Source organism: Thunnus maccoyii, chromosome 2 (genome assembly GCF_910596095.1).
Source record: "Thunnus maccoyii chromosome 2, fThuMac1.1, whole genome shotgun sequence".
Taxonomy (NCBI): Eukaryota; Metazoa; Chordata; class Actinopteri; order Scombriformes; family Scombridae; genus Thunnus; species Thunnus maccoyii.
Window position 1 is genome coordinate 29,746,511 of NC_056534.1, and position 123,817 is coordinate 29,870,327.

At 40.4% G+C, this 123,817-nt stretch overlaps 5 protein-coding genes across 6 annotated transcripts; 2 read left to right on the forward strand and 3 right to left on the reverse strand.

The window, feature by feature from the left end:
• Window positions 1-17,239: 17,239 nt before the first annotated feature.
• nomo (nodal modulator) lies at window positions 17,240-38,461 on the reverse strand. The gene is given in 48 exon segments (XM_042428734.1): window positions 17,240-17,510; window positions 17,831-17,923; window positions 18,119-18,238; window positions 18,433-18,534; window positions 18,641-18,751; window positions 19,355-19,438; window positions 19,583-19,724; window positions 19,840-19,967; window positions 20,131-20,244; window positions 21,300-21,426; window positions 23,149-23,308; window positions 23,527-23,609; window positions 24,453-24,674; window positions 24,784-24,879; window positions 25,144-25,207; window positions 25,404-25,491; window positions 25,581-25,717; window positions 26,388-26,519; window positions 26,727-26,868; window positions 27,149-27,326; window positions 27,580-27,730; window positions 27,879-27,984; window positions 28,119-28,208; window positions 28,295-28,432; window positions 28,633-28,785; window positions 29,688-29,760; window positions 29,883-29,989; window positions 30,204-30,304; window positions 30,431-30,476; window positions 30,564-30,653; window positions 31,267-31,431; window positions 31,433-31,495; window positions 32,272-32,460; window positions 32,629-32,707; window positions 32,835-32,990; window positions 33,196-33,326; window positions 33,589-33,772; window positions 33,928-34,025; window positions 34,111-34,225; window positions 34,476-34,621; window positions 34,978-35,160; window positions 35,477-35,624; window positions 35,703-35,848; window positions 35,938-36,023; window positions 36,125-36,280; window positions 36,448-36,596; window positions 36,761-37,025; window positions 38,300-38,461. Coding segments are annotated over 48 exon segments (5,985 nt in total). The 5' UTR covers window positions 38,316-38,461; the 3' UTR covers window positions 17,240-17,378.
• On the forward strand, window positions 37,926-51,358 carry tmc5 (transmembrane channel like 5). Of its 2 annotated transcripts, XM_042428695.1 has the most exons (22): window positions 39,075-39,546; window positions 40,142-40,242; window positions 40,826-40,975; window positions 41,532-41,761; window positions 41,994-42,071; window positions 43,613-43,729; window positions 43,871-43,973; window positions 44,379-44,460; window positions 44,566-44,826; window positions 45,242-45,384; window positions 45,525-45,669; window positions 45,952-46,104; window positions 46,531-46,697; window positions 47,322-47,397; window positions 47,500-47,597; window positions 47,705-47,800; window positions 47,911-47,986; window positions 48,521-48,654; window positions 48,892-49,065; window positions 49,706-49,784; window positions 49,930-50,022; window positions 50,106-51,358. In XM_042428695.1, the coding sequence occupies exons 3-22, from the start codon at window positions 40,902-40,904 to the stop codon at window positions 50,709-50,711; spliced, it is 2,985 nt and encodes a 994-aa protein (XP_042284629.1). In that variant the 5' UTR covers window positions 39,075-39,546; window positions 40,142-40,242; window positions 40,826-40,901; the 3' UTR covers window positions 50,712-51,358. The 2 variants fall into 2 exon arrangements, with proteins under 2 accessions (XP_042284638.1, XP_042284629.1); XM_042428704.1 differs by lacking the exons at window positions 39,075-39,546; window positions 40,142-40,242 and adding an exon at window positions 37,926-38,228.
• A 91-nt stretch (window positions 51,359-51,449) lies between these two features.
• Window positions 51,450-59,433, reverse strand: LOC121908579 (germ cell-specific gene 1-like protein). The gene is made up of 5 exons (XM_042428719.1): window positions 58,069-59,433; window positions 55,690-55,737; window positions 53,931-54,083; window positions 53,090-53,201; window positions 51,450-52,454 (listed from the first exon to the last, which is right to left on the reverse strand). The coding sequence occupies exons 1-5, from the start codon at window positions 58,355-58,357 to the stop codon at window positions 52,160-52,162; spliced, it is 897 nt and encodes a 298-aa protein (XP_042284653.1). The 5' UTR covers window positions 58,358-59,433; the 3' UTR covers window positions 51,450-52,159.
• A 3,724-nt stretch (window positions 59,434-63,157) lies between these two features.
• sec23b (SEC23 homolog B, coat complex II component) lies at window positions 63,158-74,648 on the reverse strand. Its single transcript, XM_042393700.1, has 19 exons — window positions 74,472-74,648; window positions 72,386-72,613; window positions 71,864-71,921; window positions 71,630-71,716; window positions 70,947-71,183; window positions 70,533-70,615; window positions 70,259-70,403; window positions 67,877-68,035; window positions 67,608-67,723; window positions 67,360-67,483; window positions 67,146-67,226; window positions 66,943-67,032; window positions 66,592-66,698; window positions 66,136-66,289; window positions 65,837-65,914; window positions 65,567-65,728; window positions 65,317-65,403; window positions 64,932-65,153; window positions 63,158-64,246 (listed from the first exon to the last, which is right to left on the reverse strand). The coding sequence occupies exons 2-19, from the start codon at window positions 72,604-72,606 to the stop codon at window positions 64,157-64,159; spliced, it is 2,301 nt and encodes a 766-aa protein (XP_042249634.1). The 5' UTR covers window positions 72,607-72,613; window positions 74,472-74,648; the 3' UTR covers window positions 63,158-64,156.
• A 1,044-nt stretch (window positions 74,649-75,692) lies between these two features.
• On the forward strand, window positions 75,693-97,619 carry ccdc85al (coiled-coil domain containing 85A, like). Its single transcript, XM_042423142.1, has 4 exons — window positions 75,693-76,919; window positions 78,296-79,385; window positions 93,725-93,782; window positions 96,510-97,619. The coding sequence occupies exons 1-4, from the start codon at window positions 76,674-76,676 to the stop codon at window positions 96,526-96,528; spliced, it is 1,413 nt and encodes a 470-aa protein (XP_042279076.1). The 5' UTR covers window positions 75,693-76,673; the 3' UTR covers window positions 96,529-97,619.
• Window positions 97,620-123,817: the final 26,198 nt, after the last annotated feature.

Genomic DNA, 123,817 nt, shown 5'->3' on the forward strand with positions numbered 1-123,817 from the left:
AGCTGTTTCTCTCTGTTAGAGAAACAATTAAGAGATTAAGGATTAGGAATAGGTCATTATCTTCCAACCAAATTGTGAAATGAATACAGCTGCACAAGTCAATTTACAGAAATAATAACTCTTAGATCAGCATATTTCTTTCATCTTTGCGTTCACTGCTCTTCAGAAGTGCTATCATAGCTTCTGTTTTGACTGAAAATGACAGTAGTCAAGTCTCAAGTTTCCATCCAATGTACATTATAAAGTTGATATGGCAAACAGTTGCATATTTACACATCCAGCAGGTACAGAGCAACATTAGCATTCATTTGGGATCATGTTTCAGGCCACCGGGTGAATGCGAGTCCAATATTCACCATTCTTTTATCTCTGTTTTGGTCTCCACCACCTACTGAGGACTATAGCTGTCTTTTTAGCTGTTAAATGCTCCAGTATGTTCACTAGCTAGTTGATAACTTTTTCTGTCTGCTATTTGGTGCTGGGCAGGTAGCATACAATGGGTTTATCAGAGCATTTTTGCCTAAAATGGCTACCTGTTGTTGCTGAAGACAAGTTTTATAAGAGCAGAGTTACAGGCCACAAAGCCAAAACGAAGTTCAAAATCAAAACATGACTAAAAGGCTCCATAAAGCTGAGGGCGACTGTAAAGCGAGTTGACTGCTAGGTTGGGTGGTTCTTTGTAAGATGGCCTCTATGAGCAAACCCTTTCATATTACAAAGTAATTTATTCAGTTGTATCTAAAAAATATTTAATATAGCCACTTTAAGGTTTGTTAAGACTGCAATACCTGAAGAATTATCCACTTCTGTGTTGCATCATACCTTCAAGACAGGGATTGAGACAGTTTCGGTCAACAGTATTTCAGGGGAGGTTTTCTTTTAGCACCACAAAGATTGATTTAATCTTTGATGTTATACTGTCTGTCAGTATAAGTGTTAAAAAAAACCCGTATATCCTGTGAAGAGAGAAAGTTTTGGTGTAAATGGGAGACTCACAGCAGCTCATCACTAATGACAGCTATGATTGTGATGAATCCCCATAAGAGTTTTGGTATCTTTAAGGTCTTTGAGTGGAACCAATAAACTATCAGCAGTCTTGATGATCGAGCCTGATTGGACAGCTGTCGATAGATAAGCGTGTGGCAGGGAAAACAGCAGACAGATATTCTCCAGCACTGTTAGGAAGTGTGATGCAAATGGTTTGGTTGTCACAACACTGATGAGGTGAATCCAGGTTTAGAAAAAAAACCCTCTTGTTTAATATCTCAATTAAAAAGAATAAAGTAATTATAGAGTCAGATGAGTAAAATAAACATTTTAAAGCTGTTAGACATTTTTGAGATGTGGAATGTCCAACACGCAGTATCAGAGAGAATGGTACCTAATAATTTGAAAGGGTTTATGATTACAAAGGTGTCATGTTAGGTTATGATGACTGCAGTGTGTGCAGTATGGCTGGCCTAACAATGTATACTTCACTTTATTAGAGTAACATTAATTTTAGGATGACTTTGTATTTGTTTTAAGATAAACATGTTAAGAAAATGCATGGTTGGTTCTTCTTGTGAAGATCTTGCTAGTTGTGTGTTCAGAACAGCAAGACCTATCGATGAAAGTCACGCTTCATTAAATGTGACTTCGTACTCCAACTTCGATCAATTTCACTAAATTGACTTGTGATTAATGAAGTTGGTTTGTGAGTTGACGTACTCACTCACGTAATTTGAGTGTTGGCTGAGTAGAGAAATGCATGATTTAAATCACTAATGTAAAAAAAAAATGCTAGAAAAGGACTGCAGTTCTATTAAGCTCAATCAAGTATATTGGCCAAAAAGGCAATAGAGTTGTAGCTTAACAACACCCGGGATAAAGGCTGGCAGTCAATTTCCAACTGCATCAATGTGAAGGTTGAGTCGACAACACAATCATACTGAAGACAAAATATCATACACACAACATGAGTAAATGAATGGGAAAAAAAGGAAAGGAGCAGGTCCAGAGTAAGTAAAGAATATCAAATTTAGGATCTTTGAGCTCATTGTTTTGGTTTTGTGGTCCAAAAAATTTACAAAAGTCTTACACTCTCATCAACCCCATTTCAAGAAGCAGCAGGCATCTGGTTGGTGAAGACCAAAATCAAGCCAAGAGGAGAGTGAATATTGGAAATACATTCATTGGTTGATCAGGAACATGACTCCAAAATAATGATAATGTTGCTCTTGGTCTGCTTGATGTATAAATAGGAAACTTTTTGCGAGCACCTTCACAGTATCACCAGTATAAGGCGATAGTATATCAATGTTCTGTTTACAGCTTGTTGCGCTGCCCCCAAGTGGCCAAAAACTTAATGCAAGTTTAGGACAAGAAGTTTTTGGAAATTGTTAACATATCTAAATTAAGTAAAAATGGCAGCTTAGATTTGATTCATGAAATACTGCTCTAGAGTCATGTGTATATTAGTGTTTGGAATCTTTGAAACAAATTTGATATTTGATTTGTTTACTGGCAACAAATTTCAACCTCTCACTTGAATTCTAACAAAGATCAGATCAGATCAGCTGAAGCCCCAGTTCAGATGTTATCATCAAACATCAGAAGACTACCTACTACATGGACACATATGGGACATAAAGTTGTATGAATTATTGAGTCTTTTACTTGAAACACTTTTCCCAAAGTGCATCCAGGCATCTCACAAAGTGAAAGTACTGAGGCATTGTCACCTTTGGTGATATGATAACAGTCTCAGACACCTGACACCTCCATTGCCAGGTCTCTCCGTCCAACATTCATCTGTGTCCCTTTCTCTGTTTGTATCATCAAAGAGCAGCTGGTGGCAGGCGGTGCCCCGTCGAGATGTGTGTCTGTCCGGCAGAGCCCATTTGACAGTGGACAGCTAGTGTAGCACACAGAGGCCTGGCCAGCTTGTACCAATTTAATGCTGGCTGCTCCCGTATGTGAGTCCCAGTGGTGACCCAGTGACCCGGGCGCTACAGAGCGGGGGGCTGTTAATAGCTTGGTAGACATAGGTAATGAGGTTATCAATTAGAGGGAGACTTGCTCTCATTTGTCCCTGTTATGATGTTGTGTTCTCAGAGAGGGCTTCTGGGGAAGGGAAGCTTTAGGTGTGAATTTGTAATTGTCATTTCATTAAAGGATCCAGAAGCTGGTGCTCCATTATGGGTTGTTTTGTCATGAGCAGATGTTTCCAATGTAGAGAAGGTTGCCAGATTTGCACAATAAATTACCCGGACAAGACTACAAGTGATGATGGCCTATTATTCTGGGAAAGATGAAACTGTATCATAACCTCACAGCGGATCATGAAGTTTTGTTTGCAATTAGGTCTCCCCCTCATGAACACAAAGCATACATAAAGATTTGCATATGTTTTTGTGCATATACTTGGGTGACCTGCCAATAACGGTGCGACTGTGTGTGTTATGGGAGGTCGCTCAGTATTCCTCTCAGCAGCTGGCCAGACGCTGCGAGCGTGAGGGTCCCAGGAGGTGAACAGACAGAAGAGCAGCCCAGGCCATGGATCTTATTTTCTCTTCCTATCCGAAGCCTCAAAGGCCATGTATTATTCACATAGGAAGACAAGGGGTACATCTCAGCATGAAGGATGGCAAGAGGCCAGAGAGGAGAAGCATAAGAGGGGAACAGTAGCAGACGGAGAGATGTGAGGATGACGGCACTTGGGGGACAATAATGTGTGAGAAAGAGATAAACCGATGGAAGGACAGACAGACAGACAATAAGTCATGAGATCAAACATGAGATGGAGATAGCTTGGTAAAACAAACTGTGCTATCGAGAGCCATGTGCCTGTAGCAAACATTACACCGTCTGATTTCACTGATTAGCACACCTTCAGTCAGAGGGGAGGAACTAATCAGTGAAATCACCTGCTGTTGTGTTTGGCTTGAACAAAATCCTGTGTAAACATGATTTCAATGAGACCCCGGAGCTTGACAGTAAATGCTCCTTTGATTGTGGTAGATTTCTGGAAACCCTAGAGTACATGAAATAGCATGCACATATGCAACAATATGACAGTAAACAAGTGCATGCAAACATTTTCCTCAATTTGTGTCTATTAATTAGGCTAACAATTTACTTTAAAAGGATTTGGCTGGCAATTTTCTATATTTTTCCCATGTCAGCAAATCCCATGTGCAGAGCAAAACCAAAAATTAATTAATCCTACTAACAAGTATTGTGTGTATATTCAAAGTGCGATATATCATATTTCTCTGTGATGTAGAGCCCTGTTGTTGTGCAAAAATGTTTAAAACTACATCAATGAGCCACACTGTTGCACTGGGTGATGTGCTCCATCGCCAAGAAGATTTGTTTAAAAATCGCTGCACAGATTAATAACAGTGATCATGTTTTCAGTCTCCAGAAAGTAGTTCCATGCAAGGCAGACGCCACTGCACATGTGTGGGAAGACAGTTCAGTTTACAGAGCTTTGCTAACTTGTTGTGTTACATATCGTACATTGATGTGTTTTCAGTAGTTTTTGTACAACAACTCGGGTCTATGACACAGAGGTTTAAGATAGATTAAAAATGCTTTTTGGGCCACAGAGGAATTTTTTGCTGCACTATGGCGAGTGACCACTGGGAAAAATTGGCTGCAAGGCTGAGCGGCAGAGCCCTATCCAGCTCTTATAATATGTCACACATCATGCTCTTAACTTGAAGAACAGCTGCAGATTCTCACTGATTTGGTATCTGATCGCTCAGCTGTCCAAACCCTCTGAACCAACTTATTCGTTCGTTGAGTTCGACAGACACATTAACTGATTGTTTACTGTACTGATTGATTGTTTTTCTGTGGAAAACTGACATCTCTTAGAAATGGACACCAACTAATCCAAAAAATTTCTCTGAAGATGAGCGATGCTGCAACCAAGCAGAAGTAAGTCACTGTCAAATGTAAAGGTGCACTGTTCAATTTGATGTTACATTTGAGTTTAATATGGTGTTTCTGTGAGCTGATTGTATGCTGAATCTGTCTTGCAGAAAATGATGCTGGGGCAGTTTCTGCTCCTGAAGCAGCAGGATCAAGTCCCTGCTTATTTAACTGTCAGACAGCTGAAGACCTGGCTGCTGACAGGAAGAAACTTCGTGTTGGAGTAAGTCAAATTGACTGTTTATTTGACTCATACACTGATAGAAAACTGACATATTACAACTTTTTTTTACGAACATGTAACAGTTGTAGAAAATAACACAATCTTTTTTTTTTATTTTTACAGGTTTCAGAAAATGATTGGGAGACTAGAGACAAAACATCTTCTCATGGCTGAACTGGTGAGCAAAATATAGTGAATCTCAAGACTGTAGTGTGATATGTAACACTAGTCTACTTTATTATTATTACTTTATTATCTTACTGTTGAGACTTACTGAATGTTGTTGACAGGCCTGGACCACAGTGAGGAGATTCTGTCTCAGTCAAATGGAGCAGGAGGTCCAAGAAGAGTTGGACAAGGAGAAGCAGCTTTCACAGCTGCTGAGCAGGAAGGTTTCACTGGATGAGGGGACAACCAATGCAAACTGAATAGCATCAATGTCTCTGTAATATCTGTCTGTAATACTTAACTGCATTAAATAAACTAGAGCAGTGATGTTCACAACATGCCTGTTGGTGAAGGGCCAATTGCTCGGCCTACGGCCGCTACTTCAACACAGAAAAATGAATACAGTTGATGTGAGGTGTGAATGAGTATATACACCAACAACATGAAAGAAACTAACAGATTGATCTTTTTTTCTGTGCCTTTAGTTCGGATTTGAGTGGGTATGTTTGCTCAAAAGACTTGTACTGGTTTTGAGCAGTTACTGAATTTATATCAGCATATCTTGGAGGCAGTACTTGTTTTGGTCCACATTCACCACAGAAACAATACATCAAGAAACTATCGAATGCCCTTGGATCAAATATTTAATTCAAACATGTAAATTTTACCTGTATCCTTCCTCTGAATCTAAACTAAAGTTCATCTCTTTGGTTGTTATACAGCAGCAAGTAATGATTATCAATTAATCTACCAATTATTTTATCAATTATTTGTCTACAAAATGTCAGAAAATAGTGAAAAATTCCTGTCAGTTCCCCATAGCCCAAGGTGGTGTCTTCAAATGTCCGACTAACAGTTTACCATCATGAACAACAAAGAAAAGCAATAAATCGTCACATTTGACTTTTTTGAATTTTTGCTTAAAAGAAACGGTTACTCTCTTATTAAAACCGTTGTAGCTCTAAAATGTTGGCCAAACAAATTCTACACATGTGTAAACCACACACACACACACACACACACACACACACACACACACACACACACAAACGGACACACAAAAGACACCAATGTAATGAGGCATGAGCTAGCCATTTATTGTTATTGAGGAAGTTAACATGGTTAACTGCATTGGAAGTCATACAATAAATGTCTTAAGCTTTGTGAGAGGTCCCTCTCTGTGTCACATATATACATACAGTATATCTTATTGGCTGCAAACCAATCAGCTCCAGCCATCCCTTTCTCTGCCCAGCTTTCAGGATAGTTGCAGTTATATGCCTTTGCTAAATCATAGGCAAACGTCCATACCTAAAATGAATAAATTGTTGTGAATTAGTTAAATACATAATAAATCTACATATAGCCTACTCTAGCTTAATAGTCTATCTCCTTTGGGCTCAACCTGAAATCAGCTGCCTGCGTCAGGTAGTTTCTCAGGAGGATTTTCTTTTTCTGTGGAGAAAATCCTCTTGGGAGTCCAGTATCCTACTCTGGGAAGTGATTTGGATCCATGACACTCTAGCCTCTGCCTCTTCTTGTGAAAACAGTACAGATCCACATGGCAAATGCCATATGATTAGGCCACTCCCCTGACTGATTTGCCCTGTTTTATCTCATCTCAAGCCCTCTCCAGCAAAGGAAGAGGGACTCTCCTGTCTGCCTTTCTCTTTCTGATATTTGGCATGCTGTAAGCAAACACTAGATCTTATATATCTTATATATATCTAATACTTGTAAGTAGGATCAATTCGTTGTTGGTTTGGCTCTGCATAAAATATAGAAAATTCTTATTGCAAAGTCATATGCTATTAGAGGATACCTGCAGTCTTTCTACAGTAATAGTTTGATAATAGTATAGAATAATTCCAGATTTCCTCCAGCTGACTTTATGCTTACTCTCCGCACACATATAATTAATTAATACAACTCTTTCAAGACTTTCAAATCAAATTCTGACAATAAAAAGAGTCATTTCAGGGTATTTGTGACACTCCTGGAGGTTATATTTTTACACCTACTTGGCCAACTCCATCACTAGTATACTGAGATCCTGTATTATGTTCTATTTTCATGGCCAACATTTAATGAAGATTCCCCCGGTTGATGGCGTCCATTGTCTTTCTTTGCTGCAATCTCAATAAACATTGAAAAGATTTAGGATAATCTATGTATATTTCCGACTGATCTCTCCTTATTGGGTATATATACAGTTATATACTATATGTTGACAGGGATTTTCCATACTTTTTCCACCATCTGCTCTTGCACCATCTGCTCTTTCAAGAAACTCAAGAAGGTTTATTATTGGTTTATTACTATTGTGTCTTCTTTTTGTGCAGTGAAACAATCTCTGTGTAAAAAGGATTTTCAACAGATTTCCTGTAAATATCAGGCCGGTCAGGCATTATTTTAAGTGCAGCATAGTAGCTAGCATATACTCTATTATCTCAGCTTTCATTGTTCATGCTAAATATATTTATGTCTCCAAATTATTTGCTAATGTTTTTTTGATGGTAAAAGCTGCACACATTGCATTTAAATTCTGACAGTGTTTCATCTATGTGCCTTCCCTCTTGCACCAGAGACCGCCCACACTAGCTTACCCATTCCCACTGTGTCATCTCTTCATCCTCAGGCTAACCAACAGTGGAGGTCAGGGAGGATTTCACTCTGTCTCTCTCCTCACACACACACACACACACACACACACACACACACACACACATACCCTATCTACTTCTTTTTTCTTACTCAATGTCTCTAACAGCCTGCGCTCTGCCGCACACCCACATCTACGCAGCTCTCCTAATTGTATTCAGTGCACACCTATCAAATTAAATTTGCACACAAAACCCTCTCGTGCTATCACTTGGCGGACTATTCACCCACTTAATTAATCCAATTAATCAGAAAAGGTATATCCGCCTAATCAAAACATGTGTGTCGTATCTGGCAGCATCATCAGTATCCTCCCACCACTGCTCGGCAAAGTGTGAAGGGTGAGATGAGGAGATGATGAAACTTTAATTCTGGTTTTCCTCCTCGTTTCATTATCCCCAATCATCTTGAAACATGACGTTTCCCGCAGCCACACACTACAGCTACAGATTCTATAGCTTGTTTTGATCAGACGGCGTTGACAGATGTGTGAATAACTGGCTTTGAGTCCAGAAACATCATCTTGTTTGTTTGTTTAATGTGTAGCGTAGCTGTGCCTTGAAGATAACTAATAAAAACCTCATTAGAATAGTGTTTTCAAATTTGCTGGCTGTGTAGAACATAGATAACTGAGGCAGAGCGCATATTTCACAGGACATTTTTGCGAATCCATGCAAGATATGCGGTGCAGTAGAATATAATGAATAATTTCAATCATAAATTAATTTAAAACTTTGATTTAAAGCCACACATTTCACACAAAAACTGTTAATTTGCCCATCAATATGCTGCGTTTGAATTAAGTCAAGCCCACACGTGGCCTGGAAGGACAGCTTTAATGACTGGTTGGGTGTGAATCGATACTGGTAGCACTGCAAGCTGATGTTAAATATTTAACATTCAAAGCTCATCCCGCTGATGTACTAAGTAAAGGTCTTAGTATATGGAAGGTTTTTGGTCAAAGCTTCCTATAGAGTGTCAGCATCCATGGCCGCCTCTTTTGTCCCTCTCCACAACGTGACTTTGCTCAAGGACTTATACAACTCAAACTGATCAACTTCTCCCCCGTATACACACACAAGACATTCCTCTGTCTCTCTGCCCCCTCTGTCTCACTCCTCCTCCCCTTTCTTCAGGCTCCGTTGACCATACAGATGACAGTATAGACTACGGCACCAGTGTATCGGAACCAAGAGCTGAGGAGAGCGATGAGGAAAAGGGGAGAGGAGATATGAGACAAAACGAGATGGATGGAGTGCTAGAGGAGGAGAGAAAGAAAGTCAGTCCTTCCTGTAGCCTGTCAGCTTTTTTATTACCATGATGTCTGTGCTTTTATCACCATGCCCGCCAACAAAAATCTCTTGAAGCCAAGAGGGTGGCAGCTACAGAGACCTTGCTGAATGGCGAGCGGGCCTGAACACTCATTTGATCCGCTAGGACGGCCTTTAGGCACTTGACAGCAAGGCACAGTGAGACCTCACAAGGATTGGAAAGGGCTGAGTGGAGGCGGGTTCACCTTGCTGACCCTGTGCGGGATGGAAGCATGTTGAGGGCAGCTAGTGGTGGTGGTTAGTGCCATACACGTGTTGAAGGAGAGATTTGTGGAAAAGCAGAGGATTAGAAGACAGTGTTCGTGAGTGGCTCACCTTACACTGTGAACTGCTGGGAAGAAGGCACCGGAGCTTGGGCTGAGAAGTAGATGCATTTAGATGTAAAAATAGAATGAATGACTCTTCAGACAAAGAAGACAATGAGACAGGGAGAGATACATAAAGAAAGATTTTCAAATGAATCTAACCTCTCTGAAGTTCGACCTTTTATTCTACTTGGTTTAACATAATGGATTAAAAGTGTCAGAGAGTACATTTTAAAGTGCACTATTTGCATACATATGATCAAAGATATTTCATGGTTCATTGTAAAATACATACTTGATGTTTGGTGACTTCTGCACTCTTGGTTGCCAGCTGGACAATACATCAAACCTGCAATAACAGTTTTTCTGGCCCCTTGAGGTCAGCGGAAACAAACAATATCCTATTTACACATCCAGCAGACACAGAACAACATTGGGGCTGAAGCCAATGCAGAAGTACCTTAAAGTGTATTGCCACTGACAGCTGTTAGATACCGGCTCCAAAAAATCCATGGCTCCAACTCCCATTCACAAAGCATCAACTTCTCTCTGGAAATACTGTAATTTTTTCAGTATTTTTTTTTTTCAACAAGTCATTATGGTTAAGTGAGCTGGTGGTCATTTTGGAAATTATTGCTCTGTTAATACAATTTGAAGACTTATAGTCTGACTTATGATGTCTGCTGTGTGGGCATTGATTGACAGCTGTGTCACAATTCGCTCACCTGATGCTACCCCGGCTTCAGGATTAAGACTTTTGGAGCTTCTATTTAAAGAATGAACATTTTTTTTCCAAGGCCTTGCTCCAAATGGAAAAGATGGTGCCGACCTTAAGCTGCAACCATGTATCCATGGCTGCAACTCTGGGCTTAAAACCCAAACTGGCTCCAATGCAAACCAATGGATGACGTCACACCATGCTACGTCCATCTTTACAGTCCATGATTTGGAGTTATGTTTCTGTCCTGGCAATGTAAGTCAAATATTCAGCCTCTTTTACCTGTGGTTTTGGTCTCTACCAAGCCCTGACAGAAATATCTGGCTCCTTAGCTGCTAAATGTTCCACTTTGTTCAGAAGCTAGTTGCTAACTTTGTCTGCCCCTTTCACATACAACTAGTCATGTGATCCATTGTTAATATAAAAATTCTTGATTATTACAGCATTCAGTTTATGTCTTCCTGTCCTATGACTGACAGCAGACGATGCCACATCTCTTTTGTGGAGCAATATATTCTCCAGCAGAGCAATATGTATTTAAAATTGCATGGTGCAACATAGCTAGTATGATAGCTTCCTCCATTTTTGACTCAAAAGTCAGCACTGTCAAGACAGATTGCAACTGATCAATGGTGTAAATTTTAGATTCAAAGTTCACCAAAGTTGACCCCTACGTAAAAGCACTGCACAAATTTACTTTGCCTCTATGAGCAAATCCACAGATTTCCATTGAATCTAATTGATTTTGGTCCAAAATTTCTTTGCTTTAGATGTTAGTGTGAAGGATCTATAAAGTAATATTCTTATTCTAAGTCATAGTATGTTTAAAAGTATCAAAGCTGAATAATGTAAGATTTTTAATGCCTTCGTTGCACTCTCACTCTCTAGCCTATGATTACATTAGCAGGGACGCAGCCACCTCAGCTATCATCACATCAGGCATACAGTAAGTAGGCACTGGGTTTCATAAAAGGTTGACATGACACACCTCTTGTACTGATAGAAACTGGCACTTAGAGTCCGTCTGGGTTGCGTCTCCACACACACAGACTTCAGCGCCCACAAAAAGCAGCCAGTAGATAATATTACACATCATCCTCACCACTGCCCATCTTGTCATCATCCCCTATGAATATTTAATTCCTCTCCCCCTCTCTGGCCTTCTCATCAAACGTGGTATTAATGTGCCACAGACGGTGTGTTGCGCTCCTCTCCGCCTCCTCCCTCCCTCTGCACTACGATGACTTGTGTCCTGGCCGATGCATTATGACTGGTAGGGGTGACTCAGGCTGGGCAGCAAGCCACTGGAGTGTGTGGTGACATGAATAGAGAGCGGTTCTGTTAGGAGGCACACTGATGCAAATGCAGCACACGCAGGACCAGTCATGGTGCTGTATGGATCTTGGATAGGACTTTCCAAATATTTGCATTCGAGAGCCTTTAAATAAATACACTTAAGACAACAAACCTCCATTTGTAGTGATAAGGATTTTTTTATTGTAGGTGTGGAAGCCTCTGATGAGACCACTAATTCTTCACATTATGTGTTTTAAAAGCGTCCACTAATCCACGGTTTGCTGGGGACTTCTTATAAACGCTCAAGGATCCCTGTGGGCCCCTGGAATACAATTTGGGAACTACTTAGAGACTGTGTAAGACACACAGGTAGTGCTTCGAAAGCATCAGTAATGACAGAGTGATAGATGTCGTGAAACAGCTGTTTGCATAAAATCACACAAGGATGTAAGCAAATGGTATGATAATGATCCATGTAGGGGAAAATGTCTGCAACAGAAGAAATACACAAAGTTTGGGTTGCAAAAAATATAAATAAGGTGAAAAAAATACCTGCAGCAAGCTGCAATGTGTAACGAACTTGAGTGACAAGGTTATCTGATTGTGACCTCAGTGTGCTGTTGTTGCTTTCATTCCCCCGGTTGTTTCAGGCAGACACTGGGCTGAGTGGCTCACACTAATTGGCTGCATCTCATCAAGACAAAATGCCAGCAGATGAGCCCCGCGCAGTGTCTCAGCTACCGTCAAAAGGCTGTGTGCATTGAGCGACAAGCTCTCACACAACAGCATTCATTGTCACAGTTCTAAACGGACAATGAGGAGGTACTGTAGCCTTTCTGGTGCCAAATCAACATTTGCCACATAGGACAGCACTGCACCAAATGTATCTGTGTAGGAAGAAGTAGGCGGGAGGGGAGGCAATGCTAACAATGCTGAGGAGAGATAAGAAATAATGATGGGCAAAAAAGGAACACCAGTTCACATTTTTAAAGCTCAAACCGATATGAACGGACAAAAGTGAGAATAATGATGGGGACAGGGGTAGAGCAGATTTATTTCCAGATTAAAAAGCCTAAAAGGCACAAATATCTTGGTGTAGTTCCCTCATTAAGAATATAAAGTGACATCATTTTTACTAACTTATCTACAGCACCCAAATAAGTTAATTGTTTCAATGTGGATTCCATGTCATGTTGTATGTTAGACTACCTGTATATAGGTTCCATTAAGAGATATTTTTGACTCCATCCCCCCACGTTACTCACAATTGACCCCACTCCTGATTAGCACAGTATGATAAAACACACATTTCTCTCTCACAAGTCTGTGCATATTAAACACACACACACTTTACTACTCAGGATACCAATTTGACATTAGCACTGAATCAAAAGTAGAGCCTGACTGATATATCGGTCAGCCAATATAATTGGCCTATCACAGATATATCAGTATCAGCGTATATGTTGTCCATGCACTGATATTTTCCTTATTTCTTAAAGTTATATAGGCAGCATTTTATGTATATTTGATCCTTTTTCTTAATTCAAGTTTAATATATATGTACATGTATTTTTTGTTCTATGTGTTTTATTTTTTATAGTAATTTATAGTAAGTAAAATAGTGTAGTAAAATTATTAAATCTCCAGTGAAGTTTACTGTTTCAGTGCACTGATGTCATTTCATACAATAAAGTTTATTGTTAAACTGTAAAATATCTTGCCTCCATTACATATATTTGTCACAAGTGTTTGATAATCACATTTGAGGGATCACTGCAAAAAATGTGTGTTTATATATATATTCTGTGTAAGTGTTCTTGCATAAATACTAGTTAATGATGCATAATTAAAAATTTATTCATATTTGATTCCATAATTTAATGCAATAAATAAATAATTCATTTGATGAAAAGAATTTGATGTAAAGTTAAAATTTTTGATGCGATTTGTCTCATACGGTACTACAATATACTGATGTTTAATAGGTAGAAAATTAACATTGGTGACTGAAAGGGTTATAACCACTAGTGCATTAGTGCATTGTTTTTATTTTCACATTTTTTTCCGGAACTAATGGTCTCCGTTCATGGTACCACTACAACGAATTTCATTGTCAGTGTTAGTGACATAAGCCAAGGCTGACAATAGTCAATGAAGTCCGACAGTTAGTAGGACTTTCAAAAGACTCTCAAGGACTCAAGATTCTTTTTTCATGACAAGCAGCCAATGAACTATTTTGTTTTATTTGTAAAATGCCCTTTGTTTCATGTTCGTGCCAAGCGTCATTCTGTATTGCATTTGTTTTCATGCTATGTACTGTACATCTATTTTGTACTACATTCACAAATACAGTTCTCACAGCGTGACTGAGGCCCTGTTTACACCTGGCATTAACATGCATCTTGGGTGATCTGATCACAAGTGGACAGCTCTAAGTACAGGTGTGAACGCACCCAAGACGCATTGAGATCCAATCACTCAGACCACATTTGGAAGTGGTCTGGGACACATGTGGCCACATTCATTTAGCAGTATAAACGCAATGTGTCCTGGGCCAAATCAGAACAAGATCAGAACAAGACAGTACATGTCTGAGCAATAAATGCCCGTTTCAAAGAACCGACCTGTGTCTGGTTGGTCATGAAGAGAGCTACATTCTGTATATATAAGATTATCGGCTGATATGTCAATATTGGAATTTTTTTACTCCCCAATATCGATATTGGCATCGGCCCCAAAAATCCAGTATCGGTTGGGCCCTAATCAAAAGAGTAGGCTACTTGTAAAGACATTATATTGCCTAATTTTCGCAAGTGAAAAACAGGCTTAGAACCATTAAAACAAAATGTACTTACCAGAAAAAAACTGAACATCTGACTCCTTAGAGGGTCTTTTAGTACAACCAAACCAATCAAGACTCTTTTAGGTGACCAAATTGTTCCGATTAACTTTCATGAACTGAAAACACACTGAAATAGAGACTCCTGTACTCTGTGAATCTGGGGTTACGCCATGGTTACGTTACCTAACCAACATTGTTGCCGTGGTAGCACCTGTCACTCAAAGTGGCCACGCCCTTAATTATGCATAACTTTAAGCCTTCATAAAATTTAAACGGGTGAGTTATATACAAATTCAACCCCCATACAGTTGTCCTGAATGGGAAATTAGCTATAGAGACCAAAACCATTTTTTGTACCAGGCTGTAAACATGTTTATTTCTGCTGTAAAGTTGGGCATTTTAACATTGGGGCCATGGGGATTGACTTTTGTAGCCAGTCTGAAGTGGCCATTTGAGGAACTGCAGTTTTTGGCACTTCCACAATGGCTTCATTTTTCAGTCCTGGAGGTTATCGCTTGGACAGACTGCAATTTACTTTGCTGTGGTCAAACTGGTGATAAATGATGTGGCTAGTCTACCATTAGCTGACAATGAAAGCTAGTCAGGAAATAAAAACATGCTTTTTTTTTTTGTTTCCATTAACTCTTTCAAATCACACAGACCAGCCATTGTTTACTTGTTAAAAAGCCATAAATATCTGATCCACCAGTCACATAAGCTGTTTTTGTCCAAAGGCTCTTATATTTATCTGACGCGGTATATCATTTATCTTCTAGCATAGCTGACATTAAGTGGTAGAAAGATTTTTGGCAGGCCTCCTCTGGACTCTTGCCCACTATTTCCGTGCTTATTTCATTAAGATCTTAGAGGTCTGTTGTCTGACACTTAGATTATCCAGTGGACAGCAGAGTGAGGCAGATGGACAAAGCTCTCAAGACAGAGTGCAGAGGGAATTTGTGTTTCATATTTACACTTCCTTTCCACATCAGAACAAAGGGATTCAGGCTGAAAATCAGCAAAAGTGGCCCCTTATAGACAGCTGTGCTATCAGAGCATTTTAATCTCTCTTAGACTAGCATCAGCTTGTCCTGGCTCTACCCTAATGTGCTCTGAGGCATTTTATACCATGTGTTGCTTGGGAGAAGACAAGGAATAATGAGATGGGTAAGTTGGATACTTATAGATTTTCTGGGAGTAGTCAACATTTTTTATATGGACCTAATATAGCACAGTATATAATTTTGTACTTTAACACCTAAAAGGAGGATATCTACAATTCTTGCCAGCTTTATGAAGACATTCAAGTCTAACATTGCATTGCCCCCTAGAGGCAAAACCATAAAACAGTCAAGTTAAATTCCTTCCAGTTAAACTTTATTCATTATCTCAAAAATTAACAGATTCTGACCAAATGACAAATACACCCCACCTCCCTCATCCTCCCTCTCCCACCCCAACCAAACTAATCAACTCCCCCCTAAATGTGGACTAATTGGAATATCTTTCAACTCAGTAAATAGTCTGTGGCCTTTTCATCTTTCAGTGAAAGTCAGCCACAACTGCGAACAGATGAATTAAATACAGAAAAAATAATTGGGGTCCATAGTTTTCACAGTGCATTACGCAGCTCGACGTTAAGACATTGAGCTCATGAAATTACAATTCTGCCTTATCTTTCCAAGTTTAACTCAAGGTCATGACAGATCCTCTGTAGATATTTTCATTCATTTTCTTCTTAACATTAATGTTGCTCATTAAAATAGCTTGTCACACACCTATACTGACAGAATATCATTCAGAAAAACAACCACACTTCTGAAAGACATTTCCCAGCATACAAACTGGGTTATCATTCACATCTGATTATACATATATTAATAAATTAATCAACTATCACTTTAGCACCCTACCCCCTACCACAGTCCACCCCCCTCAAAAAAAAAAAAAGTCCTCACACACATATTATTCAAACCAAAATTTCCAGCACCCTATCTGTCATCTCTTTCCTGAGCTAATGGAGAAACTGACGTAAAGTCAAGCTTGCGTCTCGCTGAACAGCTTATAAAATACCATCAGAAGTGGAGTGCATTACAGTAATATGTGGGTGTTTTACATTGAAGTGATATGACATGACTGACAATGGTATAATGTAGTTATTAGTTTGTCAACTTCTTTGGCTGTCTTTCAGTCACAGTTAGCAGTTACATTATCTCCTGTTTGTGATGGAATTAATGGGGTCAATTCAGTTTGGAGTTAATTTAATATCAAATCAGTTTAACCTACAAATTTAAAATACCAAAAGATCCAATTAGATCAAATTCCAGCCATATTCTGAAGAAACTCCCCTTTGCATATTGTTTGAACTGACTGAGCTGACCCCAATGCTGGTAGGCAAGACACACGGTTATCCACAGTCCTTAATATTCGGACAGATATCGAAAGTATTCAAGTGCTTTCACAACTCAAGCAAATGATTTTAGTTGACCTAGATAAATTACAAAGGTATAAAAATGGCTCATTCTATCACAAATATTGACAATTTTTCTTCAGACAATGAGTTGTTCTGGAAAGTTCTAAAAAAAAAAAAGAAGATTAACAGAAGAAAAATCTGTAAAATGTCAGCTATCAGTCCAGTGAATCTAAACGGATGATGAGGTGGTGGTAATGCGTATCGAGTGGCGTAAGTTGAGCTTCACTTGGGTGCATTTTCAAATCACACCTCAGCAAGCTAAATATTTCACTAGCACCCATTGTTAACTGAAGACACTGACACAAAGTTAAGAATTTAATCTAGTTAACCAACATGTACTATGAGCTAACACACAGTGAGGCTGTGATCACGGGTGCTAGTGTAATACTTAGTGTACAAAGACGTGGTCTGAGGTGCACTGTGTGAGTCACGGTTGTGTCCTCATGTACGCCTGGCCTTCTGTCTCTTGGCCTGGCGTTTGGCTTCATCCAGAGCAGCGCTGTCACCGCTGGCTTGGGCCATGCTCCTCACACCCTGGATACGATTCACCACCTGTAACAGCAGGGGGATGACCTAGAAAACAAGTCAGCAAAAAAAAAAAAAGTATTAAACAAATGCTTGTTGGATTAACAGTTTCTTACTTGAGATATTGAAACCATCCACGCAGAAAATATTGTGGTCAATAGGAATGAATGGAATGAATAAGCACTGATTATACAAAAAGAAAACTACAAGTGGGACATTCTTCAGAAACAACTTTTCATTTATGTTTTTTTTCAAATTTTAGGCTTTGCCACGAAAAGGCAAAATCCTAAAAGATTTAGAAATTCAGCGGCTGAGCAAGGAAAGCTCTTTGAACATATTGTCTGGGGCAGGTGGAGCTGCTAATGTACCTTTTCATGGTTGTATGCTGCTAACAGGAGCAGCAGAGTGAGGGGCAGAGCTATGTATGAGCCCTGGGCAACATCCTGGTCAGGCACTTTACGCTGTGGGGAAGCACACACACACATACACTCAAACACTGAGTTTAGACAATTTCAAGAGAAACAGCTTATTCAATCCTATTTTGATTAAAAAAAGTCACATTTCCTATTATTCTTTGCAGTGAAAACAACAGACAACGCTATCAAACAGCGGATACAGGTTAAACCTTGGTTTTAAAAACAGCATATGTATCTTACGGTGGGGTTGAAGGTAAGCGTGATGTGCTTGTGGTAGCCGGTGGAGGTGAAGGAGACCTGGGGCAGAGTGAAATCATACTGCGAACGGGACAGCGTGGAGTAAAGCATCAGCACGTAGCTCTGGAAAAGAAAGAAAGAAGACAGAGATGACTGCAGATCGAACAACAGGACATCCTGGAACATGGTTACGTCTAAAGTGTTCTATAAATTTAGACCACAGGCTGACTGGAAAGAGATTATGACAAAGGTTTTTGAGGTAGTTTAGGCTTCCTCACATCCATTGAGACCTAAAAGACAGAATTACAAGCTGATACCTCTCCATCTCTGTCCAGAGGAGGGAAGTGGAAGAAGAGGGACTGTCCCAGAGAAACACTGTTGATTGGGTTGTCCAGATTGTCACTCTTATACAGCTTCACCTAGACAGAGAAAAGGAAGAAAAAGTAGTTCAAAGTTTATACGACTTTCATATAAGTTCAATAAAAAGGATCAAAATGCAGGGATACATAAGCCGAGCAGTCCTACCGATAGCGTTGCGAGATGCTCAGGGGACGTGATGACATTTCCACTAAGGTCAAACTGATTAATTTGCCTGAAGGCAATGATGTTGACCCCTCCAATGTCATTACTGCCGACCTGAATAAGAGAGCAAACACAGAGCTTAATGTACAGATGCCTTCTTGGACTCCTAAAGAAAATACCAAATGTGAAATGTGGATAAAGCTTTGTACAAGTCACACGGTGTGATAATAACAGAGAATTAAGTGGAATTAAGGCATTTCCAGCCTCGCAAAAGAGATTAGGGGGCCTGCACTTTTCAGACGAGGCAAAATTATGAACCAAGAGGTTTTAAACCCGCAATGGGATTATCAGTGCTTTTGTTCTGCGTATAGAGAGGCCGCATTTGATAAGGCTGCAGATAAGTCATAATCACAGGGTTCCCACAGTCATTTGAACAATTCAATTACAAAACTTTTCCATACCCTGCTATCTAGTTTTCACGACGATGCCGCTGCAACGCAAAGCATAAAGGGGAACTTTATAGATACTGTGACATTGAAAGTTTGTTAAATGTTGAACTGGGACGACATTTTATTTATGTGTTCAAAGTTCGTTCTTGATCTTGCCAGCAGCAGTTGAGAAAACAATCTCAACAACAAGATCCATTTAGTAGCTGTTGCACATCTGGAAAGTCGTGTAGACCATGAGAAGAAGCGTGTAATAAATTTGCTTGCTTACCTCTATAGCTCTGTGTTGTGGTAGTGCTCTCTCTATGTGGTCGTTGCCTTCAGCTCGCAGCTGAATCAGGTACTTGCAACCAGGCTGCAAGGAAACATTATGCTACAGTTAAAAGGCTTTGAAGATACAAGTATAGCTCTAATTAGACACAGAGCTCTAATGCTGCCAGTTAATTGATTTTAGTTTGAAACCCTCCAGTTTTATTTAAACAGGTCATTCCGTCCTCACCAGCAGACCCCTGAGTCTGAAGCGGCCCTCCTCATCGGTAATGGTGTCCTCGCTGTAGAGGCTACACTCTCCTTGGCCCACCGCCTCCACCGCCACGTCCCTCTCCGCGTCCCCACTCAGAGACTGCACCGCTCCGTAGCAGCTAAGGGCAAAAGCACGAAACCGTGAAACTGATTAGACATGTGTGCAATGGACATTTCTGAATCCAACGAAAAGGATCAATCAGAAGGTAAATACATATTAAAGTGTAGAGGTACCTGTATGCGGTCTTAATGCCAGTTATATCGATACTGAGGTTTTGACCCTCCTCCACTGTGATCATCTGAGATGCCGGCTCAAAGCGGAACTCCTTCATCATGGGCTTGAAGTAGTACTGACCAGGACTCTGTGAAGAGACGAACAGCAAAAACAGGAAAATATATACATTAAAAAAGGAGCATAATCGAGGTCAAGGTATTCCTATAATTAACTTTTTTCAACTACATGTTTGGATATTTGGAGGACTGACACTTTACAGCATAGAAAACTGATTTTACAAGGATTCCTACCAGGTTATTGAAGGTAAGGAGGCCAGTTTCCTGAGTCAACAGATTGGAGCGAAACTGTCCTCCACTCAGAGACAGAAGAACTCCTGACAGGGGGTGACCATCCTCTGATTTTATCTACAGTAGAAATGGAAAGGGAGAAAGAGCACATGATCTTATAAACTAACGAAATTGATGAATATTGCTACACATATGGGGTCATTCACAATAAGCATCAAAAAGTGGGAGTATTTGTTGCGTTCTTTTATCTTTCTATTTCACTTGATTTGAACTGCACTAGTTTATCTTTTGTATCTCTATAGTTTTTGCACTTTTTAATTGTAAATCTTTTACCTTTACTGTATTTTTATTACTCTGTAAAGCACTTTGAATGGATCCAGTGTATGAAATGTGAAATACAAAAAAGCTTCCTTGTCTTGCCTACAAGAGTACAAATGTTAATGATTAAAATTGAACATATTTGAAATAACTGTGGCTGGACTGGGAGGTAAATGATTTAACTCTTTCAATACTTTCTCAATGAAAGGTCATGTGGACTAAATGTCCATTGTAATGCAACCAAACGAGTGCAAACGAGAACTCTTGAAAAACATAAAATTGCTAAGGCACGGTTTAACTTGCAAATGCCAAATTGTAAAATTGCGAGTTTAATCGGGCTGACAGGTGAGTTGTATGTCTGCAATGGTCTGTTTCAAAGAGGATTTACAACAGAAGGATAAAACAAGCACACCGTAATTTGGGTAAACGCTGTACAGGAGATTTCAAAGCAATTTATCACACAGTCTGAAAGGGAAAACGAACACTGATCATTTGTGCCAGGATCTCATGGAAGCTGCAGATAATTGCAGACCCTTTTAACAAAGGCAGTACAAAGGCGACTCACTGACAGCACAGCAAAGCAGAAAACTGATTCAACTATCATCAGTTATCTTTTCTTTTAATTATATTTTGTGAAAACATACAGTAGGAACTAACAAGGGCTTTTCATCATGTCATTTCATATTCATATTAAACCACATAATCAGTGAGAGGAGTAAATGTGAACAAAGAACTAGTATTGTAAGGTGTACTGGATGAAAGCATCAGCTAAAATGGTGCAAATACAGATGTGAAAGTGGCTGGTGATCACTGGGATATGTGATATGTATGCCAGTGAGGATGGTCACATGTACCTTGAAGGTGACACCAGCCAGTGCGAACGCCTTGAAATCTCCCTGGGTTCCCTCCACAGGACTCAGAACAAAACCTTCTTTACTGGCGCTGATGTCGTACTGCCGGTCGCTGTGGAGTGGACCCACGCTGGATGAAAGGCAGGAGAAATAAAGGTGGTTAGTGCTGCATGTCTTCATGATGCATGATTACATTACAAGTCCATTTACAAAAACAGAAAGACACCTATAATAATGACGGATGATTTAATTCAACTGCAATCACAAATAACTTTCATATTAAAAAATATAACCCGCAATACTGAGAAAACGTAAGGAAAATGCATCATAAAAAGGGCATTACTACACTCTTTCACTATTTTCATGAGCTCATTTGTTCAGGGCTCAAGGCAACAGTTGACAACCGAGAGCTCCTTCAGAGTATCTTCCACAGAAAGTTCAGTGAAGGAAAACTAACCCGTAGATCCATTTTGACATCTAAAATTGCACCTGAGTGTTAGAGCTGTCAGGTTTGCTAAACTGACTTCAACCAATTAAAGAAATGTATTCTCAAACACAGCAATAAGATCATGGATTTATTAAATACAGAGAATTTGTCATGTTATTTAGAGACGAAATAAAAATCAGGATTGACAAATTATTAAAATCTAAGAATGAATGTATTTTAACAGACTCTCCATCACCACGGCTCGATTGAACCTGGGCTCTGGATTCTTCTTGTTAATTTTTAAAATGTTGCTTAACACTTAGAGTCTGCAGCCACACTAGCGGCTCTATAAGGGTGCACTTCAACACAGCCATGCTTTGAGCTTAATGCTAATGTTGAGTTATGTTTACCATGTTCAACGTCTTACTTAAGCACATTAGCAGCATGCTAACGGGGCGGACTCATGGGAATGTCATTAGTTTTGCAGGTATTTAGTCATAACCAATGGACAAATTTAAAATTTGACCTGGTGATGGTGCTAGATGAAACTTAAAAGGATCCCCAAAGTCATTACAATGTATCCTGAAAAGGACATGAATGTGTGTACCAAATTTCATGACAATCCATCCAATTTTTGTTGAAAGGTTTCACTTAAAAAAGAAATGTCAACCTCACAAAAATGATTAGGATTCGTTCTTTGGGGACCATTAATGTCTGTACAGAGTTTTTTGCCAATCTATCAACTATATGCAGAGATATTTCTTTATAATTCTTCTTTATAACTGAAAATTTTGACCTGTTAGTGGAGCCTGGAAAAGTCAGGAGGTGGCGGAAGTCATTAGCATTCATCCTCTGGGAACCATGAACGTCTGTACCAACTTTTGGTACCAATTTCAGTTTGAACCAAAGTGGCATCACCACACTGCTAGCATGGCTAAAAACTCCTCTTGAAAAGCTGCTCATCTGCATGTAAAACCATATCTGTAGCAGAGTGACTGAGGCAGATTTAACAATCAGTACAAGTCAAGCTTCAATTTGGTTTTCACGACACAGAGAGCAGAGATAAAGCTTTACATGTAAGCTCTAAGCCCTGGTGCTCTTATGTGCAGCTTTTACATGTGTTTACATGAGGTCATTTAAACAGACTGCATACACACCCTCTGCCACAGATTGTGATTAAACCCATTTTAACTTGTGCCTGAAGAGCAAATTATATTACTGCCAGAGCTTTAACTAGAACCCACACATCACTGCTGCTTCTACACTTCTATTGGGCTTTAAATGTATTAATGGACAAGCTCCTTATTCTGTTGTGGACCTGCTAAGCACATACAGTACATTTATAGACCTTTTAGCATGACCAAAACCTATGACAAGGACACACAGGAAAACTGGGTCTGGACTATATGTTTTGGGTTGTCATACCTGTATGCCCCCATCTCATTAGTGGCCACAGTGATGAGTGGTGCAGCAGCTCCTTTCTCAGTGATGGAAATCTCCACACCCTGTAGCTCTGGTGATACCTTGCCCTCCAGGAAGAGACCCGCACGTCCTGATATGTCGACCAGACGACCTGGACAGGACTCTGTTGAGGGGAGGAGTGTAATTACAACCTTTCAGATAGCCTGGTGATATTGCATGCTACAAAGCTTAGGTGATTTTATTATTTCATTTAAATTCTTATCCTTTTTTTTTGCAACCAACATGTCAGTTGGAAGTTGGGGGTCAAATTTTAATAGCACTCTGGCAACACTTCTAGACAGAGTGAGTTTGTTAGATGACGGTGTGTGTGAAGGAACGTACCTCCGGTGATGGTAGCCTCTACTTCAGGGGGATAAAACAGCAGCTCCTTGGAGGAGGGAGTCACTGTGATCTTCTCTCCAGCCCTGTTCAGTCATACAGTAAATATTAACTCACTGCATTATTACATGTGGTCAGGGCTCAACGATGACTCTGTGGTTATAATTGTGAATGTCAATCAGCCACTAATAATAGAGCTGCGAAGTAGGAGGAGGAGTGGTTTCAAGCATCAAAGGTTTCCTCCATAGACAATGTTACGTGACTCACAAATGGAGCTCCTCCAGTTTAGATGGGCCTGAAACTCTCACAGATGAATCAGTACAAAAAATGATGTTGAGAAAAACTCAAAAGGTACTAGCCTCTGTAAATAAAACCACAAATAAAGAAGTTTACTCTTCCAAAGATACATTTCGTTAAAAATTATCCAATTACTGAGCTTAAAATCCTGTAAGGTGTGTGGGTAAGATGTGCAGAAGCTTAAGACTACACTTTTTAGAAAATGGATAACTGCAGCTTAAATTAATCGACTTTCAGATTCTGGGACAATTTTAGATGAATATGTAACCATGACGGTGTGTTTTACTAAAGCCCTTATTCGTGCCTTCGACTGACTTCTCCATAGCAACAGCTGCTGAGGCTCATGGGCATTGTGGTATTTAGAGCCATCCTCAATGCCAAACAGATGGAAAAAAACAGGATTTCTCACAAAGATTAAATGATTACAACTGATGGCCATAACAGGAAACTATAGAATTGTTACATCTGGGAGACTGTGTTGTAGAGTATTATGTACATCATTAAAAAAAAAAGGTATATTATGTACAAGAGGAACATTACAGAGTGAACTGAAGTCTTTAGAAGATTGCGATCATGATTTGTAACGTTATAAAGAGCAAAATATATCGAGTGAAAATTTTGTGCCAACCAACCTGGCCCAGTAGGAAAACTCATAATGGAAGGGGCCTGTCAGTTCATCAGCCTTCTCTTGGATAGGAGGGCTATCGTCTCTGGCACCTCCGTCCTCTTCGGCGGCGCGGCGCTCTCGTTCCTGACGGCGCAGTTGAATCTCTTGCAGCTGCTGCTCCTGTCTCTGCTCCTCCTGGCTCCGAAGGGGGCCCAGCACCAGCGCCGGCTCGCTCTCGATGGATGATCTGATCGAGAGGATGGTGGGGGGGACATTTACAGACTGATGCACAGCAGCTTATATTACCTCAGGCTTAGAGGGCTGCTGAAAGTGAGCTCAGCCATAATGAGTCTTACTTGATGGTGACTGTGACGTCTAGGATCTTGTCGGTGGTGATGAGCCCGGTCATGTGATGCCGCACTGCAGTGAGAGTCAGGATACTGGGTGCCGAGCTGTTGGACACAGAATAACAACCATCGTTTGGTTGAATTGTTCAGCGGGAACCTATGAATTGTTTAAAAGCTGGAGTGCGGGACTTTTTGACCCCTCCTCCGTTCTGACAGTGAGAGTAATAACAAAAACACTGTCGACACATAGCAGTAGCCTACTCCATCGCTACTGTTACGGCTGTAAAATGGTGGATAAATTAATCTGAGTGTCACACAACCCCAGCAACAGAGATAAATGGAAACACCATCTCATTAGTTCATACTTACGTATCATAGGTGTAGAAGTCTTGCTCGAACTGGTGGCAGGAGCGAGGGGTGACTTTGTAAACACCTGGACAAGCCATATTAGATGATTAATTACTTTGCTCTAGTTTTATATTTAGGTAATCTTGACACAGACCTCTTTGCTCAAAACACTGTTCTAACTATGCACAAGGGAGCAGCTGGTACACTGATATTTTTTGTTTTCTACATATGTTAATTCACACTATGTTTAGCTAATGAGAGGTCAGGAGAATGAACCTCACCAGGCTTGGAGAGGCAGAAGCGGTTGACTCCCTTAGAGAGGTTGTACACGCCGACATTCTCAGGTTTGCTGCCATCTTGGAAGAACTCCTGCTCAGAAATAAACATTCAGTTATGTTTGACTACTAACTACGACAACATACACCTAAAGCTACTGGAGGGAGTTACTAGTTACTGACCAGAGTGATGGCATGGGAGAGGGAGCAGCGCAGGATGTATCCAATCTGTCTGAACTCCACTCCCAAGACGTCAGAGTCCAGAACCTCCACTTCCATGGACTTGTGCTTCCAGCACCACTCCTCATGAGAAATGCTCACTGATGGATGTTAAAGATGGGAGGAAATCATAAATAATTAACAGACTTAAACTCAAAGTCACAGAAAAACAGAAAAGTGACAGATGGATGCCAAGCGTTGCAGAAGCCTAGAAGGAAAATTCTCAGATGCTTTGATCAGTTAGGATCAGGCCTTTCTCGCCAAAAGGATCTTATGATAATCTGATCTTTCAACAAATGCTAAAGAAAGTAAACTTCTTGCACTACTCTGGCCTGGCAACACTCAAAGCTGTGTCAACATCCCCTAAAGATGCTGTGTGTGCAGTCAGCTCACAGGCACACTAACAGATTGTGTGTATTCAACAGTGAGTGAGATAGATGCAGCGCCAGAAGGTACAGAAACACCGGCTGAATGATGTGTGCTTCCTATAGCCAGTAATTACTAATTGATTTCCCCACAATCATTAGCGAATAATTACTTTGATTTCTGAACAGATTTAGAAACGCACACAGGATGAAGGAATCAGTTTATATAATGTGCTTGCCTTGTCTTCTTCCAGGCAAAACACACATACTTTAGGCTCCAAGAAAAGGTTGAGACACTTCCACAGCTTGCAAAAACTCATGCTCACTTTGTAATTGCTCTAAAAATCGACCCAAAATATTACTAGTGCAATAAAGAATGTTTTAGTTGAGGGCAGTGATTCCTGACCTTTGTATTTCCCGGGAAGAACGTTGTCAAAAGAGAAGCTGAGGATGTCGCTGCTGCCAGAAAGAGCCACCGCTCTTCTCTCTCCTTGCCGACTCACGGGTTGAAGTGTTACTGACAGGTCATCACAGGATGCTAGAAGTCAACCAGAGGCCATGAGATCAATATAGGTCAAAATAAGAACAATAATCCACACAAAGGTGTCAAATGTTTATAGGCTGAAGCTGATTTAGCTCCCCTGCCTTACCCCAAATCCTTGTTTCTGTGTTTATCTAATTTCAGTCAAATACAGTCTGTGTAATACAACTATATATGAGTGTAAATTATCAAGCCTTTACCTACCTAAACAGTAGACCTTCCCCGAGACAGAGGCCATGAATTGGGTGAAAAGTAGGTCTGTGAGGGGCCGGTCCACAAGGGAGACCTCCAGGGCCTGAGGCTGCAGAGCCAGGCCTGCTTTTACCTCCACTTCAGGGAGAGACACCTGAGCACATGGAAGTACAACCAAAGTTATCTTAAGAACTTGTGGAAAGATACATTTTCAACTGTGCTACATTCATGTACAAACTCTGTAGTGGTACAATGATTCTGGACTGTTTCTGTAGTTTCTATAGCTCTGCAATAAAAATGAATAACATACAGTATGTGACTTCTATTTCAGTCTGGATTTTCCATTTAAATGAATTAAGAGCCCATTGAGACAAAACTATAGAAACTTCAGGAAAATCACTATTATAAAATGCTAGATGCTGCTACAGTCGTACCTGGACGCTGTAGTCTCCAGGTTTGGCCTGAAAGCAGAAAGCTCCCTGGGGGTCGGAGTCGACAGTCCGGCCGGAGGTCTTGTCCTGGCCCTGGTGTGTCAGAGTGACCTTGTAGCGACCCTGCTGCTTCATGCCTTCAGGCAGGCGGCTGATGGAGATCTGACCACAAACGCTGAACCTGTGTGGGACCAAAAAAAATCACAACTTCATAAAACCCGTTATCAAAGTAGAAAGACCAAACAGACGTCATTTAAAGCTAATTTTTTCTCCCAAAACATGTGTAATTTATATATGTGAAACACATTTCTATAATTATCTCCAGAACATGAAGACAAAGATGCATCTCAGTGTGTTACAAACAAAGCAGAAAAACAAAAAAGCAAAGGCAAAACAGATGCAGCCAAAGCAGGAAGTGGGCAGGCTAGACGTACCCTGCCGTGATGATGTCAGGAAGTTGCGGTGTGTTGGGGGCGATCTTTACTGTGATTGGCTCAAAGAACATGAGCTCCTTATTGACACGGATGGTGTAGGTACCAGCTGTCATGTTCTCCAGCCGGAAAGAACCATCTTCCTTGCTGACGACTGTGAGGACAGAACAGCAAAGCAGAACGCAGTGTGAAAATGTGTACATAATGAAAACCACTGAATGCACAAATTGAGTGTTTCCACAATGTTCTGGTTGTTTTTATGTCGTTTTTGAAGAAGAAGAAAGCTTGGAGTCATCTCGTACCTTTGATCTGGTTGTTGAGGGACACCGTGGCGTCAGGTACACCCTCCCCGTCGACGGTGTTGAGAACTCGACCTGTCACAGAGAAGCCCATGACGCGAAAGATGGGCTACACAAGGAGCAAAAGAAACAGCGTTACATGTCAAAATGTGGCGCTATGCATAAAATGTTCTCATATGTGCAAGATAAAGACAAATGTTATAAAAAAATATTGAAAAACACAGATGCAATTTGAATCTTTACCTCTAGCTTCAAACTGTTGTGCTCCACCTTGAAATTCATTCTAGAGGGAGCAACATCAAAAGTGATCCTTTCTCCCCTGTAGAACGGCACCTGATACGAGAGTTCACAAAAGCAGAATTAGAGGCAAAAAATAATTATATTGATATGCATGAGAAATGTTTTGGTTTTAAACTTACCACAGTGTATTCTCCACTGGCCAGTGAGGGGAAGAGGAAGGTGCCATCTTCCCTGGACAGAGCACTGCACAGGTAGACCAGGGAGCTGTCCCCAGAATCTGCTCCCTCCACTGGGGATGTGTTGCAACCACTGACGTCCTGGAAATCAAAACAAACACGTACAAAAATGGAGCGATATAACTTGGTTAAAATCCTGACAAAATGACAATATTCCAGAACGAAAGCTTAAGCCTAATTCTGACTTTTCTCAAAAAGGATAAGGATAGCCATATATGATCATGATCTAGTTTGAGTACTCTGTTTTCTGTTTATGAAAATGTACAATAATGTTGGTTTACCTCTCTCTTGACTGTGGCTGAGTACAGTAGGAAGGTGACCTCTTTCATGGGCTCTCCATCACTGCGGACTTCCCCCGAGACGTCATAGCCTCCGACCACCAGATGGTCGGCAGCCGGGGCATTGGCATTGGAGACGTGCACTGATGTGGTACTCTGTGGGAAGACGGCAAAGGTCACCACATAAGAGAGTCATTAATTATAAACCTGCTAACCTGACAGGAGTCTTATCAGCTGAGCAACTAGGTGAATAATGAAGTTTTTTCTACACTCATGAGATACAGAATTAAAAAGACCCCTGCAACCCCTGGGATCATGCACTCTCCACTGTTTTAATGACACTACTAAAATGGGAAACTGCGATAATTTGGTACCCAGCAGTGTGTTAATACCTGGGTACGGGTGAGAAAATTATGTCAGACACAGAATCTGACCGAAGTTACAAACCTGCTGATCTCAGGAGGAACATGGCGTAGTCTTTTTCTTTATGGAGAAAAAATTAAATCTTTTTTAATCACATTAGTGTTCTCTGTTTATAATTTGAGCTAAATGAATATCTACTACTGCATGTGCTTTAAAGGAATCACAGAGAATAAGGAAAGGTTTCGACCATGACAAGCTTCGCTGTCTTATTATTACCACAAGATGCCGGATTCAGAAAATCTCTGACTATACTGTCAATGAGAAAAAACCTTAATTTTTTCTTAAAACACAGAGTTAGTAAATATTTTCCTTAAATGTTACCTGGTGGAAATTTTACAATACATAATTTTCCATTAAGAGACACCAAAGTTTAAAATCAACTACCTAACTAACTGTTCATATACAGTCTGTGCCATACCGCACTCGCGTACCCAATGTGCAATATAATGTATATTTGTATGTATTTATATTTTTTTATTTTGTCTCTATCTATTTTGCATTAATTGAAACTAGAGCTCAAAGAAGCCAAATTTTGCTGCGTACAATGTTGCCCGTCGCTGTGTTGCTGTGCATGTGACAATAAAATTTAATATCTGTGAAATATCCACATCTCAATGAAACCTGAAGTTACCAACCTGTTCCAGACTCCAAGAGGGATGGGAAGCTGTAATGTCGAAATTTCCGGGGAGCACTTTGAAGAAGGTGTACCTGTGTTATGAAGACCACACAAAAGGACAAGGCTTTGAAATTTTAAACGATTAAAGACAGATGTTTACTACAGGGAAAACCTATAAGAACTTTTTTTCAACTGACACATGTAAGCTACTTACTTTCCTCCAGGCTGTGTGACGACACTCTGGAGTTTCTCTTCTGTTCCCGCTGGGCTGAGTTTGACTTCCACTCCTGCCGGGCCCAGGAGATGGCCCTTACTCAGAACCTGAACAATGAAAATCAGGAAAGTAAAGCATTACATCAGGGTGAGAGTCTCTCTCTGTTGTACACTTTACCACTTTTTCCACTAGGCATTTTTTTCCATCAAAAATCTGTTTTTCTTTTTAAATTTTTAATCTCCTTTTGGGTCGGATAAGCTTTTCAAGTCCACAAGAGAAATGTTGTGATTAAAAAGGGAGGAAATTCTGAACAAATCTCACCGTTCCTGAGACAGAAAAGCCAGTGAACACAAAGTTGATGTCTTCCTCTTTTGTACAGATGTCACTGACTCCATCTATATGAAGGTCAACACTGGTAGGCTCTGCCCAAGAAACATAGAATAAAGCATGTAGATTAGGCAGACTTTCTTTCCACTTCCTAGACAACAACTAGCATAATTTAAATTTTTAGTTGGTTAATTGTGAGGATGCAGCTATGACATTCTTACCAAAGCTCCACCCGAGGGGGGGTTCAATCTTCAAAACAAAGTCTCCCTGTGTAGAAGAAACAAATGTATAGATTAAAATCATCATCAGTGAATACAAGAATTAAAAGTACTAATTAATGACTGCTTCAAATACCTTGTCATATAGAGGGATCATGAAGTAGCCATTGATTGGAGCACAATCAGTTTGATATTTCAAGGAGCCTTGTTTGGTGTATAGTTTAATCTGTGCAGGATAGAGGACACAAACTGATTATTAGACATATTTATAATTACTAGCACTGAGGTGTTAATGCTGCAATCGTTATGAATATTAAGTCTAAGACCAATTGTCTGAGTTAATTGCATCAGCTGTCATCAACAAACAGACCAGTCTATCAGGGATTTAGTTAATTTCACTAACTGACCGAATGGCTAATCCCATGGAGCCTGTGAATGAGCAGGGATTAGGACTAGTGGCTAGCACCTAACGTCTTCCTAAACAACGCTGACAGGTTTTAGGTTTCGGAATGAGCAGTCAGTGTAATTACAAATATATTGATATAATACAGCAAACATACGATTTTCAGTCAAATGTTACTGCGTACAGAAATCCTCCTAATTAGCAAACTAGCTTTAGCTTTAGTCAACATCGAACTAACACTACATTACTTGAATTACTACTGAATAAATGTCTTCTAGCAACAGAGAGCCAATGTTAAGTTAAAAACAACCTGCTGCTGTATTAATTTCATTCAAACTGTCATCACCAGTCTCCTCTTAAGCTTTAGCTTACTGCGATAAACTGGCTAACTGTTAGCTAGCGGCTAGCAAGCTAGCCGGGAGGTTTGCACTCTCACCTCGATCAGAGAGTAATTGATTTCAACGTCGGATTTCACAAATCCTCCGCATGCCACCACTATGTCATCGGAGGATACGGTAAGGAACTGAGAATACACAATACAGAATAAAACCCAAAGGGCTCGCATGTCTGCCCGGATCGTAATTCTCAACATTTTGGCTGACTATCTGATCTGTCGTTGAGCCGAGCGACAGCACGCTGCCTCCGGTTCCGCACCAGCTGAGCTGCTGTCACCGGCCGAGTAGAGACAACCAGGAGCAGCGACCTCTGCTGGCCTGGAGGTGGTAAACACTTGACGTTCATGACGTGAAAAAAACAAAAGACAAGTGACCAATTTTAATATTTATTTTATTTTCCCTATAAAGGCAGTCACCGCAGTCATATATAAAAACACCACAATAAAATAAAGAGCATTTTCCCAAAAACTAACATTATTAATCGTACTAACAACCATGAATGAATTACAAATGAGTCACAGTAATGGTGGCTTCAGTTTAGTGTTTAGTGTATTAGTTTTTAATTTCCATAATCATGCAACCTAAGAGCAATTCCTAATGATATAAATGTTAGGATTCACACAACGGATGCATTGTGCTGTAAACTAGAACATTGTAAAAGTAAGAAAAGTCTAGTGTTAATACATTTAAAGTGCTTAAAACTCAAAGGTTTTAGTAATGCAAGTCCTTCTCAGAAGGAAAAGATGATAGCACATACAGTGAGGAAAACACCACAAAAACATCTGACCAGCAAGGCTTATTTTGGTCTAAAATTACTGAATCGTTGTGGCTTCTTAACAGTTTTAAAATATTAAGATTGTCACCAAAAGAACACTGAAAAGGCAACACAATAATGTCAGCAGGTCTATAGAGTCCAAAGAGTTTTCACAATAAAAAAAGAACATTTAAGGTATTAATGCAAACAGTTTAGTTCCATCTAAGTCCAGTCCATTTGTCCAGTGTAGCATCTGTTTATTTTTCCGTAATATTCAGCCCTTGCTTCACACATGTGTGGAGGAGACTGGAGGTGGATGTGCCAGGAACACTCCTTCATCGAAATTGTTGGAGAAGCTGGTGTGGTAGCTGGGGCTGCTTCTGCTGGTGCGGGGCTGAGATTTGGACACAGGGGATCTGACAGCTGAGAGCCTCTGGGCCTGGCACAGCTTCTGGATCAGGAAACGCTTGTCACGGCCCTCCTGAGCAACAAAATGACACACAGATAGTAGATTATAGTTCAGACTATCTTTGATAGTAATTAAAACGATGACCGAGCATCGTCAATGTCAAATGAAGAAAAGAGGCAGAATACAAGTAGCCCTGAAAAAGATTTACTGAAGTCTGGTTGTATTCTTGAGAAGACCCACCATGGCAAGTTGCTCCCTTAGTTGGTTAATAACTCTCTTGTGAGCTCCAGCCAATGCGATCACATAAAACATGGCCAAACTGCAGGGGAAAAATAGAAATAATGCTAAATTACAACCATAGATAGAAAACATCAGCTGTCACCAACAGTTAAATCATCAGTTCTGCAATGATCAGACATATTGATATACCTAACTGGAACACGTACCATGTAATGACAAAGAAGGAAACAGCAAAAGCCTCTGATGCAAGAGCAAAGAGGAGCGTTTGGACTCCATGGGGTAGCTGGGATACCGTCCTTGGCAGCACCTCCCAGGAGGTGGTGTAATTAACAAATGGTCCACATGCCTGGGAACAGTTTATTCTGTACAAAAAGGGATGAGTGACTGAGATTTTTTTTCAGTCTCCATGTATATTTAACTAACATGTAAATTCATGAGACAAATATTGACCTCTGATGTTCTTACTTCCACTCAGTAAAGCTAACAAAGCTGCAGAGAAGCAGGCATGATACTACCTGAAAGACTCAATTTAAAACATAATGTGGTCATTAGCAGCACATTACTCACTGTGCTACACTAACTGTGACAGGTACACATGCCAGAGCCAGGCCTATCAGCAGCACGCCGAGGAAGAAGAAGTTGGAGCTGGAAGCTCTGAATGGACGTGTGGCTGGACGGCAGTTATTCATCAATGATACCTTGAAAACAAGGAGAGGAAAGGTAACAAAAATATCAACACCGCAATAAGGGCTACCAAAAATATTCAAACTGTGAATTACACCAGAGAATTTGTCATTTAGGTGTCTAAACAGACATAAACACACTCAATTTTTAACACTGGCATCACATCCCCATACATACAGTACAATTTTGTGTTTTCTTGAATGCTGACATTTTTTTTTTTTACAAGCAAAGCACAAGAAAACTCCACTTCTGAAAATGCATGTAGGACGAAATCACCTTTTTGATGTAGAAGATGAAGAAGTATTTGATGGTGCAGATGGCAGGCAGCATTGGGCAGTAGAACGTGCCGATCCAGCATATCGTCTGACCGTAGACAATCTCAAGCACATTCTGAGGAATAGCAAACTCCTGCTGGCCCCACCACTTAGCCAGACCACAGTCACAGTACTTCACTATTAGCCTGAGTAGAAAAAAGAAAATAATGAATGGAAAAAAGTATTACATATAATAAAATATTAAAGCATTGCACTCAAGCAAGACTGAAAAAAACCCTGTAAAATTTGTTATGTAAACTTTTTTTTTTTATTTTTTTACTGTGGGAAGGTGAGGACTTACTTTCGGGGAAACTCCACAAAGATGGTGACTGCGACAATGATGATGAAATCAAAGATGGTGAGTTTGTACATTTCCTGACCAACACGGGTCTCCCAACACTGTGGAGAACAGCCGTCAGATTTGAGACATTTACAAAGAGCAAACTGCAACCAGCAGGCCACACACACACAAAAAATGACTTACAGAGTAAAGCACATGGTTGTAGCCACAGATGCAGGACTCCTTTTCACAGTCAGTGATCTGAGACCAGAGAGAGAAGAGCAAAACCCCAATACTGGTCAACCGCATGAAGACACACCTGGAAGGAAGAAACAAAATGAACAGCGTAAATGTGTTAAAGAGAGTGATTCAGCCATTTAGTCTCACTGGCATTCAAGCTATTTAGCTTGAGAGCTATAAATAACATATTTTTGTTAATGTAATTTTGCCCTTTATGTATTAAAATCCTCCTTTTTGTATCATTTTGCACATCACAAACAGATAGTGTTTGTCTCCTGATGAGAATTACTTCAAGTTTAACATCATGAGTGTGTGTGAGTCGTTATTACCTCATGAGGGTGAAGCGGATCTCGAAGGCGGGTGAGTAGTCCTCAAAGTTGATGATAACGGAGAAGAGGAGGGGTGTGATGAAGTTGGCCAAGGTGATAACAATTGAGGGCAGATACTCATGGATGAGATCCACGATGAAATTCTCCTGCGAACCAGCAAAAGCAATATTGAGAGCAATTACCTCACCATAAATAAATCTCCTTTGACACTTATTGATGTCAGCTTTGTCTAAATACACATTTTCCCCAAAACATAAAGATTTCAGGATGTGAACGAATCAGCACAACTTACTTTTAATCAAATACTTTATAAACTTCAGAAACAAAACAGCAGCGGGGTTTTTAGAGTCTGTGTTTTAATTGATGAGGTCAGAGGTAATTTTTTTTTTTTTTTTAAATTCAAAGGTGATTCACAAAGTGTATGAAGGGCATTATAAACAACAGACAATGATAGACAGACAGATGTTTGCAACAGAAAGCACATTTAGCAACATTTCGTTACCTTTTTTTTATCCATCTGTGCTTCCTGGGAGAAGATAGTGGCTACATAGATGCTGTAGAAGCAAGCAGCCAGAACACCAATGACAAAAAGGTTGAGGATGAAGCGGATGAGATAAATCCGACACTTCTCTTTGCGGGTGCGATCTGCAATTTTCTGCTTGATCCTCTCCTCCTCCAAATCCGTCTGGGGAGATAAGAATATGCACATTTAAAACGAGGAAGGCAAATGTTCAACAGGAGCATAGTGTTATACATTCATGACAACTCATGTAACTCATTTCTCGACAAAGAATACTACACCAGTCTGAATGACTGAGAGGACATCCTGAGGAAGATACATAAAATATCTTTAGATATATACAAACCACCCGAAAAGAGGTTTATGATCCAGATTAAAATTGGACTTCTCTCAGCATGTAAAAATAGCCTTATCTTACCTTATGACTCCTGGCAAATCCTGCTATATAAACACATCTGGTTTAACAGAAAGATCAACTAACCTTAAGCTCATAGAGCAGACTGCTTCTCTTCAGCTTTACAGCGTTCTCATTGGTGATGCAGAAGTCCCAGCCAGCAAAGATCTTGTTGCAAAAACTCTGGAAGCGGTCCTCATCCTGAACCAGGTTGCGTTTGAATCCTGTGGCGGACCTTGTGGAAAAAAAGCCAAGTTATCAACACAGATCCTTCAAATAAATTGAATCCCTCATGATTTTGCCTTTGCTGTACCTTTTGACAATCCAGACGAGACTTAGAAAGAGGTACGCGACAGTGGCCAGCAGGTAGGCCAGTGGTAAATTATAGGTGGTCATTGGAAAGTGGATTTTGTCCACTTTATAGTAGCCATAGAAAAGATAGGTCTGTTCTAGGAAGCCCTGCGGATAAAGCACAAAAGATGAGTGAGAAAACCACTATGGCAGTTTGTTTCTCCAGAGACCTTTAAAGATAAAGTGCAGGGACTTACTCCGCCAGAGAGCAGGTCGGTGATGTGCTCGTGGAAGATGACAAGACCTCGGCGAGCGCTGCTTGGATACACGCTGCACACGCTACCTGTGGTCAAGCACAGTAAGATATAAGCTTAATTATGGATGTTTAGCATATCTTTTGGCTGAATGCTAGATGTGCTCTAAAACAAACAAGCTTCCTCTGACCATCATTCTGGTTGTAGGTAATATTCCCTGCGATGTGGGGGGCAATGACGATGGGCAACATGACGAAGCTGAACATAATCACGAAGATGATCAAGTTGAGCATGACCAGGAAGCGCAGGAACGAAAAGTAAGACAGGATCCCTGTGCCGAACATCCCTGTCACATGCGAGACAAAGACAACAAAATCAGAATTGGTACATTTTCTGTTAGAGCAGAAGTATGTTTGCTCATTTTGGCCATCCTGAAAAGAAATCAATGAATGTCTCTGAGGCTAAGGATACAGTTTTCTGACTGTCAAGACTATCTCATTATCCCTCTCTCACCCTCTATCAGGTGGATGTGTCCTCTCCAGAGCTGCAGGGAGCTCAGCCATTCTCGGGCATCATCTCTCAGCCTCCTCAGATACCTGCGGGTGCTTTGCCTCCACTGTCGCCAGCTGCTGAGCTCTCGATCATCTTCAAGGCGTTGCGTTCTAGTCATATAAATAGTTTATTATAAATAGCTTAATAAATAGCTTACTAAACTCGTTACATGCACCTTTTAAAAATAGCCAGGGAATATGTAATCACAGTGTACACTTTAGTTTAATTATCTTATTTAAAGACGATGCTGAGGATACTATAATGTCATTCCTACTTGTCTCTGCGTTTCTCAGCCATGGTCTTGGCTAGTTCTCTGATCGGTCTCTGCTCTGTCTGGTTCTTCTGTTTCTCCTCATTTCTGTTGACTGTGTTCACAGCCCATTTCCCACTACCAGAGGAGCTGAGTCGCGCTCTGGAGCTGCTCCTTCGCTTGGTAGCGCCAGTCGATGACTTCCTGCGGTACAGCAGGGACTGGTAACTGGGAAGCTGGTCCAGCAGTAGGTTACTGGTGACTCTTCCACTACGATCAGTGTAGAACACTTGGAAAAGATGGAAAAATGAGGTCAAGCCATACATAGATAATGATATGGTGACCATTCATATGATATGGTGATATCACAATCCTGATTTTAACTGCTAAAAGTTGCAATAAGGTTAACTGAGAGTAAAATATATTAATCTTCCACCACCAAACTGTAGTAGATGAATGAATGTAATACAATATTTATTGAGCTTTTCTGTGGGAGTTGCTGATACAGAGAATTTAAGAATGAAAATGCAAAACAACTGCAAAACAAACTTTGAGGCATTATAATTCTGCTAACAGCTATATCGCAGTATATAGGTGTTATACTGTATTTAATACAGCAGTCTGAAGCAAGATATGCTTATCTACAACTTCCCCATTCATTTGTAAATATTAAGTTAAATATTAAATACTTCCATATCTTATACAAATCATCATCTTATACATTTGCTTGTCACAAAACTGGATTGAAATTGACTTTCCCATAAATACACAGTTATGACTACAGACAAACATAAGAAAGAGGCGTTGTTAAAGAGGTATTTTGTTGCCTTGAATTCTGTATTTTATTCTATAATATTCTGAGAATTCATCCACTTCTTAATATCTTGAGTGAAACAGGTGATTAATGTTATTCAATGTAATGCACGCTGGGCAATATGGCAACTAACTAGATTATATCAGTCTGTGGATGATAATTATTGTAAGAAGAAAAACAAGACAGTGAGTTTACAATCACACACAGCATGCAGCCATATACATTTAGTTTAATTTCACATCACTATTCAGATTTTCCAGTTTTCCAGAAATGTTTTGGATGAATTATTAGTTTGCCGGACAGCATCACATCAGAGCTGCAGTGTTATATTTAAACAATGAAAACATACAGTAAGATATATTGTTTCTTCTGGCTTTCAGTTAACGTGTTGTTTTCGAATGTGAGCAACAAACACTGACAAATTATTTTGTCTGTCTAGTTGAACCACAATGGCTAAAGACGCAGACTCAGCAAACAAAAATATCAACAGCGGAGTTTCGACTCGATAGAAAGACTCATATAAAACCAGACCAAGCCTATATATTCAATGTAACATGTGGCACTCACACCATTTATTAAATCATTAACTAGAAGGACAAAGTTGTTAGCCTGTTGTCAGCGTTTATTAGAGTGAAGTTCGAGGTTAGCATGACTAGCTGGTGTTTCGCTGATGTTGAAGTAAGTTTTTGTTAATGACGTTAACTTACAGACAGCTAAAGACACACATATTGCGTTAACTTCAGGTTTACCTGAGTCGGCTTCCATCGTTCCCTTTTCTGATAAAATAAATATTGTTGGATTTATACGTTAGCTAATTGTTGACCTAGCAGTTTTCCTCGTTTACTGGGACTTGACGCTCCAGTTGTCAGGAAGCCCACAAGCCTTTCCCAGAAACCACTTCCTGAATCCAGGATCAGCTTCAATGCATAGTTTCTGATTCTGTCATATCCTTTGTCTTTTATCTTACTGCTTTTACATGTCAAGATTTAATCACTCACCTTAATAGTTGTGAAAACAAATAAAGTGATTGCAGTAGTGTATGTATCGTATGTAGTTGTTATACTGTGTTTAATACACTGGCCTGGCAGTCATTGGAGTTTTACTAATTTTGTTAACTTTTTTTAATTATTAATTTTTAATTAATTTATAACTTTCCTGTCATTTGTAAATATTATGTCAAGTATTAAGTATTTCCGTATCTTATACAAGGACACTTAATTTAATCATTACTTGACATAAAATTGAATTGCAATTGAATTTCCCAATAAAAACAGTTGGTTAGTTAACAAAACTGTATATAAAGAAGGTGAAACTAGCTCCACGTCCCGCAGCTACAATAGTAACATGCAGATTACACACTGATGCTTCAGTATTAATAATGTACTTTATTAATTTTACTTAATATATCAGTCACAGGGGACGATTTTCTGCATAACAATTACCTTTACTTTCAATATTTAAAGTAAATTACCTCTGAACTTTTACTTAAGTAGGATTTTTCATACAGGACTTCTACTATTGATGGAGTATTTTTACATTTAAGTATTGCTACTTTTACTTGTACTTTAAGTACTTCTTCCACCTCTGAGAGATTTTCAGAGGCAGTTAATTAAAGGGTATTTCAGTGATATAGTATTGCTCTTGTCAAAAAAAAAAGGACTGTCAAAAGAAATACAGCAGAATTTGAGATATCCTGACTTTTGGTCCCTATATGGGTCACACCTCACACACAAAAACACTACATACTGTATTTCCCATATGTCCCTGCTATCTCAAACTCCCAGTTTGTAATGTAGGCTTTCTGTTATAACTATGAAATCTCAAGCAGACTTTAGAAAGCTGCCTCCATGGCCACAAAGGATGTGCTTATGCAGATGCTTTCACAGTCAGAGTACTACGATGATTGAGCTGAATGTCATGCAAAAGCATTAGACTGCCCCCCTAAGGCAAAAAAGATGAGCAAAAGAAATGAGAAGAAGCATCGCAACTCAAGACAGTGAGTAACGATGCAGAATATATCCAATAAAATGAAGTTGTTTAAAGGCAGTATTTATTATCTGAATTGAATCCACAAAGTTTACCAGTTGCTGGTTTACAGTCAAGTTGGACCATGATTTCTGAAGAATCACAGTGCAAAACAATGAAATTCCTGGTTGAAGTGTTTAACATGTAGTGATGTATGCACATATATCCTGTGTTAGACCTTGACCAAGAGAATTTTCCTTTAGTTACTGAGTTGTGGAATAATGCCCAATTTGTGAGAACACTTCTTTTTATTGCTGTTGTGTAAAATTATGTATTTATTCATTATTGATTTATTTATCAATCAGTAGATAAGTTCAGTCAATAAGCAGCACAACAGGTCAACCTAGACACAGCATGGACTCTTGGACACCCACCTGAAATCCTAATAAGGATGCAAATTGAATTTTAGCCTTTGAGTTTCCTTATTGATGTCATAATACAAAGCGTTCACATGAAATTTGCGTGGCCTCTTCACAAGCAGTGGACTTTTACCTTTATGGCTTTCACACACTTCCTGGTAGCCAGACAGTCCTTATTTTTATCTCATTGACGGTGCTTCTTCCCAGGATACTCCTCAGGCTTGCTCTGAACAGACTGCTAGAAAGACTCAGTCATTCTTCAAAATTTTATCAGGACTTACATGTTCTTTTCACAACACAATTACCAGGTAAGCAGGGCTTGATAATAGAGGGGAATATAGTGTTACAAGATTTTTAATTATCTGCACAGTTTGGCATTTCTATGACAGCCTATACTCACTCAAACACTACTTGTAGTCACAGTCTATGAAGTTATTCTTTCTAACTTTCATGGCTGAGTTGTCAGTCTGTCATTCTCTGTTAATTGTTAGTCAGATTTTCCTATCCTGCTATCCTTTAATGGCTCTGTGTGGGAAACATAAAGCTATGATACTACATGTGGTAGAAACCAAACCTACTGTATGAATTAATGATGAATAGATGAGGATGGGACCAACAGATTAAATTACACATGCTTCACTCTGACAATGTCACTCTGAACACATCATGCTACTTGGCCTCAACATGCGTTGCTTCTTGTTTAAGTTATATTAAATTTGACTTAGCTGGCAACCGAAGCCAATATGAAATGAGGGCAAACCCTCTTATCTCTCTTGTGATAACTTAAAACACATTACTATAGTCATCTGTGTTTTTGTTCATTCAGTAGAGCGAGTTTTTTTTAAAGTGTGTTGCTGTAACTGGACTTAAACACACATCGATATATTTTAGAAGGACTGCGACAGAGTGAGCTGAAGGATCACTGTCGTCTCCAAAGAAGAGCAAAAGGATCAATTTGAAGGATCTCATGTCAAGTTACAGCAACGGAGGATTTTTCAACCCCGCCTACCATGACAGCGAGACTCTGGAAATTGATAGAAGGTTTGTGGTAATATAATAACAAAAAAATGTGTTTTTGTCTTAGAAAGTGCATCACTGCATTATTTATCCAGAAAAAAATGTTTTGCCATTTATCAAATAATGTGTTTGAGGGAGCGCTGTGGGTGAGAACAGACTGTTTGTACTTTTAATCAGAGGGCATGTAATGTACTGTAAAAGAACAAACAGGATGTGCTCAAGGAACATTTTGTGGTAAAAACTTTTAAGATCTCAGGACTTTGGAAAGAGGTCAAACTGGAAGTTTCTAAAAGTTTCTGGAAAAAGCAGACTTGCCAAGTCTGAAGTGCCATTTGTCTCTGAAGTTTACTCACCAACATAAGCCTTGCTTCTTTTGTAGAGCATTACATATTCACATGAGAAAAACATCACCCCAATTGCAGTCACATCTATGGCAGCGGTTTCATTACAGATAATAATCGCATTATAATCATAACATGAAATTCCAGCTCCTGTTTTGGGTTGATAACCACAGTCCTCAAATGACCTCAAAGATAAGCAGTTTATCTTTCATCTTTATATTTATGAATTCATTCTCTAGGTCTTCCAGCAAAACCCATCACACTAACCCCTATGCCAGGGAAGATCCAGCCTGGCGGGGTGAGAGAGCAGACACATATCACTCATCAACAGGTCAGGGCAGCAGTGGTGATGCTGTAGGGAGAGTACCCTGGGGGGGCTGGCAGGAGGAGAGCTGGAGGGGGAGAGAAAGCATCCCCATGGGCCTCCTCTCAACACGCCCGGGGAGTCCTTCATTGCAACATGACCACAGTGAGTGGACCATTTCCATGTGACAAGACTAGATTTAATGTCTCTGTTGAGTCTTAGTATACATTTTGAAGTAAAAGCTACATTGTATGTGGAAAAAAACCCACCATTATTTTGTTTTGACCACTGACACCTCAGCTTTTTTGTGCCTCTCTGTGTTGCTATGTGACACTGCTACTGATACTTAGACTGTTAACGTCTACACAATCTCTTCCTCACTTTTTAAAAAATCTAGATCACAGTGTGTTCCAGATCAACCCTGACTCTCACTATGATAGAACGCTGTCTACTCGACTTCCTTCTGCATCTTCAGGTAATGGTTAAACTATGTTTTCTCCATTGATAATACTTTCTTTTCACAGTCTTTTCAAAGTTTTTGTGCACTCTCATGCTGTTGCCATGGTATCACTAAACACACACAAAGCTGTAAAGTGCATTACAAGACAATAATTAGAGATAAATGTGTCATGTTGACCTCTCGACTTTGCTTATAAATCAACTTAGAAAACTGGGTAATTATTAATGGAGGCTGCACTCAACAACAAATAGAAAGAAAATGAAGGAAGTTGGCAAAGAAAATGAAACAGAGGGAAGGGGATTCTTGGGGAAAATGTTATCTTAATCTGAAGGACATAATCAAGGGTTGTGTACACACAAGAAATCTGAGTGGACATTTGTTGTTGTCAGGCATTGTTGGTCTGTTGGTCGGCCCACTGCTTTGGTCCTGGCTGAAATATTACAAAAACTAGTCAATGGATAGCCGATGAAATTTGGTACAAATATTCATGGTCCCCAGAGGATGTTTCCTTATGATCTTGGTGATCCCCTTTTCCTCTAGTGCCATCAGCAGGTCAAAGTTTTCACTTATCATGTAAAATATCTTACTATCTACTAGACTAATTGGCATAAATGGTGCCCAGAGGATGAATCTTTGTGAGTTTGGTGATCCCCTGGGATTCCCTCTAGCACTGCAATGAGGTTGACATTTGTGCTTTTGAGTATAATGTCTAAACAACTATTGTGTGGATTGTGATGAAATTCAGTTCAGGGATTCATATATCCCTCAGAATGAACTGATATAACTTTTGGTGATCCGATCACTTTCTATAAAGCAGCAACATTTGAAATCGTCAGAATTTGATTTATGACCAAATAGCTACAGTAAAACCAATGACATTCTCATCACCCACAGTTTTAATTTGTGTTTAATGTTAATTATCAAATGGTAGCATGTCAACATGCTAAACTAAGATGGTGAACATGGTAAATATGTTGGCATTGTCATTGTGAGCATGTTAGCATGATGATGTTTAGCTCAAAACATTGCTGTACCTATCACAGAGCCTTACAGAGGCTGTGATAATACAATTTAATTACACTGTAATTTGCTTGCTATATTATTAAGCATTACCATACCTGTGAATAACAGTAGTCATACTAGTGTTGCAGTCGGCACAGTAGTCTCTGACAATGTGATGAACTGCAGCACCAACAGCTGTAGTATCATAGTTTTAATCTGAAGTAGGATAATGTTACTGGTGCAGTAGCACCCACATGAGCTCATACTGTACATTTCACTGCTATCAACTCTACTTTCAATCAATGTGTATCTACAGTAAGAAATATACACATCTAAAGTTAGGTGCAGTTTTTGAATAGGAAAATATAAAAATACCATCTCTATTAAATTCAAGTATTGCATTTAAAAACTGTCAACCAATTCTTTTGTTGACTGTCACTGTCTTTCCCATCTGCTCATTGAGTTTACTTTTTAACATCAAGCTCATAGTAAAATCCCTGATTATCTTTTCCGAACACCATAATACTTCCTTCTCCTCTTGTGTTTTCACCCAGGAAACATGACAATGAGGTGGAGGGGGATTGCAATGAGAAGGATGAGCATGTTTCCTATGGCTGATCCTGGCTATTTAGCTTTCACAGAGGATGCCATCAGGAACGAAATGGAAAATGGTAAAAGCCCGTGATGTGTGTCAGCTTATTCCTGTGGATGTGTGCAATGTGAAGTGTGACACCTGATATGCATTCTGGATGGTCGCCATTGTAAAGATAACAGACAGCGACTGTCTTGTCTTGTCATCTCTTGTGTGACAGAGGAACAGAACCTGGTCAAAGAACTTGTTGCCTTGTCGACACGAGACCGAATCCGGGCCATTCGGGACCTTCCGATGAGCTTTGAAGAGAAGAAACACATCAGGTGGGTTGTGACTGACGTGGTTAAAGGTGATAAGCCTCCTTGTTAGTGTCCTTGTAGATCACTTAGTTAACCATTACACCTTGCTATGAACCATAAAATAAAGATTATGTTTACAAAGACGTGGAGGTATTTAAAGTGGGGCTTTGTGGTGTTGCAATATAGAACACTGGTGGAGGAGTCACATATATGTGAGCAAATATACACACATATACACACTGCTCTGCTCCTGTTTCAAGGTACATTACACAGGAAACTATTAAACTGAAAACAAGTACAAAGGTTTTTCTGCAGACTGCAGTGTTCAGTCATTGTGGCAGATCTTGTAATTCATCAGGAGATTACTGTATGCACTTTTAGGGCAAATGTCATTATCACACAAAATTATGTTTTAAATTACCTTTGCAGGAGCCAAGTGCTGGCATTTAAGTCTTCCAAGCAGTCTCGCCGGTTCACATGTTTTGCTGATTGCTCTGAGAATCTGTCACTGGTGAGTCTCTCATCAATTATAAAAGACCTCATTTTGAGTTTAGCCATCTGATTCATAACTTGTGGTTGTGTAATACTGACAGTACGTGTACTCCTGTACTCTCAGTCTCTCCGCAGGTGCGGTTACAGCATAAGTTCAGCTAGACAGGCCCTGGAGCTGTGGCAAGGCATCATGAAAGAGATTGGTGGCAAGTTTGGCACCAGTGTCCTCTCTTATTTTCTGTTCCTCAAGTGGTTGCTCATGTTCAACATTTTCTCCTTCCTGGTCAACTTTGGCTTTATCACCATCCCGGTCCTTGTTTACAACCCCTCACCCAACATTCCTCCAAATGTGAGCTTCACAGGACTGGAGATACTGACTGGAGCTGTAAGTGCAAGCTCATTTCAAACCACATACTTGACATGAAAGAGTCGCTCTTAGAGACGCACCCACAAATAGTTATCACCCGTCTCTGCAGTTCCCCTCAGCTCTACATAGCATTTTAGCCTCTTTCAACTCATTGTTTTGGTTTAACGGCCCGCAACTTCATTGTTTTTGGCTCTCACTGCTCTCATTAGTGTCACTTCAAGGCGCAGGTCGCAACTCTTTTAAGCAAAAAAGCTCTGATAAACACTCTTATAGCTTGGTATTCTGCCCATTATGTGGCCAAAAATATCAATATGGATTAATATAGGTTCATTTAATATTTTATTGAACTTGAACTCCTCTCTGCACCGAGTTGATGAGAGCAGCATAATCAAATCTTTGTCACTGCATAGTAAATGTGTTTTGGTTTCTCCAGGGTTACTTCAGCTACACTGTCATGTACTACGGTGGCTACAGCAATGAAACCCTTGCGGGCCTGGTGGAGTATAACATGCAGCTGGGCTATTTCTTCACCATTGCAGTCTACATGGTGCTGTGTGGAATTGCACTTATCTTCAGGTTAGTCCTCTGGATAACTTGTGGAATTGTTCTGATTACATTTGATATAGATCAATATTTGGGGGTTATTCTACATGAATACATCCTACATTTATTGTACATTTGTCTGAACTTACCCAACCATCTCTATCCTCATGCAGCATGGCAAGATCATTCAGGAAAAACTATGTGCTTGCGGATCAATCCTCAAACAGTGCGTGGCAGCTTTTGTGCAGCTGGGATTTCAGTATAACCAATGAGAGAGCAGTGAGACAGCGCAAGAACAATCTCCGTGTCCAACTAAAGGTAAAAGCTCAAACAACACACTGTTTAAAACCCACTCAATCAAGACAGGAAGTCAGGAAAGAGAAGTCTGTTTTTGCCACCATAAAAAGAGGAAGAGTTCTTATTCCCCCTACAACACTGTATAGTCACAACATTTCTAAAGGATGGAGTGTATAGTTACATTTCAGAAATCTTGGGAGGATATCATCACAATAAGCTTTCAGAAGTTAATTCCTTTTTTAGGACACATCACACGTCTCATTATTTTTCATTGCCATGTTTGTCCTCTTACCATCTTTCCAGGAGTCTTTGTCAGAGAAGGCCCAGGGGGAGTTGCTAACCCTCTCTGAAAAGCTGAAGCACTTTGGGGTTTATCTGGGCTCGTGGCTCCTCTCCACCGGCCTGGCTGTTGGTTGTGGAGCCAGCATCTACTACCTCTGCCAATATGAACAGCAGGTACACAAATTCAAATTAAGATGATATAATGAGACTCATAGCAAAAAGTTGGAGTGATTGTTTTTTTTTTTTTTTGATGGATAGAGACTACAGAGGGCAGGAAAAGTGGGTAGCCCACATCCCAATAAAGGTTTCTTCTCTGTCTGGAAAATGCAACTCTTGTTCCTTTAAGAGCTAAAGGAGAAAAATTCCCCTTACTTGCACAGCTGCATATCCTTTTAGGAATAGAGATACATATACAGTATGATAATACTTTATGGCATGTAATGGATTGGGTCTTTAAAGTCATGCTCCATAAGTTTACAACCTACTGACAGTAATGTGTCAAGTCATTTACTGACAGCACAGAACTTGATTCATTTCATTGCACATATTGTTAGTCGTTGAGCTCTATCTTGTTGTGACCTCAATCTGTTATCTTTACAGCAGACAAAGGATGCTGCCAACTGGTCTCTGCTTCAGGAGGCAGAGACTCTCCTGGTTCCCTTTGTGGTGTCTCTGATTAACCTGGTTGTCCCGCTCTTCTACTCCCTCTTCAACAAGTTTGAGCACTACTCCAGCCAGCGCAGACAGATCTACGCTCTGGTACTCAGGTTAGATAGCAGCGGTTTTAGTTTTTTATCAAGGAGGGAGCATACAGTGCATGAGTTAAAGGGCTTTCTTGAGGAGAGTTAGATGAGAAAATCTCTGTCTTATCTGTCTGTTCAATGGAGCCAATGGCCGATTAGCTTAGCTTAGCACAAAGACTGGAAACAGAGGGAAACAGCTTGCCTGGCTCTGTCCAAAGGTAACAAATTCAACCTACAAGCAACTCAAATTTGAACATGTTATATCGTTTAATCGGTACACACACTGAAGCATCAAAACAACAATTTGTGATTCTTTTACACAGGGTTAGGTGCAGGGCTTTTTCTTGGTCAGGTGCAGTGGCTTCCTTGAGTCCTGTCATCTCCTTGAGTTTGCCAGGTAATCAGCGGAGACTCCAGGAAGTCACTGTATCTGGTTTGGGGTTTTTTGTTTCCTAGCTAGGCCAGCTGTTTTCCCCTGTTTCTAGTCTTTATGCTAGGCCTTTATGCTCCGGCCTCCAGCTTCATATTGAATGGACAGATATGAGAGTGGTATAAATCTTCTCATTTAACTCGATGAGAGAGCAAATTTCCCAAAATCTCAAACTAACAGCATGATTGAAATGTGTTTTTATCTTTTCCCACTTACAGAAATGTGATACTCAAGATGGCCATTCTGGGTGTCTTGTGTTATTACTGGATGAATGTGGTTGCTAAGAAGTTTTCGGTATGTGTGACAGGAATTAACTGTTTATTGCCGTTTTCAAATACACCAGTATCAGTTTCACTATATAAGCCTTTGTTCATTCATCTAATTTGTTTCGTACAGTGTTGGGAGTCCATTGTAGGACAGGCTTTGTACCGTCTGGTTATTGTTGACTTCTTGTTTCTGATGTTGGGATCCTTCTTTGGAGAGTTTCTCAGCAAGTGAGTGACATGGTTCCAGTTTATGAAATTATTTTCTTCTTTGTAAATATAAAAATGTGGAAAATTAGCTACGGATGTAAATCATATTCATCATTGATGTATTACAGTGTGATTGGGACCAGATTTCTACCACGTCTGGGGGTTCCAGAGTTTGACGTCGCCAGAAATGTCCTTGAACTCATCTATGCACAGACTCTGGCCTGGTAAGAACAATAATTTGACACATTAATGGCTCAGGACTTATATTTTCTATCCCGATGTCAGCGCTAATTTCCTATTAAAAGTTCTTGTATCCTCTATTTTCTCTCCATAGGATTGGAATCTACTTCTCTCCTCTTCTACCTGCTATCCAGATTCTCAAGTTTTTCATTGTGTTTTACCTGAAAAAGGTAAATATTATGTTCACAAGGTTTGGAAGTCCTGGTGACTGTAAACTGACCTACCATGGTGATATACGGCCATAGACAGATACAATGGTATCGTTACCTGAGCTGCTCTATATACTCTTTAGGCTCATGTTACTGTATTTGTGCAGCTGGGTCAATAATTAATTAAAATCCCTTCATCACATTGACTGTTTGCTTTATTTTGAGCAATGGAAAAGTCAGGCAGGGTTTGGGATTTGTGGAATAAAACTATTGGTTGCATTGTTAGGCAAGATCAATCCCAGAAGTAAATGACTTCAGTATGATTGGTAATTTGACCCAGGCTGGATCTGGTGTTGCTGAATGTTTTATGAACATGCTGAATGACCTTTGAAGCAATGCTGTTCAAAGCTCTGATGAGATCGTCATGTTTTCTAATGTGGAGTGAAATGGATGTGATGTTTAGGATGTAATGAGCTTGTGGTTTTGAAAACTTTAATATGAGATTGATGAATAAAAAATAGTGTTTGTGTTATATGTGTCTGTGCACCTTCCCAGGTCAGCCTGACCCAGAATTGCCAGCCTCCGCGGCGGTCAGGCAGGGCAGCTCAGATGCAAACCATCTTCATCGCCCTCCTCTTCTTCCCTTTCTTTGTGGGAGCCCTGTCCATGGTTGCATACACTGCCTGGAGGTATGTGGACATGGTCTATTTTGACCATTATAAAAACCTTTATCTCACATTAACAGCTTGGAGTTAAAAAAAAAAAAAAAATCATCCATTTTTTAACAAAATTGTCACAAAAACCAACAATCCCACACTGAAACACAGTCTAGATTCTCAATTAATGAACAAATTCTGTCTGTAATGTTAGGCTTGTTACCAAAGCAAACCTCAATCTTGTTTTCTCCACCCTGTCCTGCTCTGAAGCCTGACTCCCTCCAAGCGGTGTGGTCCTTTTCGGGGACTCAACAGTACCTTCAGTGTAGTTGGAGTCTGGATAGACGATCTGGAAGAGATCCCTGGTTCTCAGTGGGTGGTCTGGATCTACCAAAATGTCATCAGAAGTGAAATCTTCTACTTCCTTGTCACGCTCGTCATACTGTAAGTGCATGGTCTAAGTGCAAGGTGTATGTATGTTGTGTGTGTGTGATATTATGTGTTTAAATCCAGTTGTGAATCATTTTTTTCACACAAGCAGATCACAAGCAGAAGACCTTTATGTGTTTTGCATTTGCAGAGCAACAACTAAGTCTAATTTGAATCTAAATGTACAATTGTAAAAATATACAATATAATATAATTGATTATAATTGAAGGTGTTCATTTGTGTGGTGGGAACTCTCAATCAACAAAATGGACAGTTAGTTGTGTTGTGTATATAACACTGTGATAGCCTCGTGTTATATCCGAAGCAGTAAACCCTCCAGGTGACTGATTTTAAAAAAAGCTTTGTTAGATCATGAAGCAGTCTGTGAATCACATGAGTGAATGAATCAAGCAGAGTAACCATGGTGTTCAATGCAGCAGCATAAAAACAGGATAACACCAAGCAGCCACAATGTTGCAAGGATTTTATTGACATTGACTTGATTATTAAAACATCGAGGTGATGGAGACTGGAACACTGCCCCCATGCATGTCTGTCTTTCTGTTGTTATGCAAATTGTTTTTTCAGTAACAATATGAAAGTCTGCCTTCCTTTTACCTGTTCCTCTTTTGACTGTCATGTTTTCTTTCTCAGAGTCTTCATATACATCTTCTGGCAAGTCACTCAGGGCCGCAAAGAACTTATTGGTCTTCTGAGACAACAGATTGTTAATGTGAGTGCGGTTGAAAAAACTGCTCTTGCTCTCATCTTCTTTTCCTTTGGGAATTGGTATGCCTGTTTGAACTCAGTTGCAATTGTTTTTTTAGTAATACTTGTTTTTTATTTCCTTCTTTGTCTCCTTCTGTTTTTCTAACCAGGAGGGGAAAGACAAGTCCTTCTTGTTAGACAAGCTGCAGAACCTCCAGAAAACTAACCCTAATAAAAAACCCAAACCAAGGAATCAAAAAAAGGTTTGTTTTGAAAATTCTTCCATGCTAACCTTTCCTCCTGAGATTTGTTATCAACCCTCAAGCAATTTTTCTTTTGTTCTCAGCACACTAAACGGCGTTCAGATGACCACTCATCTGGGGGTCAGTCCACCTCAAACGCCATGGTTCAGACTTTACTTGCTCGCCAGCGGCTTGAAGAGGAAGAGGAGAGGCACAGCGCTGGCGGAGTGCCCGTTCCCTCAGACATCTCCACCTCCAGTGCTCTGATGCAGGCCATGTTGGCACGTCAGAGAGCTGATACACAGGATGGAGATTTATACCAGATGCCTGATAAATACCAGACATCCTCCAGCGCCCTCGCACAGGCCATGCAAGCGAGGCAGAGGGCTGAGGATCATGTGAGGGATGAGTACTACAGTACAGAAGATTTTTCTGAAAACCCTGTCAATAGATCCAGCGCTGTAACACAGGCCATGCAAGCCAGACAAAGAACAGAGGAGGATGCAGCATATGATGTAGATGATCAACCATCTTCAGTGTCTAGTGCTATGATGCAAGTCATGCAAGCCAGGCAGAGAGCAGAGGAAGAGGAAAGGATTCAGCGAGTCCCTGCTGCCCCACAAAATCCAGCTCCCTCAGGTTCCAGCGCTCTCATACAGGCCATGTTGGCGCGGCAGCAGGCCCAGAATGAGTATGATGATGGATACTGAACAAACTCATCTGACTTTATCATAACCAGAGTTGAAAAGAGCAAGAAAATAGCTTTTTATGCAGCTGACCTAAATGAGTCTTATCAGGATGTGATTTGTGTTCATAAAAAGTGCAAAATTAAAAGGATTCCTGCAAAAGAACAAAAAACTTATAGCAGGTCTACTGTATGTGAAAGTGCAGGTTCACCTATTTATGCACCTTTTTTTTAGGAGTATATTTTAATTATATATTTATATGAAAATTGTATGACAAATAATCACTTTAACAAATACACACAAGGCCTGTTCTTGTGCCATTACATGTAATTTGTGTATCACAAACATAAGTTATTCATATTGTATATATTCTCTTTGAAATGTAGATGAACAAAAATAAAAGAAAAGCAAAAATAAATGAATTACTGTCCCCTGCATATTACACTGTAAAAATGGATGTAAAAAACACAATATGAATGCCAAAATAAGCCAGTGACAAAAAGGAAAATGCTAAAATACAGCCACCAGAATGGATAGTGGTCTTACAATTAACACAACACTGCCCTCTTTAGGTATTACATGGCCAATGCCTCAGTAGGCAATGACTTTTACATGAGTATTTATTGTCTTCCAATCAAAGCAGAAAAAACATCAAATGAAAATTACAAACAATTTTAAATTCTTCACATTCTGGCATGATGTGATACTAAACTGACTGTTTATTCTTTCAATGGACCTTTATGGGAGAAACAAGCTGCCTCATAACTTTCAGCTCAGTTTATTGTGATATTGGTTCACAATGGTCCAACAAAAGTGTATTCCTCATTTAGGGTTTGTGAGACAATACAACAGTCATCGTGAACATCCAGAAGAACAAATATACACAACCATTCTGTGTACAAAAGTACCGCACACTTACACTCCATAACATATTTACAACATTGCTCTTTATATGTGTAGGCACATGATTCGCAGTATTTGTGGCTTTATTTCATAATGAATGAAAACCAGTTAAACTGTCACCCTGTCTTTGTGATTTGACAATCATTTGCATTGATTTATTGATTGACTGAAACGTGTTTAATAAGGCTATTAGCATCTGAGAGACCCTCATTCTATTTTTAGGTGTTTACCTGACAACATTTTCTTAAATCTACATTGTGGTAAGTTACACAAACAAAGAGAAGAAGAGAGAAGAGAACCCACTTTTTTCCACTTTTTCCAGTTCTCAGCTTGTTTGGTTAGATTTCCCAACTATAACCCCGTGTGACTTGACTAACAACAGCAACAACACACCCACAGGGAGTAAATTCAATTAAGGCAGTGCAGAAATGTATCAAATGGAGCTAACAATGTGGCATGAAATCCTGTTAGGTGTTCAATCCTATAGTAAACCAGCGATGCAACACAAAGCTTCCATCCATCAAGTTGCCACACTGAGAGAAATGCCACCACTTAGTCTCCTGTCCCGCTCAGCACTGTTCTTCCCCTAAAGACCCCTGAATGTCACTCAGGTCCAGGGAGTCGGCAGGTATGGGAGTTTTCCTGCCGCTATTCAGGGTCTGGCTGGAATAAACTTCCACAGATTTGGAGATGGAGTGCACAGACTGTTCCCGGAAATATCCGAAAGCCTCCTGCGCGTGCTCCTCCCGGATGCTTTGCTCAAAGGTCTTGCGCTTGTGCCTGAACTCGATGACGGTCTTAGTGTAGGAGTTTAGAGTGGTGACTGACGCACCCATACAGCAGGTGAAGGACGCCCAGGCCATACTGATATGAAACACAGAAAAAAAAAGCAATTCAGCACGTGACTCTGTATCACCTCAGCTCTCCTTTTGTGATGAAAAATGATGAGTACTCGTGTAAAGACACAATCCTATTTTTCCCTCAATTTATTTGACACTGTGTTTGCTGAGATTATCACCGCTCCCCTCAACTATGCCGGTTCACTTGTGAGATCAGATAATCAAATCATCGCCTCGTGTACTTTTCTCTCAGGTTGGTCAATGCTCATGTTGTTCAATGTTGCTCAATGTTGGTCGAGAATTGTTTAGCCTCTGAAATGAATTTCCAGCATTCTGTGCATATTGTAAAGGAGTGAAATATTATCCCCTTATGCAATTCCAATCATGCCTGTATTTAGGGTTTGGACACCAAAGCCTAATCCTGCTATAACATGAGATCCTCAGGCTTTTTCATTACAGACAGTGATGCTGGGGAGAGGTGAGAGCAGAGATACAACCGACTATTTGGGGCTGCTACATGCAAATCCCTTATCTGGTTTTCTAATAGGTGTCAACTCAACCTTATTTGGATGACACTTTAAATTACGCGGCTAATCTGATATTGATGAAAAAAATATGGCTATGATCTTTAAGTTCTGCTGTGTGTCTGTGGAGTCTTACCAGAAGGACCAGCCATAGTCCCAGTTATAAGGCCTCCAGTCAGGTGGACCAAGACTGACGGTGACTTGGAAGACCTGTGTGTACATCACATGAGCCACCATGCCGAGAAGACCTGAAATCGAATACACAGCGTATCATTAATTAGCTCGCTGCATGATGTATGGTTCAAAAACAAAATTCAATTAAAATGTGTCTGCTGCAGGAAGATGATCATTTGTTTCCACAAGTACAGATTCAAAGCCTATTCACGTGCACACACATATACATACATATACGTATACGCTGAGATGACACAGTCTTGATAGCCTTAAATCCCCATCCGCATAGTATGCATGTTCATTTTGAAATGAAAAACAAATATCCTCTTTAATTTTCTTGGAATTCATTTTGTCAGCCGCTGACAGAGACTTTTCTTAACCTTATGACTTGTCAAGAAGATTCATTCTATTATTATTACACTCCTACGCCATAGATTTTACATTAAGTCTAGATTTATTGTTCATCGTACAGGGGAAAACTGAAGGAATGGCTCTTTGGATTGTGACAGAATTCAATTTTGAGTGAGAGCTTCTTCATTTTCACTTCATCTTTTGAATTAATCTTAAAAGCAAAGGGCTTTGTCTTTAGTTATGTTGCTCTGCTCACTACAAGATGAGATCTATTATGTTGTTGTACCGTATTTAGGAGAGCCTGTTATCAAGAAACATAACCAGTAGTTGAAAATGGAATCACAAATATATTTATAAATAAATAAATAAATATACTTGAATATAGAGCAGGAAATTACAGACAGCAAAAACACTCAGAGCATTTTAGTTAATAACAAATAAACTCAGCCGACCTGAGAGCACAGTGAAGACAGCGGCGAAGGCATTGAGCTTGAGTCCATCAATGACGTTGCTGGAGTGGACGAGCTCTAAACACATGAGACTGAAGCCCACCACCAGCAGAACAATGTACAACATCTCAGAGACCAGTGACAGCCACAGCATCCCTGCAAAACAGGCACATTGGATTACAACGACATTGGATTAAATCAAATGGAGACAACGTTGAAATTTTAGTTCATTATTTGATGTTATATGACAACAATTCCACAGTCAACAACAGCTCACAAATTGACTTGCATAGTGCTTGTAATTTGGTCAAACCAAGCAACATCATCATATTTGCCATGAAATTTGGTACAAATGCTGCACAAATGATTTGCTGACTTTTCCTCTTGCGCCACCATGAGGTTAACGGTTGTGGGGAAATTTCTCAATAACTATTGGATGGATTGCGATGAAATTTAGTGCAGACATTCACGTTCCCCTCAAGATGAATTGTAAGAACTTTGGTGATCGCCTGACTTTTCCTCTAGCGTCACCATGAGGTCACAATGTCAATTTGTCAAATTTATGACCAGAGAGCTGCAAAACTAATAACATTCCCATCATTCCCTGTTGTACTTTGTGTTTAGTGATAATTAGCATGCTAACATGCTAAACTAAGACACTGAACATGGTAAACATTACACCCGCTTCAAATGTCATCATTGTTAGCCTGCTAACGATACCATTTAGCTCAAAGCACAACTATGCATAACTTTTAGTCTTGTTTATACCGAATTGCTGATGATTCGTCTGATATAACTGAATTGAGCTGTGAATAATTTTCTGAAACACTGATGAGTTTTAGACAATGATTTTGATTTAATCTGATATTTAAGTGGATTCAGAGGCACCTAATCAGGGTTGATGTTAACATGTCAAAATTGTATCAAATCTTATCTGATTTCCAAAGAATAAAGTCAAACAAAATCTGGATACACACAAACATCAAACACTGCATTATGTCCAGGGTGCCTCTTGTGCTACTTAGTCATCCTGACATTTCAACCAGTGACATTCAGATGACGTTGTCAATACATCTGAAAATCCCAACACTTAACACTAAATGTGTGCGGCTGCGCCTGTGTAGCCAAGCGTTCATGTGAAAGGATGATGTTCAAAATGAAAGTGGGGTTCTTGTTGTTGTGATAGGAGCAGATCAAAGATGACACTGCTGAAGTATTTCCTGTACATGACAACAATGGCCCTGCATAGCTCAGTTATTTCATTTTAAGTTTAAATGTACACATTAGTATATTTCATTTCATTGTTAGGTGTTGAATTCCAGTTTTGGCTTCGAATACAGCAGTGTACCGATACTGTCACCCTGCAAATACTCATTATGAAGACTAGAAATTTGAAAAGGATGATACATTTATCTGGAAGAAAGACCAATGTGTGCCTCTAGCCACTATATTTATTTTGTCAAAGCCATTTCTACGGAAGATTAGTGAGGACGCCTCAACATTACACTATCATAAACTCCATTTACAATAGTTACTCCTCTCCTTTCTCACCGATATTTCAAGTCAAGCCTCAAGACAAAATTACATTTAGAAGGTGCTTTGCAATAACAGCATCAATGTTTGGAGTTATTATTTCCTTTGAAGATTTAACTATAAATTCCCTTATTGGAAGCAAGAGAAGAAAACAATGTTTTGGCCGTGTGACCTTTAAAGTTGACTACGCAGGTTTATATTCAGGTTTGACCTCCTAATGGACACTCACCTTTCTCTGACGCAGGGGCCAAATCAATGAAGCTTCGGCACATCTCACCTGGCAGCACAGCAAAAATAAAATATTGTTATGGTGACGCAGCACAGACGCAGACTCACAGTAATATGAGTAGTTTGTTTGTCGAGGGACACGGAAGAGGACGAGACATTGAAAAGGTCAGGGGGGGGGGCGTTGGGATTAACAAAGAAGACCAACGACAAGTTTACAAGATTGCAAATACATAAATACTCTTATCTATGAACTGATATAGATTTAAATCCTAATCTGTAGTTTATGTCCAGGTGTGTTTCACTAGATCAGCTCAGATGCAGTATGACCTCCTGCCATGTGAATGCTCACAGCTTCATAGTTCATAAGTTCAAAAATTGAATAAACAGAATGTTTAAATTGAGGCAAACTGTATGTCAGAGATGCAGCTTTTTGGGGGCGTCTGATTCAGTGTCACCAGATGGTCTGTTGACACTCAACATCTGCTTCTCGTCCTACTGAATTACAGGTACTTTGCACAGAATTACAATCACTGTGATACAGATTTATTAACACTGTAATAACTGCCTTGCCTGTCAAACCATGAACGTATTGTGACACGTAACGAGACCCTGAGTCAATTTAAGACACATATATACATAAAAAGTGACCCTTTACACATCACGGCACTTTCCTGCAGATGTGGTGTTTTCCTTCTGTCATCTGTCGAACCGAGCGCGTCGCTGGATTTGTTGTAAGTGGAACACTTTAATCAGGTAGAAGGGAGAGTGGCAACAGCTGTTTTGTGGAAAAACTCATCAAGGCCCCTGTTACATAATCCTTATTAACTCAAGCTGTTCCAGCGAAACCCACCCCCCCCTTGATGAGATAGACATGTGCAAGCAATTCCTACTAGAATAATCTCAATATTTGGGTCATTTCTGTTTTCCTGCATTATAAAAAAATAGTTAGTTAGCACGTTTAGCGCAGGCTGATGTCAGAGTGGTGTTTGGGACAACTCTGACATCAGGGAATTTGGGGGATTGATGCCGTAGTAATTCCAGATCTAGTTGCAGTGAGCCAATCACAGAGGAATAATCTGGCCCGATTACACCTTTGACCTCAACTTTTCATGACCCCTGCCCCTCCTGATGCACACATTGATGCACACAACTCATCTCCCCCCACCAAGCCCCTTGTTATTAAATTACCACTCCAGTATGGATAATTTCCTTTCCCATTTGTCTGAGTGAGGAAATGAAGCTCGCACACTGTTTTCATTTCACTTAAGCTGTAGAGCAATCACATCTGACCCTATCCAGTGCTGTACAGCCACCCACTTAAAGCCCTGAATCTGGAGTGTGACAGCAACCTTCTCTCCTTGAAAAAAAAACTTCACACTGAAGCTCCCGAGTGCTGCTGTTTGCTCAGCACAGAAAACTGTTGTTTATTATCTATTATTAACTTAGTATCTAAAATTGCATTTGCATGGATATGTCAACATTTTATTTCATATTAAAAAGCAAATTGTTATTAATGGCAGGCAATCATCTGGAAAATATCATGAAATGGAACAACCCAAAAAGTCCATTTGAACTGAGTGATCCATGCAGACAAATGAGGAAATTAAAATGATATATTCATAGAGGTGAACATTTGTTTATTTGGGTTTGTGTTACATAATTCGAAGTGTGAGTCACTGTTTAAGCCGGGTCAGACAATAGTCTGCTGCTGTCTGTGCATAATGTGATGATGATGATTCAGTAACACTCAAAACTAAAGATTTTAAAGATAGAAGGAGTGGAATATGACCCCCAAAAATGGAGCAAATGCAGTTTTAGATACTAAATATATAGCAATAATAGTCCCTTATACATTTATAAGTAAAAGAAAAAAAAGTTCAATTAAAGTCATACACAGCTGTTGAAAATGTTTGGGAAAAAAGGAAAATAACGTTTTTTCCTGAGTTTTCCTTCATTTTCTCATACTTCATTGGCCATTTCACTGATATAGACTTAAAAGACTCCAATAAACGTAACTCAAAAGTTGGAAAAGGTTAAACATCATAACACAACATAACATAACATAACATAACTTTTTCAGGACCCCTAAACTGACACAAATTAGACCATCGACCCCTGTTTGATAAGATTTGTACTTTTAGATGTTTTACTATAGAAAGTGTATGAAACCCATGACCAAAACAATCATACATTCTGTCACTGTGTTACTTATGTATAGAATTGTAGTGAAAATAAATCATTCCCCTTTTTGCTGGGGACTCCCTGGACCAACCTCAAGGACCCCTGGTGATCCCCAGACCCCACTTTAAGAATTACTAAGCTAAAACACACATGCACCTACAAACACACACACACACACACACACACCTTCTCGTCTTACTTTCATCGTGGATGTTCTCCTCACATGAGAACCAGATGCCGGTGTGGAACTGACGGAACAGGAACCTGTCGTCCCCGGTCTCCCAGCTGTACACCACTTTGTTAGGGTCTGTCTCGTTCACTCCGTAGTCTATGCACTGGTGCGTCCGCAGCTTGCTGCACTTCGGCTTGGGTACTCTCTGGGTCCCCACGCACCAGTAGGTCGTTATGAACGCGGTTATGGAGAAAAACAGGGCGAAGAAGTTCAAGCCAACCGACAGAAGGGACCTGCATTTGCGAGTCGTCTTCATTGTCCGTGAGAAGGATGGAGGACCGGAAAGTTCATGGGTGCAAAGTGGAATAGGTGCTAATGACCAAACACGCCAGCTGTGGTAAGGGTCCCATGTGGCACTCCAGTGTTCCCAGAAATCTCCATTGACGCGCAGGATATAGGAAGCATCCTCACACTGAGCCAAGATGTGTGCCAAAGTGTCACATCTCCATCATTAGACCTTTCCTCTCTCACACGCGATGCCCCACGAGTGTCCAGCCTATAGGATGTCACGTTGTCAAAGGATTTGACGCTTGCTTGCAACAAGTGTCGGATTTTCTCATGATGCTCTCTCTACCCCCCTCTGTAGTAGGATCACAGTAGGATGTATCTCCTCCCCCCCATTGCTCACAAACACTTAGTCTAGGCTGCCATGTGTGAGACAAAAGTTAAATTAAACAGTAAAACACTAACAATAAGAGCTCGGCAATATCTGCAGGCAGGTTTTTAAAGCTGAATGTCAGAACAGGAAAAAAAGCTCAATATAATGATTAAATTAAAGGAATTTGGTATCATATTTTCATAAAGTTTGGGGACTCACAAGAGACAGGTTCAAACAAAAATGATGAAACTTGAAGCAGCACGGACCGAGATATCCTGACTTTTTGTCCCTATAGGCTATGTCAAGCTCCAACTGGATCCTACATTTCCCATAATACAACTCGATAGCATTCATTTGAGTCAGAGAAGTGCTCCTTTAACTTCACAATTTTTAAGAGCAACGCCTCAACTAATATAAGTTTCTAAAATAAATTTGAGGCCATTTTCTAGACTGCATGTAGTCCCATTTTTAGATCACATTTATCAATAGTGGTATCACTCTGTTTCTGCTGATATTGCAGTGTTATGTGTGTGAAAGAGCAGCTTGGAAAATGTGGTTTGAATGCCACTTCTAATTGTTTTCTTTAATGTAGAACTAATGTCTACATTCCTGTTTGTCTTATACTTACACATATGTTTATTCTTGTACACATGTTGCTCTTGAAAAGATCTCAATGATACATCTTGTTTAAATAAAGGATGAACTAGCTAAAAAAATGCAAAGTCTAATTAGGTTAACTTCAGGGACTAAATTCAGGGTCCCCTTTAAAGAATATTGATTTGGGGGCTTATACTGTATATTGGTGAATATATGTAACTTTTCAAATTCTGACTTTGATTTTCGCTTTGAGTTCATTCAGTTGTCAAAAATATGCTCAACAAAAGCACATTCATCTGTCAGTAAAATCAATCAAACATAACAAAAAGCAACTTTATAATTATTCCTTGATAAGTTCCTGACAACAGTTGTGGTTTTTGTAATCCTTGCCTTCCTTTCTGAGAATCAGTTCTGTTTCAGAGAAGTTGAGGTCATGAAGAGGACGATGAGCCCACCCATTGTGCTCTGCACACTGTGAGAAGTACAGATGACTCCACAACACTTGAGCGTCTGCAGTAAATGTCTTCTAATCAGAATTGCGCTGGATCACACAGACAACACAAGCGTTGGCATTTCAAAGACGTTTCCCATGAGGACTGGGATTCTTGGTGTGAGTACAAACTAAAAATACAAATCGTTTGAGCTTCTCGGTGTTAAACAGTGTTTACATCCCTGCAGTAAATGAGGCCAGATAGGCCTGACATCTCTGTTACCTCAGCAGCGTGCCTTCATCTTCAGCCCTGGAGGCTAAGCTGCACTTCAACATGACTCTGAAAAACTGACAAATCAGGCCAAGACTCTCTACCAAAGTGCCTCAAATATGGCTGAATAAGCTGCTGGTGATATGGCAGTTAATTAGCACCTTGGCACGGTCTTGAACATAAAGGTGATCAAAGGGTAAGAGGCACACATGCTTTTGTAATCACACAAGATTAAATGCCCCAATTCTCCCACTTCAAGTACCACATGCTCTACATTATACATGCTTATAGGCAAAAAAAAAAAAAAAAATGAAATATGAAGAACTGTTTTGATATTGTTGAACATACTGGAATACTGTGGGCTAAGTTATAACTGTGTTAGTAAACCCTACAGGTCTCTAAGCTTCAAAAAGTGCTGTGTGTCCTTAAAACACCCAGTGGCTTTTGCCAACAGCTGACAAGCGTCTTATTTAATATCAGCAGCATATTGTAAGTTAGAACAGTTAGCCACCATCTAGTAAACACTGATTATGATGTCCGTGTGGATGGTAATAGGCTGCCTGCTGAGTTTGTGGAAATGACAAGAATTTCATCCTTGCTCAAATAAACACATTTTCAGTCCTTCAGTGTAGTGTGGGGATATGGATGTTCAGCCAAACACACATCCATCAAAGCCTAAATTAGGGGAATAACGTAGTTTGCAACATTTCAGATGAGGAGGTTCTGCTATGTATCCAGTGATGAGGATACTTAACTATGAATTTCAATAGGCTATTTGTGTGAATCTGGGGTCACATACGACTGTTGTTGCTCACCAACAAAACCTTGAAATGATGTCTGTAGATTTTCATATGCCAAAGAAAAAGACTTAAATTATATCAAAATTATAGAAAATGATGCTGGATCATGTTCTCCTTATTGAGAGGTCACAATCTTCAGGCTCTTTGACACAGACTGGTGAACCATTAGCTTATGGTGGTTAACGTTAGCTAGTGTGTGCTATCTTTACATACTGTAGATATTGCTGTGTAAGTGACTGTTACTGAGTCAGTTTACTGATTTCATGATCCTCTCTTCTTGTGCTATTATTAACTATGTCATAGCATTTACCGTGTTAGATCTTAAGTTGGTATACTGAATTTAATCATGGGGTCGCCATGGCTATGGTGTTCAACAGCTCAACTTTATTGCTTCTTCTTTTACATCTTTTCCATACATTCCCAACATCCACTTGCAATATCATCAGTACATGACACCCAAGTTGTCACATTGTGGTCACAGCGGCCACTGGTCGGCAAAAGTTACATAGTCTTGCTTTAAATAATTGGATTAAGTGCACAGCTTTCCTCACAGTTTGTGTCCCAAACACATCACAGTGTTCTCCTGACTGACCAGATTTTATAGTGATGCTGCATTTAGTTCCTCCCTGGAGATTTGAGGGTGCGTTCTTCTCTTTTCACCTTAAAACACATGATTTCTAACCTGCTTTCACTTGTTGCTCACTTATACTTATGGTATGATCTACTACATACACTGTATTTCCATACAAATTAATTATTCATTGTTAATTTCAACAGAAAATGTCTGTTCAATTGTCTCATATTTTTACTATTTTATTGTATGCATATCACAGTTTACTGCATTAACTTCTGTGAAATGCAAAATTAAGTTTATTATTATTAAACAGGAAGGTCTTTGAGAGCTTAATTTCTTCTTGGGGCGACTATTCGCCCATACTTCTGTGGCCGTAAACATTTGACCTTTTCACACACAAATTTTCAATATACAGGCAGACTTCAGTTGTAGCTCCTAGAATTGAAATCAACAGAACAGAACAGAACTACTCTATTTATGGTAGGCATCATCTGACCACAGTATTGTGTCAATCATAGTTATATAAACATGCTATGGCATATTCTATATAGAATACTTACATAAGTTATCTGGGACAGAAGCCAGAATGGATTTCTCTGGCTGATGGACTAGAACTGATCTGTTAGGATTTGATGGGAGATAATAAGATGACACATTTCCTTCCAGCTTTGCCTAAGCCTGGGAATCACATGGACATGAGCATCATGTATGATCACTAAAGAAGAAAAAAAAAAAAGTGGGCTGAGAGAAATTTTAATGTTCTTTTGTTCCTCTTAAGGACAGCACAGCTGCAGCCTTTGCATGCGTTGAAGGGGTCAAGCATATAGAAATGAAGATTAAAATGAAGACAGCGACATGATTGTTTTTCCTTTATGAGATCATTACAGTACGGCCTCAAATCACACAGCACTGCAGCGCTCTACACTGAAACATGGACGGAGCTAAAAGAAGCTTTTGGTATCCATGTCAGAAGAGATTAACAGTCATAGCATTGCATCTTTTCATGTGGCCTTGAATACCTTGGGAGCATATGTGGCTTCAGAGTGCAACATTGTACGACCTAAGCTCTTGATAGACACAGACTTCATTTGTATTTCGGTGGCAACTTCCGCTTAAAGCTGCTAAGAGTAGAATTTGCCTCTTAACAGATAGCCCCTAAGGATTAGTCTTCATAATCTGCAGTTCACTGATCCTCGAAATCATACTGTCTGGGTGCTCGGAAATCAGCTTACAGTGACAGTAGATGGTGTGCAAGTGGTTTTATGATTGAGATTGCGTGTTGTGTGGGTTTTATGTACAGTAGTGACGAATGAGAAAAAGACAGTTGTTTAGGGAGTGTCGTTTCCAATCTGCGCAGAGGATGTGTCACCTAGTGTTGTAGCAACATGCTGTGTGCCAGTCTCTCGCATGCCATCTTTCAAGCCTGCTGTAGTAGGACAGTAAGGCCTTCTGGTCTCCCTGCTGGACACAATGTGTTGCACAGTAGAATCAAACACATGCCTGGTGCATGAAACAAGCTTCTCTGGTCTGCTGTGACGGCGATTTGATGAACCTCGTACGCCACTTAGAGTAACGAGGACAAAAGTTTTGACTTTGTTCTGTCAGTGCGAACACATCTGACCCATGAATCCACTTGCTGAGCTCACTATTAATCAATAGAAAGGACTTATGTCTATGTATGCATTACAAACTGATTCTCATCATTCTAATGTACGGTGGCCTAAATGTGCCTTGTTAAAAAAAAAAAAAAAAGATGCTCATATGAAGACAGACAACATAGGCAGAATGCGTTTTCGTGCCAACAGGCCTTTATGTGGATAGCATTAAGAATCCAGACAGGATCTAAATCAAACAACTGTCCCTTTTATACAGCCGTACAGTATATTAAAGTTTGATTACAAAGACACTTAGGCAGTCCTTGGGTGCAAAATACCAGATGGTGAACAAGACGGGATGAGTGGACTAAACTATAGAGCGCCCTATGAAGTTAAAATAAATCTAAATGTTCGTCATTGAAAACAGTCATCAAATGTCTCACTTGAGTCGATGAGATTGACTTCAATTCCTCAGAACATTAATCCTTGTCATTCAGAGGGAATTTTCTTGGAAAACACTTAAGGTAATCCATGTTGGATCGTTTTTTTTTTTCTTGTCACTTTCAAATATACTGTGATTAACAAGCAGTCAGTGTGAAGACTGATTCGCCCTGTCCACATTCCTTGACCAGCGTTAGAGGTACCGTTATAATTTATTAATTCTAGACACGTCATCTTTAGCTATAGACAAAGCAAACATATATATGCGTCCTATTAAACAGCACTTTCAACCGAGTGTGTTGCAGTGGATACACGTTTTAGGACAAACAGTGAGAGAACAAACAAATTAATTAGTACTCTAATCATTCTGCATGTCAGAGGTCGTAAAATAGAAAACAGAGAATTTGATATTGCTTGGTTGAAGACAGTCTGGTTCTGGAGTACTGGAGCCGTTTCTTATAAATAACAAGTTAATGAAAATGAGTAGAAATGTCACTTGTTTTCTTTCATTAATACAGGAATGTGCAGTTTCCCCCTTGTTCTGTTCCTTTCATATCATGGAAATGTCACATGTGATTCAAGACAGAGCACAGTAAAAATCAAGCAAGCACATACAGTAGACTCTCCGGGTTTGGCTCCTTTACAAAAACAGGGGAAATGTTAATGGATCCCTATAGCAGAACAGGAATGTTGTATCACTCCTTCTTCTTCTTCTTCTTCTTCTTATGTTCTCTCCATTTTGTGGATATCTACGCAGAGCTGGACACAGCCAGTTTCTTCAAGTGGTCCATGAAGACCTGCAGGCTGACGTCATCTGTAAGGATCGGGGCTCCTGTCTCCTACAGTCGCACAGGCAAAAGGGGAGGGACAAAAATAGTGGTTGAGTGTTTTACTCTTCCTTTCAAACAGATCCTTCATGGCATAACTCTGATCAATTTAATAACCAAATGCATTTATCAATAAGATTAGTTTATGTAAGAACTCCTGATAATCTCATTCTCAGGCTGCTGTAGATATATATTCACAATGTTTGTATACAGCAGGTTATGGTTCAGCTCTTACTTGACTTGGGAAATAAGAGATTAATGCTATTTTCAGCTTTCAATCTTCCCCACTTAGACTCAGAGGTCAGCTAATCCAAGACCTGTGTTTGCTGACAGTGTAACATTAAATCTTCTGAGTTGTCACTGCAGATTGTTTTTCACTCAGGCTGCAGACCTCCAGGGATTTTAAAGTCTTGATTTGGAGGAGGAAATGACACATTTTGGAAACTTTTCAGAAATTGTGTCATAGTTACTTATGTTTATGAATGCGGAATAAACTGTCAGGGGGCTGCGCATGACATCATCTTATTTAAAATGAGAATAAAAAACCCTAAAAGAATTAATAGAGATGCCATTTTTAAAAACCGTAGTCTATTTCCATTTTGCTTTTAGAAGACTAATTATTCACTCAGTCCATTTTAAAACATAGAAAGTGTACCACAAAAAAAAAAAAAGTACATTGTAGCTTATAATACAGTACCTGTCCCCAGGCGTAGAGGTTGTTGTGGGTCTGTGAGGGGTTGACTTTTGAGAGCAGGAAGCGAGCCTGTGAGCCTCCGTGCTCTGTGTCGATGTAGCGTGGCATGGGGAAGCGAGTCTGTAGGATCTCCTGGGCGTCATCCAGTGGAGCTTGCAGGAGCTGTTTGAAGTTCTCATACTCTGCCATTTCCTGGTAGCCTGCCTTTCGCCACTGAGCTATGGTCTGTGAGGAAAATGGCAGAATTAAGTTATGTCTGCTGTTTAGTCTCAAGAAAGAAATTACGGAGACAACAGATATACAGATTTTTGGAGCTGAAATGGAGATAAATCAAATCTTGTGAAATGAACAGACGCTTTGTTGGTTAGTCTGTGGTCTGCTTACTCACCTCTCCGTGGTAGATAACCAGCTGGAAGAAAGTGTCCATCAGCAGGATCCGATCTGGCAGGATACTGCTGCTGTCCAGGAGCACAGGCTATGAAGAAAAGATACACACAGGATACGGTTTTAGAATACAAAAACTGACAGACATTTCATATAAAAAGACATTTAGAGGAAACTTCTAGGACAGGCCAGATGCTCTGCGACCAGTGGGATACATAGAACACTAATGATGGTGTTGAGGGTGTGAGGCTGACCTCTGGTGGCCCGTGGAAGGAGTATGAGTAGAGGATGGGCTGGATCATGATCAGGGACTGGGTCAGGTCCTGCCTGACAAAGTGATGCCTGTAATAGGACGACTCATCTGGACTGTTGTTGAACACCTGCAGGAAGGGCGACCGCCTCAGGTGGAACATAAACTGCAGGTGGAGGAGAGAGGAATTAGGTCCCGGGAACATCAAATTAATAAAGACTGTGTAATTCAATTGATTATTTATTTACACATTCATAAAATAGTAGAGGTTTACCTGTGGGTAAAGCGACAGAGACTCTGACAGTTTGAAAGATGTAGGATCGTCTTTATTGAACTGGCCGAACTTCTGACACTGAAAGTGAGGCAGACAAAACATTGTTTAAACACTAAATGTGCCAGAGAATAACCTTTTTATATAACCTAGCACATCATAGGATTACCACAACACGTGAACACCTGCAGAATGACGTTTTAGCTATTTATAGTCCACATTCCAAACAAATCCAACGACGCATTGTTCTTTGCGTCACAAAGAGCAGGTGGTGCAGTTAGTTTTGGGGGCGTGCCACTCACCAGGCGGATAAGCTGCCTGTCAAGCCAACGCAGGACATCCGGTCCCTCCTCCGACTCCGCTCTGAAGACTCCCAGGCGAGCCATGAGCACGGCGGCCGCCTCTTGGTCGAATGACGACTCGATGTGCTGGATTTGGGACTGTGCGTCTGCCCAGCTTGAGTAGGGAGGAGGGAAGCGAGAGAGAAGAAAGCAGGTGAATATGGGTGTGGTGTGAATGACGCACATGCACAAAGGTCTCTGAAGGCTTTGTCTCAAATTGCAGGAATGTAAACATCCTTTTGTTTGGCTGATATTGATTCAAGCTGTCACTTTCTACACTACACTCAGCAGAAAAATTAACTAGCTTGTGAGCAATAATATGCGATGTTGACCTAGAATAAAGTACAATTTTAAGTGCAGTCTTGTCTGTAATAAATCACTGTAAACTATATTTGTGAAACATAAAACCAGTCTTACTTCCTGGCGATGGTGGTGACCCGTATCCTCCTCTGTGTGTTGGAGTGCTGGTACTGGGTTACGAACTGGATTGCCCCTCGGCCGCCCTGAGGGACTGGTGCGTTGTGCTACACACACAAAAACAGAAGAGACAGTGAGATGTTCATCGCCTTCTTATTCCCTCTCTTTGCACTGACAAAAGGCCTTCTACTACAAGCAAGAAACCACATACAAAGCCATTGTTTGAAGACTTTTCGCTAAACAAACCCACCATCACAACTATTCACTCCTTGATGTGATTAGCTGTACTTAACCTCTTAACTTAACTTACTCAACCTACAGTAATCCCGTCATTTTTTTTTTTTTTTTTACCTGATTCACCACTTCAAAATAAATGGCCAAAGTGGTGGAGGGGTTGATACTGCACACTTTCCACTGGCTTGTGCCGCCGATACCCATCTCCTACACAAAACAGAGAATACGTTATGGTGAATGCCAGTAAAGAACAGCTCTCAGATGACCTATTGTGTGAACGAAGGAATCTGAATGTCCCAGTTTCGGGGACAATGACTCACATTCTCTGAAACACAGGGACCCTTGGAGTTGAGTGAAACACAAGGTCCGATGGTCCCGCACACCTTCAGCTCCCTTGATGTCTACACAGACAGAAAGAGAGATATTAATTCAACTTTTGTGAGGTAGGTATAAATCTGTCCTATGCTCTGATATGGATGATTGTGGAATTTTAGAAATTCGTGTATGTATAAATGACTACAATCACTTCTTTACCTTGACCTCCAGGACGCCTCCGAAGGCCATGCGGAAGTCTCCGTTGTAGTCTTTGTTGAAGACTCTCTGGAAGGTTTGTTTGAACAGAGAGGTGTTGAAGGAGTCTCCCATCACTATGTGGCCCCTGAAAATACAGCACAACAAATCATTAAGATTCTAAACTATCCTTTAAGAATTGCATATCCATAATACTTAGACAAATATGATGCCCACACCCTGAACTGTTTTAATAGTAAGTGCTGACGTACCCAGTGAGATTAGATAAGCACTTCATCTCCAGCAGTCCGGTCTGGTCTAGAGCACAGGCGTAGATGTCAATGCAGTGGCCGTTTACTGCTGAACGGTTGGCCATGGCTTCGTAGTACTGTGTCATGCAAAAACATGAAACAACAGCTTTATAACAGTGAAAATATACTCAGTACACTTTAAGAAACTGATATGAATTTAATAAAGTCTTTTTTTTTTGTACTGTTGCAAATGCCAAGATTTGTATGAGAGGATTCATGCATTTGTTCACCTTGGTGGCTTTCTTCAGGTGGCGAGCGTTATCCTTCTGGATGTCATGCCAGGAGCGGATGGGAGTTTTCAGTTCATCACCCACCACCATGCCTGGGCCCTGGGTGGGGGGCCCTCCGATGAACAGCATCACACGAGCCCCTGTGTTGGGGAATGTACCCTGAGGATGAGGAGAGGAGGATTTGATTTTTAGTTCCCGCAAATGCCGTTAGATCTCCGCTCAAGTTACAATTTAAAATGGTAAGAATTTTATTCTACTATTCTACTCAATTCAATTCAGACTTTATTAAGGACACAGATCATGGGGGGCCCATAGCACAATAAAATTCAACGAAGAAAAGAAGAAAAACAAACAAAAAAAAGAGACATTTCACAACGATCAGACATTTGCATACAGGATGAAACACCAACGGTTCCACATTCTAGACAAGAACCTGTCTGTCATTATAAGCCACCATGAGTCTCTTCATGCTGCCTTTTCTGTAGCAACACCGCAGGTGGGCAGTATGTAGCGGGGTAACAACAGCTTTAAAAAGAGAGGACTTCACAGTAAATTTATGAGCCAACATTTGCTTGTGCATACAACTTTCAACAGTCTGTAAATGTCATCTAAGATGTTGTGATAAGACGTCTTATCGATAGATCACTGTTTATGTGATGGTTTAAATACTCATTTTCTGTCTTTTACTTCTGAAAATCATAATATTACTCTTATTTGCATTATATTATGTTGATATCTATACCATATTGTGAGCGTACCCTCAATAACTGTTGAAGTCCAGCACTACATGGACAGAAAATCACCAAATCATCTGCGTACATAAGGTGGTTAATGAGAACATTACCAACCATAGACCTGTTCCACATCCTTTTAACTGCACTGACAGATCATCCTATAGATGTTAAAAAGAGAAGAAGACAAAATACCGCCCTGTCGACCTCTATTATTCACATGGAACTGAACAGATACAGAATTTTCCCATTTAACTCTCATAGTCTGATGAGCATACCAGAAAACCAGGATTCTCACTAGAAACCCTCTTTGATATGATTTGTTAAATCATTTTTCATGATTTATATGATCAAAAGCTTTAAAGGCATCAATAAAACACAACAAAAATTACCTTTTGTATTATCTAAAATCTCCTTTAAGGAAAAAATACAATAATAATACAACATTAAGTAGTGAGTGTACAGTATGCACTTATTTAGATCCATATTAATTTCCTGTTGCACATCTGTACGGCTCATAAACTGGCGCCATTGTGGGTAAAATGGTCAGTACTGTGTTGTACTTGTCCCAAATCCCTGTTTTGGGCCATGGATGTGAATAAAGAGCACTAATGGACTAGTGACCTAGTTCTCAAATTTGCCTTTTAAAGAAGAGTGTCAGCGGGTAAAGAAGCTAAGACTGAGGATCACTTGTGCAAATAAAGCACCAGTGATCTATAAAGGGACATTTTTTAAAGACGAGACCATTTGACGGCGCCGAGTATGGGTAAGTAGGGTTCACAACAGCAAATAAAACATAATTATAATACAAAAATTCTTAATTATTTTATCCAGGATTAAATTATTTTCCATCCTATTAAAACAAATCTGCCTCAAGTGACTGAATATGTAAAGAGAGTAATAAATCTGAATGAGAGCCTTGAGGGAATCACTCTCAGCAAAGGGCAAACCTCTCAGCCAACACTACAACAAAGTCCATAGTCCAGGAGTCTGGGAAAGTCTGAGACACACTGAGACATTTGGAACCGGTCCACGTAATCACAAAGCCCCTGGTAGGAGCTTTTAATATAATGTGAACATTCAATAGGAAGCAAACACGGATTCATTAAGAAAAAAGGGAGAAAGTTGACTCATTCACTGAGAACAATTAAACTAGCTGATAGTGGATGTTGACTGCTTTTTGCAGCTCTGCCATAAACGTAAAAGACCCATTCATCAAGTCAAATGCTTCTTTACGAATCAGTGAATCTGAAGTCACTGAAAGAGTCAAATTTATTCTAATCAGGCCTCATCTTCTGTCTGCTAAAGTAGAGTACAGCAGGAATGATCTGTTGTACTCAGTCAGTTACATAACCACACAGATTAGCAGTAGGAGAAGAGAGGATAATGATGATGGAGGGGAAAAAGACAGAAGGCAAACAGGAATCGGCCTTTGAACCAACAAAGCAGAAGTACTGTTTCTGCAGAAGATAATCATCACAGAGTGTGTGTGTGTGTGTTTCTCAACGGTTACATGTGGCACAGTCATCTTGAAGAGGCTAAAGTTCAGGTTAGTTCCTCAATAAATTACTACTAATTCATTTGTTGAGTTTATAACTACATTATTGTCTGTGTGTGTGTGTGTGCGTGTGTGTGTGTGCGTGCATTGTACCTCCAGCAGTCCAACAGCAACAGACAGTGCAACACCGGTGGAGCGGAGGGGCCGTTTACCCTGAGGAACGGGCCAGGGGTCTCTCTGAAGTTCACCAAGCAAGTCGGTCAGATTCATATCCACTCTGTGTACAGGCTGAAGGAACCTGGATATGAACACACACACACACACACACATATACAAATTAGACAAGAAAAGCACTCTTCAACATGGAGAAATGGCTACCATTAACTGACAAAGATACATGGGATATGCTGCTGCTGCTCCTCCATACCTGCAAGAGGCTGCAGCATCGTTAGGTGCTGGTGGGCGTCCTTGCTGTCCTGCTGCTGCTGGCTTTGTTAAACCAAGCATCTCCTGAAACACACAAAACACACACACATTGATAGTGGGCAAAGATCTCAGCTGCTTTGTTCCACAGATTTCAAAAGCACAAATTCTATGGGAGAATACAGCGAGGGCGATTTGAAGTGAACTAAAAAGAAACATTTTTTATTGTAATAATATTAAATCCAACTATGTTCAGTTTAAGTCTTCCCAGTGTGGCATCCAACTTAGCTTGAAACATCATATATGTGAAAATTAACTTTATTCTACCAAAACTGTCCTTTAGATCTGAAAAATTATTTACTATCACTTTTCCCCAGAGTTCCCATATCAATCTCTCTAATCTCCCCCCTCCTTTTACCTGGATCTGTTTGGAGGAGAGATCCTTGGTGCCTCTGAACACGTAGCTCTTGGCGATCCCCTCACAGCTGAGCTCGTGAACCTGGACCATGCGTCCAAATGTGATGAGGCCTACCAGGGCGTTGGGTGGGAGCAAGCTGAGCGACATCTGAAGGGACTCCTTGAGGGCCTGGAGGTCCTCTTCTTCCAAACATGTGTCCACCACATAGAGGAAGATCAGAGGAGTCGGAGGTCCGCGCTGCAAAGAGAATTTAAAAGAATTCATGTTTAATGTTCGGTTTGCTGTTTGTGAATGTATGTTTTTGAAAAAGCTTGCACTCGCAGAGACAATGTGATTCCGTCAGCGGCTTATATTACTCTGAAAACCATATGCATTATTTATGAAGTAGCCACAATAGCAGTCAGGCACTCAGTAGTTGCTAAACCAAGGATGTTTTTGTATTATTTCGATTACTAATGCATCTTATAGCTGTATGAAGTTTTAATTACTTGTGCTTAAAACTATGGGCATTTATTATATATATTACATTTGCCCCTAGCTGAAAAATAAATATAAGAACTCCTCACGTATGGAGGTCATTATCCAAAATCGTTAATATTCACCTTTGCACAGTACATTTTCAGTACATATAATCTCCATGCACATGGCTGAGGTCAGAGTGCAGACATGTGTGTTGTATTTACCTGCACTATGTACTCAATGGTAGAAAACTGTGGCATGAGTTCAGCTGGCTGGTTCACTTCTGATATACCTGCATAAGAGGGAGGGAACTGCAGAAACACAGAGAGAATCAGATTAACCAACCTAATAAAGGAATGTTGCTTGTCCACATGTAGTTATGCAGGTTTTGTAAAAGTGACTGCAACTATGAATATCAAATACAGCTCTAAAATTATCCTGTGAACGTCAGTACTCACTGGGTTTCTCTGGAAGCAGAAGTTGCACGCCCATATTTTTGCTCTGAAGTCAACTTGACTGTAAAAGAGGGATCAAAACTATTTAGGGTTTGCATCCAGTTGGCGGGAGCGTAACTGTGAGCGATAGTGGGCGGCTGCACAAGGTGTATGTCAAGTTCTTTTGTACCACACCTACAACTTAAAACTGAAGTACTAAAGTTACAAATGTTAAGACCTCAGCAAATGCTGACGCGTCAACAAATAAACACACAGCAACAAATTCAAATTACTGCAACCTACAGTCATCCTCATTTACATTTACTCAAAAAGTACTAAAATTAGAAAATATCAAGAACACAGCTGGCAAAGGACAGTTTCATAGATGTTTTTTAAACCATTCCCATGTAAAAGATGGCAAAATGAAACCACCACGTCAACATAAAGGCTAAATACGCACATTATTGCTATCTAATGTTATGCAGTTTAAAGATAGCAAAAAGTACACATCAGTAAGAATGGGCATTGTTTTTCTGTGTAACTCACCACAGTGGGTTGAGCACTGCCTTGCAGTTGGCACGGCTGCACAGCACTGGTTCATATTGGACCGGGGGCAGGTCAGGCCTCTCCTTCAGGGGTGTGAAGAGGCAGGAGACTGGGACCACAAGCCTGGTGGCTTCCAGACGGCTGGAGGGCCAGAGGTTCCAGCTGAATCTCACCCCGTCCCTGTCTTCATTCTGTTGGATGAACTCCTGGTAGGTCGCCATCACCGAGCTGCAGCAGAGAAAGAGCCCGGTGAGGTTGTAAGTCTAATGGAAGACCTGGAGATAATCACTGTGACACTCTGAACTCGCTCCTGTTTTTGTCTGTCTCTCTAAAACTACCTGCTCTTTCCTACTGGCTACTGTCATTGAACACCTGCTTTTTTATTACAGGTGTTCTTTTGTAGGATAAGACGTAGATACTTGAAGGCATGACGCACAAAGCTGTCACCAGGAAACCTGACCAGCGTGTTTGGTGTGGAAGAGTGCAGTGTAGTGGAATCCCAGAGGTATTTTAAGCTCCACCTTTGTTGGCATGTGTCAGTGAAAAATCAATGACGCCTTAAGCAAAGCATCACCAGGACTCCTGTTGTAGCAACTGTGTACTCTCCCTCTTTCTCACCGCTATTACAGGACACAATAAAACAATATTTCAGCCATATTATGAGAAGAATTTGAAAAGACGGCAAAAACAAAAGTCACAATCTTTTGTTGTCAGCTGGACATACAATTTGTAGAGAGTTAAACTACTGTAAACCTGACAACTGTGTACTAGGTAGGGATGCAACTATTGATTATTCTCATTGTCTGTTAATCTGTTCAATTAATCAACTAATCATTTGGTCTATATAATGTCAGAAAATGGTGATGTGTTTTGTCTGATCAACAGTCTGATCAAAGATATTCAGTTTACTATCACATAAGACAATGAAAGTCAGCAAATTATCACAACAGACACTGGAACTAAGGAAATGTTTGGCACTTTTGCTTGAAAAATTACTCTCATAATAGATGACGATTCATTTTCTGTCAATATACAGTAACTGTATAATCTCCTACTTCATCTAATCAATTAATCATCTAATCATTTCAGCTCTAGTACAACAACAGATTGTTCAAAATTGTTGATTTGCTTTTAGTAAATAAATAAGAAACAAAGAGAGGGGATGAATTTCTCAGTAGCTAAAAAACACAGCTGACAAAAGAATTATCCACACTATAACTTTAGTTGGGTGATTCAAGTATCCATTTAGAGCTGAAGCAATTAGGCAATAAGTAACAGATTAGTCAGGTGACAAAAATAATCTGCAATTATTGTAATAGTTATTTGTCACTTTTCAAGCATGAATGCAAAACATTCCATAGTCCCAGCTACTCAAACGTGAGGATGTTGCTGCGTATCTCTGTCATGTCTGTAGGAAGTTAGAGTTTTAAACTATAAAACAAACATTTTGAAGACATCACCTTGAGGAGATTAATCAATAATGGAAAAAGAATTGTCAGCTGCCCCAAATCTAATGTTTCTTTCTATTTGTTTGTGACCTTTGACTAGCCATATCTACAGAAAGGGGAGTGGAAGTGATACTGTTATGTGGGGCATGATATGGGGGGTACCACTCTGAGGGAAAGTACCGTCATCCTTTACTTTCAATCATACACAGGCATCACTGTTTAGAGCAAGTCATACAGTATAGTGAACCTGATTACTTAGAAGTGTATAACACAGGCTACAGGCCATGTAACATCACTGATGAACCCACCAGTGAAGGTCAGTAAGTTAACGTTAGCTGTGTGTCTTGAACAGCATTTCTACTCAGAAATCATTCAAATATAACCGTTTTCGCGGTGTGTGGTCGCACAACGAGACACACGAATAACAACCACGGTGGTTGTAGAAACCCAATGTAATTAACAGCAAATGTTATTTTAATCATCATCGTTGCCAAATGACACACCACTGCTCTCTCGATAAACGCTACGTTGAAAAACTGGCTAACGGAATGTAGCATTAACCTACTTCCTGTCCCCTTCATAAATGGAAGCAGAAAACAGGCGGCCTACTTTCGAGCAAAATTAAGACGAGAGCTTACCTTTTATATCAGGTTGGCCTCGGGTCTAGTCAAAGAGCTAAACAGTCTATTCTGCTGAAAACAAATTACAGCATTTGGAGGTAAAAGCCGACGGATGTACAGGAGAACAGAAGACGACGGAGAGGGGCTCACTCCTATCTGCCGGCTGCTGTACTTTACTAGAATGACGTGTTACTCTAAGTTCAGACGTCTCCTATTGGTTCTTCTTTCCATGACGTCACCAGGGCGTGCTCTGCGTACGCACTGGGAGAGGTGCCTATGGGAAATGGAGTGTGGTAAATGCCACGTTACACTTGCCTCAGACAGTGGTAAATTAGGTGTTTTCATCAGTCGTCTTTGTAAAATGTAACACAGTGTGATTTTCACTGTCTGCTATCTCACCACTGGCCAATCCTACAATGTGAAGAGCTAGGCTAATCACTTTAACGCACTGTATAGAGCAAGGAAAGTTTGTTCAAGTAGTCTACTGTACTAAAGATTAGAGACTACAATGTACTTTGTTCTTCACTCCAGAAGTCCATATGCTTCTTTATACTTCTATTCCACTACATTTCTGGGGGATATTGTACTTTTTACTCTACTAGGCAACATTTAGGCGAATCATCTTAAATACTACTCAGCTTTTTGCAAGGCTTTTGGTTTGTAGCAGGGTATATGTGGGGTTTTTTTGTTTTTTTTTACATTGTGTAGCTATTGTGGTATTGCTGAACCTTATTCCAGCCAGTTGTTGGTTGAAATTTGCAGAGGTTTCTCACATTTGCACTAGTATAACCACATATTCTGTAGTGATGAGGCCTTGCCTATGTTCAGTTATTCTGTTCTGCTTTAATTTAACTTAGCAAAGTGGCAAATGTGTGATTTTGAGTTGTAGCGTAACACCACATGCAACAGTTAATCTGACTTTTTTTGCCCCTCAGCCTAGCTAGAGGCAATCTTTATTTCTGAAGATACAGAAGGCACAGTTGCCAATAAGTTGATAACTGAGAGGTACTAGATATAGCCCGCCTTCTCCCAGTTATTTCAAAAGGAACATTCCTCTTGAAGTTGCGACTAGTAACTTGCATTTCTACAGCGTTGTAGCCTACAGTTTTATATCTCCATTATGTCCATCAGGCCCTGTTGCTCCCCATTTGCAGCTGTCCATGGTGCTGGAACCGGCAAACCTGGACACAGGGACATTATCATCTATCTGTGTCCAAACGCATTACACAGTAGGCTATATTTTGTAATATTTCATTGACTAATGATAAAGTCTGATGAACTCAATCAATAGTTTCAGATTGAAATCACCACTGCAATGTGCCTTTTCACTGCGCATCTCTTTGAAACTGAATACCCTATAGCAGCCTATAGCTCATTGTTTGTAATTGAGTCCTTAAGTAAAGACAAGCAGAATGGAAAGGCATCCTACAGAGGACTGACAACACTTTATGTTTAAATTTAAAATAACAAAAACGAACAGCAATGAATTTAGAATTTTTAGACTACTGCTTTGCACTGACTGATATAGCTTATTACTGCTAACCATGTAGGCCTGCTTGTGCCAACACATTTACACAATGTAGCTGTCACGTCAGCAGGAGGAGACACCCGAGAGAAACCTGTGTTTCCCCGTGGTAAAGTCAAGGGAATCTGAATTCATCATTACAGCTTCTCAACATTGGATGGCGCTGCAAACACGCTATATTTTTGGTGATGCACAAACCCCAGGAGGGAGAGCTAGAGAGGCAGGGTGAGGGAGAAAGCTCCCTCTCTCTATGTGTGTGTGTTTCTGCGGGGCACAGCGGACTCTCTCCTCTCTCTCGCAGTGTGCTGAACCTTCAGGCGGCAGGTGTGCGCCCCGGCTGCCCGCCGAAGCTTTTCCGACTTTCACTGCGTTCAGGACTGAATTTGGATATTAAACCGATACGAAAACTCACACTGTCAGTCGGCTGCTGCACACAGTCCATCTCGGCTGTGAGGATGTTGCATTGATAGACAGCACAGCATCCTCTCCGCTGTATCGCACTCAGCCGGCATCGTCAGCTGTTGCTCTAGCAGAGAGTGGAAGTGTCGGGAGCAACAGAAAAGGCCAAACTATGCGACTGATTTCCAAACGGTAATCGTTTACCACAAGTCGACCGGAGAGCGGATGCGAGCAGAGGTTGTCAACGAGCCTCTGAGTATTTTCTGCCCTTTGTCGGTGCCGGAGGAGCTGTGCCAATGGAGAAAGCGACTCCGCCGCCCCAGCCCCAGCTCCAGCTGTCGATAGCAAAGACTGAAAGTCCGGCGGAGGACATCTCCGGTCTGACTGACGAGGAACTGCTCAAGTGGACCAAGGAGGATCTGGTGCGGCGGCTGAGGCGGTCTGAGGCCGACAAGATGAGCGTGATTCTGGACCATGGGAATCTCATCCGAGAGGTCAATCGCAGCCTCCAGTTGCACTTGAACGAGATCAGGGGGCTGAAGGTGAGGGGGCGCGCATTGGTGAAGGATGAGATCATAGGTTTGGAGCGCACCTGAGAACGCGCATAGCAGGAGGGATGCTCTGCTGTTTAGAAACATGGTGTGAGAATGGATGTTATCACTGAAGTTCATTGTGCCACTGTGTAGGCCTGTATGTGGACCTGATATGGATGTATAATGTAGTGTGTGCATATATATAGGCTGTATGTGCATGCACAGGCTTAGGTTTTATTGAAACTTTTGCTGGGGAGGTAGTGAATTCAGGAATTCAAGAAGAGTTTATTTACTAGGGAAGGGATGTTTGCACTTGTGACCAAAACTATTGACAAAATGTGCCTTTAAAACACAGAGTAAGTAGGAGTAAAATACAAACCAATGAAGCAGAAAGTAATTCTCCTAATATTAAAGGAGGGGGCCATGTCCCTCTGTCTCCACCCAAAACAGCTGTGTCTATATCCCAGATCTCAAATCTGGCATCCAAATCAGTCTCTGGCAATCCAGCCGCACACACCTTACATTCCTAGAAAATCCCTGCTCCTAAATCTACAGCATGTGCAGTGCACTTTGCCTTTAGAACAATATGGCATTGTTTTGAAAGCATTCTCCTCTTCAGTAACCCTTACCCACTGCCTTAATTTTCTGTACTACTAATGAGAGAACTATGGCACAATGTCTACAATGTTTACAGTTAAAGCTGAGACTAGCCTGAGGTATAGCTTCAGATGAAGCACATGGGGATCACTTGCCTTTCTTGGAGACCTCATCACCTCTCCACCCATCCAAGCTGCCTAATTACACAGGAAAGAGCTGGAGGGTGAGAGAGGGAGAGAGCAGGAGAGGGAAGATGCATGAGGGAGAGTTGAATCGTTATACAATGATAGATGAGGAAAGAGGGAGCTCTTTTGGAGGTGAAGAGGGTATGTTTAAGGAAATGCTGCTTGGTCTAAAAGGTTCAGGGCATGTGATTTTGTTGCCCCAACCTAGTCTTATTTCTGTGTGTGGCCTCTCCGTTTCCTACAGAGCATTCTAATCTACATTACGTACTTCACAATGAATGGTACACAGTGAGTCAGTGCTTTTATGGGAGAGAGAGAGAGGATTAGGATTTCATTTCATTATGATTGCATACAGCGTTTGACTGATATCTACAGTAAAAGAGCAGTGAAATGGATTGAAATTGGACAATGGGTGCAGTGATTTACTTTGGAATACAATTAATAAAAGAAAAACTATTTTGATTTGTAAATCAAAAGCACATTTGTGTTTTTCTGGCTCTGATCAGAAATGTTTTAATTTGCAATGTTTGTAGTCGCTGCCTATTGCTCAAATTTACTAATCTCTCTTCCTGTGTTGTTTTTCTTCTCTTTTTTCCCTCTCAGGACATCAACCAGAAGCTGCAGGAGGACAACCGTGAGCTACGGGATTTATGCTGCTTCCTGGATGATGACCGCCAGAAAGGCAAGCGTGTGTCCAGGGAGTGGCAGCGCCTGGGCCGTTACAGCGCCAGCATCATGCGCAAAGAGGTGACCCTCTATCTCCAGAAACTCAAGGAGCTGGAGCTTCGACAGGAGGAGGTAATCCGCGAGAACCTGGAACTGAAGGAGCTCTGCCTCCTCCTGGATGATGAGAAAGGGGTGGTAGGTGGAGGAGGTGGTGGCGGAGGAAGTGGAGGTGGAGGGAGTGTAGGGATGGGAGGGTGCCGCAACTCCATAGACAGCCAAAATAGTTTGCTGCTGGTTCCTGGCCAGGGGCTCCTGATGAGAGACGTGGGGGACGGGAGCAGTACTTCCAGCGCGGGGAGTGCTGACAGCTCCGATCACCTTCACCATAAGCAGCCTCACCTGGCTGCAGGAGTGGGTGGAGTTGGAAGTGCTGGGGAAAAAAGGAGCCCTGAGCTGGTGCATAAACCCAGGTGTAGCAGCATCAGTGGAATAGGAGGAGGAGGAGGAGACAGGGAGGTGTCGAGCCCTGAGCACCCGGCCGGGCGCCACCGGAGTACAAGTCTGGAGTACCCATACACCTTGCCCCAGCTCTGCCGACCCCGCTGCGGCTCCATATCTGTGCCTGACCACAGTCGAGTCATGCGGGGCCTAAGTCCGGAAAAATACGGGAGGAACGTGGGCCGACGCAGTCCAGAGCAGCACCCCAAGCACCATAGCTCTGATCTCCTTCTGGGCCAGAGGCAGCACTTCCTGGGTCAGGGAGGCAGTGGGGAGCTCTATCAGAGGCACCACAGGAGCAGCATTAGCAGTACTGGGAGCCCTGAGCCCCGACAGGCACATTTAGGGACCAGTGAGCACCATGAAAAGGGCTGTGTGATCCAGGGGGGCAGCCCTGAAATTCATAGGCACCAATACAGTATGAGCCCTGACCATGTGAAGTTTGGCAGCCCTGTGAGAGACGGGCAGAGGAGGCCGGCCGGAGATGAGCTGTCACCACATCATCGGAGCATCTATAATGGCATGAACGGTACGTGTATGTGCATATTAATGTCTGTGCGTGTGGATGGGATGTGATTTCTCATGCACACAATCCATCTCTTGCACGCAGTGGAAGGTGTTGCGAAACACAAATACAGACTCATGTAGCTACACAAAGTTGAACACTAAAATTTAACACAATAGCGTCTTAATGTTATGCCAAATCATTGTTTTCTCTTTGTAGAAGTCAGATAAAATAGGAAGGGAGATAGGAGTTCACTCTTTGGAAAAACTCAAACATTTTAGAAAGGAGAATTGCTGTGTGATACGCAGCTGGAATTCACTTATGTGATTGAGAAAATAGAGATACTCTCTCTCATTTGGACTGTTGCAAAATTTACAGCATTATTGATTCTTTTGGTGTCTCGAGAGGAATGAGAGTTGGCTCGCAGGACGAGACAGAAAATAAGAGGTTCAGAAATATTTATTTTACGTGTTCTGTATCTAAGTCGAACAGATTCATCTCAAGTTAGGCATTCTCAGATGTCAGCTTGTGGTGAAACTGTCTGCACAAACACACACATGCAACTGTCAGACGACGAATTACCACCCGAATTTTTGCTGCAGTCATGCCCATCTCAGTTAGATCAGTGGGAGTTAAGGGTGTCAGAGAGAAAGAGGAATATCAAAGTACCAACTTGGCTGCTGTTTAAATACCCCACAGTGGCTGATAATGATTTCTGGAGTCCGGGGGAAAAAAAGTGCTGAGTGGCACAGAGCTGGCATAAGCTAAAGGACAAATTCCTCAAGGTGAAATATCTGCCTGACTTTGCAATATGAGGCTGAAATTACAAGAGAAACATCCTACACAGAACGGAGTAAACTAACACTTATGGGAAAGATTTCAGTTACCTCTCATGACGTTAAGTCCATGGTTATGGGAGAATATGTGCTATTGTTACTAAATGATGAGTCATTTATGCCTATTGATTATTTGAATTGATAAATGTACTGTATATTCAGCTGTAAATAGACAATCATAAACTTGGCATGCACTTGTTGCTTTCACCTCACTCAGTGCGTCATGTGTGCCTCACAGTTTGAAAGCCTCTGATCTAATGAAGAGAAAATACCGAGTTGCATGATGGGAAATGAAGTGTGTTTGGGGCTTGGCCCATACTGCAGATTTAAAATCAGGATATTCAGCCTCTGCTGCTTAAATTATGACCGTATTTATGTAATCTGTCTCCTGTGACCTAATGTTATGACATTAAAACACTAAATTGTTGGAGCACCCCTTTAAGAACTACGCTATAGCCTCAGAAATGACAGTCTGGTAGTAAACGTGGCCTCTCTAGCCATTTTGCAATCTCTATGGATTGCACCGGATTATTATAAAGACACACACAACTTTGATTTGGATCATCATTCTGTTTCTATTTTAGCTCATGGCAGTCATGCACTCTGTAGCTCTGTAAGAGATTTCAATCTTGATGTAACCTGAAACCCATATGATGTCTGCAAAAGGCCACGCCACGTTAATGCCTCACAAAATCCTTAATTGGAAAATGTTGTGAGTGCACAGGGGCACTCACTGGCCCTCGAGTCTGGTGGTTTGCCAACTGTGGCATAACTGTTTTGAACTTAGCTCAGAGTGAAACATTTGCAGCAAACAGCCTTTAACCAGGTTCATAAAGACTTCATTAAGCCTTTGTGAGAGCAAATTTGAGTGTGCGTGAGTTGCGATGGAGTTATATCTGGAGATGGAGTTATATATATTATGGCTAGTTATCTGTCAGAAGGGCTGTTTATCTCTATCAAGAGCATGTCCCCAAAGGGCCACCATGCCTCCGCTGACCTGACAAGGACACTAACTTCAAGTGTCACAACACGCTATTTACAGTGAGATCAAGACATGCAATCAACATTTTGGGTGGAGGTTGGAGATTTTGTTTGTTCAGTGTCTGCCTGGGGCAAATACTGAACTAACTGCTTTAGAATTTCACACAAAATACTGCCTGTCTGTTGCTGATATACAACAATAGACAAAAAAACAAAAAAACACTTTAACTCAGCACAGTACAGGCAATGAAGAAACAAAAGGGTGAGGAAGATGAATAGATATGGAGAAAGCCTTCTGTGAGGTAAGAGAAGTAAAGAGAGCAGCTTTGTGGCCGTGTCCGTGTGTGTCATCCACTGACCCATCCTTACTGCCATGTCCTTTTTTGGACGAAGAGGGAATTTAATTCCTGTGACGATGTAGTACACTCCACTTGCTTGGATTATCCTCTAAGCCCTTTGCACAGTATTATTTCATTTTTTATGTACTTGCATGTGTGCTTGTTTGTGTGTGTGTCTGTGTGTATGTGATTTGGGTGCATGTGCTACAATGTCCCATCCAGGGTCTGTGTAGCTGTGTAGGTTTTATTCAGACAAATGAAAGTCTCATGTTCATGTGCCACTCAACAGTACAGAAGCTCAGGCCTTTTAAATTCCTGACAAAATCCAAAATGAAAGGCAAACAACACTCTGACCTCTGTAGCCTCTTAATACAATGTGTTGTTGCATATTTTGGGTGGCTTATCACACATATTCAGTTGTTTTTTTACAGCTGTGAGAAACACACTGAAAATGACTCAAAGTACTGTTAGTTTTGCTTTGTAAAGTATGACAGAAATGTCCAGTTACGTGCTAGTAGAAGAGAAACCTGCGTAAACGTACCCTCTCATCTAAAAAATGCATGATCAAGAAAATCTAAAAAGGCATTTAGATAATTCAGGAATTCTCAGTAATAAGTGCAAATTAGACGTGCAAGTTCCTGAATGACAATAAGTATTGCCTCGCACTTATAAAATAATAGGTCTGTAAAGCATACTAAGACTATGTGATATGGAGCTGTTCAAGTAAACAATGGCACCTTTCAGTTCAGTGGTGACCCAGATCAAAAATGCCTGTATTTCCATGTCATAGACTCCCTCTTTGTGACAGATAATCATCCATGAACACTGTAGTCTCCTGACCCAGACTGGAAGGGTGACTGTTCGCTAAGCCTGTAGGATCGCTACCCTGCAGAGGGTCTTTTTCAAAAAGAGGAGAGACTTAATCATGTTTTCTGCTTTAGCAATCACAAGTTCTGCATATTAGCTTAAGCTGCTCAGATGATCGGAAGGAGAAAAAAAAAAAAGGCCTCGTGGGGAAAAAAAGACACTGTAAGTGTGTGGGAGAACCTCTGCCCTTGTGACGCCAATGAATGGCACACACACACACATGCAGTGTAAGACAACCATTCTGCAATGAAAGAAATATATTTTTAGTCAAAGTAGTAACATTATGTTGGTCTATTGGTCAGTTCACCGCTTTGGTGACTGAAATATCTCAACAACTATTGGATGGATTTTCATCAAATTTTGTAAAGACATTAACGGTCCTCAGAGGACGTGTCTTACTGACTTTGGTGATCCCCTGACTTTTCATCTAGTGCCATCATCAGGTCAAAATTTCCATCCATCCATTTGCACAATACTTTGGTTTATGACTTAAAGGACCAGTGTGTAGGATTTAGTGGCTTCTAGCGGTGAGGTTGCAGATTGCAACCAAATGAATACCCCTCCCATCCCCCTCCCCTTTCAAGCATGTAGTAGAATCTACGGTGGCTGCAAAATTTATGAAAAACACGAAAGGGGTATTCAGGGTATTCAGTTTATTACAATCTGCAACCTCACTGCTAGACGCCACTGAATCTTACGCACTGGTCCTTTAAGTACAGCCTCACAGACCCGTTAGCATTACTGTGCACTGAATCTTTAAGAAGTGTCTGCTGAACTTTTGCATAATCATGTCGAACTCCATTTGGTGTATTTTGATTGGATTTCATACACTTAATGAGATTTGACAAACACTGGCAGCATGGTTCAATGATTTATTTCTCCATTCTTGTGCATGCAATCTGATCAAATTAGCAAGAATCTTCCCGCTGTCTCATTGATTCTATTAATCTTTATAATTAGAGCATCAGTTCAGACTATCCAGCTCCTCTGGCTGTTGTTTAGAAGTGCTGCTTCCTGTCAGTGCAACAGGAAATCATCACTGAAGCTTTGGCCGCAGATAATGTTCTCCCTCTCCACTGTCACTGAGATTTGCAGGCTATCTCTCTCTCTCTGTCTTTCTGTCTCTCTGTTTCTCTCTCTCTCTCTCTCTCTCTGTCTGTCTTTCTCTCTCTTTCCATCCTAATTGGCTGCCAGTGTGAACAACCAGCTGTCGGACAGAGAGAAAACTCTGATTACAAAGCTCTCTTTCTGGAGGATGCTGGAGGGTGTACTGTTTGCCAGGCTGAGCTGAGGGAAGATGAGGGTTGAGGAAGTATTTGAGTGGATTACTGGCTCTTTTTTCCCCCCTCCTTCCCTCCCTGTCCCTGTCTTCCTCGCTCATTCTTCTCTTCCTCTGACTCCGCTCGGTCCTCTTCTTTCTCACTTGTCTGCCAAGGCGATGGATGGAAAGCCTCCCCTTGACAAATTGCGAAGTCTCACAAGCGTCATGAAGAAACTCAAATGTTTGTCACAGCTGCTTGGCATGAAAGGATTTGGGGGAGCATTAGGCTTCTCTAACTCAAATGGATTAGTATTATTACCAGACAACCTCATCTGTACCACAACTATCGAAGATTTAGCTTTCATTACTCCCTGAACTTACAAAAGTGGCATGGTGTTGTGTAGACTGACTTGTTCAGGCACATAATCCTGTGTTTTTATCACCTAAGCCTCTATTTAAAACCCATGTCAATGCAGTTTCCTGCAAATAATTTATAAATGTTCCCTGTTCAATGTGTTTTATCATGTAAAACAGCAGAGGAATGAGAGCAGGTTAAAAACTCCAGCGATAGTTAGAGTTTGAGGGCATCAGAGACATGCGATTCTTGAGGTGGATGTCTTTATCACAGCCCCGCAAAGGGGAAAATGTTACTTTTAAATGCTATGATGGCATTTGATTTTCTAATCACACCTGAGACCAATTATCCCAAACACCCTTGCCTATAGGCCATCAGAGCAGCCATTAACCAGGGAGTGCATGATTAGGCATTTTGTTTATCTACCTCTGGTGCATATCATTGTCATTTTTAATCGCGCCGCCGTCAGCTTCATCTCTTTTTAGCTTGCTCCTCTTGGATGGAGCACACAGACATACAGCATATTGCCTCTTTGCTGTGTTGTACTCAGACAATGAAGACTTTTTTTGGGGAGGGGGGGTTCATTCTGGAAGCTCAAACAAACTCCAGACAACAGTAATGTCAACAGGAAATGAAGTGTGAAATGTCTCCAAGAAGAGAACAAAAAAATGTTTTGGCAAGCTAAATTATAAATCAGGGAGAGGTAAGGAGAATGGTACTGCAGATATAGCATTTCCAATATTATGAGGATGCAGCATTGATGTATGTCTAGAAAAAAAGTGGAAACATATCACTCATTCAGAATTCATGAACATGTTTAGCAGTTAACCGTTATCGGATGCTCCCAAACATTTTCCCCCCGCCAGCAGCTCCTAAGTAGCTGTGTGAGTTATGAAGGTGGCTGCTTAGCGTGTACTAGCGTCGCTCCAGCCCAAACCCCAGAGGTATGCGACAAATGTTCCACACTAGCCCCAGTCATCCGGTAGACACGCAAACCCAGTGGAATGGAGAACAGTCTTTGTCGTGCCAATGGGGAACAGCCCAGTGAGCTGAGAGGAAATTAGCTTGCTAGGCCAGGTAATTAACTGGAAGTTGAGTGGCTGCCATGTACGAGGGCAGGACTGGGCCTGAGGGAACCTCTGTCGGTCCCAAAGTCACCAGCAGTAACCACTTTTAGCTACGTTACATTTACTTCGGCTGTAGCTGTGTGTCGTGCTGAGTGCTGGCAGTGTGAGGGTATCAGATGAGCAGGTGGGAGTGCAGGAGGAGAGTGGAGCTGGACAGATGTAGCTGAGTGCATCATGTACAGTGTGCAAGTCCTGTCATGTCTTACTAAAGGCGTAACAAACATTTATGTAACAGACACCTATCTTGGCAAAAGCCATTACTATAACAGACGAAGACAGCAATGTTAGGTATTCATATCTGGAAAGGGTTTTAAGTTTACTAACATCACCAGATGCTACTGATCATACCAGACCAAGTGAGGTGGTTTTAGCAAAAACCCCTGGCTCTGTTGAACTGAGCAATGGTGCATTTTATACTTATGAATTTAACTTTTACTTCGTAAGACGAAGAATGTGTCATTTCTTCTTTCAAATAGGACATGGTCTTGTTTTATTGGTCAGCTATCTTGTCTGGGGTGCCTGTTTCTTGTGCAGTTGGTCTAGTAGTAGTGATATTGCAACTATCACATTGCTGCCGCCATCAGTGTGATAGTCTTAACATGCCCACCATCAAGTAAGAGCCAGAAAGTGAGATAACATTTCATAACATAACACGTCAAAACCGCTGCAGCTGACAACATTAGTATCCCTCCCTCTCACAACACCCAGGATGTAGTTATCCATTTCCTGGGGCATAAATGTATCTCCTGCCCATATTGTGCATAATGTGCATTTGATCTAATGTTTTTCCTGCTGAGAATGACAACATGGCAGTGTTGCAGCTCCTGTTACAGCCGTTGGACTGATCCTACCAACATGACATGATTGGCACCACTATCATTATATTTATATCATTATCTCTCACTAGTTCTCTTTCAGCAATGTCTTTCAGTCTGTGAGATTTCCTCTCAGAGATATTGAAATCAATTTCATTACCCCCCACTGCTCCAGACTGACTGGCTCATTTCCTTTACTGTTACAGCAAAATGTTCATTTAATTACCTCTTTATTCTGGCTTCGTGAGAGCTTCAGATGCAGGTAAAACATGTAATTGAGGGAAATTTGCAGTAGATTGTCAGTTTCTCTACTTTCTCTAATACAAAATGATGCATTAAAGGTAAAAATACAGCAAAAAGTGATATATCTCAACACTCTAGTTGTATTCAAGGGATTAAATCATTTTACCCTGTATAACAGAGTGCTAAAATCTTATTTTCACTGTGAGAAGAGCTGTGAGACAGAGGAATGCAAATTCCTGTCCACACCTAGATGTAACCCTGAAGACTTTTTCTATCAGTGTTAATGTCAGCTCATCCTTCAGGCTTTAAAGTACCTAAATTTCAGTGCATCATTGCATTGTTCTGAAGCTAAGTAGTTTTTTTGTATCTGATGCAATACCTTCTATCTAAATACAAAGGACTTTTTAACACAACTACAGAAAGGATGAGTGTTGTTTTCATTAGGGAGAGGAGGGACAAAATGAGAAAGTGTAAACAAGTTTCAGTCCCGGGACGTGGGTCAGCAAGGCTTGTGGGAGTTGAGAAAGAGCTAGATGAAGAGGCAAAGAATTATGGGTTGACTTAACTCCAACATCATTCTCAGCTGGTAAATGTCCAATATTGTATCTCGTCCCCACCCATGATGTGAGCCACACACACACACAACACTATCTTCTACACGCTACGCCCGGCCTGTTATATTATTCATTAGCACTGGGGAGTGATGGGTGGTGACATGTTAAAATAGGACAACAGCAGTTTATCTTGCAAATGTCTACTTGAATATTTAATTTACCTTTGAGAGTCAAAGCAGAATACATACCACACCAATACAACTTAACAGCAGATGTGGAGCGTGAAAACGGAGGACAAAAGCAACAGAAGAAGAGTTAAGGGGCGGCGTTGTGACAGCTGCTTATATACATATTTCTGACAGTGTTTTTTTTTTCTTGTTCTGTTGATCTCTTTTGTTTAAATATGAATCTTACAGAGGTTGATTTTTGAGTTACACAATACAAAACAAATATTTTACATTCCATCAAGCTAGACGAGCATGCGTACGATTACTACAAAACATAAGAATTCCTTGGAATATTCAAAATGTGACTATAGTCTATAGTCCACGTATGAGTTTGCATATGGTTGCATGCACTCCCTTTAGTTGTAGATGTGTATATGTCAGTATATGTCCCTGAGATCACAAAGGCAAAAGGACAGCACAATACACAACACACACAAACACACACACACACACACACACACACACACACACACACAAACACGTGCAGCGCTTGTAGGCTCAATCAGCCTACAGGGCTCCAATTATCCAGCTCTACTCCAGTGAGTTTCACGCTCTCATCTCTCCACAGTCTACTTCAGCCTCACAGTGAGCCACACTGCAGACATCAGAGCTTGAAGTTATTTGCCGTTGGTACCTGCTGCCATCACTCACCTCATAATAACGCTTACGCAGTAGTCGGAAGACACTTAGCATTAATTACAGCAGCGTGGCATTTTTCGCTCTCTTATTGCTGTGTTTTTACACTCTGCATAGTCTAATGTGACAACAAATGGAGAGATTAATTAAAATGTCATTAAAGCAAGACTAGGCAGGATTTCTGTGAAAATAGACCGTCATTATCAGCCTAAAATGTAAAAGAAGAGGAAAGAAGAGCAACAAAGAACAAATGAAGATGAACTTTTCAATCCTTATTCCTTTAATGTTGCAAAACATGAGTTATGGGTACTGAAGTTCAAGCTGTTATCTCTCACTGCCATTAGAAGCCTTGATGCAACTTTGCAACATTTCCTTTTGTAGCATTGACTATGCAGCTATACAAAAATGTAATGACTATGTGCATGGCATGTTTTTTCTCAGTGTACAAGTGATGCAAGTAAAATGCTCAATTTGAAATGATGCACTGCCTAATGTTATGTAGCTTTAAATGGTATCAAGAAGATATATAAAAAAACAAAACCTAAAAAGATTAGAATATAAAAACTTAATAGTGAGAGCTTCTAAAATCCTCATGCGGCCATTTTGTTAGTGAGTTTGAAGCCTCTGGAAATGACTTCTCTGAATGGCCAAACCCTTTGTTTGGTACAAACAAGTTTCTATTGAATGTGATTTTATTGGTGTGAAGAAGACAGACAGACCACTACAGTCTCTCCAGCGCTGAGGGACAGCTCATGCATAGAGCCACAACAGCTTGTTGTTGCCACAGTCTAGTTCAGCAGAAATGACAAAAGATGGAGATGAAACTCCCCAGACCTCAAGTGGAATCAACTTGGAAGTCTGGCCTGACAAGACAGGAACTTTGTGTGCGAGCCACTGACCAAATACTGACTTCATAAATATCCTGCATATTGTTTCCACATGGTGTATGTGTTATGGCCACAAATAACCTTGGCATTATGCATTCAGAACCTACCCTCATGCTCCAGCATTGTCAATACAGTAACAGCACTGACTGCAGCTGCCTGCTTGAGGGACGTTAAGCTAAGTAGCTCTCCTGCCAGGCAGCCTCGCTGACTGACTGACTGACTGTCTGACTGTCTGTGTTTCTGATTGTCTGACTGACAGCTAGCTAAATGGAAGGTCACTGATCTACCATGCATCTCCACAGGCTTTCCTGCCCAGCCAGCCTGAATAATTTATGCGGCAGATTTTTAGGAGATCTGAGGGAATAGCCATGTGAAATTACCTTGCATTGATCCTGTAAGTTGAGAGAAGGACAGCGAGGGGGGGGGGGACAGATCAAAGAGGACTGAGAGATGAGCCGCCCTGTGGAGAGCAGGTTTATGTGTTTACTGGCTAGATTCAGACATCAATAACAATTTGATTACCTATTTTGACAAATTATACTGATACACCGCAGTCATTCATAAAAAATTTCAGATCTGCTTTATTTTTATTACTCAGATCCAGCCCCATGAGTCATTTCTTAAAACTTGTTTCAGCTATTTTCATCAAAAATAAAGAGTTCTAATTTTGTTAACACCTAAAAACCTTAAAACTGTTTGAGTCTCTTATATGAACTGTGAGATTATGAGTTTTATAGTGTTAATAAATGGTGTCTGGCTGCAAAGGGAAAAGGGTTCCCCCATCCCGAGCAATGTTTTATTCAGTGTGGGAGCAGCATCTCCCAAGCCAATCTCTCTAGATCTATTTGTGGGGAAATTTAGAGCCTTTCTCTTGAGCTCTGCTGGACAGAGGTGGAATTTAAGAGAGCTTAAGCCCCACATTATTCTGGAGTAATCACATTATCTATATACTCTTGCTCTGACCCACACCAAAGCCCCTTCCCTCTACACATCTCTCACATCCTGTTAAATCCAATTTTGGTTTTAACGCTCTGCCCATAACTAAATCAACAAACACCATCCAAGCGTGCTGTATGTTTTTCTCACTTTATAACTCTCCTTGAAGAGGTCACAGACGCTGGTTAGAATTCAGAAAGAGCAAGTTACATTAGACATTGATCAAGTTCACTTTAAATGGATTCTCTGGATTTTGGCACATGGTTGGTGTGTGTTAATCAGACTGTTCGATCACAAGACAGGAGTTTGTAATCTTGTGACCTGTGTGTGTGTGTGTGTGTGTGACTGCCGACCTTGGGACAGCAAATCCATTTAAGCTAATTGTTCTTGTGCTTGAGCAGCCGAGGTTTGAGTCCTAAGACCCAGAACCAAGAGAACCGAACAAGAAACTGTATTGTTTGCTGTGTGTTTCTCCTTCTGCCGTATTTTCTGTGCTGTCAACTGTCCACTTTGAATTGTCTTTGTGTGATTACTTTCAAACTGTAACTGTCACAGTTGTCCATACTAGGATGTACAGAGCAGCCATACTGTTAGCCAGACTGACACAAACAAAAATGCAATGAGACAAAAATATCAAGCATGTTTGAAACTGATCTGGACGTCCCAGACAAGGTAATGAGTTCAGGAACAGAGGGGCGCCAACCTTCATACAGCAGGGTGATGACAAGGCCTCGCTGACATGTGTTTATTATGAAAATTCATCTGGAATGCATCTGGAACTAATCACATTGTGTAGAGGGACCTAATGTTCATTTTGCACATTATATAACCTACAATAAATTCATGTTTTAAACCTCCGCCATTAATCCAAAACCACATTCAAAAACTTTGTGGATGTCATTGCTAGACGATTCTATGTTTGTATTGATCCATTTTCAAAGTCGTGTTTTCAAATGTACCATCTAAATAGCTAGCTACACTTCCTGTAGCTCGTCTGTGTATGGAAGCGAGAGGTCACGTGATGGACGGACAATGCAAAAATTTTTAAATGTATATTCAATGTAAATTAATAAATTAATATTCATGCAACATAATTTGGGATTTTGAAAAAACAAATTTAAGGATCTCTTCAATATACTTTCCTATTTCTGTATTACAGTTTTATATTTATCATAACATTGTAACATTATGTTAATCATAACATTTAACATTGTCAAACCCACACAGTCAGTATTGTCTGTTAGATAACGTTGTAGGCTAATAGCTCGCACATTGAATAGTGCTCAGTCAGCAGCAAACATGCTAGCAGATTTGTGGTTTCGTTAGCTCGGATATTCCTGTTGGTCACATGACCTTCGTCTTGCACATTGTAGCGTTCCGTTTAGAGTCTGTAGTTTGTGTTACTGTGCTAAGCTAAACATATGGTTGTGTGTTACCTAAGGAGCCTATACATGGAGCTGGCGTGCACCTTCTCAGCAATGTAACTACACATCAAGTCTTTGGTGCTAAAACATGCAGACTGCAAGAACTGTGTTCACACTGGTTAGCACAGGGCGACTGTTTGCTCCACTGTTTTCAGACACTGCAGTAATTGTTTAAAGGAAGTTGGCTCAGTAGTCTTCTCCTTTGCAGTAACGCATATCTAACAAATCGATTTCCACTAACCCTTTCCACCCAACGTGCTCTATCACAGTGAATGAAAATATCAAGTATGTTTGAAAATTATTCTGGACATCCCAGACAAATTTTTGAGCTCAAGAAGAGAGGGGCGCCGACCCTGTGTTTGTTATGAAAATTCATCTGGAACACATCTGGAACGAATCACATTGTATTATGGATTCTTGGCCTAATTTTTGTGTTAATATAACCAACATAATTTATAACCAATATAATTTTAGGGCTGATTTATAAGGATCATCTCATTCTCAAATGCTAGAATTGATGAATGCTCTCTGGCATCATTCTAAAACTGCTGGGATATCATTGCTAGACCACTCTATGTTTGTATCGATCCATCAGAGCATGTTCAGACAAAGTTATGCTTTTAAATGTACCATCTAAATAGCTATCAGCTATACTTCCTGCAGACCCTCTGTGTGATCGTTTGTGTTTGTGTGTTAGGAGGAAGTGAGATGCATATGATCGTGTATTTACTTGTGTATTTACTCTCTGCTTTAGCCGTGAAATCAATCCCATTCTACACACCCTGACCTCCAAATGAAAACACCCTCCCGCCCACCGCTGCATCCCCCCGACTCTTTAAAGGAGTTTTCATACCTTTCTGTGCAGTCTTGCCTCACCCCCCTTCCTCCCCTCCCCCGCGAAGATAAACAGAGTGGGGCAGGGAACGTAGTGAAGGTGGCTACTGGAATCTTTCGCAGAACTCTGCGGTCACAAGAGCGCTATGAATCTTTAATGTGAGATGTTAGCGTGCCAAGGAGAGGAAATGTGCTGAAAACATGATTATGGGGAGGACTCATGGGGAGAAACCATTGGAGGAAAAAGGAAAGAAAGAGAGAGAGAGATCAAGCAGGAGAGCAAGGATAAAAGAATTGTTTTGAAGGGCAAAGGAGGTAAAGAGGGATAGCATTTTTTAAAGCTTGGACTGCTTAAGGAAAAGGCATTTTTCCACATCTTTCACAAACCCAAAAGTTGTAACCCAAACTGGACATAGTAAAGTATGAGGGAAGATATTTTTCTGTACTTTAAAGCAATTAGATGAACACCATTTTATTTGACAGCAGTGTTTCTCCTGAGAAGCAGAAATAAAGCAGTAAAGGAATCTTTGGTCAAAGATCTTTGGTCAAAGATGTCAAGATAGAGTCAAGGGCTTGATTTGCATTTTAAGAACAGTAGAGTTAAGTTGAATAGTGTGATGCTTTACACTTGTCAGGCTGGGTGTGAGAGAGCATGACTGAACTTTTACAGTGGACTATACTGTCCACAAAAAAATCCCTAGTTTCTCCATCTCACTGGCTGCCTCTGTCTCCTGTCATTGTTTCACTTAATTTGTTCAGTCCTGGATTTGATACACTCCATGATAAAGGTCTCGATAAATCAGTCTGCCTATGTGTGTGCATGTGTGTGCGCCTCAGCAGATTCACATTTAACTAGCCTGTGAAGGTTGCTGCTGCTCTGCTCGCTGTCACTTGCACCATTGCAGCTGAGATTGAAACAGACGATGAGAGAATGTGAAAAAGCTGTAAATGCTGTTCCATACAATGCAACATAAAGTGGCGGCCATGGACCTGAAGCACCTTTTGAATACATTGTGTCTTTCAATGAATTCTGAAAACGTATCCAATCAATATACTTTCTTATATTGCACAATGTTTTGAGTTCATAGAAGAATATTATAAAAGATACATTAAATGAAATAGTTTGACATTTTGGGAAGTTGTGTTATTTAGAGAGTTAGAGTCAGAGAACATCGATACCACTTCCGTGTATGAACCAAGTATGGAGCTAGAGGCGGGAGGTGATTAGCTTAGTTTAGCATTAACTGGAAGCATGGGGCAACAGCCTAGCTTTGTTCAAAGTTTTAAAATATGCTTAGGAACACCTCTAAAGCTCATTCATTAACCCGTTGTATCTCTTTTGTTTCAAAGAAGTCTAGAAAAGGATCATTTGTGTTGTAACTCCTGGGAGCAATAACTTTCTGAAACATTGTCACTGTGAGATTGTCAGGCAGTCATTGGACAGCAGAACTGTTGTTTGTCAAGAAAAAGTTACACATAGTTCCCCCTAAAACAACATATTATTATTCTAACATTCAGCTTGACTACAGAATAAAGAAATGAGATATGATTTGTTAATTAGTGAATTTTAGAAGTGTTGGTAGACAGATTTTTAAACGTAAGACAGAGCCAAGCTGCTTCCAGTCTTTATGCTAACGTTAAAAAAAACATTAAGCTAATCGCCTCACAGCTCTAGCTCCTTAACGCACAGACATGAAAGTAGTATTGATCTTCTCATCTAACTCTCGGCGTATATCCCAAAATGTCAAACCAGTCGTTTGAATATGGTTCAGTTGGTTTTTCTGGGCACAATAACAAACATATTCCCAGTACTTCCTTTACATATATTTCTCTGATAAAAACTGATAGTACTTCATCATCATGTTTTATTTATGAGCCATTTTCCCTTGTTTTGGCAGTCTAAACAGACAGACGTCAGCTCTAAATCATTGGATTAATGAGGCGCTCTTCTCTTGTCAAAACAACACATTTAAAACCCTCTGTCTCTCTCCCCCCCTCTTGCTTCCTCTCCCTTCTTCTTTCTCCCTTTCTCTTTGTCACAGCTTTGATATCAGCTGGCTGCTGCACCAACAACTGTAGAAATGTCAAGCTATGGGACAGGTAAGAACCTCTCTCTACCTTGTGTCTTTTTTATAAGCTGCTTTTGTGTTAATTAGAGTCTTCGAAAGAAGAAGAACAGTCAATGAAGGTCATTTTCCGTTCTTTCCACAAGGGCCCATAATCCTGTAATTAGCTCCAATTATTCTACTTTACCATACAGTGTGCTTCCTTCAGCTGGAGTCTCTATTTGCGTTTATTAGTTAGATGGGAAGGTATTTACCTTAAATAATGACATTTAGAAATGTCTTAGTCCGGAATGTGTGAAATATTAGAGTATTTTCATTCTGTTCTCTAGTTAATCATTAGATAATCAACAAAATATCTCTGACTTGTATTGTGTTGTGATCCTGTGTCATTGCAGGGTCGTTCTATGAGTTAGTCCAGTGCTCCAGATGAGTAATGTGTTTGCATGCTTGGTCTGGCCCAGGTGTAATCACAGTGGGTTTACAGTGAGACTACAGTGTTAGAGGTGACCCTATCCTGTCCCTTTGTACCATATCCTACATCTTCAATCAGGCCCCAGTGGGAGGGCGAGATGGCTATGTTAATATTTAATGATGGCAAGACAAGACGTACCTTCCCCCAGAGGATAGTCGGCAGCTCCTGTCGCAGAAAGCACCCACACACACACACAACGTATAATCACAGGCATGATTCACACACATTCCCATGGACGTTCTCCCTCTCCTATGTTGTGACGTTTTCTTCCTCCTTTTCCATCAATCCCTCTATGTCTTTGCATTTTCAGGCCACTTACCTCATACACAAATATCAATGACTCAGGTGAGGAAAAGAAGAAAGTGCACTTTATGTCAGTAGATGATTTGTGAGCTTAGAGAGAAGCAACAAGGATGGTGCTTAACAATGTAGACTGAAGTCAGGTCCCACAGCTCTCTGCTGTATTGGAGACAGACGCAGGCGGGAACAAAAGGATCTGTCACTGATAAGCAACACAAAAGCCTGCAGTGATGAACATCTTACACTCAAACTCTCTCTGTTCCTTTCATTTGCTTCTTTCCATAGATTCTTGCACCTATTTGTTTGTCTGTCTGTTCCATCTATCTATCTATCAATCTATCTATCTATCTATCTATCTATGAGATGACATAGCAAGTTGTAACTAGTGGATTTATTAATGATTAATAAATCTGGTAAGAGAACACAGGTGAATAGGTCTTTTTCACAGTAGAAAAAGCAGGTGTAAATAATAAAGTTAATGACAAACTGAATTCCACTTAGCTGCTTGAGTTTCAGGGTCCCTGGCTCACTGTCACACCGTCACACTGTGTGGCTTACTAGGACACTTGAATAGAGCGGAACCACCCTTAATGCAATTAGTAACACCTGTGCTTTTCAAGTCAAAATGTGTGCTGTGAAAAAGTAGAATTAGGCAGGATTCATATCTGTTTGTATTGCTAATCATTGAGTATTTATCACCATGAAGTTGAGTAATGTTTCCAGAGTAATGCATTGCCATGCAAATTTCACTGTAGCCCTGTTACTTTGCAAGCAATTATCCAGCAAAAGTACATACAAGAATGGTCGACATGAATGCCTGATTTCATCCCATGAAGGCTATTAAATGAAATGTGTAATCCCAATTTAATTTTCCCTACACTAGTACAGTAAACTTGAAACAACACGTTAATTTAATACCACTATCACATGAACCTCTTCTTGAAATACCCGTTTTAATCCAAGCACAAACAAAAAATCACTCAAAGATTCTTCACTGTCTATGAAATCATGGATTTGCCAGTTCTTTCTTCAGTTTTTGCTGCAACAGAAAAACAATGACAGAGTTTGGGTATAAATCAAAACAAATAGCACCTTTGGAAATGCAGTTTGTGACAACTGACTTACTTGCCTTCTGACCAGTTGCAGAATTGCTAGTTTATTAAAAAATCCACCCTTCATTAATGACTTAATAATAATAATACATTTAATTCGTACTGCACTTTTCATTCATAGTGAAACTCAAAGTGCTACAGTATTAATAACATAGAACCTAACCTTTATAACTGCAGACGTGATGTTTTATTAGAAAGTGAGATGCTCATAACCCTTTTATGACCCACTGATCTGTAAAGAATGAATATACAAATTATTAACCATTAATTAAAGGACCAGTGTGTAGGATTTAGTGGCACCTAGTGGTGAGGTTGCAGATTGCAACCAACTGAATACCCCTCCCCTCCCCTTTCCCTTCCAAGCGTTAAGTAGAACCTGCAGCTGCCACAAAACTCACAAAAAACACGAAAGGCCCTCTCTAGAGACAGCATTTGGTTTGTCCATTCTGGGCTACTGTAGAAACATGGTGGTGGGCTGTGAAAGAGGAACTGCTCCCTATGATATAAAGGGCTCAAGGTAACGGAAAAACAATAATTCTTATTTTCAGGTGATTATACACTAATGAAAACATACTTATGAATATTATATTCCCTTTCTGCCAATATTTATGCCATGTCTGTTCCACTAGATGCCACTAAATTCTACACAGTACACCTTTAAGCCATTAGTTATCACATTTGTGTGCTCTTTGGTTCATGTTAGTGTACTTTCTTCATAACTTAGAAGTATGCTTAAATGCTATACACTGCAGTAAAATCAAAACCTTAGTGTCTCTGAATTGCGTGTATAAAATCAGTCAAGGATAAAGAATGTCCCCCAAAATCATACAGTATTTAATACAACATTTCTTCTTCTTCTTCTTCCTTTCCTGTACAGTTTTGATGCCTCCTCTTGACCCCAACTTGGCCAGCCAGGCTCCTCAAAGGGAGGAGGTGGGGGGAGGTCGCAGTGGTACAGCCCTCCTGCGTCTCTGGCCTGAACAGACACGAGGGCCCCTTGGGCGCAACCCTCCACGGCTCCAGATGGTCTGTCCATGGCCTCATCCATGTCCACAGCCCTGAAACAGCCTGCCTCCATGTTTTTATTTCTACATATCGAGAGTTTTGAGGGGAGGGGAGTTTTGGGGGGAATGCTTTTAGTACGGTTGGTAAAACTCGTGAAGACTGCCGCAGATAAGTGGATTAGAGTGGAAATCTCTCCCTGCCAACTGTGACACGGCTACCTCCTGGACAGCACCCAGAGAAAGGGAGAGACGCTGGGCATCATTAAAAGGAGACTGAGAGGACTCTGCACTGTTTGTGTCGCTACCCTCTGTTTACAAATGTAGATCATTGGTGGAGAAGCACATAAATGAAACTTTCTATACCCCGCTGTTCTAAACCTTAATTATTTTTCCCACACTTATCCCTCTTCCTCTCTCTTATTTCCCTCACCTTGCCTCTCTGTTTTTGAAGGTCCCCGTTTTTCCTGTCTCCCCCTCCTCTCCTCCATCTTCTGATATTCATCATCTCCAAAGTGTGTAATGAGACTGGTGTAATCTAATGTTCTGTCTCTCAGTCTCCAAACTCGAATCCAGCTGATCACATTACTTGCCGTCCTCTTTCAGCCATTTCAACTAAAGTTAAAAACAAAACAAAAAAGATACTTGTCAAAGATGTTCTAGCAGAGAAAAAAGAAAACTCTTCCTGTGTCTTAAACCAAGATGGTCAACATTACTAGCTGCTGACAGATGTTCTAGTTCTATAAGATGCAATGTTCAGGTGTAATTTTCTTTTTTGTATTATCTTCTTTGCACCCTCAAAGCGCCTATATTGAAGCTGGGGGGAAGATTATATGTTTCTCCATGTTGTTTTTTACAAGGAAGTAAAGTCCAAGTAAAAAGTAGATTATTGGATTAGTTTTCTATATATCTATATATATAAATATAATATGATTATTATTTTTGACTTACTGGTATTAGAACTATTATATGAAGATGCATATGATATATATATCAAATAATAAACAGAATTCTTTATGTAAAAGTGCATCATTTGTTCAGGTTTTATTTCAATGTGCTGAAATGAAATGAGGTGAGTGTGTAGCCAAAGGTCACATTGGACATGTTGTGAAGCAGATTATATTGTTTGGAAAAACCTATAAGTCACATGCAGCAGCAGTGTGCCTCCGAAGAGAGTCTGTTATCACATTTATCACACTAGTGATGAAACAAAAACATCCAAATTTAGTTGTTTCTCAGCTGTTTGAATACATGGGGTAAAAAAAAATAAACCCATTTTGTTAAGTGTTTGATGAAAATAGAAAAATCTGTCGAGCTAAAGTAATCAAGCACCAGCAAAAACACATGCTGACCACCACATGTTAAATGTTATAGGTCACATGTTGCCCCATCTCATCCTGTCAGATGGGAGACAATGGGGTCAAACTGGAGAGAATTTCCTGTTAAATCTCTGGAACAGTTACCCTTCCTCTGCACCCATCACCTTCCTTCACATCCTGACCAACAGGCTCAGTCCAATTGTGCTGTAACATCTGCTACTTGCGTGCGCATGTGTGTTTATGATTACATCAAGGGATAAGGCTCATGATATTCTATATTCCATGAAAAAATAAAACCAACAAAGCATTAGGCCATCTCTCAATAATTTCCAACTTTCCTACTCTGTCTGTAGCCCCAAACCCTAGTGAGGATGTAAATCTTTAAAAGTAGTTTCATTTCTAAAAAAGGTTAAATAATTTCCCAAAACAGCTGGGCACTGTAGTTTTCAGCAAATATTGCTCAAACAGGAGTAAATAGTGCATTTGCTGGGATCTACTTTCAGCCGTGAAATAATACATATTTGATAAACTAGTACTTGTGGCAGCAGCAGCGGTCTATGCAGGTTTGACTCAAACTAAACTGAAGTAACATGTCACCCAGTGCAAAGGTGTGGCTTAATGGTGTGTTTTTAATAGCTTTTGAACACAGACAATACTTGTTAATAGGATAAATTCATAGTTGGTTTTGATTTTTTCAAGGCTTTTGTTAACAATAAGAAAAATGCTAAATAACCAGACTCACCCTTCACAATGGGGTAAGGCATCTGGTTGCCATGGTTAAGGTATGTCTCCAGGAAAAGAATGAAAGTCAGCACAAGGTCATTACAAATACCAGAGTGTCCTTGTGTGTGTGTGTATTACTGTGTATGAAGTTGTCCACTGGGTTGCAAGTATTACCAGTAAACTCAGTGAAAGTGGATCTGGTTTGATCTGATTGCTCAGAGTCATTAGGGTTTACTTATTTGCCCTAGAAAATCCCTTTAATGAGGGTCTGTGCTGTGCTGGTATTTAAATCAGATGTCTTGGCACTGATGCTACATATTATATCCTATGGGATGCCCTGCCTGGGCATTTGGGGGATCGAGTGGCTGATGAAAATGAGAGATCATCTTATCAGTAAACCAGTAAGTGTTCATGCAGTGAATGAAAAAACCACAGAAGACTATATATATATATATATATATATGCAGAGTCATGTGGGTGGTGTGTGCATTTCAGCCAGGCAGACAGCGGCAGTTTGATTAAGACACACCCCTGTATGCTTATCACACAAAGAGAGCATGTGTGTGTGTTTATATTGATTTGTGTGTGTCTGTGCACGGTTAGCCGTTTAATGATATTTATGTAAGGGTGTGTGTGAAACGTGTGTTAGTGAGCTGCAGTTTATGTGTTTGTGTGTGTGAGTGAGAGCATGCAGCGCCACTGATCTGCTCTGCTGCATTGCAGCACGTCCTGCCCATCCCGAGGTCGCCGTCGTCCTCCGCCAGGGCACTTTTCCAAGGTCGTAGCAGGTCAATCCTCCCCATCTGCATACCCAGCCGCTGTGAGGTTAAATCTATAAACACCAGACTAAATCTGTTGTCTGTTAGAGCAACGAGACACCAGTAAGAACCAGAGTCGGAGATCACCATACTCGGGCTGGTCACAATAATCTATCAACGCAGAGATCAGACATGTAATCTACCCAGATGACTGGTCGATCAACTGGGAAAACCTAGAAGATGAACTACTGCAGCACACACATTCTACATGCAAATGTGTGTCTCTGAAGTCAAATATAGTGACACTTTGATTTGGGAGCTGATAGTCTGGTGGAATTTATTGTCCATCTGTGGAAGATGAGGACTTTTATGGGTGCAGTCAACGGCGTGTGGAGCGAAGACTTTATGACTGAAAATGTGATGTACTTTGTTGATAATAAAACAAGAATATTATTGCTTCATATGTTACTGATTTAGATAACATGTCGAGACAAATAAACAATTACTATTTAGTGCATTAAAACACAAACTGAAAAGACACACATATTTGGAAATGCATGTGCAAAGAAGTGTGTTAAACCCAAGTTCAAGGGCAGAATGAAACAAATAAAATATTTCCATCTGCTGCCATGGACACAAAAAAACTGTACAGTATAAGCACAGATGCCCTGAAAGCACCTAAATCTGAAAGCTTTGTGGGAGAAAACTCAGCAGTTGGTATGAGAGACAGACCTGTATTTATATGGATGAGTAATGTCTCAAGAGTGGTGGACCAACACAAGGAATTTCCTGTGACTGTTTATGAGAAAGGTAGAATTGAATGCAAATTTTCATCTTTGAAAATGTACATCCAATTTAAGGATAATTCCAGTTTAGACCAATTTATATCTGTTGTTTGTTCATCATTTATATCAGTGATGATAACACTGTGCTCACCAAAGTAATTGCTGAGATTTGAGAACATGGTGACATAGCAAAGAAAAGTTTCACAGAGGTAAGACATGAGTTGTCAGATGATCAGAGAGGTTGTAAACTAGCCAACAGTTTAGCCAGATTTTGGCTAACCCGGGTGTAGGTTTTAAACCTTTCTGATTTTACTACAGCTTGTGCTTCCTGCCCTGACCTTTTTAATGATTGCACTGTGTTATGATCTCAGCAATTAACTTGGGGAGTGCAATTTATTATTACTGAATGATGGCCAAAGTTACAAATATAAAACCCAAGTTGTAATGAACTGGAACAATCCTTTAAATGCTGATTTCATCCACCTAAAACAAGTCAACCTGAGACTAGGTTTACTACATATGAATAGGTTCATAATCCATGTAATATCTCTATCACACACCAACCTCCTGTGCTAAACCCAGCACAAACAAAAAAAAATCCCTCAAAGATCCTTTCCTTTATATGAAACTGTGTTGCAACCAGCAAAACACATCAAAGGACCGTTTCTTCATTTTTTGCTATCATTGGCAGAGTGAGAGAATTTTGGCATAAATCTACCTGTGAGCACCTTGACTGACTTGCCTTCTGACTATGTGTCTTGCTCGATGTGGCTTCAGGGAGCTGTCTGACAAGGAGTGGCTCGTTGTACAAATACTCAGCCTCAGCTCACTTGCCAGGATGTTTGGGGTTTTATTACATTCTCGCAGCAGGATGATTTCAATGGGCCCATCAAAGATTTATCATCTAGATACAACGGAAAACAATAAATAGATCCCCTGTATGACTTACTGTAACAGCAAAGTCTCAAATTTCCACTGTATGAAAGAATATCATAGTTACTATATCTAAACTGAGGTGGCATCCCAGTGAGCTTCCCTGTGCAAAATGTAAACCATGTCAGACATACCAGTGCAAGAACAATACAAGGTAAGAGAAAACAATAAAACACCTATCAATTTTGATATACTCTCTGCACTCTGACTGTAGGTTCTCTGGAGACAGAGAGAAATAAGGAGCATTCTTGAGCTACACTGAGTTGAATAAATGCAGCCATGCATAAGATGTGGACAGGCATTTTAATTGTTTTCCATATCTGTGACTCACAAAAGGACTATTCTTTCTTCATACAATCACTCCTGTAAAGTGATAAATGTCTGTGCAATGCTGCGTCTGCATATGAAGTAAGGAAACAATGTGCCTCATCTGCATTCTGTTCATAAAAACATAATTCTGTAAACATAGCATCAACACAGTCTCACAACAAAGCGTGTTTAACTTCTCACCCCATGTAGGTCACCATCATAAGCGGAAAAATCACGGTGATGCTACATGCTTCTTAGACTCGTTTGCTAACGACCCATCTCTAGTACAATAGGAGTTAATTACATCCTCTAATGACTTCACACAGTAAGGCTAATGGCCAATAGAGATAACAGATCTCTCATTAACACTCATCCCATATCTTGGTTGGAATGGAGGACTTATTAAACAAGCTGCTCCCCACTTCATTGTGGGGACACTTGCCACATTTATATGAGTCCTGCTAGAAAAGGAAACTAATGTGGTTAAATCCGTCATGTGTTGCTGGCATCATTACATAAAACACACATTCCAATGTTAAGGTAGCTGCGCTTTTTGACGATGTTACCGGCACTGCAGTGATTAGACAGCCAAGCAATTGTCATGGAAAGTGAGGAAAATATTTTAATCCTCGTACTTCATACACACAGATGAAACACAATAGTGCTTCACAATATTTATCAAACTAGAAAGAACCCATATATATGCAAATCTCTCTGCCAAAATTGCACAGTCCTCTAAATTTGTTATTTTCTTAATAGAAAATGTTATAAGAATTTAATATGAATCGAAAACTGCGTCAAAATAAACCTAGTGATAGATAGTCATGCTGCATTGACTGATGGTGGCCATGTATTATGGAAAACACCCAAAACCTCTATGGGAATATTAGTGCTTTGAGTACAGTAACCACTTATGGCTACTTATGGAAAATTTGTGCACTGAGGGAGTTTGTACTGTACAATTAAATAAAACTTAACACATACTGTTTGGCTGATTCTAGCATTTCTAAATGGAATACATTAAATTGGATTACTATTGGATGAAAGAAAAATTGACTTATTATTTCTCCACTCAGTGTGCAGAAGGCCCTGAACCAGCATCAGAACTTAATGTAATTTTAAAAAATTTAACATTTTAGAGATTTTATCTTTCGTATCCACTCAAATTCTTCTGGTTGGACGTGCATGTTGAGGGACTGCGGTTTCACTCTCTGGAATGAATATGTATCCTTTGTTCCTTGGGTTTTGGCCTAACTTTCCAGCAAATTTTACATGTGAAGTGCTGTTTGAGATATCCTGCTAACTAACAGATTAACACCTGCACTGAAAACGTGGTGTTGGATGACAGAGATACCGGGACGACTAAAGAGGAAGCATGAAAGTACAGTAGAAGACTGTTTTTGAACCTAAAACTAAGTTTTAATAAATAAATAGATAGAAAATGATAAAATAAATAAAATTAAAATAAAATACATAATTTGCTTTCACATACAGGGGAAATACTGTGTTGTCATATCATTTTATTATGTATGCACACTGAAAAATGTTTTTAATTTTGGTGTTCAATATTTAACAGCCCCAGGTTGCCATTTTTGTAGTTCTTGGTGATTGTTGGATTTCAGAAAAGTTTTAATACATTTTCGATGGGTGTTGTTGTTTTCATTACACATTTAAGTTGTAAAGTTAGTAATTACTTACAGTATATGGTTTGAGTCTATAATTGGTCTATGGTTTGGACCAACATTTTAAACAACATTTTGCATAAAGCATACAAACTCCTGTATTCTAGGCAACACTTTCAGGGTGCCAAGCTTAAAGGTATACTATGCAGTATTTACCTAAAAACAATCTATAGACTCATACAAAAATAATCCCTCTCAGTCATTGCTTATGACCCACTAGAAGTGTGTGGCGGTGTATTTATCTACAGAGGCTCTACCCTCTACCTGTATTTTATTATTTTCTCATTATTTTGCTGTGTTCGGGATGCTTCTGTGTGTGGGCGTCAACCTTTAGGCAGTGGGTGTGTATCCCTGTGCCAATGACAGCACACAGGATGTGAGGTCGGAACTTGAAGTGTAGTGATCAGGTTACATCACTGTCTCTGTGTCTCTCCTCTGCTCCGCTCTGCTCTCTGTCTCTATGTCATGGATGTACAAAGAGCGGCAGATCTGTGTGTCTGCTTGACCGAGGGCGGGGCTGAGCTAAACACACACAGAGCAGAGAGGCCACAGCGGACAGGATGAAGCTCTACATTCACACAAAATCCAGCAATGCCACACCTTCCCGCAGGGTTGTTCGGAGGTGTGGACGTGTTTATTTGTGCTTTAGAACTACCCATCGTGAAACCATCAGGAAGTAATGTTTATCTGATTCACGGCTATGTTCTTGCCAGTGCTGCTCACTCTCTTCATTCACTCTCTAGCTCCCTCAACCACCGCTGCTCTCTCTCTCTCCCTCTGCTTGCAGCTAACTCTGGTTGAGCTGACACCAATCGACAAATCCTGCATTGTAAACTTTTAAGGAAGAACTATTAGGACTATGTTGTGTGTCGTTCAATGACTCTACCCAGCCAATAAAGTAGAATGAGGCAATGAGGTAGAACCCTAACTGTTATGGTCTTTGGTGACTGGATCATACTGACTATTAGACGGGTGCGCTTATTGATGGATGTGGTAGGACTTGGTGCCAGAAAAGCATTCATTCTATTTGCAGTTGCAATTTGCGTGCAATTAGCATCTGATTTACTAAGGCAGCAGCTAATTATGCAATCAGACAGCGACTGGTGCTGCTTTCTAGGTGCATTCTGCAAGTGAAGGAGTGCTTAAAAGGTCCAGTTCAGTGGTGAGATTTACGTGAAAACGTGGTTCCCTAAACACTTATATATGGCTTGTCATCAGTGAGATTTTGGTGTATAATAAACCAATATATCTGCAAAAAACTGTACTTTAGTAAATGTAACATGTTGTACAAGATAAGATGGATCAAAAATATTCTCTTTACTTGTGTGTATGTTTATATGTTATTAACATTTTTCAATACATATCTTTACTTTAATAGCCTGTTCCATTGTGCAATTTCTTTTTCTGGTTGGAATTCTGATTCTTATCAGTGATTTTCTGGCCACTGCTGGCGTTTCTGACATTGCTTTTGCTTTTTAGCTATCTTTCCTCCTGGTTCCTTGGCTACTTCCTGTCTTTTTCTTTATTTTTTTTTCTGCCCCATGAGTGGGTGAACAGAGTCAGGAATGTTGAATCGAGATGTTAACACAAGGCTGATATGCAGTGACAGCACTAAAGGCAGGCAGAGGTGCAGTAGGAGCTGAATTCAGGGAGAGACACACGACTGACTCATGGAGACAGGGTTGAGGATGAGAGACCAGACCTTTATACCGAGCTCCCACATGAAACCGCCACAGCTTCTGTGACCTCTTGTTCACATAATTTCTACTGTAGTTTGTCTTTGTTTTTGAGGTAGACTTGCAGCCAAATGTTAACCCTCTCAGTCCTATAAGTGATGTTAAGTGGTTTGTCTGTGTGTCTTTAACGGAGTAAGTGGTTTACACACTCAATTCTGATTGGTGTGACTGTGTCAGGCGTGACGGCCCTATTGCAGCATCACATCAAAGGCTACATGGATATGTGAAAGGATTTTCAGTATATTTTTAATGCATAGTGTTGGTTGATAATGAAGACAACATGAACGAGTTGAATTAGTTGTTAATTTGGACAAATCAACATTTATAAATCGTCCTATCTACACAGAGTGTATGTGAATTTAGTGGGTGAAAATTTAGTTAGTGAAAGCTATACACATGCATCACAATGATATGAAATTTAAAATGTACAACTGATGACCCTTAAAAGATCAAATCATGATTGTTTCTGTCCTGTTGTACAGTGTGCAACAACATAAAGGACAACAGCAAATTCAAATTCCAACCCTGTGTCCTAGAAATTATGTTTATATACTAGTTTGCAACAGAAACCAAATGTGGGTAAGGAATGATCATGTGGAAAAAGTGACTTGAGGTTTGAGACAGGAAGTGTTTACTTTTTTAACACTTAACCGAGACCACAGTCTTCTCTTAACCTGAACCAAAGAGTTTTTATTGCGTAAACCTAACAAAATGTGGGACTCAAACACTCCGTACGCCCTCTTGCAACTTGAATATGGCGCACACACACACACACACAAAAATTTCACTTCCTACACCTCAAAAAATGTTGCCACTAACCATAATCCTTCAGGCAGCAATTACTTTTTCCCCCAAATATTTTTGGCAAAACAAATGATATAAATGTAATTTGTGGAGACAGGGTTTAAAGTTTAACAATTTCATGATAAAATATGTTTTTAGAACTAGAAAGCAAACCAACAAATATCTATGTCCTCTATTACACAGGGAAATGAGTCTGATTTCATCCACTAATATAGTGGTATTCAGTAAAAAATTTAAATATGTAGAATGTTCTAACAATTCAGACACAGAATATATACAATTACTTCAGGTATACACAGCACTGCCAAATAACAGTTATCTTGTGTTGCAGGGAAGCTAAACACAATGCTTAACTACAGTTTAAATCAACCCCTGCACTATAGGCATCTATGGAGTAACCACCATAACACCTTGACAGATGTGGTCCTTACTCACATAAAGGAGAGCCTATTTCAACTAGTTGCCAAGGCCAAACACACAGACTGACAAAATCTCAGATTGTGAGCAGTGTAGATTCTTCCACAACCCACCTGATAGCCATGTCTGTGAGAGGAAGCTGAGGTGCCCATGTGGACCCACAGAGAACACGCAAAATATTTTTCAAGAAGCTCATGAGGTCGGAGCAGGCAGAGCGAGCCTCAGCTGGGCGCAAAGCTACTGAAGGAAGTGGATTTAAATTCACTGCACTGCTGGAAGGCATGTCATATATTAGATGCACAAATAGCACCTGGTCCAACGACAAATGTGTATTCTCTGGTGAAGGAGGAATGCCTTTAGTTGATGATTTGCTGCTTAATCGCCTGACGATATTTCAGATGTTGTAGCAAAAAAAAAACATCAGTTTAGCAAATGTGAGTTTCTATTGTAATATCCAACATTATGACTTTCAATCTATCTCTGTCAAAGATCAAATTAATAGTAGACGGCCTCTACCAGAGCAATGACGCCAGCAATAAGCCATCCAGCCCAGCCCCCCCAACACACATACACACACAATGTAATTATCATCTGACCCGATACAACAAGAACATGGCCAGCCAAGCTGCAGATGGATACATCCAGCTTTTCATGCACTTCAAAGAGATGACAGATGCATTGGTTAGCTTCTGATAATCGTCTCTCTTGCTTTCGTTTATGAATCTTTCTCCATATTTCCTGTCGCAGTGAAGGCAGGTGGATCCAAGTGCAAGAGACAGCAGAAAGGATCTAAAGCACAGCTATTCATTGTAACTGACAAAAACTGTAGGTCAGGAAAAGGGGAAATGAACAGATGATTAAACAAATACCGAACTGAAAACTGGACTTAAATACAGACAGAACTAACGAGGGAATAGGGAACAGGTGATTGGGTAGGAGAACTGGCAGGGAGCTGATTGGCTGGGAGAGCAAATGGAGTAGGGCAGGGCTGACGCGGATGATGCAGGGCAGGTGTGAAGGCAAAAGCAGGCTGGGGAGGAGTACAGGAACAAAAGAGGGACACACAGAGCAAACAGACAACCAAAACCCAGAAAACACAATCAGACCAGGACCATGACAATTTCCCTCAAAGTTAACTTAGCTTAAACTGTTCTAAATTATATCTGATGATTTGGATACCAGGAAATCAACAGACGTCAGCAACAACTTGCCATGATAATGTTTCCATGGTGTTCCATTGTGTGAGGTTAGCAAAGTATAATCTCCTGCAGGAAAGGAATTTTTGGACAAAATGCTGAAACCAATAGAGTGCCATTTTCACCTCTTCCTCTCACAAGGGTACACTCATGTGCATGCACACACACACGGACCCAGAAGATGAGCTTGAGAAATAAAGGGCCATCTTAGATCGTTTCACTATATTAGTTTAGCTACGGGGCTTGAAATAAAGGATGAGACGACTCCTTGGGGATATTTTTGATGACTTTGTCCCCTCCTGTTCTTTACCATTCTGACATTCCAGGTCTTCCTATTTCTGTGGTTTTATTATCACTTTAAAAATAGCTGAGCCTCAACAACCGTCTGCAAAAGCAGACTGCTGCCATGCTGTCAGACAAAAAGGAGAGTGAGCAGGGATTAGAAATCCACATATTTGACAAATATGAAATTATTAAATGACACTGACAATAAATACGTAAGTGAAATAATGCTTCACCTGCGTCAAAGCTGAGTCAGTTCATAATGAATCAAAAGGTCTTTACGAAGTGTTTTTGAATGATGTGGTAGCTCATGCTTATAGGTAGAAGGGTAAAAGCATACGCTGAGTTTCCTTCTGAGTGACCTGAAATGATAAAGACTGTTCAGAAGTTGGATTAAAATACACATAGACATGACTGTACACTCCCCACCCACCACACACACACACACACACACAAACACAAATACAATAATCTGTTAATCTGCATGCACGTCAATATGCCATTAGTGTCGTTTGAAATGAGAGGGAATAGGTATCATTCCTGTGAGACCATCAGCCCGGCAAAGGCTTTAGGCAGATTTGTTAGAGCTTATCCCTCCTGTTGATGGAGAGACCCCGAGACAGAGAAGCGAGAAGAGAATTGGAGTGAATGAATAGTGAGTGACAAAGAAGACTCAAAAAGGTTGAATGAGCAGGAGTTTGGAGAGGATGGGCCCAAGTGATGCAAACATCGCAACACATCCGTGGGTCTGCAAATGGGATACCCGCTGAAGGAGCGCTGATAACTGAGGAAGAAAAAATTAATTAATCTTGTTAATTATTTTTCAGTGCTGTAGTCCAAAGAAATCTGCCAGCATCATTCAAAACAATCTGCGAAGCAATTTTTTGAAACTAGCATATAAATCAGACCACTAAAAAACTGACCTTGAAACTAGTAAGAAAAACAAAAAAACAACTTGATATAAACAATTAACCTGATGATGAAGATCACGTCATATGATCAAATGTCCCAGAACAGTTATTAAATTGACACTGAGGTCAGATTGTTTTGTCAACTGGGTTATTTGGCTTTTATTCCAGCTCAATTTAGGGGTTAAAACCTTTGAATATGACATTAATTGTTCTGCTTCTTTACACCTGATGGTGAGCAGCTTCACCAGGAGGTTGTAACAGAGGCTCACAGGACCCCCTGCTGCATCCTCACACGCTCCTCCACAGCTGGGTGCAGCCTTAAATCCAACTAATTTTTAATTAATTAATTAATTTTAAATCTAAATATATGAATATCTCACTTACTTAGATAAATAGCTTTTACAGTGATTCCTTTAACCAATGCTAAAAAAGAACAAAGAGAAGAAATTGGTTCTTGAAATCAGCAAATGCATCTCATTTTGTATTAATGTGATGTTTGGGATATTAGCATGCAATCCACTTTACAGACAGGTTTAATATCTCATTTAAATGGGAGAGATTATATATCTATAGGATAAGAAAAAGATTTAATAATTTAAAAAATTTGATCTTAAATTGTGCTTTTTGTCATTTTGGGGGGGAAGCAGACAGCCATATGCTTCCTCTGGTATACTTAATCTCATTGGCCAGAGAAAAACTGCAGCAGGAGGACAGAACGTGTGTGGAAGCTCCAGAAGGATTTGCTAGTGCAACAACACAGGCAGTGTCCCCATTTGGCTTCAAATTATTACATATATACTATATATATATATATAAATATATATAATACATACTCACTTCATGAGCCATAAGATGTTTAGACATTTATTTTTCTTTCTTTGGTAAATGGTTATGATATGAGTGCAATAATTGAAGTTACTTAAAGTTGTTTTGATATACAGTAGAACAATAATGGGTGAAGTGGAAAGAAAGCAAACAATATCTTTCTTCATTTGCATTTTTTTTATTCTAGTCCAGTCTTGTTTATTGTATTAATGTGAAGCCACTCTGTAGAGGCAACGCCGGGAGGAAGCTGTTGAGTGTAAAGCAGTGCGGATGGTGTGAAACAGTGGATGACGTGCAAGGAGCTTTGGGACAAGAATCAGAGAGCCAGAGACAGGCTGGAACAGCCGTACTGCTGCCCAGCAGGCCTTGGCCTCATTAGAATCAGCAGCAGTTTGGTTCTGAGCGTGTGTGTGCATATGTGTGCGTGTATGTGTGTGTGAGAGTGTGAGTGTTTGCTTGCACTAGCTGGGAGGCCCAGTGGGCAGGAGCAGATGCTCCATCCTCACACTCAAACTCCCCCAACAGAGTGTGTTCTCTGTCTGCGTAAGGCTTTTTGCTTAGCTCGTCTCCTTTTCTTTCTCCCACTCACTTGCCCTTTCAACCTCTGATACTTTGATATATATACAGTTGATACCATCATACCAATAGTACGACCTAATTTTTACTGTAGACCCAAAAAAGACCTATATATGCATTATAAATGTGTGCAAGCACTGTTCATATCCAAATCAAATCTTATCAAATCCTGATATACTCTCTGTTTATTCTTTATTCAGACAGCAATGAAATCATACTTTCCTTCCTTCTGCTTGAACTTTTTCTTGCACTTCATCATTTTAAAAATACAAATGTCATAGCGTGCCGTGCTATGCTGCGTTCATCTGCATTTCCGTTGCATCCTCACAGCAGAGGGTGATTCGCTGACCCGTGATAATAACTGTGATGATCCCTGCCCTTATACGAGTGGCGCTGACATCTCAGTGACTTGAATGGTTTAACATGTGTGGTCATGTGAGTGATGATGGAAAAGAGAAGGTGCTATTTTTAAAAGTTCAGCTTTCGGTCATTGTTTGTCACTGGCATTGCTTGGACATTTTACTTTTTCTGTCTTGTAATTGTCTTCGGATAGGGGCCTCACCATCTTCCTAGGAGGTTTAGTCCCAAAGATGGCAGCCAACTGTGAGATCTTTGTTTAATAAAAATCCGTATGTATCATTTTTTTATTTGTCAGTTTTTCTTTTTGTTTTTTGTCAGAAGACTTTAAAGATGGCAAAGCAGGAAAGGAAGAAAAAAAAAAGGAGCCAACAAGGGAGGTGTTGGATATAACCGTACAGTAGTATATTTTGGACACATCTCCAACCTCCAGGGTTAGGGTTATCAAAGTAAACAACACTATCCCCCATGCCATCCCTGTCATAAGAAACCATGACTGGTGCTATGCTGCCTGCATTATAGTCTCAGATCGCAGTTGCTCACATGGCACCTAGCTAGTAGGCAGCTGTCTTGACAACAACAATGTCCCAAATGAGATGTGTGCTCGAAAATAAAGTTTGCTGCAACATGGTTTTAAGGGATTCTTTCCTGGGGGAGATTTATATTTATTCCTGTGGGTGTCAGTTGATTGACAGTCAGCAGGGAGTGACATGATGTTGACACTAATAGCACTCAACTATGCACTATAAAATAACAATAACACAGACAAGCTCTGACAAAGCTGAATTGAGGCAAAATTACCAAACTGGTTGAAGTTTATCACACAACAACTGCTATTTCCTACTTTTAAAATACATTCTTGCTCAAAATGAGGGCTGTAGGTTTTGTGCCCCATCACTTACACTGAGTGCATTTGGAGGCAATCTTCCAAAGGTCAGTAAGAACAGGAGGAATGATTACGGTGAGCAAAACCTGTTTCACTGTTCATATGACCGCCTGACAGACTTGAAAAATTACAAATTTGACAAACAACGAATTTTGTCCTTTCATTTAGAGGACTTGTTGGAAATAGATGGCAGAGCTAGGAAAACAAGGTGGTAAGGAGCACAAATACAAAATATGACCAAACTTTTCAAATATATTCTGCAAAGAGGCTTTTACCCCCCCAAAAAGGAGCCTCTGCTGTGATTACATATTAATATGTGTCTTTGAAACTTGATTTAATGGAATACAGCTGTCACGAACATGCATACATGTACACTTAATACATACAGTATATAGGTCCTGCCCCACATCCTCCATTATGTCTGCTGTTTCATCCTTGTCTCTGCTATCCTCCCTGCCTCCTCTTATCTCCAACAAGAAGCTTTATCATTTTGTCTGAGCAGCAGTGTCAACAGCACAGGCTAAATGGCCTTTTCCAGAACCCATTTGGCTCCACATCGATTAAAGACCCCGCCACCCTGATGGGCGATAGCAGCAGGAGGAGACGGGGGTATATGTCAGCATGGAGGCCTGGTGATGGAGTGACTCGGATGGGCAGAAATCTAAACTCAGGTGGGGTAAAAGGAAACGAGAGGGCCACTGGACCTCGACACCAGTAAATATCGGATGCAGGCTGTTTACTGACCTGTCAGGGAGCGGTATTGATTTCCCCTTGTATCCAGTCTAAAGAGGTAAACAAGACAATGGGACTAACATACGCTGCCATGCCAACGAGTCCTTGTGAATCAATGCCGCGTGAGAAAAGTACATTGTTCTTACACCTGGAAATAAATGACTGAGCTGTAAGTCTTGTGGATGACATTGTTATTCTCCATGACAACTGTTTTATTGGGACATCTGTGCCACCATCCTTGGCAGGTTGAACATACCTAATGAAGATGGAGCAGTTTGAATGAACATCATGATGTGACCTTCACCTTAGGGGTCAAATGGCAAAGGTCCCATTATGTCATTGTGACAGCACACTGACAAAGCAGAGCATTATGGGCTTTAAATCTGGAAATATATCTAGCATAAATCAGTCGTGAAGGGTGAAAACAAGCATTTGTTAAAGTAATATTGTTGTCTGTATTCATAAAAAGAACTGTCAGTATTTAATCCTGTGGTCTCTCCGCTTACAGTTTATCTAAAGGGGACATATGATTTTTGTGGTTTTCTGTTATTTATATACTGTTATGATGTTGAATATCTATGGTAAACATGGTCAAAGTTCCAAAAGGAAGGTTAACGTATGCTCTGAATGCTTCATTTGCAATGTTTTTTTTTTCTGCCTTGCTGAAGAGCTGATACCAACTTGTTGCACATGCCCATAAACAGCCGTCCATTCCATAGCCTTGGTTGCTAAGGCTGTTGCTAAGGTTTTTCCATGTGTTATTCGCATTGTCCACTCTCATATTTCGAATCGGATTTTGGCTCATATATGGATGTTTTTGAGACGTTGACATTTCAAGTAAAGAATGAAAAAAGTGAAAACGAGAATAGTAGTAATGAAACTACTACTACGGTTTGTTTCATGGTTTGTTGACATAGCGTCTGGGGCTGGAGGAAGCTGGCCAATCAGAACGGAGTGGGCTCCTCAGGAGGGGGGTCTTAAAGAGACAGGAGCTAAAACAGCCTCTTTCAGACAGAGGCTGAACTGAGGGGCTGCATAAAGGGTCAGTATGAGATAAATAAAGAATTGTTTGAACTGAAATCATGCAAAGATATTCCAGTAGAGCTCCAGAGTAAAAATATAGACCTGTAAATGTGCAAATGTCCTCTTTAAAATATAGTTTTAGAGCAAATGCAAATATAGAGCAAATGCCTGCTATTTGTAACAGCAACAGTTCCATTTTCTGGCATTAGACTGTAAAGCAATTTTGGTATTTTTATGTAAAATAAATATGCTGCATTGTGCTGCTCCCATATGAATGTAATGTTTGAATATACAATTTAAATCTAAGAATATACAGACTGCATCTCCTCAGGATGTGCCTGCCTGCCTCTCCACAGAGAGCCAAGTCTGGAGGGTCTGCGAAAACAGGCCAAGCTGCTCTTAAAATGGCCACAGGGGTGGAAGATTTATCACACCACCTGCACACTAGTAAAAAGAGATCATTCGCTCCCCTTCCTCCATACATAAACTGCCGTCTAATTCTGGGGGGCATAACATTTATCATGGCACACTTTCTGCCACTTCATCCTGCCCCCTATACCCAGAGATGGTGTTGTGTGGTAATAGGGAAATTTATTGCTCAGTTTTATGCATCAGTACAGATGTCGGACAGGAGTCACAGTGAAGGCTAATCGTGTGATGTCAGTTGCAGTTAGTGTCAGTTTTGCATAAATGCACCCAGGTGAGGTAGGCACTGACTTGGGGGCAAAACTATAGAGGTGAGGGAAAAAAAAAATTGAAAAACAGGCTTTAGTTTGGAGGCTCCAAAACAACAGATCAAGCAACTTTTGTCTCAGTACCAAAAAACAGCAGACAGGCTGTCCTAAAAGAACACACAGCATATCATAACACCAATCCCGCAGGTTCAGAAAACCAGCTGTCAGTTCACATTTATCCATATGTCCCCCTCAGTGTCTGTGACACGAGGGTGGATTTTTGTAAATGAAGCCCTCGCCGCAATGTTTTGCAGTAATGCTGATATTCAGCAAAGCTTGGGTTGAAGTGTGTCAGCCTCAGTTTAACTCAAACAGGATCCTGGAGGACTTTGCTCAAGGATGTAACAATTGCTGTGCGGCTGCAGTGCAGAAGACGAGAGCTCTCCAGCTGCAGCCGCACTAGCTGCTGATAGTTCTTTAAATAGAAGTACTTGTAGGGTTGCTTTAGACAAAAAGTGGGCCTTGACATGGGTTTGAATGTGAGGATACACACATGTGTACATACAGTACACACTTCCCCTCCATTTTCAAATACACCCTCAAATCAATAGCTTGATTGAATCTGGTTCTCCCCTCCTCACTCCCCAGGGGTCCTGTTGATTGGGCTTGGCAAACGCAATGTGGTGTGTGTGTGTGTGTGTGTGTGTGTGTGTGTAAGAGAGAGAGTGTTTAATACGTGCGTGTGTTTTCTTGATTGTACACACAGCAAAGTGGCGACTTGGATCTGCATTCTGAGAGGCTCTCCAGTCCCCGGAGTAAAATCAAGCATTCTCCAGCCATCCTGATGAATCGCTTCCCGTCACTTCCAAAACCCGCTGCTCGGCCCCCAATCCGGAAGTTGGTGACTGTCAGTAGAGGAAATTGCCCACAGCTGATGTATCCAATTAATCTGGTAACTGAATGTGATTCAGAATGACTGTGAGTTAATGGATCATCAGTTGGCTGCCCATCAACTATGACCTCTCCAAAGCTCTTGTGCTACGGAGTGAAATTTTCTGTCACAGTGTTTGAAAATCATCTTGAAACAAGTGGGAAAAATATATTTTCATTGTTGTGAATCCAACAATGTCGTCCAAATTAAACAACCAAATATGTCATTTGACCATGCACTCCAGAACGACACATAAGAACATATAATCTAATCTGGTGCCCCTATCAGCAGTAATAGGCAGGACCACATCATGTCTGTGCTTCTCAAAACCATTACAAATCACTGTTAAAAAATAATTATGTTTTATGATGTGACAATGCTGTGGTTTAGGTCTGGTTAGGTTAAGGCAAAGATTAGAGAAACATGTGGTGTGGGTTAAAGTTAGTACTTCCTTAAAGTTAGGTGACCTTTGTCATCATGGCTACAATCATAACCATGCAGTTGGAAATACAGAAGCGGGAAGTGGGCGGTCTCCTGTGGTTCACTGTTGGGCTTATACCACCCACCACCCCACCGTCTCGGAAAATTATGTCACTACTCCAGGTCAAAATTACTATGGCTACTTTTGGGTGATTGATATTCTTGAGAGGACAGTCTCTGTGAATCATGTGACATTATCTCAGAGCAAGTGTAATAAAACGGCTTATCTCACTTTGATGAAGACAAGGGAGATCACTTCACCTGCTAGCTTCTTTAAGAGAATGTGGTTTTAAGAGGCATAAATTGGACATAAAAAACACTCCATAACAGCATTCACTAGTTTGGAAACTATTGGTATTGATTCTTATTTATTGGAAGCCACATTGGCATGCTTTAAAACAGTTAACTTCTGACTGACTTCTGTGCATGTCATGATGTTCTTTGTTATATCCACTATAAGATTTGGGGACTGAATATTTTTAATAGCTTATAACAGCTATTATTTTTAGCCAGTCCATTTGCCTGTGCAATGCAACAGCTCTAACACCAACTGAATGAGGGATAAAAATTAGCAAATGAAAGAAAAAGAGAGGAATTGTGTGGCATCCCCCACCTCCTCCTTTCTATGACTTTGCACTTTCTCCTTATTAGTGGAGACGGACCAGCCAGCGTCCTGTCGGGGAGAGCAGCAGCAGCAGTAGAAGCAGCAGCAGCAGCAGCAGCCCAAAACTGTGTCCAGAATGTCTAATGAGAGGTCTAAAGAGATAATTGATGGCGATTGTAAATTTGCTTGCTATTATACAGGCCTTGAACACTTTGGATTAATGAGAATTAAAGATTCAAAAGCAATGCATTTTATATCAATGAGGCAAACAACCCATGGGAGAGGAAGATGGGAGGGGAGAAGGGAGTGGAGAAAAGAAAAAGAGAAACAACACAGAGGGGGCAGTTACAGGTCTGAAATCAGCAGGCAGGAAGGAAAACAAGATCAGTCACAACTAATGTTTATGGATATACTGTGTCTTTTTTTTCCTTTTTTTTCTTCTTACGAATAATTCTAATGTTTTTATATTTGTCCTCAATACTATAATGTGTAACCTGTTTTGTGGTTAATTCTACGGGCAAATCATATGTTTTGAAACTGATATTTGTGTGTACTGGACAATATTGACTGATTTGTATCTTTAGGTTTGAATATGATAATGATAAATGATTTTCATTTTTGTTTTTTCACCCAATTATCACTTATTTCTCCTCCAAAACTGATGTTCTATTTGTTGACTGAATTGCACTGTGGCTTCACAAGTAGGTAGTCTCCCTTCTCATCAGCCACCTTGTATGAAAAAGGAACACAATGTCCTGCTGACAGCCTTCAGGCACACTGGGAATGTCAACTCAAACTGTCACTATGGGGACTCGAAGGTAGAGGAGGGATGGTGTGGAGGAAACACAGGGGGGAAGAAGGAGGTGGAGGAGGAAGACGTGAAAGGAAGGATGCCACAACAATCAGCGCCCTGCAGACGGAGGGGCATGCAGCCCCGCTCTGTGGGGGAGTGGTGATGACATCAGAGGAGCAACAGGAACAGCCCGCAGACTCTCACCATGCAGGGACAGGGTGGCTGCACCCAAAGACACTGACACATGGAAGTGACCAAAGGAAGAAAAATCTCCCTTCAGCCACATAAATACAAAATGTATTTTTTGTAGCCTGTTGTAATTATTATTAGAGATAATTTCAAACAGAAAATCCAAAACTTGGACAGGCTATATTCATTACTTTTGCTGTTCATCATTCATCTAAGATGATTAACTGTACCAAGGGTCTATACAGTGTATGTATTTTTATTATTGTCGAAGTGGTAGTCAGATCTTTTTTAAAAAAAATATTTTTTTATAGTACACACAGTAAAGTATCACACAGTAAAATTACTCAATTATAAGTACAAGTCCTATGCTGCTTGTAGTCTTAAAGCCCAACTGAAATCACATTTAGTCATTCTTTTTTGCAGTCAAGTAATGTCAATGTGTTATTCAAATGTATTGTTAGCAGTTTTTTTTAGTATTAAAAGCAAAAGGTCTTTAGGAAAATATCAGAAATACTCCTTTTCATGTCAGTATCTGTGTATGATTAACAGCAGCTGGCAGGCTGATCCTGGCAGGGGAACAAGAGACAAAGTACACAAACTTGCGCTGTACCTTACGAGCCATGGGCAGACAGTGTGTTGTTAGCAGTATTTTGAAGAATAAGGACCATACCAGTATCTAAAAGGACTACAGGTATGTTTACATGTTGTTTAATGTGCTGCAGCTGAGCAACTATTTAGCTGCTAGCTTATATGATGTTAGCAGTGCACCTTTCCCCGGTTGAATGTTTGTTTGGCAGCTCGTTCAACAACCTAGACAAGTGTCCATGTTTGTAAGTTACATAAGAAGGAGACTTTAGCAGGAAAGCTAATGCGGTTGTTGTTCAGAGTCTGTGGCTCTTGTGTTGTGTAGCAGAATGCTGTCTGGCTATTAGTCATTGTGACTGTCTGCCTATGACAGAACGGTGATGTTACTGCTTTATGCCAATATGGTTTAAAGTGAAGCAATTTGATTGGCTGTATTGAAACAAGTTCTCTATCTATGTAATGTAATTAATGAAAAGATGGAGGAAACCATTATGAAACCAATCTTAACTCTCCGTTTTGGTGTCCACCCACTCCTAAAGAAAATATTTGGCCTTTTAGTAGCCATTGCTCCACTAAAAAGGAAAACTGTAGAGTTGGGTGATAATTATTGTTTGTCATGATGAGCAATTCTATTCACATTCATGTGTCACATAGTCATTTGATCCATCGTTATTATTAAAAACATTGATTAATCCGGAAAGTACTTAGTGGACCTAACTATACAACGGACCTACAGTATAAAAAGATATTTAGTTGGATGTTCCACCTTTGAACATTTGGTTTCTGCAACACTCTATGCAGCCTTTGTTTGGATGGGTAAGCTGGGCTGTGCTGTACCCATGAAAAGCATTTCCAACCAAGTTACTGTGCTAAAAGAAGCCTAAATTACTCTTGTGACCTGCCTGAGCCCATTTGATAGATAATTCCTTTTACGTAATCATCTTAACATGATTAATAGACTGTGAGAGCCGTCTAAGAGGTGACTTTTGTTAACCTTTTATGGGTATTTCCCTCTAGAGGAGCTATAAGAGGCTTGGCTAAATTGTCTGTTTCACCATCAGGGCCAACACGGTCTGCCAGGGTTGATATACTTCTCTGACGTATTGCCTCTTTTAGAGAGAGGGGAAAATGAAGTCCATAAACCCAAACATATTTCCCAGTAAGCACATGAAAACAGCATAGATAGTTTATTGTCCTCAGGAGGAAGTTCTTCTCCACAAGCAGGTTCAGGCAATTCATGAACACATAGAGTAAGAGTGCATTCCTATGACATATGACACATAGAGTGCTATCAAAATATAAGCTTGGTTGATGCAGACACAAACACAGTGGCTCCATTATTGGTTTCTTTTCTTCATTCAAGAAACTTAAATAGCCCCTGCTTGCACTTAAAATTGCTCTGCTTTCCTGCTCCAGCTTCAGCCCTTCTCCTCGCACTCAGGCTGCTTCTGTGCGCTTGTGAATCTTCTGCTCTCAGATTTCTGCTCTGCTCTTGCATTTTTTGTGCAATAACCTTGTCAAAATTCCCCAACCAACAATATGCCAGGTGTAGTGTTCACCAATGAAATGATCCCTGTTTCCTTGCTGGCATGTTCGCTTTACTTCTTAAAGCGTCTCGTATGGGCAGTCAACCGGGTTCATCCACTTCCGCCCTCCAGGGCTTAATAAATGTACTTCCCTTGCTTTCTTGTACAACTTTTGTAATAAAAGGACAGTTAATATATATATATCAGTGTCCAGACATTTTCCTTTACTATAATAGTTATATATAATAGCAGCTGTATAGCACACTGGCCTCCTGTCGGTGTGCTAGATGAGGAAATGACGTCATCTTCATGACTCAGGAGCAGGAGTCTAGTGGATTGCCAAAGTCAAGGACCTCGAGCGAGTTTTTATTTTAATGGTGCCATTACTTCCTTCCAATTGAATTGGTTAAGTCATATTTGCAGCACAAGAATATGTTCATGATAATATGCTTGGCTTTCAAGTGTTGTACATGATGCGAACACTATTGCTAGGCAAGTAACAACAAAAAGGATGCCGTCTTAATGTGTTAGCTAGTTACTTTTGCTGTTTGCCATTCCTAAACAACGAAATACAGATTAAAAAAAAGAAACACAGCAACATCCATTTTGTTGTTCGTTGCTTAGCAACAGTGTTCATATAATGAACATCACTTGAAAACCAAGCATATTATCATGGATGTATTCTTGTGCCATAAATATTATATACTATTTATCAATTCAATTTGAAAGAAGTAATAGCACCATTAAAATAAAAATAAAAAACTTGAGGTCCATGACTATGGTAATCTGTGTTGGCCAGTCATCTGCTATACTCATGAAAGCAATGTTGTTCTCCTCCAGCACACTGACGGGAGGCTGGTGTGCTATACGGCTACTATTATATGTAGCTATTATAGTAAAAGAAAACATACAGACACTGGTATATACATTAACTGTCCTTTTATTCCAAAACTCATACAAGAAAGTAAGGGAAGTACATTTAATTAAACCCTGGAGAGCGAGAATGGATGAACCCAGTTAAAGACTAACTGTCCGTATGGGACACACAAAGAAGTGAAGCAAAAACACTCGCAAGGATGCAGGGATCATTTCATTGGTCGACACTACACCTGGAATTCTATTGGTTGGGGAATTTTGACAAAATCTGACAGTAGAGCAGAAATCTGAGAGCAGAAGTTTCATGAGTGCACAGAAGCAGCCTGAGTGCGAGGAGAAGAGCTGAAGCTGGAGCAGGAAATCTGTGCAAGCAACAATATATCTGAGTGCAAGCATACAGTTTTACCAGAAGCAGAGCAAATCTAAGCCCAAGCAGGGGCTATTTAAGTGTGAGGGCAGGGTTTTGAGGAGAGAATTACAAAATCTCAACGTGAAATCAATAACTCGTGCTCTTTAATTGACGGACCACGCTCTTGAATAAAGATAGGAAAAAAGCCCCATACTCCATCAGGGTGGAGAGTTGTTGTGTGCACATGCATACACACTTAGAGAGAGTGGGCTGTCACAGCAGCAGGTATCCAGTAACAGTGCAGGGCTGGATAGTAACTACTGCAGAGGTCATTTGACACCTCCTCTATGGAGAGTCAGACGCAGTGCTCTGGCAGCATACTGAAACACTAGTTCAGACTGCCTGGACTACATGCTTTTCAACGCTGTGCCATTTGTTCTGAATGCTGGGGCTTAAAGTCACGCTGATGTCTCCCTTTCTTTCTTTCTTTCATCATAATTCCCATGTGCCGTATTTTTTTTCTCTCTCACTGTAAACACTGATACAAGGATGTACATTCTTTAGAATAAGCAGACCTGGACAACATTTTGTCATTCCGCCAACTGCTGTCTGACAAGACATAAGCTCTACTATCAGACAGGCTTATGGTATTATAGAGCTTGGCATTATGGAGTCTATAATGCCATTCAGCATCAGGCTTTCATTTTACATTACGAGGCATCTCATGAGCAAATCTTCACTTGGACTTTCCTTCTTCCCAAGTGATTCAGACATCTATGAAACCTCAGGTGGTCCAGTTTGCAAGACAGATTTCACAGGATGACCAGGAGAAGCTTTATTGCGTTGCATAAATGATGGAATCTTTTATCCTGTTGGGCAACACTGGACTGAATGTACTGGAGTTTACACTACACGGTAAGGGTTGTGTCCATGGAAATAGAGATAAAACTTCCTTCATTTGAAAACTGGTAGCATACTGCAAAACATGTTGCTGTTGAATTTTCAAGTATAAGTTTTTCATGCTGTGAGCACCTCAAACAACATTCCTCCACCATTGTTTAGACAGACTGCAGAAATATATCCAAGCTTTGTTAAAACCTGGGCAAAACAAAATCAAAACTATACTATATATATATACTGAGATGTAAGTGAAAAAATCCGTATTGTTTGCTGTGTATATGCAGTACTGTGGGTGAACTGATCCTTCACAAAAAAAAGGTATAGATAGTTCTCATACACAGATATGCTTCATAGCAATATCCTATCAGTGGCTTCTAGACATGTAAATGGAATACAGATTAAAATTTGATTTTAGTCCTTAGTACATTTTAGACCACTGTACATGTAACAAATCTACTTTGCAGATACAGGATAACATCATGTCAATTACAAGAAGTGTTTAATGCCTGTTGCTTCACAGCAGCAGGAAGGTCACATACAAGGTTAAACATTTTGTTCACATAGTGACCTCTCATACTAAGCTGGTGTCCTGAATAGTGGAGATGACTGCTGTAATGACAGCAGATATCAATATATCAGAAAAGTGGAGAATATGGATGAAACCACAAAGCCTATTGCCTGCTTGTTTGTGTGTATGTAGGATTGTGATGACAGATTTAGTTTGTAAAATATCAGAAGCCCTTTGCAAGACAAACAAACAAGCAGCAAACAAATAGTTCAGCTGGTGATCTGTTGGGCATGTACGTGATCACCAGTGCACGCAAAGATAATTCTGAACCAAGCTTTCATTCCATCAATATGGTTACATGTTCATGTCCCCTCCACCAAACACACACACACACACAAAGACCAAACATAATAAAATAGTGCTGCCATCCACATATCCACATATCCACACCCACACGCAACAACATGATGCAGCCCCGCTAATCCGACTGGTCATCCTCTAGGGTCAGGGCTGACACACATCTCCAGCATTCTGACAGTGATTTCCCTCGTGTGCTGTTATGTAGCTGCCACCTCAGAATGCCCCCACCACTCCTGCACATACACACAGGCACCAGACAGACAGCCTGACAAGTCACCAGACAGACAGAAAAACAGACAGAAAGTCTGACAGTCTGACATTGCCCAGCCTACTCCTACACCTGTCTCTACAGTTTTCTATCCCCTCCTGTCTGCTTGGCTTCCTCGGCTGTTTGGATAGCTGTGTTGCTCACCATTCAACCCCTAATTGTCTGCATGGCTGGCTTACCTCTCCGGCTTCTTAAGAGAAGTTATAGGAGCAATCTATTGACTAAACTTTGCTGGGGCTGGCTTAACAAGCATTCACTTGCTGATTGTCTAACATCCCCTACCAGACTAACAAACTCCCTACCGAGCTCAAAGGATAAGCGTCTGGCTCTGCACCTCCTAAGTCTTCCCCCCTGCACAGGAACCTGGGGAATGCACAACAGTGAGCCCTTTAATAAGAATATTCAGACAGGCACCTGCAGGGGCAGCTACTGAGAACCACCGCAGGGCCTTTGGGATTGGGGGATTACTGATGGTGATGGTAGACACAAAGCCACTGACATAGAGGTCCTCTCTCTTTATCTCTATATGTCTCTATAATACACTCAGAGATTCCTGATTTCAGCAATGTTATTATTCCAAAGAGTAGTATGCAAACTAAGGATAATACTTTACTCATGATAATAAATCAATGGAAATACGGACATTGCAGCAAAATTGCAGGACAAAGGATGATAATGTTGGTCTGTTGGTTGGTTGGTTGACCACTTTGTTCTTTTCTGAAACATCTTGACAACTACCCTGGTCATCAAATCCAGCTGCTTTGTCACATCCCTCAACGTCTGACACCGACGCATCCTTTAGCATCTGAGATGCACCGGGCTTTCAAATTACTCTAAACCCATCCATGTCATTATTAGATGCATTTTTGATTGTGCAATATCATAACAGTTTGTGAAATTTCTTTTGGAAGTATCTTCCAATCAAACCATTATAAATCACTGTTAATTATGTTTTATGGTGTGACACTGCTGTGTTTATGGCCTGGTTAGGTTTAGCCACAAGAACCACTTGGTTAGGGTTATGGAAAGATCAAGGTTTGGGTTAAAATGATAATTTGAAGCATGGCTGGAGGCAGGTAGTGACCAGTGCTGTCCTGCAGCAGAGTCCAGCTTTTTGCCATTACCTTATATAGACATCATCAATCTCATGGCGTCTATTTCAGAAGTTGTGGGAGATCTATAGAAGTCTATCAGACTACCCTGCACATTGAAAAATTACGCTAAGGGGTACCCGGTGCGTTAAAAAGTGCCTAAGAGGGGCGGTATTTGACGAGTTGGGAGCAAGAATGGGATTGGATTGCCACACATTTTGTATGACATTTAGGTTCCCCAGAGGATGAATCCACCTGACTTTGGTGGTTGAGGTTGAAGCTGACATTTTTGTCTCAATGTCTCAACACTTTTTGAATGGATTTTTATTTGGTACAATTATGTTTGGTGCCCACAGGATGAAACCTTATAACATTGGTGATTCCCTGAATTTTCATCTGGCACATTTCAGTTTGTCCAACACTGTGGTTTAACTGTCAACAGTTTGGTTTCCTTCATAATGAGCATTACAGGCTCAGAGAGCTGCTAGCTTGGCTATAGAGATAATTTGTTGCATGAATAATTCCACTGTGTAACAAAATCTCAAGTAGTTGCCAATGAAGGAGCTAAGAACCACTCACTCACTTCTCAAAGGCTTCATTACTTTATGATAACCTTCGTTTTACTTACCATTTTTGTTTCTGCTAGTGAGAGTGAAGGAGAGCATCATCTAACTGACATGCAGCTACTGAGCACTTTTCTTTTAGACACATCATTGACACAATTTGAATACATTTTGTCATACATCATTCACATACAGTAGTATCTCAGTCTATTCTCAAATGTAAAATATGACAC

Excerpts from the sequence above, each read along its gene's own strand:
- tmc5 (XM_042428704.1), top strand. The coding sequence starts at position 40,902 with ATGTCAAGTTACAGCAACGGAGGATTTTTCAACCCCGCCTACCATGAC. Across the intron at positions 45,385-45,524 it reads GGAATTGCACTTATCTTCAG|CATGGCAAGATCATTCAGGA; the intron begins GTTAGTCCTCTG and ends ATCCTCATGCAG. Across the intron at positions 46,698-47,321 it reads ATCTACGCTCTGGTACTCAG|AAATGTGATACTCAAGATGG; the intron begins GTTAGATAGCAG and ends TCCCACTTACAG.
- LOC121908579 (XM_042428719.1), bottom strand. The coding sequence starts at position 58,357 with ATGAAGACGACTCGCAAATGCAGGTCCCTTCTGTCGGTTGGCTTGAAC. Across the intron at positions 53,202-53,930 it reads TGTCTTCACTGTGCTCTCAG|GTCTTCTCGGCATGGTGGCT; the intron begins GTCGGCTGAGTT and ends ATTCGATTTCAG. Across the intron at positions 52,455-53,089 it reads GACTATGGCTGGTCCTTCTG|TATGGCCTGGGCGTCCTTCA; the intron begins GTAAGACTCCAC and ends GTTTCATATCAG.
- sec23b (XM_042393700.1), bottom strand. The coding sequence starts at position 72,606 with ATGGCGACCTACCAGGAGTTCATCCAACAGAATGAAGACAGGGACGGG. Across the intron at positions 71,184-71,629 it reads CCATTGAGTACATAGTGCAG|CGCGGACCTCCGACTCCTCT; the intron begins GTAAATACAACA and ends TTCTCTTTGCAG. Across the intron at positions 66,290-66,591 it reads GTCACCACCATCGCCAGGAA|CTGGGCAGACGCACAGTCCC; the intron begins GTAAGACTGGTT and ends TCCCTACTCAAG.
- ccdc85al (XM_042423142.1), top strand. The coding sequence starts at position 76,674 with ATGGAGAAAGCGACTCCGCCGCCCCAGCCCCAGCTCCAGCTGTCGATA. Across the intron at positions 76,920-78,295 it reads ACGAGATCAGGGGGCTGAAG|GACATCAACCAGAAGCTGCA; the intron begins GTGAGGGGGCGC and ends TTTCCCTCTCAG. Across the intron at positions 79,386-93,724 it reads CATCTATAATGGCATGAACG|CTTTGATATCAGCTGGCTGC; the intron begins GTACGTGTATGT and ends TCTTTGTCACAG.